At 45.4% G+C, this 144,179-nt stretch overlaps 2 protein-coding genes across 4 annotated transcripts in view; one reads left to right on the top strand and one right to left on the bottom strand.

The window, feature by feature from the left end:
- The window catches only part of LOC130374717 (uncharacterized), an 8,387-nt gene extending 6,130 nt beyond the window's left edge, over window positions 1–2,257 (top strand). For 2 of the 3 annotated variants that reach the window (XR_008893667.1, XM_056581645.1), the window contains one exon: window positions 1–2,257. This exon is cut by the window's left edge and continues 899 nt beyond it. The gene's annotated coding sequence lies outside the window, so the exon portion shown is untranslated. The other variant, XM_056581646.1, reaches the window with a different exon arrangement.
- Window positions 2,258–24,307: 22,050 nt separating this feature from the next.
- man1a1 (mannosidase, alpha, class 1A, member 1) lies at window positions 24,308–134,651 on the bottom strand. Its single transcript, XM_056581136.1, has 12 exons — window positions 133,868–134,651; window positions 106,007–106,103; window positions 85,511–85,626; window positions 81,801–81,881; window positions 54,807–54,901; window positions 39,251–39,374; window positions 38,580–38,673; window positions 37,910–38,025; window positions 35,298–35,517; window positions 32,338–32,510; window positions 30,776–30,891; window positions 24,308–28,557 (listed from the first exon to the last, which is right to left on the bottom strand). Exons 1-12 carry the CDS (start codon window positions 134,372–134,374, stop codon window positions 28,422–28,424), a joined length of 1,875 nt encoding a protein of 624 aa, XP_056437111.1. The 5' UTR covers window positions 134,375–134,651; the 3' UTR covers window positions 24,308–28,421.
- Between the last annotated feature and the right edge of the window lie 9,528 nt (window positions 134,652–144,179).

Genomic DNA, 144,179 nt, shown 5'->3' with positions numbered 1-144,179 from the left:
GACTAGTTGGTCCGGGAACCCTTCTCGTGCGGAATATATATAATATATGTATGTATGTATGCTATGTACAGTGTTGTGCCTGGACGGACGCGTTCATTGAACGATAGTTCATGAACTCGTTCATATTTTCGGCGAACGTGAACTGAACGTACTGTATCACTGCCTGATGAACGTTACTGTGAACTTGTTCATTCTGGTGTCTGTGAACGGCACGCGCACTCGGTTTAACTTCGTTCAATTGGGGGGTTATTTGTTTGTCAACACGGCGGATGCGCGCGCAGAATGAGAACATTTGTTTGACCGGTTGCCATGGTTATCTCCGTGTGGTTAATTTGCAGTTGCGGTGTTGTCAGCTTACTGTTACATTAAACTGCAATCAGAAAATGCGGTTATATGCTATAGACCAGGGGTGCCCAACCAGTCGATCGCGATTTACCAGTCGATCGTGGGCGGAGTTTCAGTCGATCGCGAGAAGTGTATGAAAAAAAAAATAATAATTATATACAAAATAAAAAACACTAATCAAATCATTGTTCATGAGAGGCCAATGTGTATTTTCATAATAATAAAATGAAAAATAAAAATAGGTATGCAGGCAACCTTTTTTATTCATGCTAGAGTCTGATTGCTGGCCATGGTTTGCCACGGTTGCTAGGTTGTAACCAGGGACTCTACAGCGGGAAGACGTAGCTGTCAGTTGTAGAGATAATGTCGGAAGCCAAAAAAGCTAAAACTTATCACTTTCATCGCGAGTGGGAAGATGATTACTTTTTTACTTTTTCAAATTCAAAGTCGGTTTGTCTGATCTGTAATGCTGCTGGGGCCATTCCGAAGAAGGGGAATTTGGAGCGACACTTTCTTACGGTTCACAAGAAGTATGCTAGTGACTTCCCGGCGAGATCAGCTCTACGGACTGAGAAGGTTTCTGAGCTGAAGAGACAACTAGCCGCAAAGCAGGCAGTGTTTACGAGTAGCGTCTTACCGTGTCAGTAGAGTTCTGGCAAAGCGAAAAAAAAGTTTTAAAGATGGGGAAGTTTTCAAGGAAGCTTTTTTGGAAGCCGCTGACACGCTTTTTGCTGACTTCAAAAACAAGAAAGAGATTGTGTCCTCTATTGAAGATATGCAGCTGTCCAGGAACACCGTTACAAGGCAGTGCGAGGCCATGTCAGGGGATATAGAACAGCAGCTACAAAATGACATTGACGCCTGCCTTTGTTTTTCCTTGCAATTTGATGAGTCGACTGATGCTGTGGATGTGGCGCAGTTGTGTGTTTTCATTCGGATGGTTTTTCTTTCCCGGATTTTTTGAGCTACCACTGCATCATTCATCAACAACAGCTGTGCGGCAAGATTTTAAATATGAAGGACGTCATGGATGTTGCGATGAAGATCGCTTGCTCTGTTTGGGCCAGGAGTTTACAGAGGCGTTTATTCCGTGCCCAGCTGGAGGAGGCAGGTGCAGACCACACAGATCTGCTGCTGCACACTGACGTCAGGTGGCTGAGCCGTGGCAGATTCCTCGAAAGATTTTTGGAACTTTTGCCCGAAATTAAAGAGTTCCTGAAACACTCAACAACCCATGCTGTTGCTTATTCCCAGCTGGAAGACGGTCAGTGGCTCACTGATTTGGCCTTTCTCACCGATGTCACCAATAAGATCAATGACTTGAATCTCGAGCTGCAGGGGAAAGGAAAGCACATCGCCAACATGATCAGTTCAGTGAACGCATTTAAAACAAAGTTACGCCTGCTGTTAAGCAGGTTGTAGCGGTGTGACCTGAGGAGTTTTCCACACATGGAGGCAGAGCTCCGCCGCCAGGGCAAGGAAAGTGTGGAGCTGTCAGATGCTTATGCGCAACAAATTCAAAGCATTCTATCGGAGTTTGAGCGCCGGTTTGCGGACTTTGCTTCCATTGAGCCCGTTGCCCAGTTCCTATGCTTTCCATTTGCAAATGTTGATGTTGATTGCATTGCCCCCCAAATAGCCACGCTCTTCAGCCTGGACGGCAGTGCTGTGGAGAACGAAATTCTTACTCTCACAAATGACATTGAGCTAAAAGCAAGAGCAACACCTGGCATAAGTGGCGAATTTTGGAACCTGTTGCTGGAAGAGAAGATCATCAAGTCGAAGTACAGAATGACATTGACTGATGACCACCTTGCGGCCTGCCTAAGGCTGGCGCTCAGCTCCTACCGCCCGGATTATGAGAAGCTTGCTGACTCCTCCCAGTGCCAGAAGTCTCACTAAGGTAGAGACGTTTTCTTTTTATTAATATTATTATATTATTCTTATCTTGAATTAGGCATAGTCCTATTCATATATTGTACTTTGAAGAGTATGTTACATCTTCACATCCACATAGTTTGTACTTAATATTTTCCTATTTTTATCTGTTTTCCAGTTGAATTTGAATCCATCTGCCGGTTTCTCTGCCAGTGCCAATGCCCCGTTAAGCATTCTGAAATACTGGACTTCCCTTCTCCTCCTGCCTGCTATGAAGTTATCTCTACTTTTGTGTGTGTGTGTGTGTGTGTGTGTGTGTGTGTGTGTGTGTGTGTGTGTGTGTGTGTGTGTGTGTGTGTGTGTGTGTGTGTGTGTGTGTGTGTGTGTGTGTGTGTGTGTGTGTATTAATTGTGGTGTTTTATAGGGATGGGAATCGAGAACCGGTTCTTGTTCAGAACCGGTTCCGAGTCAACCGATTCCTTGGAATCGTTAGCAAGCCTGCTTAACGATTCCGCTTATCGGTTCCGGTCGCGGTAAATGCGTCGTGACGTCACACACACGCTGCTTTGATTTGGTTCAGAACGCAGCAAACATGTCGCCGCCGAGGAAGAAGGAAGTTTTTGTCGTGATGACAGCCAATCAGCGTTCAACAGCGTGATAACTGAGTGACATGTGTAACGTAACAGCCAATCCGCGTTCAGCCGTCAAACTCATTCCGGGTGAACCGCGGAATGGCGGAGAAAGTGATTGTTGCAGTTTGCGACTCCCGGAGCTCTATATATAATAGTATATAATATATTATATACTATATTATAATTGTATACATAATATCACGGCCAACAGCTCTGTCGCCTCCGGATGGCCGTAGCGTGGGGAGCTCTCATAGGGATTGGGCTTCTCGGGGTTTGTTTACCGGCATTGCTATGGTTTCCGGTCTTATGTGTTCCAACGGTTTATTAGGTAGGCCCATCTAATAAATCTCTGTCTAATCAATGCTTCATTTTGTTTATGTCAGTTTAATTTTGTTACAAGTTGAATGCAAATGAGCACTGTTAGAATTCCAAAAGGCACAAGCTCTTACTTGGCTGTTTTCAGTCTGTGTTTTTAGTTGTATGGCACATAATGATGGCATTTGGGCTTAAAAAGCGAAACATATGTTTTTTCTTCTAGACCAATTGATTTGAAAATGTACAATTTCCTAATACTAGAAGCACTTCTGATCAGATATTAAAGAGATGTAATGCAAACAAACACATTTATACTTATTTTCTCACCCAATGAGAATCGATAAGAGAATCGATAAGGAATCGGATCGATAAGCAGAATCGGAATCGTGAAATTCTTATCAATTCCCATCCCGAGTGTTTTATTTAGATTTGGATTTTTTTTGACTGCACAGCCTTTACTGGAGTTCTTGGCTGCTCTTTTCTGTAGTTTTGGTGTGTCTGATGAGAGAGAGAGAGAGAGAGAGAGAGAGAGAGAGAGAGAGAGAGAGAGAGAGAGAGAGAGAGAGAGAGAGAGAGAGAGAGAGAGAGAGAGAGAGAGAGAGAGAGAGAGAGAGAGAGAGAGAGAGAGAGAGAGAGAGAGAGAGAGAGAGAGAGAGAGAGAGAGAGAGAGAGAGAGAGAGATGGTGTGAAGTTCTTGTGAGCTTGTTAAGTTCTGTTTTGACAACCTATTTTTTGACACATTGATCATTTCCTCGTTTATTGGACTTAACTTACTGTTTATTCTCCTGTGCAAATAAAAAAACAACTATATTTGACCTGCACTCGGGGTTCCTTGTTACTTGTTATTGCCCGGCCCTTGTGTTTGACTTGGTAGATCTTGGCATGTCATGAACTTCAAAAGTAGATCTTGGTTAAAAAAAGGTTGGGCACCCCTGCTATAGACCCTATAGTGTCTGTGGTGTAAAGGCTGGGACGAATTAAGAAATATAAATACACTTTATGTTGAAAGTATAGACCGTCCCGATTCCCATTGAAACGAATGGCAAGTGATTATTCTTCAAAACGAGATCTGTTAAATTGTGAAAAATGAATCAAACTGTAATCAGACAACACGGTTATATGCTATAGACCCTAGAGTATCTGTGGTATAAAGTAGGGATGGGCATAATTAATCGATGCTCGATAATCGATCGTTAAGAAATGCGTCGATCAATTTATATTGTTATCGATCAAAAGGACGTTGTGTTGCATACTGTGAGTCTTGAAGCATTTAATTGAATATCACTATGTGGGAGAAATACCACCCTGCCGACTGGTGGAAAGTGAATGGAAGAAGGTTCCTGTCAAAGTTAGCGCGACAATACCTCTGCATCCCCGCAACTTCGGTCCCGTCAGAGCGGGTTGTTTTCTGCTGCTGGACTGACAGTTACAAGGCTGCGTTCGCGTCTGACCCGCGAGCATGTTAACATGCTTATATTCCTAAATAAAAATATGTAGGCTGGAGTTATGCTAGGGACAGTAGGGACAGTCACCACCGTATGTGAGTCGCTCTTTTTTTTCTTAATGTGTTGTCTGTCGCCCCGCTTTTCTTTCGGCTTGGTGCCTCTTGGAGTCGTTACATTTTGCCAAAACTGTGATATTTTAGCAACAAGTTCAGCCTTATATATAATATGTTCAATAAGGTATTGCTTTTAGATAGACTAGTTCATGCAATTGTTTGTAAATGGGTGGCTCATCTTTTTGTTGCAAGCCTTTTCCGCGCGCCGGCTGCAGCCTATAGGCATTATGTGTCGGCCTTTTTCCCCCCGTTTTTTCAAAACAGTTATACCGTTTTATGCCCACTTTTAGCCTACTGCCTTTGTTTGATTATTGTTGTCCGATAAGTTGGCTACTTATTGTAATTGGAATAGGCTACAGATTTAGTCTTGTTGAATCGTTTCCAAACCTTTAAGAGCGCCTGTAGGCGCATTGTTCGGACTTTACGAGCGCCGCATAGGCCTATAACCTATAATGCCTGTATTTATTATTTTAAAACTGTTAAACAGTTGTAGGTCTTCAAGTTAACTGTATTGTATTAATGTTGGCCCATACATTATTGTTGGAATAAAGATTTCATTGATAAAAACATGCTGCATTTTCTACCAACGGGAATTTCAATATAGACTAGAAAAAAGTTAATGATTAATCGATAATTGATCGATAACTCTAGCGATGCTCGATCAAGGAAATTTCTTCAAATGCCCATCCCTAGTATAAAGGCTGAGACGAATTTCGAATTATAAATATGTACAATCCATAACGTTAGCTCTCTGGCTCATAGCTCAGCGGACTAGAATACCTCCTAGAATCATTGGTTGTTGGCCGGAAACGGGGGCTGTTTACGTTTGGTTGTAGTCTTTTCGCTCGGTTCTCCGACTCAACAGTAGGGCTAGAACTGAGCGAAAAGACTACAACCAAATTTGAACTACAACCAAACTAGTTCCCTTTCCGCTTCCGGCCAACGAGCAATGAGTCTTCCAACAGAAATCAATGGGATTTACAAAATGCACTAAATGTACAATAAAACACGATAGAAACTGTATTTTGCTACGATGCTTGATTCAACCACTCTATTTCATCCTAGACAAATCACGAAGTGGGCTCGATGTTCAAAATACCGGAAAGAAATAATAGCTCATAGCAACATATTGAAAAAAAGAACTATGAACTAGTTCATTTTTTGGAACTGAATTTAGTTCCAATCTTTGAATTATGAACGTTGAACTGAACTAGTTCATTTTAAAATTTTAGTTCACGTAGAAAGTGAACTATCCCAACACTGGCTATGTAATATATATATAGATGTATGTTTTTAATAGCACGGTGCGCAAACCACACAGAAACACCACTGCTGTTTCTGTGTGGAAATGACAGTACAGAAGTTAGTTGGCTAATTTTGGCTTGCATGAAACTTCATTAAAATGACTGTACTGTTCTTATAACCAGTAATAAGACCAAAGTTAGTAGTGCCAAACATAGCAAAGTTGGCCCTTTATTTATTTCTGTCTCGTTATTTCTCTCTTTGATAGATAGAGCAACAATGTGGATTCGGAAGTGAAGCTCCCATTCGTTTTCTGCATAGAGTTTTAGATTTTTAGCCATAATGTCGTAACCATCCAAAGTATACTTACCACGAGCCAAGAGATTGTGAATTGTCTTTTACTGCTGCCACTGAACTCTACGATCGTTTACCACAGAGCCGATTGTTAGAGATGAGGACCAGAGCGTCCACAGGGTGAAAACCAGTACAAAACAGGCTTATGAGGGCGGCTTGTGGCTTGTGGGTCAGGACCAGTATGAAGACTACAGGGTCCTGGGTTCTGGACCAGTATGAAGACTACGGGGTCCTGGGTTCTTGACCAGTATGAAGACTACAGGGTTGTGGGTTCAGGACCAGTATGAAGACTATAGGTTTGGGTTCTGGACCAGTATGAAGACTACAGGGTTGTGGGTTCAGGACCAGTATGAAGACTATAGGTTTGGGTTCTGGACCAGTATGAAGACTACAGGGTTGTGGGTAGTTTAGCAGGCTGGCTATTTAGGTAGCTGTAGGGTTAGGGTTCTGTCCTCTCAGACGCCTCCCTTTGCATCCAATGTGCAGATCGTTAACAAAAAGTAAATCCAGTAGGCGTTGCTTATGCTGAAGCGTATTTTACAGAATTTAGTATTATACGCTTCAGCATAAGCAACGCCTACTGGATTTACTTTTTGTTAACTATCGGTATATTGGATGCAAAGGGACACGTCTGAGAGGACAGAATAGTGAAAAGACAGATCTACATCAAAGATAAACGTGAGGAATAACGTGTGGAGCTGCATTCAGCTTGTGTGGATTCTGCTTATTACAACTGCAGTAACTAACAAAAACAAACAAAATGGCGGCCGGAAACGATGTGGGAACTTGTTTTCATGCATTACCTAAAATGGCCACTAGGCCATTAATTTACAATGACTGGTGTCAGAACAAGCCGACATCAAGACCTGGAGTCAATATTGGGGGCGACCAAATATCAACTAGTAATTCACGTTATTCTGCAAATAAAAAAGTACACAGATGGATTAGAACCGGTAGAGTTTGGTTTATCAGCCAGGCACATTAGCAAACAACGCCACAACATAGCTTTCCAACACAATGGAACTGACAAATTATTTGTATAGGCATTGAAGTCAGAACTCTGAATAAATAGCTTATTAGTTTCTTCGCGGAATTACGAGTGAGTGACATGTTCCGTGGTGTTTGTTTGACCCAAAACGATTTGCTAGCAAAACTATATAAACGACTTCGTATCGTGGTCAGTTGGAAGCAAACGTGAGTAACGTCTCCCTGACAGCAACTATGAAGATGGGACAACAATTCTAAGTGGTTACTCTTCACGTAAAAATCCATCATACATTGGCTAATTCACAATATACCCACTGCAATCAAATAGACTGCACCACTCTCCCCCCCAATATATATCGTTATTATGGCCTTGTTATGATTAAATTTGCTAATGAATATTTCGGACGGAGGTGGGGATATTTGGGGGGATGTGTCCCCCCCAATGTATATTGGAATTACGGCCTTGGCTGACATGATTCAAGAATGAAGATGGTTCATTGTCATAAACACAGCAATTACAAACGCAGTTGCTGGCAATGCAATTCTTGAGTCTCAAGAGTGCTGACACCTAAATAAAGAAGAATAAATAATTAAACTACAATACTGGACATATAGTACCATAAGACGATGGTACTGGCATACAAGGCAGTCGATGGAACTGCCCCTGCCTACCTCCAAGCATTGCTAAAGCCACACACCCCAGCTCGATCCCTCCGCTCAACTACCTCAGCTGGACGTCTGGAACCGCCATCGCTAAGAGCTAGCAAAGGCCGTTCACTAAAGTCACAACTTTTCTCGGTTTTGGGACCTCAGTGGTGGAACGAGCTTCCTGCCGCTCTCAGGACCGCAGAGTCGCTCACTATCTTCCGAAAAAGACTCAAGACTCACCTGTTCAGAGTCCACCTCGACTCTGCATAGCCTCCTTCCCACTTCTGACCACCATTGTACACTGTATTGTATTGTATTGTATTGTATTGTATTGTATTGTAGTACTTAACTGTGTAGCAACTGCAGTAGCTGCTATCATGGCTGTAACACGGGGAATTGATTGACCTAGCGATTGTGGTACTTGCACTTGGTTCTATGAACATCCTTTCTGTACCGACAGCGATATATTGATGCACTTCTTATGACAAATGTACTTATTGTAAGTCGCTTTGGATAAAAGCGTCTGCTAAATGCCCTAAATGTAAATTTAAATGTACATATAAACTACAATACTGGACATAATAAATAGAATGAAATTACAATTAAAATAAAATAAATATATAGTTATAGATGTATTGTATAAATAGATGCAGCATAAACAGAGTGTGTGAAATGTAATTGTTAACAGCGGTTTTATACGGATGTTGATTGTTATAAAGTGTCAACTTGAGTCAACTTGAGAGACTGTCCCTGAGTCTGGGGGGTTCGAGACCAGATGCTGCGGTAGCATCTACCAGACGGGAGCAGCTGAAACAGTTTATTACCGGGGTGATGAGGGTCTTTAATAATCTGGTTAGTCATCTTCCTGGAGCGCTGAGTGTAGAGGTCCTCCATGGATTGGAGCTCCGTCCTGGTGATGGGCTGGGCAGCTTTCACCACCCTCTGTAAGGGCTTACGGCTGAGGGCGGAGCAACTGCCGTACCAGGCGTAGATGCAGCCGGTCAGGATACTCTCTGTGGTGCACCTGTAGTAGTTGAGTATCCTGGTGTCCTTGTTGAACCTCCTCAGCCTGCGGAGGATGAAGAGCTGCTGTCTTGTCATCTTTGTGATGGCGTCGGTGTGGTGAGTCCAGGTCAGGTCCTCGCTGATGTGGACCCCGAGGAACGTGAAGCTGCTGACCCACTCTACTGTCGTCCCGTTGATGGTGATGGGGGGCGTTCCCGGCTCCCTGTCGCTTCCTGTAGTCCACAATCAGGTCCTTGGTTTTTCTGAGGTTGAGATGGAGGTTGTTGTTCTGGCACCAAGATGTCAGGGTACTGACCTCTTCTCTGTACGCCGTCTCGTCTTCATCGGTGATCAGGCCGATGACGGTTGTGTCGTCACTCAGCAAACTTGACGATGGTGTTGGAGCTGTGTGGCCACGCAGTCATGGATGAATAGGGAGTAGAGGAGAGGGCTGAGCACGCAGCCCTGGGGTGCGCAGGTGATCAGGGTTCAAGGGGAGGATGTGGCGTTTCCTATCCGCACTGCCTGGGGTCTGCCCTTCAGGAATCTCAGGATCCAGGTCCTGGAGCTCCACAGCGAGCTTGGAGGGCACAATGGTGTTGAATGTTGAACTGTAGTCAATGAACAGCATTCTCACATATGTGTTCCTCTGGTCCAGGTGAGAGAGGGCAGTGTGGAGGGTGAGGGTGAGGGCGATGGCGTCGTCTGTGGACCTGTATGCAAACTGTAGGGGGTCCAGTGAGTTGAGTTGTACTAATCATGTCATGCTGCAGTGAATATTAAAAAGTGTAATGACAGTTAGAGAGTTGTTGTTAGAGCTGTAGACGAAATGAGCTGTACATTGCTCAAATGTTATTTCAACTTGTAGGCCTATAGCTGAAAAGTAATTTAGTATAGTAATTGGGGTAGTATTAAGGCTAGGAATACATAATCTTGAATGAATATGTAAATTTAACGCGTAACAGAATTTACATACATTAAAAACCAAGTTTTCCAAATTTACCTCAGAGTCAAACGTTTTATAATCAGGACTAACCTGACGGATGATTGGCTTGGCTCCCGGCTTGAAATTCTTTCGTGAATGGTTCTGTATATAATTTCCTTAGTGTTAATTTGCCCAGGGGACCCTGACCAAGAAAGTGCACAAAAACATTTTTCTTCTTGTCTTTATTTGATAATCATGATCAGTTGGATAATCTGTATCTAATACAGTCCATGTGCCTTCGGCTGGTTACGCATACTCTTCTAAACGTTATACCCATTGGATACATTTTTAAACGTGATTCCGTCTTGTTGAATTGCATTTTAGTGGGTGACCTGTTAGGTTACCTTGTAATTCACCAATTTTGTAGAAATATTGAAAGACAATGGCTCTAGTGTGTGTCTCCGGTCTGGAGCCACACCACTAGCTACAACGCTAGCCACACCACTGGACTCAAGGCAGAAGTTTCCTCTTTCGTCACCATTGTCACATTGCTAATTCAGAACTTAAATAGTTGTTAAATATCAAAACTCTTTCTAACTAAGGAGAAAACTATGCTTGAACTGCATAAGGTGCTAATGATACAGATTATTTGAATACAAATTCACGAAAACAGCAGCTATACTGCTCTGCTGTATGACATCCTCGGCGTCCATTTTGGTCAAACCGGCAACCGGCGTCGGCAACTAAACGGCAAACTAACCTATAATTTGTGTTAGTTATCTAGAATGTATTTAGTAAAATCCCTCACAGACTCCATAATGCCTCCATAATTTATTCCCTAAATAAATGCCATCCTTCAATAACACAACTGCCTTTCAACTTGTAGTCCAACTAATAATGCTCTGTGTAATAAACATCTACACAGGAACAAAAATAAGTAGATGGCTCCTCCATTTTTTTAAGCAGAACAGCAGAAATTGAGTCATTGTGAAATTAAGGCTGGGAGTTGGACTTGGAACTCCTTCAAACTGATTTAACTGGACATCCAGTCCATGGACTTTCTCTTTATTCATATGACAAATATAACTAGAACTGTAAGCAGTTATGCAGGGGTCCAAGCGATGTGCATTTCGCCGGCACAACGCGACAAGAAATGTGCATTTCGCCGGCACAACGCGAAGCATGTGTTCAAAACGCTACCCTGAACCTGTGGATACAAAGGATTTGACTGTGGTAGGAGTAGCCAGAAGTCAGTGTAGCGTTTTCGCGGCGAAATTTTGTCAAAGATATACAATTTCCTCGTTTATTGCGCCCCCTAATGGCAAAATTTTCCGAATTTTTTATCGAACGACATTAAGGTTAGCACCAACATGTGTGTAAAATTTGGACTCGTTCCGATGTCTAATTTTGGATTTCTTTGGATTTTTGATTTTCCACGTCTAATTTAGCTCATAAACCAATATTCAAAACGCTACCGTTTCGTCGTCGAAGGTCGAATCAAAAAACTGTCCGATAATTTCGTTTTGGACTGTGGGAGGTTCGGTGTGGGAGTTATAGCCCCAAACGCGTATTCCTTGGTATAGCGCCACCTAGTGGCCGGCATGTCTGGATTTTGTCGTCTGCGTAGTGTTCACGGACCTGGATCTAGTCATGCAATTGGCGTGTGTGCACCATTTATGGTTTGGGCTGTAGTACCACTTCTAGGGGGGAAGTATAATAATCCTTACAATTGCAATCCCTGAAGGTATTGCGGTGTGAATGCTGACGCTGAAATGCTCCGCTACACTGCTGAAGCTGAACGTTGAAGAATCATTACACTGAATCTAGGTAATCTTCTGAACATTTTGAATGTAAAATGAAGTCTGTAGAATGAAGTATGAATGAGTTGAATGGTTTTGATGTCATATTGCTAACGTCTGCTGACGCTTAAATTCTGCACTACACTGCTGAAGCTGAAGATTGAATCATTACACCGAATCTAGGAAATCTGCTGAACATTTTGAAGGTAGAATGAAGTCTGTAGGATGAAGTATGAATGAGTTGAAGGGTTTTGAAGTGTCACAGCTAACATCAGCGTTTACGTCAGCCCTAACGTCAATGCTAACGTCAACGCAAACTTCAGCGCTAACGCTAACCTCAGCGCTAACTCAAACGTCATCACTAACGCTAACATCAACGCTTACGTCAGCGCTAATGCTAACGTCAAAGCTAACTTCAGCGCTAATGCTAACGTCAACTCAAACATCAGCGCTAATGCTAACATCAATGCTAACTTCAGCGCTAATGCTAACGTCAGCGCTAACATCAACGCTAATGTCAGCGCTAATGCTAATGTCAATGCTAACTTCAGCACTAACGCCAGCACTGACATTAACATCAGCGCTAACGTCAGCTCTAACACTAATGTCAAAGCAAACGTCAGCACTAACGCTAACGTCAGAACTAACGCTAACGTCAGCGCTAACGTCCATTATTGTAGTCCACAATGGTAGTCCATTGTTGTAGTTCACTATTGTAGTCCATACTTGTAGTCCATGAGGGAGGAAGAGAGAGGCCGTTTCTCAATTCGCGTACTTGTGCGTGCTTGTGTGCTCTTGGACTCGTGAAACGTCATCAGTCGTTGCCCGAGCACTGTTCCAATTCGAAGCACGCATCAAGCGAGTACTGTCGTAAAACCCGGAAGTGTTCTTGATGCGTGCTCGATCACGCCGTTTCACCAAGCATGCATCGGAGGTGGCTCGTGTGTGCCAAAAGGAGCCGGCACCACGCCGCTTATGAGATAACAAAAAGTTCATGTGTATTTCTCTCATAACTTTTTGTCCTTATTAAAGAGAGGCCTGATTCTCAGATATGCATGTTGGATGGCTAGGTTGTAGGTCTGGGAAGAAATTCAGGCCAAAATCTTGCAAGCGAGCCGCTGGGTGCAGGTGCAACGAGATGGAGCACTTGCTGAGTCATTTCCTGTAGGGCTGGAGCCACAAGTTGAAGCGTATGCATCCTTTGAGACCCCCTTTGATAAAAGGGGGTCTCAAATGTTGACCCTCAGTCACCTATTGCATCACTTCCTTTAGGGCTTCGGCCTCCTAATTGATCATTATAGTATAATTGAATGCCCTCTTTCATATATATGATACCTCCACCACTGGGACGTGGCAACAATTCTCCAAATCCATATGGGGAGGGGGGGGGGATGCTTGTGGACAGTAGGGGTGTATACTCGACATAAATAGGAAGCAAACTCAGGAGAAGTAATGACATCTCACAAACATTTATTTAATCAATTGTTTCAAATAACCCTGCCTCGTTTAATCAATGAGCTTGGTGTTTTGCTTTCCAAAATAGGTTATAGTAGAAGTCTAAACTGCAGAAAATAAAAACATCCAAGCTGCCTTTTAAGGATACCTTGGAATATCTGCCTTATCTCTAACCATCGGACCCTAGTTTACGACAAAAACAACACAATGGACGGCAGCTCCTTTGCCGCGTGGTTTTTAGAGCCATGTAAGGATTAGAGGGGGCGGTCGATAGCAACCACCATAGCAACCATAACGGTCAAGTGACTGGATGCAGCCCCGTTGAAAGAAATTGAATACCACCCTACACACTCAGGGTATTAATGATATTTAAATTATTATGACCATGAAGTCTTTATTTGCATGGGTTTACATTTCGTTCTGTGTAGCATGGAAAAATCAGAGAAACACTCCCATTCAAAATGCATTGGTTTACATTTCGTTCTTTGGAGCACGGTTATTTTTATATATTTATTTATTTTCAGTTTTTGAGGAGGTGCTTCAAAGATGCAAATGTTTCAGCAATAATCCAAAATCCAATGGCAAAACCCGTTGGCTTTTTGTCGAGGGAATCCAGGGCGACGCTCACTTCCGGGTTGGCCAACATACGTCATCCCTCCACCACTCTACTGTAAAAACACATGTTCAAGTTGAATGAGAATAATAATAATAATTCTGCCATAGTATTTATTTAAGGGGGGGGGGATACAAGTCTTTTGGCCATTCGTAGTGTTGATCAGCAGAGAAATAATTTGTCCGCAAAGACGGTGACGTCGCTTAGCAACGGAAGACGCTGGGATAGACAAGTCACCGGACTACTACCCATGAACGGAGCGTTCCACGGCATTGAGAAGACCCGTGTAATAAAGGCCTATAATATTTCTGTTTATGGCATAGATTTCTCCTTAGATTAGGCCAATAAACCAATGGTAAAATAAAAATAAAAACGCTCGATCAAAGGCCCGGCCCGAGTATAGTGGTGGGAAATATCGGGCAGAGAATCTAAACACTGACTGGAACTACTTAGCAGGTGTCTGTAGGGCTATATCAGGAGTTAATGCACGCACTGCAGCCAATCAGAATCAGAGTATTCCCCCAGACCGTGGTCTAAACAATATTATTCAAGAGTTATAAACAACCCCTACGCATCAATATTAACCCTGTGGAAATTGCCATAAGTGAGAGATACAATTTCGCACGTTGAGCACACAGTTGTGTGACTCGTTTATTTAGTAAGAGAGAAACAGGAAATCAAAACGTGCTGAAGGTAAACAAATCCAGCATGGGCTCTGACGTCATGAGACGCTCGTAATCCTTAAAAGGGACAGCGATCCCTGAACCACCAAGATAGTAAACGACATGCCTAACACAATTGAAAGAACAACACATAACAAAATACTGTAGGTGAATTATGTTACACTCACTACAACCCATTAAATACGGTATGATTTCTAGATGTCATGGCAACGTCCGCTCGCGACACTGGACTTGCGATCGAGGCATCGACGCGGACGTTCATTCACATAGCCAAAAACAAGAGAGATGGCTAGATAAAATAAACATCAAGACATACAATTCTAAAAAGAACAGATGAAGCAGCTACCCTTTTTTCCTTCGCGGTTTGCCTACAGAGCAGCGCACCTGCATTTAATATATCCGTGTATTGTCACAATTTCTCAGTATCAAAGGTGAAAGTAGAAACGGGTGGCCAAAAGCTGTCGTATTGTTAGTTATCACAGACAATTTTAAGTAGAAACGGGTGGCCAAAAGCTGTCATTTGTTAGTTATCACAGACAATTTTCAACAATGAATGATCTGTACGGAGCTCCATAAGGAAATGCGCAGACTTTGGCTCAGCCTGGCTCCGCCTCTTTCGCTACGTAGCTAAGATGGCTGCCGTTGAGTACAGGGAGTGTCCTTCGATCCACACTTCACGATTAGCCCGTTTTGAGTTCGGCATCCGGGTCCTTGAAGTATACTTATTTTCGCCGGATCTGAATTGGAACGTACTGCGTACTCAAATTTTGGCTAGTAAGTACGGACAGTACGGGTATTGGAACACGGCACTGTACTTACGTGACACAAACCAGCACCGCAAACGTTCTCTCCCGCTTGAGATGACGTCTTTCTTTATAGGTTCATAGGTCTGATTCGCCGATTTCCCATGCTGATATCCCCGGAGATTCTCGGGCATCTTCGACAATTTGGCTATAGATTATCTCATTACACGCTAAATAATATGATTATAGCCTAATTATATATATAGCCTATACATATATATAGGCAATATATATAATTAGACAATATATATATATATATATACATATAGAATTTGTGGTTTTGGCATAAACTTAACTAGGTTGCACTGTACTTTCTGCGCACACCCTTTCTGAAGCCTCTCTCTCGCTCTCTCTCTCTCTCTCTCTCTCTCTCTCTCTGTCCCTCCCTCTCTCTCTTTCTCTCTCTCTCGTACCGTTTTGTGGAGCACGTTCATTGTCTGACAACACTCCCATTCAGAAAGCATTGGTTTACATTTCGTTCTGTGTAGCACGCAAAAAGTCGGACTATCGTACTCTGGAACACGCTTCAATAGATTAACGTTCGTGCGCATGAGCACGCAATTGCGTGATACCGGGTTGGACTACACCACCCTCTACCACGGTGACTTTAACAAGACTCCAGAGCAAGCCCCCAAGAACAGTATATACTTCCGCAATCCACCAGTGCTCAGCGGCCAAGCCTGGTATTGCAGCTGTTTAAGCAGGCTGTGGACGGGTCCCTTGATTCAAGGGGCCCAGAAGTAGATATATCCGTTCACTCCAATACAAGTGGGGAACAGGAATGTGTCTCCGCAAAATATGTCTGGATCAATCAAAGGCCCACAATTATCTTTACGTCATGTACTATTTTTTGTTGTTGTAGTTTTCTCTTTTCAAAACGCCACCTCAATCGTTTTATTAGCCGTTTTATGTTATTCTTTTTTGCTTGAGAAGGAGAGGTGGGCAGCTGAAAGGAGTCGTAGTGAAAAATGTTGTTTCGGCATGGCATTCGAGAGGGCCTAGCGCACGGCTCCGTTAACTTTTTGTGTCCGAGGTTTTTCCTTTTACTGAACATGAATGACGTTGAGTTTTTAGGCACTGTGTTAACTTTTTATCACTAAAATTATTTTAGTGATAATGGCATTTTTAGACTGGTTCAGCTGCTGCTCAATGACTCACGTTCCTCTGCTTGCGATCATTGCGATTCACCATTTATTGATCCATTTATTCAAAAGATCCAAAGACAAAGAACGGGTGCGTTACGGTATAATTTCTATAATATTGTTAATAGCCAAATAGACATTTCAGTTACGTTAGTATTTTTCATTTGCTTGTTTAGCTATGTATGACAGTTAACAATGTTGGGTAGGCTACTCCAACCTCGTTGCTGATCGATATGTAACCAATTGTATATAAATGATTGATTGCATTTTTTTGTAAATAGTTTGAGGGATCTGGGCCCCGTTTCCCGAAAGCATCTTTAGCCTAAGTGGATCGCAGAGTGGGTCGTAAGAGCATCGTACAGTTTTCACACCGTTTCCCGAAAGCATCTTTGGTAACGAACGTCTTAAAAACGCTCACGAGTCACGAGTAGCTAACGAGTGCTCCAGGGTACTCGTAGGACGCTAAGAGCCTCGTTAGCCTACTATAGCCTCAGTGGCGTAGCCAGCGGACATTCCTAGTATTGGATGCGTTTTATTATAACACATTGGTAATGGTGTATCACATGCGTCTGAGCCTAATGTGGGCCATTATGTTCTTAGTTTGAGAGAGACAGTCCAGGAAATGTTTGAGCAGGCAGGGCACTTAAAATGTGTGAGAGAAAGTGGGGGGGATTTGTGCAGACTGACATAGGCTACTCATAAAACGTAGCATAAAATAATGTAAAAAAAATAAAAAAATAATAAAAAGAAATATATGTTTTTATAAAAAACAAGCAAAGGAGCAGGCAAAAGGCTGGGATATGGTGGGGATTGGTCACGTTGACGGGAATGTTTAGTGACATGTGGGAGGGTGGAGGGGGTTAAAAAAAAGTCTCAATCACTCTTCGACGTGCATGAAAACCAGCCGCGTAGTTATGAGGGAGGCCGTCCTCGCACCGATCTTCCTCGTCGTCATCGTCCTCAATGTCCTCCGGTTCAACCAAAGCTACCCCAGCCTTAGCTGCAATGTTGTGCAACATAGCTGTCACACATATCACAGCGCATGACTTGGCCGGCGAAAACTGGAGCCCTCCGCTGGACTGGAGCCCTCTAAAGCGCAACTTCCACCTCCCGATCGTGCGCTCAGGATTAGGACTGCTATATATGTCGGCCTAGGCTTAATCAATTGTGTTTTAATATCTTTAGCATTCATATTATTGCAATCTATTCTTTTCGTAGGCTACTCTGCGGTTGGCCTTGATGGGGAGAAATGTTAACCCTTTTTAACCCCATTTTCCTCCGACATTCCTGCATCTCCCCCTGCGTCATAGCCCGTTTCAGCACCATGTCAGTGGACAGGTACAATCCTAAGATCGTCTTGAGTGCAGCGAATGCGCGTTCACGTTAAGAGGAGTTTCGGTAAACGCTCCAAAGAAATTATCGATGGTTCGAAAGCTCCCTCTTTCGAACCATCTTACGAGCGAAGATCCATCGATATCGGGAAACGGGGCCCTGTTTCTTAAGCAATAACATTGAACTGTATTTATTCTAGGCCTACATACATTTACTATGTTGTTGGTGTTACATGTTATATGGAGTAATCTTTTCATATTCATGAGGTTCCATTTCATGTAGGCTACGCCATCTAAGCTTCGCCTTATAGGCTTGTCCCGTGCGCGTGCTTGCGTGCACTGAAAAATTTCAACTATGCACCAATCAACGTGGGCACCGCCCACATTTCCCACGGCACCGTGTATATAAGGCGGCGCAAACCGCCGCCCATCCTCCCTTTTCTTTCAGCTTTTTGTACTGATCAACGAAAACGAAGGTATGACTTCCAACAATAAGATGACTCGTGGCAGCGGCGTGGGCGAGGCCACGGACCAAGGCCACTGGAGAGCGCTCCTGTAAGAGCTGGCGGGCCCTTTTCAGGGTCTCAGTGCGCCTCCTGTCCCGCTTCCCTGGCGCCGGGTGACGGGCACCTGACGTGTTTCAGGTGCCTCGGCACTGAACACGCCGCGGCTGCCTTGGTTGCTCCCCCCGCCTGCCGCGCGCTGCCTGAAGAGGGGCTCCTCTCCAGGCACCTTTTTTTTCTCCCCGTCGGTGGATCTCGCTGAGGCCATCGACATCTTCAGGGCCGGCGTTCCGGAAGCCCAGGACGCCGACGAGCACTTCGACGTTGACAAGTCGCCTCCTTGGAAAACGTCTTTCCTGTTTCTGCGTCCGAGTTCTCCTGCTCAGTGGCTTCCACCGAAGCCACTGTCGTCCCGAGGAAGAGACCGCGCCGGATGGCCGATCTCTTCGGCGAGATCATGGGTGAGGCGGCGGCCATCAAGGGCATCCCTATGCCAGCCCCGACTCTCGCCCCTATATCGGATGACATGCAGGGCGAGTGTTTTCGCACCTTGTCTTCCTCCCGGCGGACTACCCAGTGCCCCCTGTTCCCCCCGGTTCAGCACCTTTTCACCGCTGCGGGTGAGGACCCCTCTACTCTGAAGGCCCCGGTGAGGGCCTTCACTGACTTCACCAACGTGGAAGGGTGGGCTGATACTTAGGCGAGGGGGATCCCTCGCCTGAAGCCTTCCCTAGCAGCGCTTCTCTGTCCGGGCGTCGGATAGCGTCCTAACGAGATGCCGCTGCCCCCCGACCGCCTCCAGAAGCAAATTACCGGCCTGACGGACAGGGTGTTCGTCTGCACCTCGCAGTCTGCGGCGGCGGTCAACAACATCGCCCTGCTCTCCTCTGCCCTGGTCTCCTTGCCGGCTGGGCGGGAGGCTTACGGCCCGGAGGAGGCCGCGAGATGGCTGACGGTTTCCCGTTTCTCCAGCGCCATCCTTCAGCTGGGCCAGCCGGCAGCCGTTTCGGCCGGCCGGCATATAGAGTGGGCCACCATGATCCAGAGGGCCATATGACTCTCTCACACTGCGGTTCCGGAACGAGAGCGGGCCAGCCTCGTCCAGGGCCCATTAGCTACGGATTGACTGTTTTGGCCCCGGTTCTCGGAGGTGCTCCCTCACCAGCAGTCCGCCTGTGAGAATCGTTCCCGTTTCGGGGCGATTCTCACGGGCTCCTCCCACCAGAAGGCCGGGAGGAAGCGGGGTCCAGGCCGGTTCCAGCGCTCCAGGGGGCCGCCTCTGCCTCTAACCCCGATGCCGCAGCAAGACTCGCAGCAGCAGCAACAGCAGCAGCAGCAACAGCAGCCGCCGCGGCAGCCGGGGAGAACAGCACCGCGGGGACAGAAGTTCCGCAAACTTGCTCCCACTTTTTCTTATACAAACAATAAAGAAAAGAAAGACCGTTCGACTGAACAGCAGTACATACTCCCTAAAGAGCGATATTCCTTTAGATTACTTTCCCCCCTCAGCCAGATGGCTGCATGGTGGCGGCCGGACGGCGTATTTACATACCTCTGGTTCACCTGCTCCTAAGAAGCGGCGTCCCTTTGAGCTTCGTGGGCGGGCTGGAGACCCATTACACAAGCCCGTGGATACGGACGCTTGTACTATTTTCCTAGTTTCCCACATTATCCCCTCTACCTCCCTTCTACAGTCTATGGAAGGTGAGAAGACGGGTCTGCGTACTGTGGTTACAGCTAGCGGACAATGCACGGTCATGAGTGCTACGGCTAGACGGCTCGTTGCCTGTTCAGCGGACACGAGCGTGGCGTCTAGACAGCTTGCTGTTTGTACAGCGACTAGCTCTGTAACGTCTACCACGCTCGCTGAGCCTCCTCCCTTTCATGGGATGCCCCCCTTGGTCCACACACTGTGTGGAGGCGGTAGGGGCAGAGGAATACGGGTTATTCCTGGACAGCGTTCTTCAGCTGTCAGCTCGTCCTCTCTCGGACCAATATGCGTGTTGGCTAGAGCGGTGCGTTTTACCATCGTGGTTGGACAACACGTTGAGATGGGGTCATCCCATACAGTTCAAGCGCCGTCCCCCAACCTTTATGGGGTTGGTGGAGACCAGGCTACGGGATCCAGCGGCAAGCACGGCTCTGGCAGCAGAGGTGGTCCGTCTCTTGGAGAAGGGGGCCATCACTGTCGTTCCCCCCCACGAGTCACACCTAGGGTTTTACTCCCGCTACTTCCTGGTTTCCAAGAAGTCAGTGGAGATGAGAGCTATTCTGGATCTTCGCGTGTTCAACAGATTCGTTGCCGCGAGGAAATTCAGAATGCTCACTATCAGAGCGCTGCTCCGATGTGTGAGAGAGGGGGACTGGTTCACATCCCTGGATCTCAAGGATGCTTACTTCCACGTCCCTGTTCGGCAGGCGCACAGGAAGTTTCTCAGTTTTGCCTTTATAGGGGTGGCGTACGAGTACCAGTGCCTGCCATTCGGCTACTCCCTGGCCCTGCGCACCTTCTCGAAGTGTGTGGAGACGGCGTTGGGACCGCTCAGGCGTCAGGGAAAGAGGGTTCTCTTCTACCTCGACGACCTACTTATTCTGAACAACTCAGAGGAAGCTGCGAGAAGGGACACCATGACGGTGATAAACCATCTCTCTTTCCTGGGTTTTGCCATCAACTGGGAGGAGAGCTTCCTGCTCCCCGGCCGGCAGATAGTCTTAGGGCTTTGCCTAGACTCAGCCGCCATGACAGCGATGCTCTCGCCTCCTCGGCGAGACCCCATCCTGTTGGCGCTCTCCTGCTTTCGCGTTCTCAGAAATGTGACTGCGCTGTCCACCATGCGCCTGTCCACCATGCGCCTGCTGATGGCAGCCGCCCACCCCGTGGTTCCCCTGGGTCTGCTCTTTATGCGCAGACTCCAGCGGTGGTTTGCTCGCCAACGGTTGGACCCCGTGTGACACAAGCTCAGGGTGCTCCTCCTACCCTGTTCAGTGTCACCAGACCTGGAATTTTGGGGAAACCCCCCGCCCTTTTCAGGGGTGTTCCCCTGGGCAGAGTGACGTCCTACGTAGTGGTCTTCACAGACGCCTCGTTGACGGGTTGGGGAGGAACGTGCCTCTCTCACTCGGTGGGAGGCGAGTGGCGCATGCCCCCTACAGTCCACATAAATGTGCTGGAACTCGTCGCTATGAGGAAAGTGCTGTTGCATTTCTTTCACCTGGTGCATGGCCGCCACGTTCTGATCAGGACAGACAGTGTGTCGGGGGCGGCGTACATAAACAAACAGGGGGAGTGCGCCCCTCTGCTCTCCACCAAAGGGCGGTCGAGCTCTGGCTTTGGGTTCATCAGTATCTCCTCAGTCCGAGAGCCCTGCATATCGCGGGCGCCCAGAATTTCGGGGCGGACCTCATGTCTCGCGGTGGTCTCCGAGTGGCGGTTGCATCCCGACATTGTCAGATTGATCTGGCAGAGGTTCGGGACGGCTCAGGTGGACCTGTTTGCGTGAAGGGAGAACACACACTGCAGGTGGTGGTTCTCTCTCAACCCTCGGGATCTTCCCCCGTTGGGGGTGGATGCGTTGGCGCACACACCTTGGCCGCGGGTTCTCTTGTATGCGTTTCCTCCGCTCCAGCTGATCCTTCCTCTTCTGGAACGGGTCAGACAGGAGAGATTGTCCCCGATTATAGTGGCTCCGGAGAACCACCCTGCTCTGTGGTTTTCAGAACGGCGCTCTCACGGACGGCGCCGTGGCCGGTACCGTTCAGACCGGATACGCTTTCACAGGCCCATGGGACGGTGCACCACCCGCCCGATGTAACGGGACGGCTGTTGGTCTGGCTCCTGAGAGGTTGATCCTACATCAACACTATCCAGGGTGCTTGTGCGCCTTCTACTTCTTCCCTCTAGGCGGCGAAGTGGTGCGTTTTCTCTGATTGGTGTGACAGGAACCACACTGTCCCATCCCATTGCGAGGTGGGAAGGGTGCTTGTGTTTCTACAGCACTTATTGGAGAAGGGTTTGGCTTTTTCCACTATCAAGGTCTATTCGGCAGCTGTTTCGGCTGGCCATGCGGGCTGTGATGGTGGACCGATCTTCAGCCATCCACTGGTCAAGAGGTTCTTGTGTGGGGCTAGACGGGTTAGGGATGTTTCGCGCGTGCTTACACCACGCTGGGATCTCCCCACCGTGTTGCCCGCGTTGTCAAGGGACCCTTTCGAGCCTCTGCCTCAGGCCCCTTTGGATGCCCTGTCTTTTAAAATGGCGCTCTTATTGGTTTTGGTTTCTGCCACGCGGGCCTGTGAGCTGACCGCTCTGTCTGTCAGCCCGAGCTGCTTGTTGCTTAACGAGGACAGCTCCTTTGCGCTGCTCAGACCTAATCCTGTGTTCCTCCCTAAGAACATTAATAGTTCTTTCCGGTCGAGAGATATTGTGCTTAAGGCTTTTCACCCCCCACCTCATTCTAGTGAGGCGGAGGCGGAGTTGTATCTCCTGTGCCCGGTGCGGGCGCTGGCTATGTACGTGAAACGCTCGGCCGCGTTCCGCTCCACACAACAGTTGTTTGTGTGTTATAGCGACGCTAGCAGGGGCCGCGCTCTCTCTAAGCAGCGGTTTTCTCACTGGATATGTGAGGGTGTTTGCTTAGCCTACACTCGGCAGGGCTTAGCGCCACCATTGGGCGTTAAATCTCACTCAACACGGGGCGTGGCCGCTTCAACGTGCTCTACACAGAGGCGTTCCGATGGAAGACATTTGCGCGGCTGCGTCTTGGTCTTCACCCGGCCCCTTTGTCCGTTTCTACATGTTAGACATGTCCAGGGGCTCACTCGGCACCTCTGTGTTGGAGTCTGGTGCCCCTTCTACGGCTTAAGAATGAAGGCATCGTTGAAATTCCTCTCACCGGATGGCGAGTTGGTCTTGACTGCCAGTATTTCTCTCCCGCCGTTTTTCAAATGGAAAGCGGAGTAGAGGGGTTCCTATTGGCTCGCCGATTGATGGGTTGGTTTTGTCTGCCAGTATGGCACTCCCGCCGTTTTTTAAATAAGAAACGGACGAGAGAAGCTCCTTAATGGAGAGTCGAACTCCGTAGCTCCGCCCCCGGTGGTAGCGGACCTAATGGAATCCGCATTGCTCTGGTTCTTCCCGTCACTTTCCATGGATTCCATAAAGGACGGATTGGGGCCGGAGTCTTTACAGACTATTAAGCTGTTGTGTTTTGCACATCCTCAGCTTTTTTGAGTCTTATGTGCCCTGGTGACTTAAGTTTTCTTGACTGGGGTCCAGAAGGAGTACATTGATTGGGCTCAGCTCGCAGCTTCACCTTAGCCCATAGGGCGAAGCCTAGACGCGTAGCCTACATGAAATAGAACGATAGTTATGATATTATAACTCTAGTTCTATTATTGTAGGCGTAGCCGTCTAGTTTCCGACCTGCTGTACACTCCAAATGCTAAAAGAATAGCATGGAGGATGGGCGGCGGTTTGCGCCGCCTTATATACACGGTACCGTGGGAATGTGGACGGTGCCCACGTTGATTGGTGAATCGTTTAAATTTTTCAATGTGCGCGAGCATGCACCCGGGACAAGGCCATAAGGCAAAGCCTAGACGGCTACGCCTACAATCATAGAACTAGAGTTATATCATAATTATCGTTACTTCCATGGTCGGTAAACAATGCGACTGCGCTAGCTCAGACCTCTCGCTTATGCTACAATGCTAAAAGTGCTAGAAAACAAGAATATTTATGCATCCGGTACGTCATGAACTAGGGCGTGGCTAGGCTCCCATGATGCGGAAGCAAATCTCTCCTAGATGTTGCCCTGCGACATTGAGCAGTTTTCATAGGAATGAATGGCCGCCATTTTGGAATCCGGTGTCCATTCTATAATAGGTCCATGCTCCAGAGTGGTGTGTTGGCCACTGATTGCTCAACGAGCAGCAGCTTAGGCAAACGGTTAGAGTGAGACCAACTGAAAACGAATCTGGAATAAAACTAAAACTGTGATTCTGAAAAAAGTATAAATGATATCGAAATTCTGTTGAAATTTTATTGAAGATACAAATGTGTAAATCTGTTTAATGTTTGAACGATGGTAAACGGTTGAAAATTGACCAAGTTATGAAGTCCTTAGTTGTTGAAGAGGATAAAGGACGAATCAGCGTTTTTTCAATTTTCTAATGGGAATGAATGGGGGAATTTTGGTTGTATAACCTTGAATATCTCAGGAATAGTGAATAATGTGAATAAAGAAAATAATAGCGTTTCAATGTTTGAATGATGTTTCTACATTGAAGTTTGTTAGGAGTCGCGAACGGAAAAAGTGGCGGAATAACAATAAAATTAAATACGTAACATTTCTAAGATGTGAAACCAATAAGCTAATTAGAAAGCTATCCATTGAACCTATACCAGACCACTTAGTTAATGTACGTATTGTGCACTGTTAAAGTTAACTTACAGAGCTTAGGGTTGAATCCAAATATCTACTACTATCCCACACGTTTGTAATTTAGCATCATCCTAGAGGTAATTAAATGTTACACAGGCCATCATTTGAGAATTACATTAGCATCAAAAATCCTCAACAAACAAGTTCCTCAACTAAGGCAAAATTTTAGTGTCATAAACATGTCCATCATTTACAATTTTCAATAAATAATTAAAATCAAGGTTAATATATATTAAGTTAATATAAACTAAACGGCCACATTCCCTCGTCTGCAATTCTTCACAGCAATCCATTTCACACTTACAATCTGACCTGTATGGCGGCACAGAAATTATACATACATTAGCAGATAATGATTTAAGGCGCAGAACACTCACAAATTATTAAAAGATTGTTTTATTCACAATTGAATTGTAACAAATATAGTTAATTTAAAAAGTTTGCTGCTCTTAATATCACTTTTAATTTCGAAGCTCATTCAATTTTTATATAAATGTAGAATGTTTTTTGTCTTCATGGAATATTTACATTTTTCCAATAATAATAAACACAAAAATAAAGAACAAAATCAAAACAATTCCAAACAAAATGAAAATACTGCATACAATGCTAAGTAAAATATGTGCAGCGGAATGATCATCGGCGATATGTCCTGCAATTACATTTCTGAGGTTTGGTCGCCACACTTAAAGCTTTTTATAAAGGTTCGATTCACAACTAGAAAGGCATTGGAATGCGACACATCAATAATCAATATTGAAAGTATCACCACAATCAACCTACTTTGAAGAATAAACAAAATCAAATATGACAAAGATGTTCGAAAGATGATAAGCGTCAAGTTTGTAAAAGGTTACACGTTCAAGCATCTTAATGCCAATATATAACAATCAGAGGCCTTCAAATGCAACTCTTGTCCCATTTATTCCCTTCAACATGGTCAAAATACGAAAGGCCATCATCTGAATTTGCATTTTTCAATAACATAACACAAGTGTAAGAAGTGATTTTAGCCAGCAAAGCTAATCAACCTATGCTAACCATTTACATACAGCAAATCACAGTGTCTAGTAATGACTCCAACCCATCTTTCATAGGCAACATTATCCACCACAAATTGTGCTAACAAAAAAAAAGTTGCGGAATGACAAACAAATTGATAAGTCATATTCATTTGTCCTCAGGTCAGCCATAATTCCTACTTCAAAATGTTGCACCTTTTTATTTCCAGAAAAGAAAATTAAAGCTAATCTGGTGGCCAAGAAGCCATGATGTGTTTGTTACGGTGTGTTCACAAAGTCTCTGGGCCACAGCTTCAGCACAACCCTGGGGGTCCAGCTCTGTAGACTCAGGCTGGAGGAGCACTACGCTACAGGCAGAGGAGGACCACACATTGTCAGGTGAAGCAGGGAAGACTCCCCCGTCTCTACCAGTTACATCCCTAAAGCTGGTCCTATGCATCAATAAATATCCACACAATACCCAAATGAGTTACTGAAAGTATTATTAAAAGTAACTGATACTTCTTTCACCAGACTGAGTTTAACATTGTTGCCCAACTGTAACACAAATTTAGGACAAACAAAACGAAAACGTACATGAGGTGTCATTATAAAAGCTTGACGCAGGTAGTTTGGACAGGTAGATTGAAGCTTAATCTACCTGTCCAAAGAATAGAGAGGATCACATCTCTGAATGTATTGCACATTGCAAATGTCCTCCATTAGTATTGAGCCGGTACACTGCTTCCATTTTGTGCTTTCCAAGACAGAAAATATCCCACTAAAGCAAATAACACAAGATAACAAAAGACACAAACTTACAGAATACCAAGGGCAGTGGCCTGGGATATAGCCGTCAATTCAAATTGGATGACACATCCATTTAATCCTTTGTCTCCCCAATCCCGCCATAAATCTATGGATTGCATTCCATGTGTACTTTATCACACCATTATAACAACCATCAGCCAATCAGCGTGTCCTACTGGTTAGTCCTACTGGTTGCTCCTACTGCTTAGTCCTACTGGTCCCTCAAATGCAAGCAGTCTGAAGTCCAAACCAGTGCTTTCCAACAGATAGGCCTGGTGGTGCCTGATGTCATTTTAATGTTGAAGAACATCACATTAATCCCATAAACACACCCGGAGGACTTTGTTCCAGTGTCCAGATCCTACTTGAACAATTATAGAATAAATTAACAAGCTACATTTATTCTTTTAAACATCGGCATATGAATACAACTTAAACCATAAACCTCAACTAAGAAAAGAAACACAACCAAAGATATTGCAGATGGTGCCACAGTGATATGAGAACGGCTTCTGAATGCGGTTGCTACTAGATTATGTGAAGGGATCTGGAAACCACTGGCAGAGGAGGGGGAGAAGAAAGGAAGGTTGTGGTACTGTAAAATCTAATCCTCTATGGAGAGGGTTCAACCTGTGGATATGAAGTAACTCTCTCATTAAGCTGACTTGTCCCATATCCTTCTTTATATACTTCATTGATTTAAAATCAGAATAATTTCTATCAGATTTTCGGTGAAGTCATATTATATGATCTAATAAATAATATGTGCTGACTTAAAGCAAGCTGTCATTTGCTGTCATTATTTGTTAGAAACCACATGGATGATACAAGGCCATTTCTGGTGTGTGATTTTGGATAATTCAACCACTAATGTTATCACTGAATTACCACATTAATGAGATGTCTTAGCCCATGAACATATGGACATGTTTTAGACTTTTTGTAATTCATCAGTGATCAAAAACAATTGAACTTGACCTAATGTGATATGAGGACAGTGCAACAAAGAATGCTATGGAATGGTCAGGTTCAATCTTTTGAAATGAACTTCCTTTGTTCTTTATTCAGTTGGATAGTTTTGAAATAAGAGGGAAAGCTTTTCAGTAAGATTCCATCACCACTAGATGGCAGTGTTCTACAGGAGGCTTAAGGTGGCGCCACTCATGTCCCGTTTACATTAAGGTCTGCTTTTACAGAGGCAGGTCCACATGTGGGTTGAGGAGGTAATGGAATCAAAAGATGTGATATTGAACTGGACCTTTGAAATCATGAGCAGTTTCTTAAACCTACGACCTTCCATTCATCAGCTACCAGACCACCTTAAAGAAAACCAACATGAAGGAAAACAAATCCAGATCAGTTCTATTTAACCTCTTTAGCTCGTCTCCATGTTGTTGTGTGTTCCCAGGCAGCGAAGGCACTAATTTGATGACTAAATAAGACAAAATGTTGGATCAGGAAAACCTTGCTCTCCAACACAGGCGTCAACGTTTTAAATAAAGTACATTAAATACTGAACATCCAGAGTATAAGAGAAGTGACTCAAAAACCAATGGGTGGGTATAAACAATAAGTCATACTGTGTGTGTGTGAGGTGCTCCTCACGGAGGAGCTAATATATCCTGCACTGGGCCAGGGGCCACAAGATGGGGAACTATTAGGGAGTGTGCCACAGATGTGGTGGTGGGGGCACTGTTGAGCTGTGGGAATATATGTGGTGAATGAGGGACTATGGGAGAAAGAGGCAACAGGCTGGACTGGGATTCAAAGCTGCACAAAACCAAGCCTATTGTCAGTTGCCATTCATAGGGCAGAAAACATGTCAAACATTATATTAATTGGAAAATATTGGTACCGTAAACCTAAATTGTCAGGGTTTTCCCCAGACAACTGTTGATCCTGGATATGTTGAGCAGGCTCAGAGTTTGAACTTGAACCAAGCACCTAGACTAGGCTGCCGTCTTGTCTTTGTGGGGCTGGTCTGTGCTGTCCCTCCTGATGACGGGCAGCGGGTGGGCCTCGGTGTTAAAGACCCAGTGGTCGGAGGGGAGGTGGTCGTCCTCAGAGAACAACAGGTACAGGTACCTGGGAGAGAGAGGGGGTCAGGAGGATGGAGGTACACTTATACATACATCAGTCCTCTCACTCCATATACACAGGGAACCCAGGTCCTCTCACTCCATGTACACAGGGAACCCAGGTCCTCTCACTCCATGTACACAGGGAACCCAGGTCCTCTCACTCCATGTACACAGGGAACCCAGGTCTTCTCACTCCATATACACAGGGAACCCAGGTCCTCTCACTCCATATACACAGGGAACCCAGGTCCTCTCACTCCATATACACAGGGAATCAATTATGGCAAGTGACACTTGGGCACGGGCACTTGCCTTTTGTTTCTAAAAGGACACCATTGTGAAACTGGGTTTATAGAGCATACGTTGACCGAGTGTCCAAACATGAACAAACTAATAAAGTGAATTATATTATCAGTTCAATTTTATGCACTGTTTGGCTCTTTCCGTTCATTAAACCATCTGGTTTGCCAATGTTTGACATTAATGTGTCTGCTATTTAGGATCTGAGCGATCCTTTTCAAGGCCGACTGTGGGCTTATTTAAGTCATTGGTTTGGAGAACCGAACATAGCCCTATAACTGTCCTACTATGACTGCTGTTCACCGTCTGAACATCTCTTTGATTGAAAGAGAAATGTGGGTCGAGTCTGATGAATGAAATGAGCCAGTTCTCTGATCCAAGCCTTTAAACACAGCTAATACTCATGAAAGATGTTTGATGCTTTTGAACACTCTTATCAATGGGCGTGATAAACAAATACATTTTGTTAAACATAAGCAATAAGTCAAGGTACATAGGTATACAAGGATTAATAAATATTCTATTTGACCAAGAATGAATCCTGATGGGCTGATTAAGATCGCTGAAGCCGTTCTCTGAGCGTCAGTCTGCTGTTGGCGTGACGTTGGGAGAAGCAGGTCTATGATTGTTTGGAGAACTCCGACATTTCAGTCACCTGCTGAACCGGACTTTTCCCAAAATTATTCTTAACTGCTAACAGCTCTATTAAGATTCAACTACACAAATTATTTCTAAATGCTCCAATTGAAGGGATGGAGTGGGTCGCGTGATTGTGCTCTCAGCCCTGAGGGTCTGGAGAGGGGCCTAAAGGGACAGCTGGCTCTCTGCAGAGACACCACAGACAGAGGAGGCTGAAGGGGAGGACATGTGTGCGAGATGGAGAGAGCGCCGGCCGGACAGACTAGCCAGACAGAAACGCACACACACATCTTGCACTTAGTAGGCTATTGGCTTAAAGATCCCATATCATGGTCTTGAGGGTCTGCTAGTCTGCTGTTATTTGGTCAGCACGCCCAGTCTGTTGTGATTGGTCAGCACGCCCAGTCTGTTGTGATTGGTCAGCACGCCCACTCTGTTGTGATTGGTTAAACACTTTGCGGGTGTGTCGGCAAATTCACACCCTGGAGAAGTTGTTAACATTGCAGATAGCTCGGAGGCAGGACTTCTGCACTTCAGCATCTCCCACAGTCAGACGTCACACTGTTACAGAAGTAAAGTTGGAGCGCAAACAAACTGTTTCACACACTTAATGAGGGGCGTTTTCAGTGGGCGCGAATACTCCTGGCAGATTTTTCTATGTTAGCAGACATGTATACTTATGTCATATAACAGAAAAGTCTAAACACAGTTAGACACAGACTCCCGATCAGCCACCAACAAGACTGTATTCACGCCGATAAGAAGAGAGAACCAGACCCAGAGCTTTTGGTGACAAATATCAACAGCAAACTAATAACTAGGACGGATGGAGCCGTGCTTTGAGGCCAGCGAGCCCTGGAGTGAAGGGGACCTAAGAATAGCTGGTCGCTGCGTCCTTTAAACATCACTAAGGTCAAAACACTTCAGACGGCTTCCATATTAACCTCACCTCCACATTTAGGTTATTGGATGACTTTGTGAGGTATACATGCATTATTAGTCATATATGACTGATGATGCATTTGATCATATATCAGATGCAACTGCTTATATCTTAATTTGTGATTTTATGTTTAGAAAATCGAGGAAATGTTTTTGTGCGTCTTGTGCAGTTTTTTGTAAGGGTTATTGTATGTTGAGTTATAATCTGAATTTACTCAATGTGAGGAAAAGCTGCCCATTATTTTCCAACTGAAGCCAGTTCCACTGATTGCTGTTTTCTCGTCATCCTACTTGAAGTGAACTGCTGCAGTGTGCGTGTGTGGGTGTGCGTGCGTGTTTACTTGAGGGTCTCAGCCTGGTAGAAGCTCTGCTGGACGTCGTCATGGTTGGGGGAGGTGGCGTAGACGTCTCTGATGCCGCTGTAGCCCGCCTCCACCCTGCAGTGCTGCTCAAGGGCCTGGAACACAACACAGGGGGAGGGGAGGAGCTTATACCCCGCACACACTCAAGCACACAGGGGGAGGGGCGGAGCTTATACCCCCGCACACACTCAAGCACACAGGACTGAAGCTGCTTTGGGGCTCTTGAAAAGCGCTTTATAAATGCAATGAAGAATTATTATTATTATTATAGATAAGGTATAACTTTATTCATACCAGACGGGGAACTCTGGTGTCACTGCACAAAATGAAGCTACATAAATGCCAGCTGAAACACTTCGATATTGCATGCAACTATTTGCTTGTTTTGTTGTCGTCATGTTTATGATAAAGTTCTGAAAGCATTGTGACATGGAGTAGGGTTGAAGAGAGACGGGCGACTTTATTGGTCACCCAGACATATGGGTTATTGGTGTGCGGTGTGTTGCCATCCCTGACTGAAGCACTACGGCGAGGGTAGGGGTCAACCTTTAGACGACTGAGAGGCCAGCGGAGGCTGGATACTTGCCGAGCCAGCGGCTGATCTGCCAGTGATACATTGGGCGTTAGTGACCCAGGGGGGCACATATGAGGCCGACTATCGGTGCTAACCATGGTGGTAACTAATGTGACTAACAAACAACCAGAGGCTGGTAACTAGATGACGGGCTCCTCAAGTGAGCACTCGTAAGCAGATGACCAGTCGAGCCAGTAGCCGGTCCAGTGGGTTGCAAGGTTAGAATGCATGAGTTACCACCTAGGTCGGAAAAACAGTCTGCCGCTGTATCTCTGGCAGATCAGCAGCCGGCCTCGGCAAGGATGCGGCTTCTTCTGAGAGGACTTCTCAGCAGCCCTGCGCTGTAGTGCCTCCTTCAGTCAGGGAGGTCAACACGCTGCAGACCAGTGACTCATCTGTCCAGGTGACCAATGAAGTTGCCCCTATCCCTTTAGTTATATTTTAACCTTTTTATCATGGGGAACATTTGCGCCTATGACGTTTTCGTTTGGCATCAACTTGACCCGTGTGTTCTTGAACACTCAATGGAAGTGTTTCCATGCTGGATTTGGGTCCCACACCCCTCGCTTCAGGGAAGAACTCAATGAAAAAAACAAACCTTTCCCAGAGTTGTAAATGAATGATTCCTTACCTTAGGAACATTGAGATACTTAATATGTATTGATTGAGACGAAACCTGTGAGGTGTTCTGCCACAGCGATTAGAAGACATGCTTCCCTATTAAACCCCATTGTAATGACTGTAGCAAACTAAAGCACCTCACATAACCGGTTAAATAGGACCCAGAGTGCATTGTACATCACCAATACACATATCTTTACAATGTCCAAGTGTTATAAGAGAGACAGCTAGCAAGAAAAACAGAACAAATAGAGGGAAAGAAAGGAAAGGAGGTGGAAATAGTTTTATTCCATCCATCCATCAATATTAATTCAGTACTAAAGCGACTGAACCAGAGTGCCCCTACCTGGACGGCCTCCCAGCCCCAGTCGCGGTACTTGGGGTCGTGGGTGAACCTCCACATGTACATGAAGGTCTCGATGACCTCCGGCCTCAGGATGAAGTACTTCTCGTTCTGTCGCGTGGCGATGGCCTCCACGCCCCCGTCAAAGCGGAAGGCCTCTGGTCCCAGCTTCAGAGCTGCAGGGGAAACAGGAACATCCCATTACCACCAAACAACTAGAGACAGCCAGAGGAGCAGAGGAGCTGAGGGCGTCCAAACCGGGATACCACGCCTCAGCATGTTGGTTGATTGGACTAATTGTGGAAGAATAAATAATTTATTACAGGCATTGACCGATTCATAATTAAAGAGTCGACGTGTTTTGCATGGAAGTCTTGAAGACCTAAATGCATGAAATAGTCTGAATATTCATGAGGGCCGACTTCAACCTAACGTTCACGGGGGCATCACGTCAGCGTCTGGAGGAGCGTTGCCTGAACGTGTCATGACATTCAAGTCAGTAAATCGTCCTGAACATGTCCAGACAAATCTCTCCAAGTGCTTTTGTTTTAAACCCGTTAATAGAACAGCGCGGTCTCCTCTCCGTAGTCGTTCTCCTGCATCTCTTTGGGCCTTTATAATTCAAAGCCTCCCGTCAATGAGGTCACTCTAGAAGCTCATTGGTTTACTTTTCACACGCTGAATAACAAATAATAAGTAGTGCTGTCAAGTGATTAAAATATTTAATCGCGATTAATCGCAGTAATGTCATAGTTAACTTGCGATTAATCACATTTTTTTTCCGATTCTAAATATCCCTTGATTTCGTGCTGCTAGCCTTTTAGTGAGATCAGAGAGTGTTGAGAAGAACATTAAGAAGGGAGACCCGCAGTGAATTCAACCCGGTCCACTTGACAACGGGTAGGTGCATGACAGTGCTAGGCCTACCGTTAAACTTCAATAGCCCCGCCTTTTATTTGTTTCAATCACTGAACTTTCGAATAAAACTCTTGCTCAGCAAAGATGGGAGTCCGGCAGCGCAGTCCGGCAGCCTGAGCTGTGCACCTGCAACCTCTCACTCACTCAACATACGCACTCCGTATCGTTGCTTGCCCCAACAAGTTTGTGCGGCGTGCTTGTTGTTTTGTTTCCGGTGTAGCTAGATCCGGTATGGTGTTGTTGTTTTTCTAACGTGACTAGTTGTTGCTCGACAGCAGGTGAGAAAACTACGTTTGCCAAGCCAAAAAAGCGTTAATCGTGCGCTAAAAAAATTAACGCTGTTAAAATTGGTTTGCATTAACACCGTTAATAACACCATAAACTGACAGCACTCATCAGTAAAAAAAATTTTTTTTGAACTAAATTATAATTAAATTATGATAAATCAACATCTAATTCTGTCAAAATAATTCTTAGAGATAAAACGAAAAGGTGACCCCATGCTCAGAAAGTGAAGTGACCCCACGCTCAGAGAGAGAGAGACCCCACGCTCAGAGAGAGAGAGACCCCACGCTCAGAGAGAGAGGGACCCCACGCTCAGAGAGAGAGGGACCCCACGCTCAGAGAGAGAGAGACCCCACGCTCAGAGAGAGAGAGACCCCACGCTCAGAGAGAGAGAGACCCCACGCTCAGAGAGAGAGAGACCCCACGCTCAGAGAGAGAGAGACCCCACGCTCAGAGAGAGAGAGAGACCCCACGCTCAGAGAGAGACCCCACGCTCAGAGAGAGAGAGACCCCACGCTCAGAGAGAGAGAGACCCCACGCTCAGAGAGAGAGAGACCCCACGCTCAGAGAGAGAGACCCCACGCTCAGAGAGAGAGACTCCACTCTCAGAGAGACCCCAAGCTCAGAGAGAGACCCCACGCTCAGAGAGAGACCCCACGCTCAGAGAGAGACCCCACGCTCAGAGAGAGAGAGACCCCACGCTCAGAGAGAGAGACCCCACGCTCAGAGAGAGAGAGACCCCACGCTCAGAGAGAGAGAGACCCCACGCTCGGAGAGAGAGAGACCCCACGCTCAGAGAGAGAGAGACCCCACGCTCAGAGAGAGAGAGACTCCACTCTCAGAGAGAGACCCCACGCTCAGAGAGAGACCCCACGCTCAGAGAGAGAGACCCCACGCTCAGAGAGAGACCCCACGCTCAGAGAGAGAGAGACCCCACGCTCAGAGAGAGAGAGACCCCACGCTCAGAGAGAGAGAGACCCCACGCTCAGAGAGAGAGAGACCCCACGCTCAGAGAGAGAGAGACCCCACGCTCAGAGAGAGACCCCACGCTCAGAGAGAGAGAGACCCCACGCTCAGAGAGAGAGAGACCCCACTCTCAGAGAGAGAGAGACTCCACTCTCAGAGAGAGACCCCACGCTCAGAGAGACCCCACGCTCAGAGAGAGAGAGACTCCACTCTCAGAGAGAGACCCCACGCTCAGAGAGAGACCCCACGCTCAGAGAGAGAGACCCCACGCTCAGAGAGAGACCCCACGCTCAGAGAGAGAGAGACCCCACGCTCAGAGAGAGAGAGACCCCACGCTCAGAGAGAGAGAGACCCCACGCTCAGAGAGAGAGAGACCCCACGCTCAGAGAGAGAGAGACCCCACGCTCAGAGAGAGAGAGACCCCACGCTCAGAGAGAGACCCCACGCTCAGAGAGAGAGAGACCCCACGCTCAGAGAGAGAGAGACCCCACTCTCAGAGAGAGAGAGACTCCACTCTCAGAGAGAGACCCCACGCTCAGAGAGACCCCACGCTCAGAGAGACCCCACGCTCAGAGAGAGACCCCACGCTCAGAGAGAGACCCCACGCTCAGAGAGAGTGCTGTGAGGACCTCGGTGTGCATGTTGTTTCTCCACACGCACCCTAAGGTGCACGCTGCCGGTCAGAGTGGTGGCCCACGACCCCCCTACGTGTGTGCGTGTTGCGGTCAGAGTGGTGTTCCGCGACGTGTGTGTGTGTATGATCTATAAGGAGAGGACTGTGCTCCTGGTCATACTTGTGCGGGCGTACGACTCGTGGCAGGTGCGAGCGATCTCGGCCGCCAGCTCCATCTGGTGGCCGGTCTGGTCGCCGGGGGCGCCGTCCGCACCCAGGGCGATCATGCCCCCCGCGAAGCACGTCAGGTGGCCCATCTTGTGCTCCAGAAGACCCCCCTTCCACTCAGCGATGTATGTCAGCCCCCCGCTGGACTTCCTGATCAGGTTGGTCTCGATGGCCTGAGGGACGCAGAGGAAAACCAACGATGGATACTTAGATACACCCCTCCTGTGTTTATGCGGCCTGAGCCAGAATGGACTGGTATCCGTTTGTGAGGTGGGGGGTCGAATCTCAGTTTTTGAATGCTTGGTTTCATTTAATACAAACAAATGTATACAAAAGATTATACTTTTTTTAACGTATATGCATAGTTGTGGACTGCGGATAGCAGGCTATGTTACATGTCATCTGGATATCCCAGTGATGAAATATATGTGTCAGTGAGCTAGACGTTGAGAACTCTTCACGTCAACGCTTCTGTTTAGGAACCGGTAAGCATCATAAGAATTGCCAAGTATAGGAGGACAGGATTATCATCAGTTAGTTTTGGACGTTCAAACATGGTTGAATATTCTGCTAGCACTTTGACAGCTGCCGTCCAGTGTGAGGATACACATTACCCACTGCGGCATTACCCTTCTAATGGTTTAAGAAGGGATGTAATAATGAACGTATTCAGCGGCTATTTCAATGTTCACATGAGTCCATAAGACACCAAACAGCTGTACCTACCATAATTAATGTGCTGGTTATGTAGTCACCATAAATAGAACAGATAGCGACGATCCGACCCTCACAATAGCGGCTGGGTGATTTATCACCGGTAAATAGCACTAGTCCTGCCGTGAAATTTATTTAAATGCTTAATGTTGAAACCACCTAAGATCATTGAAAGAAGGCCTCATACTGTCCAGAGCGTGGGTCTTTAGGCTGAAGCTCTGATGTGACCAAGGCCAACTCAGACTGACCGGTGGACCGCAAAGCCACTGACGCGATGTTGTTGTTCTGCTACTTTATTAAAATTACACCTTTGTTTCACCAATTTAACCGAAAAAAGGATCATTAGATCAAACCCTGATTGTGCAGCCGTGGTTTCCGCCCGCTGCGTTTACAGTGAAAGATGTGCACTATTAATCGACTGATTTATTTTCTCTCCACCGAATATACAGATATTACTAATTATGAATTCAGGGAAGCCCTAGTTTGTGTGTGTGGCGGGGAGGGGGGGCGGGGACATATGTAACACAAGGTACCTAAACCTACCTCAAGTGTTCTAATAGGGAAAAGACAAGTTCCCTGATTGCTGGTTCTATCCTATAATTGGCTGAAACGGGACATTTTTGTACTCCAATCAAATGTTGGTGTCAGGAAAAAAAACTAGCATTTTATTGTAGATATGGGATATATCCCATAACCAAAAATACAAGATCATTCTACCGTTAACTCGGTTGGTTTATGAGGATGTTTACTCATGCAATATTGCAACTACTGCACCACTATGTTCAGGGTTTACTGCTTCAGTAAGCCAAAGGTTCACAAAGACAACCATTAAAACCATTAATGCCATAATGTCAAATACAGCTGCAGACCAATGTATATGGATTGCTTATAGCAGTTCCTTTTAAAAAACAGAAACTTAGCAAGCTACTTGAATGACATAACCTGAATCTGAAATTCAATAAGATGCTTTGGATAAAGTGGATTCGAATTAGAGAACAAGTTCCAAATCTTAGTCAAATGTTTCACATTTTGTTGAGGGGAAATCTTCATAATTCATACTTATGGTAATAAGAATGTCACATTTCATGACAAGAAAACCAATAAAGACAATTTAGAGTGAGTGCTAGAGGTGCTACACAGAGATAAAGACACAGGTGCCTTAGTGCTTTTTACTGCTGTGTCGCCAACGGTCCTCATTATGATACCAGCCCATAGCCGGGCGGCCACTTCCTTCACCTCTTATCATCCACATTAACTCCCTTCCAAGAACACTGATTACCACGGTGTGGGCTGGAGCGGCAGCTGCATCTGCTTTTCGATTTGCTAATGTGTGTGGGTGAGTGTGTGTGTGTGTGGGGAACAGATTCTCCTTGATTAGTTTCCTATGGTTGCTGATGTTCTCTGCATGTTTCCCTCCCCAGGTTCTCGGCCCACCTGGCACCCACCTTGTTCAAAGGAGGATGCTGCTCTTCACCAGTACCCCATCCCTTCACTGTGATTGGTCGTTTTGTGAGGATGTGTCGTTTCATGTAAGCTTCATGTAAACTTAGTTTACCATTCAGAAAGGCAGCAATATCTTCCAGAGGCTTATCTATACATCCTCATTATGCATCTGCCTAAGCAAGGAGTAGATTAACTACAACAGTACTGAGGTTGAGATTGGTTCAATTGGTGAATCAAAGGTGTATTTTTAATAAAGTAGGAAACAACCAATTCATGTCATTGGCTTTGGGATGCACTCCTCAATCCGAGTTGGACTTGGTTACAGCAGAGCTTCAATGCGGCCTAAAGACTCAAAGTATGAGAGCTTCTTTCTCTCTACGAGAGACCATCCTCACACCATCCACCTACCTGCAGGGCATCGTAGTACATCTTCTTGGCTTCCTCGTCAGTCTTGTCAGACATAATCCAGGCTTTCAGCAGATACTCATAGAAACTGTCACCCAGACCGCCAACAGAAACGTGATCTGCAAGAGAAAACATTCAGATGTAAAGTTTGTAAACCACAACACGCACACACAGACACAGTGTGTGACGGAGTGCGTTTGACAGGAGTGTGACGTATTCGGTGACAGCATCCTAGTGTCCCTTCTGGCTGGCTGTGCTTGTACACAGATAACAATGGCTTCCCGCACAAGGCCTATCTACAGTATAAGGATGCCATTAACCAGGCGCAGCCTCTTGTTGGGAGTGACCTGAGGCACCAGACCCTGCATACTCCAATAGGACATCAGACTGTAGGACTCTCCCATAAGGAGCAGGATGCAGAAGGCCTATATAAGGTCACCATGATTCTTTAGGCACCGTTACATATTGTACAGACTGAATCCATAGAATCTTTGCAAGCAGGAAAGTGAAGGAAAGTGGGTCTGGATTTGGTGGTCTCTGTCGGTATATAAATGCACACGGCCAAGCACATCTCATGGTCTCGGAGTGAACATGACAAAGAAGTAGATGGGATTGAGGGAGCCTGGGGGACAGGGCGAAGGGGGTGAACAAATGAGGTGCTAGGTGGACTCACGTTGCCCCCACTGCCCGCTGTTGGGGTTCAGGTAGTTGGGATACAAGCCGTGAGGTTTGTCCAATCGTTCCAGCACTTTCCGGATGTTCATCACCTGAATAGAGAAATCACAATCAATACAATACAACAACCATGGATCAATACAATGAATTCAGACTTCATGGCCAGTGAAAGGGACAGGGAGGGCGTTGCTCATGCACAACCCTGACATGACTTCACACACAGCCTCCTCTACAGCAGGGGTCCCAACCGTTTTTGTTCCAAGGACTGGCATATTCATCAGAAAAAAATTCATTGTTTTTCAAGATGTGTCATATTCACAACAATTAAAGCAACAGGAATGAAATGCTTGAATCTAAGGCTCCCTTCATCAATGGAATAATATAAAATAATACAATTTGTGAGAGAAACACAAGAAAAGATGCCTGAGACCTAAATAAACCCAAAAGTAGTGCAAAGACAGTGGTTTAGTTGCATATTATGAACTAGGTGGCAGCGAGGGCTAGTTGTACAAATTGAATGATATACCAACATTTAAACTTTCAGAACAATTCACAAAATGTTTCCCTTTTCTGGACTCTATGTGTTTTTTCTGGAAATGTTTGAAGGCCCGGTTCTAACGGGTTGGGAATCAATGCTCCCCAGGACCGGACCTCGTCCCCCAGCAGTACCTTCTGAGCGAACTCGGGGTTCCCAGAGAGCTTGCTCAGGTGCATGAACTCCAGATGCAGCGTCCCGTACTCGGCCAGGATGCTGCTGCCGCCCGACGCCCAGGGCCAGTTCCTCCCGATCCCGCTGGCGGAGGGTCAGAGGAACACAGGTCAGCTTTGGGTTCTTGTTTCTAACACAGACTGAGCTTAAATTAACTCTATACAGGTAAAGGAGAAAACTCAAACTCGCAGAAAAATACACAATAAAGGTTTGAATGAGATGTTATAGGATTCTAAATTGTGTTGATTAAAGACAGAAGCGTTGGCCTGGTTATACCAGACTCTCGTACTTCACTTCATTTCATTTCATTTGTACAGAGAGTCTGGACCTAATCAATTGACATACGTTAACTCACTTGAAGGCGGGTGTCTGTTGAAGTCTAAAATGATTGGATCTGCCCAGTGCCACTCTGGATCTGCCATAACCAATCGCTAACGTTTGGTTGTGACGTATGTCATGCGCCGGGAATCACGCGCAGGTTGTACACAAACCAAACACCTTGCGCGTCTGCACGAAAATGTCCGTCAACGACAGCTGCAGGTTTTGTTCGTCGAATTTAATTTATCAGGGAAAAATTGCACATTGTAAATCAACTACCGACCTACAACAACAACTCAAACTGGCGTACGACTTCATCGTCATTGTTCTCAGACACGCCCTCTGTTCGCTGATTGGTGGCCGCTGTGGCGGCACAAGAAAACCAAATTACATACAGCAGGTCCAGACCTAGTACTGAAGGGAAATTCAAATTGAGCGGAAGTACTTAGGCGGGCGGAGCCAGGCTACAGAAGCGTTGCAGTAAGCCGAGACATTAGTGGAAGGCCCTTATGAGTTGATAGGAGAGGCGCATGGGGACGGACCAGCAGGACCAATCCAAAGTTCTCGGGTGTGTGTGTGTATGCATTCCTTCTCGTGTGTGTGTACATTTACATTTTACATTTAGGGCATTTAGCAGACGCTTTTATCCAAAGCGACTTACAATAAGTACATTTGTCATAAGAAGTGCATCAATATATCGGTACAGAAAGGATGTTCATAGAACCAAGTGCAAGTACAACAATCGCTAGGCTAACCAATTCCCCGTGTTACAGCAATGATAGCAGCTACTGCAGTTGCTACACAGTTAAGTACCATAATACAATACAATACAACACAATACAATACAGTGTACACTGGTGGCCAGAAGGGGGAGGGTGGCTATTAGGCCTGCAGCGGATTCGAATTGTATCCGAATCCGTTCGGTTCGTTTACCACAGTTCGGAGCATTCTGGAGATCCGCGGATTTCGGTTTCATGAAGGCATTGCCTTATGTAGCGTATTTTGCCTACTGTAGCCTACGTCCGATACAAAAGGGTGTTTAGGACCCAGCGGAATGCATTCTCTCCAGTGCTGCCCGAGCCAATGAGGTAGCTGTAATAGGTTGTTTTCTGAAGTTCAAGCGCACGATTCCTAAATTTAAAGAAAGTAATTGATACAATTATATTCTAAATATACGGGAGATAAATACAAACGGGTGATAGCGGGATAACGGCCTTCGAGGTCGTCCGGTTCGATGGAAATAATGGACAGGTAGAGGCAACTCTGGCTTCATGCTGCGCTCGTCGCCAGAGTTCTAAGCCTCGTCGGCCGTTATCCCTTACATGTGTCAGTGCACCATGTTTTCAAATGCATTTAGGGGAACATTTATTGCACAAAAAAGCCTTGCAAGTTGTCTGATTGCAGTCAATTAACACATTGCAAATAGCCTGTGGGTCTCATTCATTTTTGTGTTTCTCCCCCAAACCCTCCGTCAAAAAAAAGTCCGCCTTTTTACTACCACGGACATGATCCTAATCCGAACCGTATCCGAAACCGAGGCCCAAAACGGTTATCTGAACCGAACCGTGGACACACTGATCCGTTTCACCCCTAGTGGCTATGCAGTGTCGAGGTGGACTCTGAACAGGTGAGTCTTGAGTCTTTTTCGGAAGATAGTGAGCGACTCTGCGGTCCTGAGAGTGGCAGGGAGCTCGTTCCACCACTGAGGTCCCAAAACTGAGAAAAGTAGTGACTTTGCTGAACGGCCTTTGCTAGCTGTTAGCGATGGCGGTACCAGACGTCCAGCTGAGGTAGTTGAGCGGAGGGATCGAGCTGGGGTGTGTGGCTTTAGCAATGCTTGGAGGTAGGCATGGGCAGTTCCATCGACTGCCTTGTATGCCAGTATGCCAGTGTGTATGCATTCGTTCCTGTGTAAGTAAGTAAGTAAGTAAGTAAGTAAGCAAGTGTGTGTGTGTGTGCGTTCGTTCTCTTGTGCGTTTGTGTATGCGTTCGTTCTCGTATGTGTGTATGCGTTCGTTTTCGCGTGTGTGTATGCGTTTGTTCTCTTGTGTGTGTGTGTATTAGTTAGTTCTCGTGTGTGTGTGTATGCGTTCTTTCTCGTGTGTGTGTGTGTGTATGCATTCATTCTCGTGTGTGTGTGTGTATGCATTCGTTCTCGTGTGTGTGTGTGTATGTGTTCGTTCTCGTGTGCATGTGTGTATGAATTCATTCTCGTGTGTGTGTGTATGCGTGCGTTCTCTTGTGTGTGTATGTGTTCGTTCTCGTGTTTGTGTATGCATTCGTTCTCGTGTGCGTGTGTGTATGAATTCATTCTCGTGTGTGTGTGTGTATGCATCTCGTGTGCGTGTGTTAGATGAGCAGAGGCAGATGACTTCCAGGGCGAGGAATGATGGACATGTTGGCGATGGCGCTTCGGAGTACCATTCATGAATACAGAAACCCCCCCCACCCACACACACAGGGTTCATGCAAACCCTTCATCTATCAAGGTTACTGATGATGTGTGTGTGTGGGGGGGGGGGCAGCAATTGAGAAAAATTAGAAGCCGAGACTTGGGGAAGTGCTTACATGAGAAAGGAAAACACACACGCACACACACACACTTCTTCTGGGTACCCATACTAATGATCTAGAAGCTTCAAGCCTCACACAGTGCCAGCCACAATTAGTTTCCCATTACAGCGTGGATTAAGCCCCCTGCCGCCCAGACACGGGACCACCAGGCCTCCGTCCGCCCGGGCCCTGGCCTCAGACCCCGGGTGACGCAGTGGAACTGGGGTTGATGATTGTTAAGAAATGAATTTCATGAAACAACTTTATTCGGCCTGTTATAGACTGCAATTAGGTTGCGTGTTTGTGTGTGTATTTCTCTGTGTGTGTGTCATGGCGGTGTCTCTCACACCAGCAGTGGAGTCTCATTCAGAAGGATGTCCCAACCACTGCGTGTGCTGTGTAACGATAGTTATGTTATTATAACTCTAGTTCTATGATTGTAGGCGTAGCCGTCTAGGCTTCGCCTTATGGGCTTGTCCCGTGCGCGCGTTTGCGCGCACGGGCACCTATCAGCGTGGGCACCGCCCACATTTCCCACGGTATCGTGTATATAGCACGGTGCATAACGTCGCTCATCCTCCACGCTTTTCTTTCAGCATTTGGAGGGTACAGCAGGTGGGAAACTAGACGGCTACGCCTACAATCATAGAACTAGAGTTATAATAACATAACTATCGTTCTATTTCATGTAGGCTACGCGTCTAGGCTTCGCCTTATGGGCTAAGGTGAAGCTGCGAGCGGAGCCCGATCAATGTACTCCTGCTGGACCCCAGTCAAAACTACCTAAGTCACCAGAACACATTAAGACTCAAAAAAGCCAAGGAAGTGTAAAACACAACAGCTTAATAAAAAACGAATTCCTCCTAGATCAAGCAAGGCAATGATCAAGGGAGAAAAAAGTGAGTCTGTAAAGACTCGGGCTCTAATCCGTGCTTCATGGAACCCATGAAAAGGAAAAGAAAAACCAGAGCAACACGGTTTCCATTAGGTCCGCTACTACCGGGGGCGGAGCCACAGAATCCGGCTCTCCAATAAGGGGACTCTCGGCCGTTTTTAGAAGAAAAGAAAAAAACGAGTGCCACACTGGCAAACAAAGCCACCTGACAATTGGCGAGCCAATAGAAAAACCTCCCTAGCCTGCTTTTCATTTGAAAAAAGGTGGGAGAGTGAGACTGGTAATCAAGTCCAACTCGGCAGCCGGCGAGAGGAAATCCAACCACGCCGCTTTAAAGAACATGTCTATATTCTTAAGCCGTAAAAGGGGTCCCGGGCTCTAGCACAGAGTTACCGAGTGAGCCCCTGGACATGTCTAACATGTAAAAACGGACAAAGGGGCCGGGGGAAGACCAAGACGCAGCCGCGCAGATGTCTTCCACCGAAACGCCCTTGAGTAGAGCCGTTGAAGCGGCCACGCTCCGTGTGGAGTGAGCTTTAACGCCCAACGGTGGAGCCAAGCCCTGCCGAGAGTAGGCTAAGCAAACACCCCCACATACCCAGCGAGAAAACCGCTGCTTAGAGAGAGCGCGGCCCCTGCTAGCGTCGCTATAACACACAAACAACTGTTGTGTGGAGCGGAACGCGGCGGTGCGATTCACGTACATAGCCAACGCCCGAACCGGGCACAGGAGATGCAACTCCGCCTCCGCCTCATCAGAATGAGGCGGGGGGTGAAAAGCCTTAAGCACAATATCCCTCGACCGAAAATAACTATTAATGTTCTTCGGGAGGAACGCAGGATTTGGTCTGAGCAACGCGAAGGAGCTGTCCTCGTTTAGCAACAAGCAACTCGGGCTGACAGACAGAGCGGTTAGCTCACCGGCCCGCTTGAAAGAATTCAAGGCCAACAAGAGTGCCGTCTTAAATGACAAGGCATCCAAGGGGGCCTGAGAAAGAGGCTCAAAAGGATCCCTGGACAATCCGCGCAACACGGTGGGGAGATCCCAGCGTGGTGTAAGCACGCGTGAAACAGGCCTAACCCGTCTAGCCCCACGCAAGAATCTCTTGACCAGTGGATGGCTGAAGATCGGTCCACCATCACAGCCTGCATGGCCAGCCGAAACGGCAGCCGCATAGACCTTGATAGTGGAGAAGGCCAAACCTTTTTCCAATAAGTTTTGCAGAAACGAAAGCACGCTTCCCACCTCGCATTGAGATGGGACAGCGTGGTTCTTCTCACACCAATTAGAGAAGGCGCACCACTTCGCCGCATAGAGGGAAGAAGTAGAAGGCGCACGAGCGCTCTGAATAGTGTTGATAACCGTCTCAGGCAAACCTTTGCCCTGCAGGATCAACCTCTCAGGAGCCAAACCAACAGCCGTCCCGAGACATCGGGCGGGAGGTGCACCGTCCCGTGGGCCTGTGAAAGCACATCCGGCCTGACGGTACTGGCCACGGTGCTGACCGTGAGAGCGCGGCCAGCTCTGGAAACCACAGAGCTGAACGGTTCTCCGGGGCCACTAATATCAGGGACAGACCCTCCTGTCTGACCCGTTCCAGAAGAGGAAGGATCAGCTGGAGCGGGGGAAACGCATACAAGAGAGCCCGCGGCCAAGGTGTGTGTGCCAACGCATCTACCCCCAACGGGGGAAGATCCCGAGGGCTGAGGGAGAACCACCACCTGCAGTGCGTGTTCTCCCTGGACGCGAAGAGGTCCACCTGCGCTGTCCCGAACCTCTGCCAGATCAGTCTGACAATGTCGGGATGTAACCGCCACTAGTCTCGGCGGGGACCGCCTCGAGACATGAGGTCCGCCCCAAAGTTCTGGACGCCCGCGATATGCAGGGCTCTCAGACTGAGGAGATACTGATGAGCCCAAAGCCAGAGCTCGACCGCCTTTCGGTGGAGAGCAGGGGAGCGGACTCCCCCCTGTCTATTGATGTACGCCGCCGCCGACACGCTGTCTGTCCTGATCAGAACGTGACGGCCGCGCACCAGGTGTAAGAAATGCAACAGCACTTTCCTCACAGCGTCGAGCTCCAACACATTTATGTGTGCTGTAGGGGGCGTGCGCCACACGTCTCCGACCGAGTGAGAGAGGCGCGTTCCTCCCCAAACCGTCAACGAGGCGTCCGTGAAGACCACTACGTAGGACGCCACCCTGCCCAGGGGAACACCCTTGAGAAGGGCGGGGGGTCCTTTCCAATATTCCAGGTCTGGCGACACCGAACGGGGGACGAGGAGCACCCTGAGCTTGTGTCGCCTGGGGTCCAACCGTTGGCAAGCAAACCACCGCTGGAGTCTGCGCATAAAAAGCAGACCCAGGGGGACCACGGGGTGGGCAGCTGCCATCAGCCCCAACAGGCGCATGGTGGACAGTGTGGTCACGTTTCTGCGAACGTGAAAACGGGAGAGCGCCGACAGGATGGCGTCTCGCCGAGGAGGCGAAAGCATCGCAGTCATGGTGGCTGAGTCTAGGCAAAGCCCCAAGTAGACTGTCTGCCGGCTGGGGAGCGGGGAGCTCTTCTCCCAGTTGATGGCAAAACCCAGGAAGGAGAGATGGTTTATCACCAACATGGTGTCCCTTCTCGCGGTCTCTTCTGAGTTGCTCAGAATAAGCAGATCGTCTAGGTAGAAGAGAATCCTCTTTCCCTGACGCCTGAGCGGTTCCAACGCCGTCTCCACACATTTCGAGAAGGTGCGCGGAGCCAGGGAATAGCCGAACGGCAGACACTGGTACTCGTACGCCATCCCCATAAAGGCAAAGCGGAGAAACTTCCTGTGCGCCTGCCGAACAGGGACGTGGAAGTAAGCATCCTTGAGATCCAGGGATGTGAACCAATCACCCTCTCTCACACACCGGAACAATGCTCCGACCGTGAGCATTCTGAACTTCCTCGTGGCAACGAATCTGTTGAACACGCGAAGATCCAGAATAGGTCTCATTTCCCCTGACTTCTTGGAAACCAGGAAGTAGCGGGAATAAAAACCTAGGTGAGACTCGTGGGGGGGAACGACAGTGATGGCCCCCTTTACCAAGAGACGTGCCACCTCTGCTGCCAGAGCCGTGCTCGCAGCCGGGTAGGGGTGGGGGACGACGCTTGAACTGTATGGGATGGCCCAATCTCAACGTGGTGTCCAACCACGATGGCAGAACGCACCGCTCTTGCCAACACGCATAGCGGTTGGAGAGAGGGCGTACCAGAACCAGCCGCTGTAAAAACAACGAGCTGTCTAGACGTTGCGCTTGTGACCGCTGAACAGCGCGCGGACCCGTCTCCTCACCTATAATGTGGGGAACCAGGGGACCGGTACAAGCGGCCGCATCCACGGGCTCGTGCAACGAGTCTCTGATCCGTCCACGAGGCTCCAAGGATCGCCGCTTCTTAGAAGCAGGTGAACCAGAGGCCATGTGAACACGCCGTCCGACCGCCACTCTACAGCCACCGGGCTGAGGGGGAGAAAGAGGCAACATGGAGGAACGCGCCACAAGCGTAGGACGCAGGTGGCCTAAGGAATATCGCTCTTTGGGTACCATGTACTGCCGTTCAGGCGAACGGTCTTTAATTTTTTCTTTATTAGGGAAGGAAAAAGTCGGAGCCAGCTTCCGGAACTTCCCGGTCCGTGGCGCTGCTCCACCCGTCCGTGGTGGCGGCGGCCGCTGCTGCTGCTGCTGCTGCTGCTGCTGCTGCTGCAGCACCGGGGCTGGAGTCGGAGGCGGTCCCCTGGAACGCTGGGCCCGGCCTGGACCCCGCTTCCTCCCGGCCTGGACCCCGCTTCCTCCCGGCCTGCTGGTGGGAGGAGCCCGTGAGAATCGCCCCGAACCGGGAACGATTCTCACGGACAGACTGCTGGTGCGCGAGAACCTCGGAGAACCGGGGACCAAATAGACCATCCGGCGCTAGTGGACCCTGGACCAGGCTGGCCCACTCCCGTTCCGGCACCGCAGTGTGGGAGAGCCATATGATTCGCTGAATCATTGTTGCCCACGCCATATGCCGGCCGGCCGAAACGGCTATCAGCTGGCATAGCTGGAGGATGGCGCTGGAAAAGCGGGAAACCGCCAGCCATCTTGCGGCTTCCTCCGGGCCGTAGGCCTCCCGGTCAGCCGACAAGGAGACCATGGCGGAGGAGAGCATGGCGATGTTGTTGACCGCCGCCGCAGATTGAGAGGCACAAACGAACACCCTGTCCGTTAGGCCGACAATCTGTTTCTGGAGGCGGTCGGGGGGCAGCGGCTTTTCGTTAGGGCGCCATCCGGCGCCCGGACAGAGAAGCGCTGCCAGGGGAGGCTCCAGGCGAGGGATCTCCCTCGCCTGAGTATCGGCCCACCCTTCCACGTTGGTGAAATCCGTGTAGGACTTCACCGGGGCCTTCAGTGTAGAAGGGTCCCCACCGGCAGCACTAAAAAAGTGCTGCACAGGCGGGAACAAGGGGCACTGGGTAACCCGTCGGGAAGACGATGGGGTGCGAAAGCACTCGCCCTGCATATCGTCAGATATGGGGGCGAGAGGCGGGGCCGGCATAGGAATTCCTTTGATGGCCGCCACCTCACCCATGATCTCCCCGAAGAGATCGGCCACCCGGCGCGGTCTCTCTCGTTCCACGGCAGTGGCGGTTGAAACCCGGGAGTGGGAAACACCGGACGCCGAGTCGTCGAAGACGTCGTCTATTGAGACAGCGTCGTCGTCGGTGTTGATGACGCCATCGTGGTAGTCCGGGCTGGCCCTGAACAGGTCAATGGCGTCAGCCAGGTCCACCGCAGGAGAGAAGTAGAGGTGTCTGGAGAGGATCCCTTCTTCAGACAGCTCCCGGCATGAGACACAGGAGACGGAGGGCGCCGTGGTCGGCGTCGAGGCACCGAAAACACGCCACGTGCCCGTCACCCGGTGCCAGGGAGGCGGGACAGGAGGCGCAAAGGAGTCCTGAGAAAGACCTAGCCCCAGGAGCGCTCTCAGGTGGCCCTGAAAAGGGCCGTTTGTCCGAGGCCTCTCCCGGGCCGCTGCCACCGGCTTGGGAGATCCGTTGTTCCGTTGAAGACATCTTCTTTTAGTTCTCTAATCTGCTGACAAGCACAAATGCTGAAAGGGAGGATGAGCGACGGTATGCACCGTGCTATATACACGATACCGTGGGAAATGTGGGCGGTGCCCACGCTGATAGGTGCATAGTTTGAATTTTCAAACTATGGGGGGACAAGCCCATAAGGCGAAGCCTAGACGGCGTAGCCTACATGAAATAGAACCTGTGCTCTCTCTCCACAGGCTGACCCGAGGCTGCTGTGTGACACCGAGGACGCAACTTCCGGGTAGCCCACTTGGTTTGGTTAGCAGGACGCTTAGCGTCGACCTGCTATCTCGGTTTGTATCCATTTTTCTGGTATTTATATCTGCGACTTGTTCTGTATACTCTGTATTGTATTCGCTGTTTCATCGTTGGAGCTCCGTCTGCATCAACCACAGTAAGCATGGACTCCGGTTGCTCTTGTTCCGCCTTTCTCATGGATAAAATAGTTCTGTTAGAGAGACGTATATGTCAGTTAGAGGATGAAAGGGTAGCGAGCATAAAGAAGAAAGATACTCCAGAAAGTATAGAGAAAAGACCCGCCAGGCGGACTCGAAGAGCTAGCGCCATCGATAGCAGTGACTCCGTCAAGGCAACCCTGTCGGCAGCACCACTTGCGAAGGCGGACAGCAGCCTGCCTCGCAAGTCTTTGTCGGTGGTAAAAACGCTAGTCATAGGCGACTCTGTTACACGTAAAGTTGGACTACATAATGCAAGTTATTTACCTACCCGGGGCCCGGGCTCCCGACATTGAATCTAATCTTAGGGTGCATACGGAGTTTAGATGCACCAAACACGACACTAGTTTCGACAACATTGTAGTTTATGTCGGCACCAACGATTCTAGGACGAGACAAACCGAGGTCACAAAAAGCCACATAGCTAGGCTTTGTGACTTTGCCAGAAAGATGTGTCGGCATCGATTAATTTTCACTCCCCGATAAGGGTAATGATGCGTTATAGCAGATTATTGTATCGAAATCGCTGGCTGGCACGATATAGTTCAGACTCAGAGCAGGGCTTTGGTTTCATAGATAACTGGCCCTCCTTGTGGGGTTGCCTGGTGTGCTCATGAGAGACGGTCTTCACCCTACTGGGTTAGGCGCCTCAATTATGTCAAAAAACATAGATAAATGTCTTAGCCAGGCGTGACTCATCCACTCACAGCACGCTGGGTTGCAGGTGTTTAGCAAATCTGCTAGCAACATGAGTCTAGAACAGCAGGTGGGTAAGCTGAACCAGTTCATCAGGATGATGTATCTGCAGTATTGCATCAACCCTTTCAGAGTGTGAACCGGACTCCCTCTGAAAATAACGCTGTACCTATATGTACCGCGGTCTCGAGGTGTAAAGCCTGCAGGCGAAGGCCGCGAACAGTATGCCAAAATCGCCCTGACCACTCCAAGATGCACCACGGGGCCGTCATGGAGGGAGATCAATCCATCAGAGAGTGAGAGAGGAAGAGGCATCTCCAAGGATGACCATGGCAAATCGTGGCATCCCAGCCCAGAGCTGGAGGAATCATTTCAACTCTGCGCTGCAGGCCTTGTCGGGCGCCCTACTCGGCCGCCTTCTCTGTCACGCCGGCAGCGGCCTACTTTCTTTCTGCACTTCCTTGTCACTCCATTGTCTATCGGCGTTTATGCCCCCCCCTGATATCCATCTCCCTGTTCCTCTTCCTGGGGGAACGACATTGAGGCGCGATTGATTCACAGTTAGCAATTTAATTACAGCCCTCAAATCCCGGCTGCCGACTATGGAAAGCCAAGAAGGCCACAATCCGGACCTAGAATGGCGGGGTAAAAGTGCAAAACCGCACGGAATCCGTACGGTTTGGCAAGAATTCCGTACGGATTCCGTACGGTTTCCGTACGGATTCCGTACGGTTTTGAATGACTAATAGCCGCGGCTATTAGTCATTCACTCCGGCTATTAGTCATTCACTCCGGCTATTAGTTATTCACTCCGGCTATTAGGTATGCAGAACGAGCCCCTCCCTCTTCTTTGCTTGACCACTACGTTTGAAGGCTGTCCATCGAGGCACTGCAGCAGCGAAACATCGAGCTGCAGTGCCTCGATGTTTCGCTGTAACATAAAGCTGTGTTGTCTTTACTAGTTTCACTACAATGTAATGACCACCATTAGCTAGTGGAAAATACATTTGTGTCTAGTACAGTGATATATTTGTATATGTTAGGCTATATCTTGAGATGGCAGTGTGCGAAATACCCGACAATATTCAGGGATGTCCTCATCCCCAGATTGTTCTCGATATGCAGTAGCCAGCTAGGCCATAACATTACACATAACATGAACATGAACTGAATAAATGCCAGGTATATAGCATATCGGAGACGGGCACACAATCAGTGCATTTGCAAATGAGAGCCTGCAGTATGACCGATCTTGTGACATGTGGTCGGAGAGAGTCGTGTGTCTGTGTGTGTGTGTGTGTAGAGCAAGTTGTTGAAGGAAGTGTTTCTACTTGACGTTACAATATTTCATGGATGCAAGCAAGCCAAGACAATCAATCTATATCTATAGCCTACATGACAACACACACACACACACACACGCGCACACACTTTAAACACACTGGTAAAGCAATAGGAGCCTGCATTGGCTAAAGTTGTTGCGATGCGCGTTATTTTATAACAGGGAGGGGCAAAGTTGTGCATTAGGATTAGGGCTGTCAACGAATATTCAAAGTTCGAATATTCGTTCGAAATGTATCCAAAAACGCGAATTCGAACGTGAAAATTAATATTCGAATGTGAAAAAACACTCCCGCGGTACAAGCGCCTCTATCTGCTTTGTGAATGAGCCTCTGTCTGTTCGCGATGTCCCTCATAATATTCGAATGTGAAAAAACATTCCCGCGGTACAAGTGTAACAGACTAGTATTGTGAAGAGCGAATGTATTTTATCCCCTCGGGGTTTCCGTACTTGGATATAGGTATTCCAGCTCTCACGCTGTGACTGGGTGACTTCTGATAGGTACTAAGTAAACTAGACTATTTTCCCTTCCACGCTTGTGTCATTCTTGTCACATAAATATCTAAGTGCCAACGCTCGGTTACACAAGCGCCTATCTGCTTTGTGAGTGAGCCTCTGTCTGTTCGCGATGTCCCTCATAATATTCGAATGTGAAAAAACACTCCCGCGGTACAAGCGCCTAACTGCTTTGTGAATGAGCCTCCGTCTGTTCGCGATGTCCCTCGTTTTAAAGTAAGGAAATGCCCAGCAGGAAGCCGCCGCCCTATATATTAGATATATATATATCCCACTAATTTGAACCATGGTTTTGTCGCATTATTGACATATTGACGGCAACTGCGTAAAATAGGCAACCAGATATTCGAATAGTTCGAATTCGTGATTTTTTTCCAAACGAACATTCGAATGTCATTTTTGAGCAATTTTGACAGCCCTAATTAGGATACATTGATCCTGAAAGCCTATGTCCTAGAATAATTAATTTGTATTCCGTTTTAGGCCATCTCACTAAAGGTCACTTAAATGTAGCCTATTTAAGCTCACCAAGTCCAGTATTCAGAATGAAAAGCATTTATTCACAAATACGTTCTATTTTTTTGACAAGCGGAGCCGACAGTCATGTGCGAGGATGCAAATTAGCCATGTGCGCAAAACAGAAGATAGACGCAATGAACTGATTGTTGTGAATTGTTTTGGATATGTAGGCTGTTTAGTTGTGGTTGATTGGGCTCTTAGTGAAACAGTCTTGCCTTGGAGTTGGAGAAGTTGGAGTGATTGTGTGAATGTGCGAGAGAGAGCGCACCTGCCGTGGTGATGTTGGGCTTGTAATGGGCTTATATGTGATCAATGATGTATCGGTCTGATCGTATTAGCTGTAGATGGATGGTTAAATAATGTCACAAGATCGGTCATACTGCAGGCTCTCATTTGCAAATGCACTGATTGTGTGCCCGTCTCCGATATGCTATATACCTGGCATTTATTCAGTTCATGTTCATGTTATGTGTAATGTTATGGCCTCGCTGGCTACTGCATATCGAGAACAATCTGGGGATGAGGACATCCCCGAATATTGTCGGGTATTTCGCACACTGCCATCTCAATATATAGCCTAACATATACAAATATATCACTGTACTAGACACAAATGTATTTTCCGCTAGCTAATGGTGGTCATTACATTGTAGTGAAACTAGTAAAGACAACACAGCTTTATGTTACAGCGAAACATCGAGGCACTGCAGCTCTGATTGGTTAGACAGCCTTCAAACTTAGTGGTCAAGCAAAGAAGAGGGAGGGGCCCGTTCTGCATACCTAATAGCCGGAGTGAATAACTAATAGCCGGAGTGAATGACTAATAGCCGGAGTGAATGACTAATAGCCGCGGCTATTAGTCATTCAAAACCGTACGGAAACCGTACGGAATCCGTACGGAATCCGTACGGAATCCGTACGGAAACCGGGCGGAAACCGTACGGATTCCGTACGGAATTCTTGCCAAACCGTACGGATTCCGTACGGATTCCGTGCGGTTTTGTACTTTTACCGCGCCAATCTAGGTCCGGATTGTGGCCTTCTTGGCTTTCCATAGCCGACCGGCGCATGTATCCCTGGGTTTGGACCCGCCAAGCATTTGGAAATCTCCATTCGGCTTTCCTATATTCACCTACTGCCGACTAGGAGGCAACATTTAGTAATTGAAAAACAAACGTCATCCAGTTCCATAGCTCCCTTCCTGCTGAATCCTTCCTGCTGCACATATACCATGTCGGACATAGATTTATCAAGACAGTCTTATATATCTCATATTCTAAAGAAACCACTATATTATACAAATCTTTTAGTCACGCATCAAATAATCATATGATTCTATTTATATATTTCAAAGTCAATATTGTTGCTGTAATCCTGTAATATATATTACTGGATTAGGAACACTAAGAATATTAATATAAAATATTATGCATCATGTATAATCCAATTTACTAAAACTGTACTTTTTATCATAAACCCTGCATGCTTGCTAAAATACCATTTCAAGGTCATGATTACTTCACAGCGTTCGACAGCCTGGAGGCAAAGATAAGGAGCCGTCTATGAAACAAAGCTATGGGCTGTAGGGTTGGCTGCCTACTGTCCGGCATGTACTGCTCATCAGTGACTGGACACCGGACACTTCTCTGGAGACTCTCTTGGCCATAGGACTAGAGACAATGCATACCAATCAATCCACAATATAACATTATGTATTTGGTTGACAAACCCTTTCAAATAGGAGAAGTAGATTACCCATATGCCACCATGCCAATCCAGCCGTCAAGATGTAGCCCTTTTCTGTTTTTACAACGTCTCCAGCTCTGTGTAGAGCCCACCGTATTGTGCTCTGTGTAGAGCCCCACAGTATTGTGCTCCGTGTAGAGCCCCACAGTATTGTGCTCTGTGTAGAGCCCACAGTATTGTGCTCTGTGTAGAGCCCACAGTATTGTGCTCTGTGTCGAGTCCCACAGTATTGTGCGTTGCATAGGCTACTGCGTTAGTATGTCAGAAAAGTCTCAGGTTCTCATTCCGTTGTACTTGCTTTTCATTTGCACAATCCCAAAGTGCTGCACAGGGCTGCAACACAACGTGCAGGTAGAATTAAAACCATCATACAGGATTTAAAAAGAACCTGATGTTTGTTTAACATCGTCACAACTGTTCCAACGTTGGGCTACACAGAAACCTCAACACACGCCTCAGTTCTCCTTCACTTGGGGACCGTTTACATACACTGTGTCCCGATCAAACACTGACCTATATTGACCTTTTATCCTAGTTATACCTCACCTTTGGTCATCTTCAAATAAATACCTTGCATATTATTCCAAAAAGCTATTTTAATGTGGCCAATCTAAACTAAAGGGCTTTCTTCATGGACCTTCTTTGTGGATCTAGTTCTGGAGAGCAGCTTGTTCAAACAGCCTCTGGCTCTGTTCTAATCTCCTTGGCATCAAGTCGAGTCAATCTTTAAACTAGTGTGTGTGTGTGTGTGTGTGTGTGTGTGTGTGTGTGTGGTGTGTGTGTGTGTGTCGGTTTGTGTGTGTGTTTGTTCGTGTGAGGCCAACCAGTGACGGTGTCACTGCAGGACAGTAGAGCTGAATATGGCCTGTAACCTGGTCAGTAGAGATCAGAAACATTAGCCAATCATCAAAGCCTATTGTCATGGAAGAACTAGCCACTGGCGCGTGACTTAATGTTGACTAAAACCAAGACACACGACTGGCCTACAACACTCCCAACACACTGAGCAGCTTAGATAAGCATGTGTGGAAGTGTTTGGGACTCTATAGAGACTTGATGAGACGTGTTGCTATACGATTTGGACAGAGCTGAAAAGACCAAACATGTGTAAGGCTTCCAGAACGCCAGCAGTCCATTTCTGTAGAACAGGACAGAACATGCTGCAGATCACGTGTGTTTTATCTGGGAATGGAACCTGGTGGCCAATAAAGAAGTTTATATTAACACAATATTGGCAATGCCTTTAGTTAGCAGCCCCACCTCCTTTGTATGGACTATAATAGCTGATGCACATGATGACCCATAGATGGCAGCAGACTCACACGGGTCTCATGAGCACGTGCAGACTGAAGAGGAGCAGGGACCTACCTCTTCAGGTTGAGCAGGGCCCAGGGGATCCCGGTCGATGTTTTGAACGCTGGTAAGAGCCTTTCACCAAGCTCCACCGCCTTCCTCCGAAAGACCTGGGAGGACAACAGAGACCATGAGGCCAACATGCTGGGGAAGAAAGAGGAATGCATACACAATCAAATGACTTCAAATTCAGATTGTTTTCCTTTGAATAGCTACCCTTAATGTATTATCTCCCTGCAGAGTGAGTCAGGAAAAACATTGCACATCCCTGTAAACTTAGTCAGCAATCAAAGCCAAAGACTTATCTTCAAAGTTGGATGCACTTAAACCTGCCAACTCACAAATACCGGTAGTCACTTAGCCAGAGAGTGCTATATCAAAGGACTAATGGACCTAGTTGGACCGTTAACCATGGTTCGATGTTTCAGGCCTGCAGTACAGAGCCCGCAGGCTCTGTACTAATGTGAACTCCCCTGGGTTAGATGGCTCTACGGAGGAAACACGCCATTCAGCCGCTCCTGTCTCACTCAATCACTATCCACCCCTGAATAAAATCCACCCGTTCAATTGAACCACTCTATGTTTTCAACTAAGGTCCAACGACATTCAACACCTAAACCTCCCAGAACTATGCACGCTGTTTTGGATTTACTCTACAAACAGCCCACAGAGCAGCGGTACGAGTAGAGGTGAGGAATAGAGGTCAAACCAGGCAGCCATGCCCTTGGTAAGCGCACACCCACTGGTTTAGCCACTAGGCAACCCCAGAGCCTGGAAGCCTCTTGTAACATCGGGCCCCACATCGCGGTGTGCATTCGTCTGTGTACGTTTGTGGCCGTTCTGCCTGTTTATCACAGCATCCTGCAGCCAGCTGATAGGAAGCCCATCTGATAAGAGCTCCTCTGGAGGCCTTCGACCTCCAGCGGTGTCAACAGTTAGCTACACAGATAGCCAGCCTCCATCCATCTCCCTCCCATGTCCAGAAGGGATCTTAAAAAACGAGCTGACATCATGAACGGTGGTCTCATGAATCTCTTGCTGACCATTACCCCTCCAGAATCTACAGCCCAGGGTTATCTGGTAGTTGTTGGTTTAACCTCTGTGCTGGTCTCTTTACTCTGATATCTCATGTCATGATTTGAACACTTACATTGGTCGCCTCAGGCACAATGAACTCTATCAATTATGCTGCCATCTCGATATGTTATATATTGTAAAAATATCTTTACATAATAAAGTAATAACATTTTTACATAATATAGTAATATCTCTTCATATAATATAAATATAAACCTTTTCAACCTGCTTCATAAGCGCTTTCTGGTTTATGCATCACAAATATGAGAAAGGAATATACTGTGGTCATAGACACAGCGGGTATTCAAGTTGACAGGACTACAACAAAGAATAAACTCGGAAAAAGGTCTGATAAAAGCCAAAAGGGAATTTAACAAAATCACTTGTGAAAAACCAAATGCAGCCTGCCTCCGAGTGATGACAGGAGACGCCTTCTCCTCCCATAACCCCCAGGAGGTCCTCAGTCAGATGGATGTGTGTGTGGCTGTGTGTGCTTACTTATTTTGTTTAGTGGGACCTCAGGGGGATGGATGTCAAAATGATAAGGATGGTGAGGATAGTGTTTGTCTTACAGCAGAGAGACCAAGAGTAAGAGACACAGAGAGTGAGAGCAAGAGAGACAGAGAGAGAGAGAAATAGAGACAGAGAGAGAGAGAAATAGAGACAGAGAGAGAGAGAGAAATAGAGAGAGAGACAGAGAGAGAGAGAAATAGAGAGAGAGACAGAGAGAGAGAGGCAGAGACAGAAAGAGAGACAGAGCAAGAGACCGAGAGACAGAGCAAGAGACCGAGAGACAGAGCAAGAGACCGAGAGGCAGAGACAGAGCAAGAGACCGAGAGACAGAGCAAGAGACCGAGAGACAGAGCAAGAGACTGAGAGGCAGAGACAGAGAGAGAGACAGAGCAAGAGACCGAGAGACAGAGCAAGAGACCGAGAGACAGAGCAAGAGACTGAGAGGCAGAGACAGAGAGAGAGACAGAGCAAGAGACCGAGAGACAGAACAAGAGACCGAGAGACCGAGCAAGAGACCGAGAGACCGAGAGACAGAGCAAGAGAGTAAGACAGACAGACAGAGTTGTGTTGATCCTGCAATGTACTGACATACCCTCATTGTGGTGCATTGCATTGTGGGATGGGCTCAGGCACCTGTAGAGTGCTAATTATCAAGAAGGACCGAAGGATGGACTCAAATACAGTTTCACTTAACATGGAAGGTTGATGTAACTTAGCAGCACATTATGCCCTTATTTTTGCCAAGAAAATAGAAAATAGAAAGAGAGAGAATAGTGTATGAATAGTGTAAACAGAGTGCACCAACTATTTTTCAGACTAAAAACCTGTATTGACCAAACAGACAGCAGCACCACCAGATAACGCTCAGTGAGTCCGTGTTCACATTGAACATCAAGGAGCCATCGATGTGCAAAGACAGCAGGACCTCCTAAAGCCTCTCTCGCTTTGAGCTGTCCAGTGGAATCTTTCAGGCAGGATGGGACCCAAACAAAGGGAAATGCTGAGTTCAACAGTTGAGGAAAGGAAACGCGACTTTGTGTCCTTAGAGTTAGTGGCGTTCAGCGTGTGTTGGTTATGGAACTCATCAACTTCCTCCAATTTTCATTTTATGGACGTTTTCTAACAGTTTGGGCTACGGCTGCACCGGAAACCTGCGAGTCCTCTTCCTAATCCGTCCCCTCAGAAGTCTGCACCAGAGGTTCCCACCGCTATCACTGACGGGCTGTTACAGGAGCAGCCAAAAACAATACCACTCACTCTATACCTAAAAAAACATTTCAATCTCAATATTGGAAAAGGTTTTTGCGGAAAATCATAATTCACATGTGACATGTCTAATGACGTAGAAAATATGAATATGGTATCAAAATGAAGCATGTTGATCATAATGTTAGGTTTTCAGAGGAGTAATGGGAGCACAAGGCTATAATGACTCAGCAGGCAGGCTCAGCCTCAGGTCTCCCCTCTACAACGCACTTTCCGCTGTACAATAAGGGCCAGTCGATTCACAGCGTGTGGCGCTACGTGTGGCCCTGCGTGAGTGAGACAGAGTGGGGACAACAGCGCTAGGAGGAAATACAACTGACAGACAGAGCAAGGGGAGTGGCATTGGTACACCTCGTGAACCCTTATAGCTCTCACTTTGGTGTGTGTTCAGTGTGTGGTTGTGTGCGTGGGTCTCGGGACAGCTCTCTTAACTAGGATGAATGGAGCAGCGGCTTGGCAACGAGGGGCCGTTGTATCCCAGGACCCCCCCCCCCCAGCCCTGTGTCTCCTCTACCCTACAGGACTAAACTAACCACGCATACAACGTGTGTGTGCAATATTTAGTTCTGTTCAGTGTAACATGCTTTTTCTGTTGACTACCTTTTCATTCTCGAACTCTCAGAACAGATTAATCCTATGGAGACCAAGGTCAAAGAATCTGACAACAGCAAGGCCCTGCTGAAGGCTGTCAGCTTGTGTGTGTGTGTGTGTGTGTGTGTGTGTGTGTGTGTGGTGTGTTGTGTGTGTGTGGTTGTGTGTGTGTGTGTGTGTGTGTGTGTGTGTGTGTGTGTGTGTGTGGGTGTGTGTGTGTGTGTGTGTGTGTAACCAGGTTGAACCTAGTCATGCGTTATGCAGCTGGCCGGTGGTGACATTATAAAGCGATACTGAAATGAGGATCTGAGAAAGCCCAGTCACAGCCTGCATGTTTGTAGGTGTGGAGTGTCTTTAACTGCATCATTTAAGATCCTTCAATGGATAGCCTCACTAAAGTGGGGTGTCTTTTCTGACAGCAATGTACTACTTGCCGTTTTGCTTGAGTCGGTTTATTGAAATTGTATATTATGGTTTGGTGTGAGATGATCGTTTGAATACAACTTCAAATACAACTGGCCTAATGCTATAAATGGCCTGTTTAATTGCCCACACACACACACACACACACACACACACACACACACACACACACACACACACACACACACACACACACACACACACACACACACACACACACACACACACACACACACACACACACCTCTTGGTGAAAACATTTGTAGGCTAGCAGTCGCTGACTCAGCTAAACATTTTGACATTCAACATTTCTGAAAGGGCTGGCATGGAAATGTGGCACCAACCAGAAGCATGAATTTACATAGAAAATTGCACCCTGGAGAATATTTGAAGAGGGAAGGCACATGAGATTGGTTGATGGATGGCAGTGGGAAGGAAAGCTGCACGATAAGCTGACTATCCAAAGCCAGCTACTGAGTGGCCGGGCTGGGATGTTTGAATATCTAATATAAACCTATAAAATGTTGTTATAATGTGACCTTTAAATTCAGATCTAAATGGCTCCATAGCTGGTGTTTGGTTCATCAGGAGGTTGGCCGGGAGAGGGACGGAGCCAGCCCCAGTGAACAGAGATGAGACTTCACCGAGGAGGGTCGGGCCCCCGTGCTAGTTTGAAACAATCTCTAGTTCACTTAGGAAGACGTTCATAGAAACATGTTGCTTATCGACCTCCCAAAGAGATGCTAAACCAGGGAGACACCAAGCCTGCTCTAGAGATTAATACACCCTTGTGTCCACCGGAGGGAAGGGAGCCCGGCCTGCTGGAGCGCCTTCGCCCCGGGAACAGTGAGCCCACCGGGAGACCCATTATGGGATTAGAAACAAATGATCCACAACACCCCCAGGTTGGAAAGATGGTAGCATTCAACCGCATTTCCTCGTGAGCCAGTGGCTGGGTACCTGTTTCACCGGTAAACGGGTACCTGTTTCACCGGTAAACGGGTACCTGTTTCACCGGTAAACGGGTACCGGTTTCACCGGTAAACGGGTACCTGTTTCACCGGTTAACGGGTACCTGTTTCACCAGTAAACGGGTACCGGTTTCACCGGTAAACGGGTACCTGTTTTACTGGTAAATGGGTAGCTGTTTTACTGGTAAACGGGTAGCTGTTAAACTGGTAATCTGGTACCTGTTTAACTGGTAAACTGGGTACCTGTTTTACTGGTAAACGGGTAAGGCCTGTGGGCTAAGAGCGATTCACCCATTCCAGTTAAACTTCTGGGCATGGTATTCCTATGTCTGCCCACAAGGAACACACAGGAACACTCCTGTACCGGAAAGCACACATGGCAGAAAAGTAGACTGCTAAAGTTATAAGCTAAAAGGTCTAACTAATTTAGTAAGTGCCATCTATGGATTTGTTTTATATAGAGTGAGCGCCGCAGCAGCAACAGGAGGAAAGGAGTGAGGGATTCAAACGTTTCCTCACTGCACAAAAAGGCCCAATCCTAACAGGGGAGGGAGAGGGGAGCTGGATGTAGCCTTTGAGTAAACATGTTAGCATTATGCCATTTCAAAGTGTAATCCACGTGGCGCTGGGCACAATGGCAGCTCAATGGGATTCAGGCCAGAATGTTGACCTAATACCTCATTTAAAACGTGGATGCATACTGTTTACCTTTTTAATTAGGCCCATTGATTGGTTACATTTTACGTCTGACTTTTTGTCTTGATCCTTGTGTCATGGGCCTAAGTGTTATTTGAAATAAGTATGTATGCTTGTTTGAGGGGAGGGGGGGCTGTTTGAGGGGAGCAAGGAGCGATGATGAATGGCCTGCAGCAGCTCTGACTGCTCCACTGGGATGATGTGTGAAGACCTCAAGTGCCCAAGGACACATCAACAGCCATCAAAGTAATCATGGTTTCATAAGGTAGATGAAACCATTCCCCCGACCACACTGGGACGGAAACGCGTGAACTATGATGATGCAAGTCCACCACTGGCCACCCTGCCCTTCACCGCTGTGCTCGTAACAAGGGTCAAACACAGGCCACACCCTTTTAGGAGCAGTACATCTGACTTTTGACTTAATGGAGTCGAAAGTGAGATGTACCAAAGTCAACGTACCAATACCAACTCTGCACATTGAAGTTTGCAATCACAGTTCTGATTCCCCCCCCCCACACACACAGTTTCTATATTTCAACATTGACTATAAAATAGGCGATGAGTGTTCTAAACTGGGGAACGTGTTGATCTCTGATCATGTCCACTCGTCAAGTGTTTCCATTCAGTAAAAAGATAATGCCAGCGCTAGTCATGATTTATAGTGTTGGATTATTGTTTTATCCATTCTGCAACCTGGATTTCAATCTTATCTGCCCTCTGGTATGCTGCACCCCTTATTCAAGTGGATTAACCCAGTTCAAATGGATAAAATACTAGGGATCTTAATCCCTTGTATTTGGTCAATTACCTTGATTTGGCAATGTATCATGTACTAAATTATTTTTATTTTGCATGCATGCAAAAAAATAATCATATAGTAAGAAATATGCATTGCATGTATACAAACAATATAACATGCAATATTTGTTCCTATAAAATCATGTATGCAATAAAAACTAATACAAACAAACATGGAAAACAAATGTATTTTCCTCTCTTATCCTGTAAAGCGTGATAAGGGAACCCATTTTCTCAGCAACTGAACAGGATTTCCTGGCCAAGCTGAGCTGTAGCAGTGACGTCTGTCTATGCAGACCGTCCGACACTATTGGCCTGCCAACACAAAACACTGTCATCCCATGAGAAGACATGACAGAAGAAGATGAGGAAGTCCTTTCCTGTTCCACCTCCCAGCTGGATTTGTGTATCCAGATGTGTGTCTGTAGCTCGTGGAGGTTTTTAGTATTTAATTCTGTAGCAACATGTACCGTGAAATAGGACTGCACCATTAATGATATTCAAATCACGATTATATATTATTACTATGTGATCTCATTCCTAAATGATGATGATTATTCTGCATTTTTGTTTTGATTCATCAGCTGCATCAAAACAAGCGCTTCTACTTTCTCCCTCAACAAAGGTCAACACCGTGGTACAGGAAGTGATGCAGAGCAGCAGACGAACATTAACCCCCAGAGCAAGTGAGACAGCGGCCAATTTCCATCAGACTGCAAGAGAAAGGTTTCCATCAGACTAACCCAGAAGGAAACCCTGCTGATGATGATAGTGAGAATGAGATTCAACTGTATTCATAACTACCATCATAGACCTATAATTATCACTATCTGTTGTATGTATTGATCATCCATAGTGGTAAACTACCATCATAGACCTATAATTATCACTATGTGTTGCATGTATTGATCATCCATAGTGGTAAACTACCATCATAGACCTATAATTATCACTATCTGTTGTATGTATTGATCATCCATAGTGGTAAACTACCATCATAGACCTAAAATTATCACTATCTGTTGTATATTGATCATCCATAGTGGTAAACTACAATCATAGAGCTTTAATTATCCCTATCTGATTATATGTATTGATCATCCATATTGGTACACTACCATCATAGACTTATCACTCTGTTGCACACGCTCAATCTCTAGTTGGAATTAAACCCAAAGCTTTAATGTGGAAACCCCGCTCGATACTGTAACAAATTTCTGAACGGTGGTAAACTACCATAAATAGTGGTAAACTACCATCATCAACTTCCTTTAATTATCACTATCTGTTATATGTATTGATCATTCTTCTTGATCGCAATCTTATTAAACAAGTGAATATAGGTTGCTTTTGATAATATGAACAGTTGTATGACAACTGTTTCGTTTCAGATACTAACTTTCTCTTAAAGGGGATAGCCTACTTAGTTATCATACAGGAAACTACCTTAAAAGGGAAACTTCACCCATTTCCATTAAGCTTTGTATCGTTAGAAACCCACTCATATTTTTGAATGGTCGTGCATCATTCCCTTTTTTTCTGGAGAGACTGGAGAGCTCCGTATCGATCTCCAACACTTCCTGTTTAAGATGACGCAATATGATGATTTTTGCGTAGAAGTAAATAGGAAGTGTAAGAGGGGAGGATTCTCGTAAGACTACAAGCACTAGTCTCACCCCCCTATAGGGGGTGGGACCCACTGACGCTACTGACCTATTAGAGCAGTGCCAGTGGGTGGGACTTCACCAGCAGAAACTAAGATCCACAGCGTCTGAAGCTAAGCTAACAGAGGCTGTTGATAAAACTGAAGTACAATTGCGGAAGGTACTGGATCTTCACTAGAATAAGAGATGTCCCGATCTCATTTTTTAGATCCTGATCCGATTCCGATATTTTCATGTTGCTCCCGATCCGATCCCGATATCTCCCGATACTGGATTTTCGATACTGATTTCCGATATCACTTTTTGTGTTGACAAACAACATTTAATTTCCTGTACATTAAGAAATAGACAGGCATCCAAGCTGCGCTCAATAGCTTTTATTCTCTCACTTTAACATAACATAACATAAGCATTACTTGTAAACATAACATAAAGTAAAGTTATGGTTACTTAACTTATTTGAGGCAACAAGTTTCCACCCTTTTTTCAAGTAAGCTTATTATTTTTTACAATGTGGGTGGGTAATAATAGTGTAATAGAGCTTCTTATTTCCTCCATATTAATCTACTGCACTGACTTCTTCAGTTCAGTGCAGGTTTTGTTTAATGAAAACCAACATCTGCACCATCTCGGCTGGCAACCGGTTCCTTATCTCATCAAGGACATTCGCACTGCACTAAACAGTCTCTCACTGTCCACCGATGTACAAGGTGCACAAAGAAACTTTGTGGCTGTATCAGCCAGTGCGGGTCGCTTAGTAGCATGTGCCCGCCAGTAGTGTAGAGGATTCTCTGACCTTGGGATGGTTTGTTCAGCCAGCATTGAGAAGAGCCGTGGAATAATCCATAATAATGTAAGGTTTAGAAGTTAAATATTTGAAAGTTGTAGAATAAATTATTATCATTTATACTGGAGTTAATTTTTCTAGAAATGTACTTACAATGTTTAATCAGTTAATAATTTACATATTTATGTCACACAATTATTACTTACATATCTACATGTTTACATATTTAACAGTCAGGATATTCTGTTGAATCTGCCTCTCTGATTCCCTCACGTTAACCTGTCTTAATTCTAGCTTCTGATTGGTTAGCTCAGTCACGTGATGGGTCCGAACAAGGATGAGTTTGAAAATAGTTTCGCGTCAACGCCGATAACGGCCCACCACTAATATATATATATATATATATATATATATATATATATATATATATATATATATATATATATATATATAGCAGTGGAGGCTTCTCCATTGAGGAGAGGGAGGAAGATCCTCCCTAACATTGTTGAGAATAAAAAATTTAGATTACCCCGACTATTGTAATGAATTAATGCCCTTAAATATGACTACTTTATTGCCTTTGAATATATAATGTTCGTTTCCCTGGGTAAAGGGACATTAGCACCCCCTATCGCCTATTGACAATTACTTCAGGGAGGAACGTCCTCCCTCCGCTGCCGTTGACTCCCATTCATTTTCCCGAAAGTACTGGCGGCCGGTGGATAACATGGGTTTCAATGGGAGAGAGGAGGAAAATCCTCCTCTGAGTGGGTGGGACCTTAAGGGGTCTGATTCGCGCAAAAATCTATCCGTCTGCGCTATGAACCAATAAGCAGGATCCCTGGATGTTGAGCAGTGTGGCCAGATTGGACCGATTTCCCACCCAATTGGGCTACTTTTAACCATGTTAGGCTGGAAAAATTATCATTGGGCGGGAAATCTGCCCAATCTGGCAACGCTGTCGATAACAAACCCGGTCTGCATTGCCGCGGTGCTCAGTCTGAGAGACGCAGAGCAAGTGAAATCTGCGATAGCGAGATCCTAAATGCACAATGGAAACATTGGAAACGGAGGACATTGTTAACGTCTTATTACAAAAACCATTCCATTCATTCAGAAAGAGGTAGACCACTTCCCAAAATCAAGGTCATCAGAAGTAATGGCAACGTCAGTGTTGTGAGTGCTACATGGTTTGCTAGGTACGCATGACTTACTGGTAGCATTACAAGCAATTGTAACTGAAAATAAACATAGCTAAATAACTTGAGTCAGTGAGGGCAAAAATAGGCCCAATAATAGGCCCAGATTTTTTTATTTACTTTTACAAATCAATAGTAGGCCTGATTTGACTAATATGCTTTGCATCCTTTCCTTCTCAAATTACAGTGATGCCACTGGTGGCTTTGTATACATTTTGTTCACATAACTCCCTCCCTGCTATTTTGTAGTTCACCAAAACACCCTGAAACAACTTGAGTCTCACATTCTTATGCCACCATACACCAACAGTGCAAGCAGGCCAATGGCAACCAAGCGCGCAGTCCTTCCTCCCTCACTTTAAAAACCACCAGCCGCCACTGATATATAGATATATATAGTGAGTGTAACATAATTCACCTACAGTATTTTGTTATGTGTTGTTCTTTCCACTGTGTTAGGCATGTCGTTTACTGTCTTGGTGGTTCAGGGATCGCTGTCCCTTTAAAGGCCCACTATGCAACTTTCTTAGGCAAAATTACATTAATAATGCTGGTTGAGAGTTATTCTGATGGTTCTGCAACCATTTCTGGGTCGTTTGGTGGGTGTGTCATTGCCTCATGTCACCTCTCCAAGGAAAAAGCGCATATGCAACTTGCTCTGTTCGGCCCGACACAATCCGGATGTGATGCAGCGGAAGTATCCAATCTTGGCGGAGAAAAGGAATATGTTTCTGCCGGCGACCCGCCGCCCAGTCTCGCGGGAGTCTCGGGTCTCACGATGTAACGAATTGCTTTACGGCACAGACCCCCAAACACGGAACCGGCTCGATATAAACACAAGTAACTAAGGGGTTGTTACATTCATCTTAGATCAGCCAACTAAAAAGAGACAGAGAAACCCAATGTCGGAGGAACAGAAGAAGAGAAAAGGGAGACTGACCGACAGAGAGGCCAGACACGAGTAAACGTTTGGCAAGCTTTTCAGGAATAGCGTGAACTGAAAGAAAAAGAAGACTGCAAATCAGACGCCGACTTGGCCGTGTTGCTTTTGAAATTGAAAGTACCCTTGGGTGAACTTCGTCTTCGTGGTATTCTTGATGTTGATAGTCTCTGTACAAATGTGTTTACTCAACCATTTTGTTGTGAGCCCTGTATGTTTCTAGCTTGCTTGGTTGCAACCATATAAACACCTTTGTTTCCATGGGTGTTTTGCTGTTCGTCTGTCTCGTCTCCCAGATACAGACTGAATCCCCGAATCCAGGTTCTTGTTTATTTAGATTATGTTGGCCAACACTCTTACTCTGATTGTTCTGTTCAACCTAAGATAAAACAATTATAATCTAGGATATTAATTCTCCCCGTCAACTATAAAAAAGGATGGATTTATGTTTATTGCAATAAAAATACACCATTTTAAAAATGTATAACCTTGCCTACACTTTATGAACATCTACTTCGGACAAAACAAATGCACATGGCTCGCGTAGAAGTGCATGGGGAAGGGTCGTCAACGAGTTGTTACGACAGTGTTGTAAAATATCTACTACGAAGCTGTAGGGGGCGCTGTGTAGAGAAATGTGCGTGCCAAACCAAGAAAACAGCGAAGAAATGCCCGAAGTTGCATAGTGGGCCTTTAAGGATTACGAGCGTCTCATGACGTCAGAGCCCGATGCGGGATTCGTTTACGTTTTGATTTCCTGGTTTCTCTAACGAGTCACACAACTGTGTGCTCAACGTGCGAAATTGTATCTCTCATTCAACGCAATTTCCACATATATATATATACTATATATAGAAAAAATATGGATAGATAAATATGTATCGGCCATGAAATTGAATGAGATCGGCCGATCCCGATTTACCTTAAAAACCCAGTATCGGGACATCCCTACTAGAAATGTTTTGTGAAATGATTTTTAGGCAGTATTGCGGTATCAGCTTGGTAGATGGAACAGCGAGGTGTCTGATAGGCGGAGATCTAGATCAGCGGGAGTGGCCAGCGAAGCTGTGCTTCGTGGTGCATGGTGGGAGTTGTTGTCTTCAATCCACAAGCGCTAAAAAGTCACTTTCTGCCTTTTCTCGGTCAAGACGGCACCAAATTAGAATTTTATTTTATTATTCGACTACATATAGGACCCAATTTCAATACATATTAATACCTCCACCGGTGAAATGCTCCTTTATAACTTTAGACTGTAAAACATAAATGCACACCCATTTATAATACCCCCCCCCCCCATCACTACACTATCTTACACTTGGATTAAAAAAAGATAAATCAAGCAGGCTCAAGCACCTGTATAGCGGCAATTATCAAGAGGAGGAGGAGAAGGATGGATCCATTTCAGCTTCACTAAGCATGCAAAGGTTGGATGAACAGTTCTGTCACATCTCAGCAGCACAACATCCACTTATTTCTGCCAGGAAAATTACCCACTTTTGGGAAAGTGACAGTTGTCATGGAAACACTCTAAAGCAGTTTGACTCTGAATCACATGCTAATTTGAACATGGTAGACATTAAAAGTGATTAAACCAAAACTTAATCAATCAGCTACTAAGATGGCAGGCAATCAAAGGAACAGGTTACAAGCAATATCATATAACCATCATGGCAACTCTTGGTCAATCTACGATTGCACATGCTTTCCGTGCAACTCTTCTTGAAGTTCCGTTTAAGATTTATTTTAGTTTCCATATCTTTTGTTTTACAAGTTGTTTTTGACAAGTCATCAGCTCAATTCAATATGGTCAATGTTGTTATTTACCCAGAAAACCCAAGTGGCCTGAAAAACTATTGGAATACCTATTGTTGTATGCAAAGAGTTATGCAATTTCTTTTCATGTAACACAGGTAATTCTACTTCCAAAGGTTGGGCAAATTTCAAACATAGCACCTTGTTTTTGTCCAACCCATTCCGAAATGTATATTTTGTAGGGATGCACTGAAAATTTTCGGCCGAAAATTCCTAGATTTTAATGAAGTTAGTACACAGTCATAGCCATAAATTCAATGGTACTAGGGTTGTATTACCGAGTATAAACGGTATAAACTTTGAAACTAGGTCAACCACCATCTTCTCCGTCAACTCTCCTCTCACACTCGGTGACAGCGACTGGCAGCGCGCCAACTCTTGGTGTAAAGTATCCTGGAGCAGATGAATATAAAAACATTTAAATTTGAGGCTGACCTAGGTTCAATATACGTTGAGGTAGTTAAGTCAATGTTCACTTATGCAACAGGTTTGTGGAGTCTAGGCAAAGGATATTGCATCAGTGGTGAGTTGTGCCCATATATAAGTATAATTATATACGCCGTATGCAAGTATAATTGACCGCTGTCATGGAAAACAAAGGACTTTTTTCCTATAACGTCTTTGGTGTCACTCCTCAAGTAGTCTGGTAACCTTTCAACCCCAGCGTCTTCGGTTGTTAACCGACGTCAACGTCTTTGGCAGACTATTTCTCTGCTGATCAACACTACGAATGCTGGTAACGAATAAATTGTAAAAAGACACACCATGTGAAGTTATTTTTTTAGTTTTGGCAAGTAGCCGTGTAATAAGCGGGATAATGTATAGAACGTCGCCGGTTTCCCGATAACGACCGGCGTTCTATACATTATCCCTTACATATATATTTAGCAGAGTAGGCCTAGTAATAAATGTGCACAAAGTTACATATGTGTTAAAATAAATGTTGGGTTGAAATCGGGCTCGGGCTCATAATTACAGTTGATGTGTCGGGTCGGGCCGGGCCGGGCTCGGACAGAACGTGCACGGGCAGAGTCAGGCTTGATTTTCTGGGCCTGATCTAAGCTCTAACGTGCGCATGCGCATCCAATATTTAACCTTCAGTCGACGCGACGGCAAGGGCTGTGATTGGTCCCCTAACAAAATCATTTCCGGAATGACTTTTCTTTACTTCGAAGGCTCGAGGAGTCTCAGTCAGTCAGATTGCGGAATATTGACACCTGCACGCACGCAGCGATCGACAAATGTAAATGGTTCATCCACAATGCAAAGAAAACAGGTATTTTTCTGTTAAAAGATATAAAATCATACATTTAAGAAAAAACTGGAATTGGAAAACGCATGACTGCGCATGCATGCAAAGTAAGCTATATCCCAGCCTTCCAAAACAAAATCTCGTTTGAGGGTAAATTATAACATTGTTTCAATTATTTGGGAAAGAACAGCTGATACAGCGGTAAGAAGTTGTACTTGCATTTGCAAACACCTTAAAGCAATCAAATATTTTCTTGACACAGACATCGTGTACAAGCCCATAACTCTTAGGATTGATGAGTATTTGATTGTGAGAAAACATAATTTTACCGCAAGTGAGTGTTTAAAAGAATGCATGAATGCGGGTGATGCTTTGCGCGCATCGTACAATACAGTCCATGGCAATGTTTATTAACGGGGGGACACATGTATATTATGAACATAAGTCGATAATGATAATGTATACAATACTGGTAAGAAAAAATGTGTATGCGTTAAGTTCTGTTTGCCGAAAATTACGACTCAGTGTTTCTGAAGTTGAAAAATGCTATTCCATGCGTGAATTAGGCCTATTATTTGACCATAAACTGAGCCATTTGAAGTCTGAAATTCATGTGGTCATGCATCTGTCTCAGTGGAGACTGCAAACGCGCTGTCAAAATATCATCTCGTCAAGTTCAAATGCGCTGACTCTTAAAGGGGTTGGGCGATGTTGCGCGTTACGCCCAAAACACACCTACGGGTTTCACACCAACCTATTTTAGATTTGCATTGGGCGCAAGAGTCATTATCCTCCCACAAAGCTACTTGCGTTTCGCGCTTCTCACTTGCGTTTCAAACCGTTAAAATATGGCCCTATGTCCGTGTTAGTAACCAAGCCACAGCATTGTAAACTCTATGTCTGTGTTAGAAACCAAGCCACAGCACTTTTTTATTATTGCTTTGGTGAAGGGCCATGGTGGGGCTGGTGAAGGGCCATGGTGGGGCTGGTGAAGGGCCATGGTGGGGCTGGTGAAGGGCCATGGTGGGGGAGCCGACGAAGGGCCATGGGGGGGCAGGTGAAGGGCCATGGGGGGGCAGGTGAAGGGCCATGGTGGGGGAGCCGACGAAGGGCCATGGGGGGGCAGGTGCAGGGCCATGGTGGGGGAGCCGACGAAGGGCCATGGGGGGGCAGGTGAAGGGCCATGGGGGGGCAGGTGAAGTGCCATGGGGGGGCAGGTGAAGGGCCATGGGGGGGCTGGTGAAGGGCCATGGGGGGGCTGGTGAAGGGCCATGGTGGGGGAGCCGACGAAGGGTCATGGTGGGGGCGGTGAAGGGCCATGGGGGGGCAGGTGAAGGGCCATGGTGGGGACGGTGAAGAGCCATGGTGGGGGACGGTGAAGAGCCATGGGGGGCAGGTGAAGAGCCATGGGGGGCAGGTGAAGAGCCATGGGGGGGCAGGTGAAGGGCCATGGGGGGGCAGGTGAAGGGCCATGGTGGGGACGGTGAAGAGCCATGGGGGGGGACGGTGAAGAGCCATGGGGGGCAGGTGAAGAGCCATGGGGGGCAGGTGAAGAGCCATGGGGGGGCTGGTGCAGGGCCATGGGGGGGCTGGTGCAGGGCCATGGGGGGGCAGGTGAAGGGCCATGGGGGGGCTGGTGAAGGGCCATGGGGGGGCTGGTGAAGGGCCATGGAGGGGGAGCCGATGAAGGGTCATGGTGGGGGCGGTGAAGGGCCAGGGTGGGGCGCTGGTGAAGGGCCATGGGGGGGAAGGTGAAGGGCCATGGTGGGGACGGTGAAGAGCCATGGGGGGGAGGGTGAAGAGCCATGAGGGGCAGGTGAAGAGCCATGGGGGGCAGGTGAAGAGCCATGGGGGGGCTGGTGCATGGCCATGGGGGGGCAGGTGAGGGCCATGGGGGGGCTGGTGAAGGGCCATGGGGGGGCTGGTGAAGGGCCATGGGGGGGCTGGTGAAGGGCCATGGGGGGGGGACGGTGAAGGGCCATGTTGGGCAGATGAAGGACCATGGGGGGGACTGTGAAGGGCCATGGGGGGGAAGGTGAAGGGCCATGGGGGGGGACGGTGAAGGGCCATGTTGGGCAGATGAAGGACCATGGGGGAGACGGTGAAGGGCCAGGGTGGGGCGCTGGTGAAGGGCCATGGGGGAGCTGGTGAAGGGCCATCGGGGGGCTGGTGAAGGGCCATGGGGGGGGACGGTGAAGGGCCATGGGGGGGGACGGTGAAGGGCCATGGGGGGGGACGGTGAAGGGCCATTGGGGAGACGGTGAAGGGCCATGGGGGGGGACGGTGAAGGGCCATGGGGGGGGACGGTGAAGGGCCATGGGGGGGACTGTGAAGGGCCATGGGGGAGACGGTGAAAGGCCATTGGGGGGGGCGGTGAAGGGCCATGGGGGGGGACGGTGAAGGGCCATGGGGGGGGCGGTGAAGGGCCATGGGGGGGGAAGGTGAAGTGCCATGGTGGGGAAGGTGAAGGGCCATGGTGGGGAAGGTGAAGGGCCATGGGGGGGAAGGTGAAGGGCCATGGGGGGGGGAAGTTGAAGGGCCATGGGGGGGAAGGTGAATGGCCATGGTGGGGAAGGTGAAGGGCCATGGGGGGGAAGGTGAAGGGCCATGGGGGGGGACGGTGAAGGGCCATGGGGGGGGCGGTGAAGGGCCATGGGGGGGGAAGGTGAAGTGCCATGGTGGGGAAGGTGAAGGGCCATGGGGGGGAAGGTGAAGGGCCATGGGGGGGAAGGTGAATGGCCATGGTGGGGAAGGTGAAGGGCCATGGGGGAGAAGGTCTTCTGAGCTCTCTGCAAAATCCCAATCAAAGACTGTCGTGGCGGCTCTGTTTTTACAAGCCTATAATACAAGGTTCAGAGGCCCCATCTCTTTTATCCTCGGTGGTTGTGTTTTTTTTTATCAGTTTCAAGTGTTTTCTTTCAAGGTCTGTCTTTTGTTTTCATTCTTAAATTGCTCATTAAAGTCTAATGATCCATAGCTGATAGTAGCCTGGCTAACACCAGACCTCATCTCAATCTACATTGAGAAGAGGTCTGGGAACCACACATAAATTTTCTCGTATTTGAGGCGTGGTTTACGAGTGCCCGGAGCCTTTTATTGGCCGCTATGAATGTCTATTATGTGAGTCTGTACGTAGCTCATAGCCAATCGTATCAATTATATCAGATGACGTATGAAGATCGACAGAAATTCGATGAGGAAGAAGACGATGGGTGTGTCGCATAGACGTCATCATCGTCTTGCCGTCCCTCCCCGTTCTGTGATTGGTTCCCTATCTCAGGCGAAAATCCAGGCTGCCTAGCAGCGTGAAATGAAATTGCGCGCAAGGCAGCCTGGGTATACCTGGGCTAAGCTGATGGTGGGCTGTACAAGAGAAGATGCTGGAGTAGAGAGGTACAAAGATATATTCATATCCTTTTTTTTAAAGAATTGTTTACCTGAAAAAGAGTAAGAGGTAAGTAACTAAGAGGGTAGCAAAGGTTGGTCATTATCCCGGCGTAATATTTCCTTCAGGAGGGGGTGTGACGGCCTCTCTTGTCTACCTGACCTCATGGGTCGGCCAATGGGCAGAGAGACGGGATCGTCAGGTGATCTGCTGCAGGGCTAAAGTCTGCTGGTTTGTCATTCCATCTCTCACCCACTCTGTTAGTGCTACTCTTTGATAAACATGATACGCGACACACCTACACACACACGCACACAGACCACACACTCCCACACACACACACTCCCACACAAACACACACACAGACAGTTAGTGCTAGTGTTTTTGTTGTATGAAAACAATTTAGAAGGAAAATAAATATTCCTTGAAAACATTGTCCAACCCAGGCTAGCGACCACCAACTTCCTTGGCTAGAAGGTTTTCCCCATGAGCTCCAGAAAATGAACAAATCCACTAGTTCCAATTCTTTGTGTACACACCACTGCACATGCTCACAGACTTGGACACAGACAGAATTCTACGTACATTTATACCACCCTGAACTAAAATCTATTTGATTCAGAAGTGAATGCTTAGGCTGCGTTCCAATCAGTTCAACATCACCCCCTCCTACACTTAAGGCCTTTTTATGGTCCCACGTTCCCGCAACGCAATGACCACGCAGACGCTTCGACGCAATCGTGAACGTTTATGGTTCTGTGTCAGGTTTATCAAGCGGACCAATCACAGCCCTTGCTGCTGCGTCTCCTCGATGGAAGGTTACGATTTTTGGGACGCACGTCCGGCCCTTACGTTGGACAAAAGGAGGGTCCGCAAGGACGTAAGTGGTCAGTATCCCCCTTGTGTTGCGTGAACGTGGAACCATATGAGCCCTTTAACCTCTCTACTATTGAAATGTTTCTCTGCACTCAGAATTGAATACAGCTGGCATCTTCGCTCTGAATTCTAAGCATTAAGTGTCTGATTCCGTTCAGTATCTTAACTTGAAACTTGTGGATTGGCACTGTTAACTGTTAACCTAGGGCGAAAGCAAAACCGATAAATCCCTCAAGAAAGTTTCAGATTTCAGACAGACAGATTCTCCAGTATAAATATTCCTACCCTTAATAAATATAAGTCATACAATTTATGGTCTGTAAAGAAGGCAGAAAATGTGGTGTAAAGGTTCGGGGTACAGAGTGAAACCACTATTGTATTTTCACCAAGGAGTTTCCTGTGGTGACACCATAGGCCATACTGTGTTTGGTGGTCTGGCGGGGCTGTTAAAAGCCTGTCAGCGGGGTTGCTTACAGGCGATACCAGCTGCCCTTTTGCTGATCAATATTTCATCAAAGGCCTAAAAAGCCCCTTGAGGCCTTGCCAAGCTTGGGACCGATCTAGGGAACAGACCGGGTGAAGGAGCGATGGAGGGAGGCAAAGTTAGTGGGTGATAATGTTGGGAGGCACCTGCTACCTTCCCTCACTCTGACCTTCTTCCCACCTATCCTAGAAGAAATGATTAATCTTGACAACCTCAGTTTATAATCTCCAACCATCCTTTTCCTAGCGTTTTTCTCTTTTACTGCTTTTTTCTGTGAGTGGGTCCAACAACAATAAATGTGACAACTACATTAGCAAAGATCTGGAGATAAACTACATTCTGAGAGAAGGCCTATTTTTGGCATAATCCCTTTCTCTCCCCCTCCCTTTCACCTTGTCTCACAACTAAAGTGTGATTAGAATTTTTTTGCGGGTGAGGTCCATAGATGGTAGATGTTAACTTCACCCCAGTCATCAATATTAAATGTGAAGAAAAACCAAAAAGTGTTTTTGATGGAAAGAAAGTCAAGCCATGTCAAACCTTGGCATCATAGATTTGATGCATACTAAAAAATGCATCAAATCTATGAGAAGTTTTCAACTGGGAGAGAAGTTGCGAAGTTGAGATTCAAAGATGCATGACTAAAGTGTATTTGTTATCAAGCACCCACGCTTTGGCACCGTCCACACGAAAAAGATTTTTTGGTGAAACCGCATAAGTCGTGCGTTTCGGCTGACCGTCCAGACGGAGCCGGCGAATCCGGTGCCCGAAGCGCATATTTCTGAAACAACCCTCGGAGAAGGTTTCAAATCGAGAGTTACGTATGTAACTACGGTTCTATGAATTCTGGATGGCCGCCAGAGGCAGTGCTTAACACTGGATGTTATCCATCGTGCATGCGCAGGTCGAGTATTTAATATCAACAAAGTCACACGTGACCGGGGATGACGTTGGGCCGCCCGTCTATATAAGGCCACGTCACTCTCCAAGATGTCCCTTCAGAATCTTCTCGCAAGATTCCGAGTGACGGAGAACTCTGGCGGTCATCCAGAATTCATAGAACCGTAGTTACATACGTAACTCTCGTTCTATTTCATTCTTACTGACCGCCAGAGGCAGTGCTTAACACTGGATGACTATTACCAACGTAGTCACGAGGAATCCTGTACCCACCTATTAGGAAGGGCCTGAGGGTTCCTGAATAACGGCTGCAGCCACTACGTGGTGAGCAGCTACATTGACCCTATAAAATCGGGCAAAGGTGCACGCTGAAGCCCAGGAGGCCGCGGCACAAATCTCACCTAGAGGCACTCCTCGTAGTGCTGCCCAGGAGGTGGAGACACTCCTGGTGGAATGGCCTCTGATCTTAAGAGGCAAAGGCAGTCCTCTTGACTTGTATGCCTCCTCAATTACCTCCACCACCCACTTCGAAAGCTTCTGTCTGGACAGCGCTTGCCCCTTCCTTGGGCCCCCGTAGCAGACAAACAGGCCATCAGACTGACGAAAACCGGCAGTTTCCTGTATGTAACATCTCAAGGCTCTCACCGGGCAGAGTAGTTCTGCTGAACTAGCTTCCTCATCCGGTGGGTATGAGGGGCCATAAGCTGCTAGCTCTATGACCTGATTATAGTGGGCCGAAGACAGCCTCTTTGGAAAAAAAGATGGGTTAGGCCACAGTGCCACCCCTGTGCCATCTGAGTTCCAGCGTATACACTCCTCACTCACTGACAACGCATGAAGCTCGCTCACACGCTTGGCTGACACGATCGCCAGAAGAAAGGCCACCTTCGCCGACAGCCATTTCAGTGGCGCCTGGTCCAGGGGCTCAAACGGGGGGAGACGGAGGGCTCCAAGTACCAGAGGTAGGTCCCATGAGGGAACCTTGACAGCCCGTGGGGGGTTCCTCCGCTGGGCTATTTTAAGAAATCGGTCACCAAAGAATGAGACCCCACCGTCCGGCTATCAACCTTAATGTGCCTGGATGAAATGGCAGCCACATAGACTCTTAAAGTTGAAGCAGATAGCTTCCTTTCCAGTAAGGACTGCAAAAAACGCAGTATCATTGGCACTGAGGAACACTCCGGTACCTCTTTCTGTACCTCACACCACTTTGCAAATATCTTCCACCTGTTAAAGTGCCCTGGTGGAGGGAGCTCTTGAGTCCATAATGGTTTGAACTACCTCCTGGTCGCATTCCATTATAAGTGGATCAGGCCCCTCAAGGGCCAAACCCATAGCTGCAGGCACTCTGGTCTGGGGTGCCAGATGTGGCCCCCCAGCTGCGAGAGCAGGTCCCGCCTCTTCGGCAGGCACCATGGATCTCCGTCTAGCAGCCTGTACATTACTGGAAACCAAGGTCTCCCTGGCCAGTTTGGGGCAACCAGCAGGAGTCTGTGGTTCCCCTTCTGAACTCTGTGTAGAGTTAACCCTATCAGTGGAAATGGCGGGAAGGCATAAAGGAGTTGACGTGGCCATGGATGTGCCAAGGCATCCTGTCCCATCGGACTCGTCTCTGACAGAGAGAACCAGAGAGGGCAATGTGTTGTGGACTAAATTGCCTCTACTACCTCTGGGTGGAGTCGCCACTCCCCCGACGGAGGTTTCTGGCGTGAAAGAAAGTCTGCCACCGTATTCTGTGGCCCTGGAAGGTACATAGCCCTGAGGCTGGAAAAGTAAGGGAGAGCCCATACAAGAAGTTGCTGTGCAACCTGTAATGACTGAGCCGACCTTGTGCCCCCTTGGTGGTTCACATTGTAGACAGCTGACTTGTTGTCGCATGGTACCAGAACATGTCTGCCCCTCAAATATGGCAGGAATTGGTGGAGCGCTAAATAAATAGCACGGAGCTCGAGCACATTTATGTGCTGTGTCCTGTGCGGCGCACTCCAGAGCCCTCTCACTGCCCTGTGCTGCCACACTGCCCCCCAGCCAGAGAGCGAAGCATCGGTCACCACCACTTCGCGGCGTGAGGGCATCGAACCTAGTGTGACACCTTTGGCAAGATATGCCCTGCGTCTCCAAGGTTGTAATGCCAGGAGGCATTGACTGGACACCCTGACCTTCCTGGATCCGTGCAACCTTGGATCTAAGTGGAGGTCATTGGTCCAAACTTGGAACGGCCGCAAGTGAAGGAGGCCCAGTGGCACTATTGACGTTACTGACGTCAACATTCCCAACAGCCTGAGAAAAAGGCTGTACCTTACCCTCCTGTCCTCCCGAAAATGCAGGAGGATCTGGAGTATGGCCTCTACCCGCCGTGGAGACGGGAAGGCAAGCATTTGGACGGAGTCCAGGGTTATGCCAAGGAACAATACTGGGTTGGGTATTAGACAACTTTTGCCGTAGTTGACTGTAAGACCCAACATGGCCTAGGAGGGCTGTGGTGTCCTGCTCTGCCTGTTGCCGGGTTGGAGCGCAAATAAGCCAATCGTCCAGATAAGGGAGGATTTGTATTCCGGTGGCTTGCATTGGTGCGAGCGCTGCCCGCATGCACCTTGTGAAGATCCGCGGGGCTAGGGATTACCCGAATGGGAGGACCCTGTACTGGTAGGCCCGCCCTTCGAATGCAAAGCGCAGGTATGGCCTGTGATGTGGTGCTATCGGAACGTGAAAGTATGCATCCTTTAGATCTATTGATGTGAACCAGCTTTGCCGTGCGACGGCCTGGAGCACTTCCGCTGTCTTTAGCATGTGAAAGGGCAATACTTTCAGAAAACTGCTCAGCCCTCGTAAGTCCAGTATAGGGTGAAACCCACCCTCTTTTTTTGGAACTAAAAAATACACTGAGTAAAACCCACCTTGCTGTGTCTGAGGATCTACGATCTCGATGGCCTTCTTCTCCAGGAGGGTGGATACCTCCTGGCTGAGGGTCTGTCGCCTTGTGGGATCGCTGACTGTAGTCAGTCTGATCCCCCTGAAAACTGGGGGCCGGCGTCGGAATTGGAGATTGTACCCTTGGGAAAGCGTGGTCACCACCCAAGGGTCTGTAGTGCAACTTCCCCAGCAGATTAGGTGCTGCTGGGTGAAGCGCCCGACGCCCGGCCATGAGCCGTTAGTACCTGCCCCCACGCCCTCTTGGGGGCCTGGAGGGGGGAAACCCCGACCCCCGACCCCTCTGTGCCTGTGGTGCTGGCCTTGTGGGAGCCCGACGGGGTTGATAGGGTCGCTCAGGAGCTGGTGAGGTCCTGGAATAACCACTTGGACGTGCTAGCGGCAGAGGACGATTGGTGCCATAACCTTGTGGAGGCTGCTGCCTCGGTTGGGATGCAGCTCCCCGAAGGCTAGCAAACTGCTGCCGTGTCTGGTTAGCCTGGATGCCACGATCCAAGGCCTGTTGTGCTGCTGGGCCAAACAGCTCTCCCGGAACTACGGGAAGAGTGCGAAGGGTCCTCCGGCATGGCTCTGATAATGGGGACTGGGCCAGCCATACCTGGCGGCGAGCCAGCGTAAGCGACGCCATCAGCCTACCAAGCTCTCTGCTTATGAAGGCAAATGCCTGCAAAGACGTGTCACTTAGACTCTGCACTGAAGCATCTGCACTGGATGATTGCAAGGACTGAGACAGGGCCAATATCAAATGGGACAAGGAGTTCCCGAAACGGCCCATACGTGCCGCTGTGTCATAGCACTTTGTTAACAGGTCATCAGTGATGCGACACTGTGGCCTGGGACAGCGAGCATTCGGCCTCAACACCTCCTCTGGTGCCACAATGAGGGAGGCAATGGTCGGCTCTACGGCTGGCATTCGGTCAAGTACATGCTTGCTGGCATTCTGCATTGAAGCCAAGGCCCTGCTGTCACTGGTGTGATGAGATAGAGATCTGGGGTCTGGCCAGCATCTGTGGAGCTCCTCAATATATGGCTGGGAGGGAGGCACAGAAAAAGTATCTTGTGGCGGGACACGCCTAAAGAATGCACTAGCTGGAGCGATATCTGCTGGAGCCGCATCCAACCCTAAGCGTGCCAGTGCCATTCGGACCACTGGCTTAACCGTGGCCGGGGAAGCTTCTGAGCCTGCCCTAGACCCACTCCCTACATGTTGGGAGCCGCCTTCAGAAGCCTGGGTAGAAGCCTCTACCTCGCCCTGTCCCGGCCTGTCTTCATAGAACTGGCTACAGGAAGCCCTCGTAGACAGAGCATCTCCGTCCCATTCTGGTGTAGTTGGAGCCTCAGCCTGAGAGATTGACGCCAACCTGACTGGCTGAAGGTTATAGAGCAAACTCTTAATCTCAGCGAACTCTGACACTAGCTTGTCCACTTTGGCAGCATAACCGTCAGCCTTCCTAGCCTTCTTCCTGGGCGGGGCAGCCCTGGGTGGGGAGCGTACTCGTACCACTGGTTCTCTTCCAGGCGGGGGAAGCTCACCTTCAGCCTGAGGTCCTTCCACCTCGGCTAGTCTTGCCACTTTCAGCCTATGTGGCATGAAACTGCAATTCATACACTGATTGTCGGACAGCCCCTCTCTCAGGTGGACCACACCGAGGCATGCGGGGCATTCATCATGTCCATCTAGGGCTAGCAGTGGAGCCATGCAAGTGCGGCAACCATGTGAGCCTAACATGTTGGGGGAAATAAGCTATCAAAAAATAGTATTTTCCCAGAGTAAAGTAGTTACTAATAGGCGAAAGCACCCAACAGTAATAATTTAACAAAAGTGCAGCAAACTGCTCAACGTAAGAAACTCAAACTAAAACAGAGTTCTGTTTTGTTTTTTTCAAAATTAATTAATTTTTCTTATTTACCCATTAGCCTCAACCGTAATGGGGAGCTTCTGCTCTTAAATTCCAAATAAGGGAGTACACGCTCTAACGAGTGAAAACACTCTGGGAGCCTTTAATTAACTTAAACGAAAGTTGCCACAAAAGGCAGCAGACGCCGGTAATGGCAATCTCCGATGCAGCGAGGCAAACAAAACAAAACGTAAGCTTAAGCGGGTGCCGAAAACAGGATCCCCTTATCTTACTTAACTTTAAAGCTAACACAGAGAGAATACTTACCTTAGCAGCCTTCACTACAGCTGATGAAGACGCTGTGTTAGTCTAGCGTGAGCCGAGCTCACCGGCGAAAACACCGGTATGCGGCGTTCAAAACAAAGCCGAGCGTGACTAATCGCAGCCCTTGGAGGACGAATTTGTGGCTCCAACCATGCGGTTGCAGGGCTACCAGCAAAGAGTCACCAGCTTATATTGCTTTTATTCAAGCTTATCTCTTACTCTAAACCTGTATTCGCTACTGCGAGAAGATACAAGGGACATCTTGGAGAGTGACGTGGCCTTATATAGACGGGCGGCCCGACGTCATCCCCGGTCACGTGTGACTTTGTTGATATTAAATACTCGACCTGCGCATGCGCGATGGATAACATCCAGTGTTAAGCACTGCCTCTGGCGGTCAGTAAGAATGAAATAGAACTATCCGGACCTATGCGGTTCCGTGTTAGGATTGGTGTGGAAGCCCGAAACGCAAACGATGACGTCATTAGCCCCCCACCAGCTGAGGGACGTCAGAGTTGCGTTGAATTTTTTATTTATTATTTTATTTGTATTCTTTTTGCAGCTTTAAATAAAGCCCCTTGATAAATTGAATTGCTAACTGTACATTAAAAAGTCTTTCTGCTCGATTTAAAAGGTGGAATCTCCTCCTGACTCAATGTTTGCATACAGCGCGCAGGCTGTATGAGCGGAGGCTTGATGCGCTCCACTTTTTTCTGTGGAGAACCAGCGCCTTGAATATTTACTACAGCGTTTCTACAGCTCGATGCGGATCGCAATGACTCCGTCTTTACGGAGATATTCCTGAACCGCATAAAACGAAACCGGATCGTTTTCGCCCGTGTGGACGGGGACTTTGACTCCAACCTATTTATTGACGCCACACCCCGTTCACACTTCCTTGGAAGCAGGAATATTAGTGATAAAGGCCCAGCATGAATCTAAATCAGGGATCACCCATGAAGAGCCTGCATTTAGTAATAAACAAGACCATCTCCAAAAGCAAAAACATTATAAGGGTATTCAATCAGACAGAGCTGGATTTTGGCAAACATAATCTAGTGTCTGAATTTGACCAGAACACCTCTTCCTTTATTACCAATTGTGGTAATAAAGGAGACTTGGAGAAGGCTCTGTGGTGATGTTCCCCTCTCTCCTTAGGGCACGCTCAATATTTACTTTTCTCTTCCTATTTAATGTACTATTTAATGCTGCTGATTTTATTTTTTTTAACGAGAGGAGAGGAGAGCTTCAGCTTATCTCTTTAAAATATGAATGTTATATTATTTTGCGCTACTGACGCTTCATATCCAGGTAAATTCACACACCTGTGAGTAAAGCATAGCTATAAACGGAGCGGAACTTCCGTAAAGTTTGAAAAATAAATTGGCAGATTCGGAGTTGGCGGTTAATAGATCAGTGAAACATCGTTGCGACACAATTGACACCTCTAGCTAAATATAGTAACCTAGAGAAACAGCTACAACATTGTTTTCATCCAAACGAGACGTCTTTAGCGAACAGTGAAATGCATTGGCTTCTATGAGCTGTCGGCGTTCAGCCGCGAGTTTAGGGACCGTCTGCAAAGTGCAAAACTGAAAACTACCACAATGGTACAATTTCAATAGCGTCACCTCTTTATGGTCCTACTACTACCTTTATTTTGACAAATATATCTCTTCTTATTTTTGAGGATTTTTTATTCAGCAACAATTTCAGTACTGTTGCCATTATTGACTCTAGAGCCCCAAAACTTGGTCAATAGAGGCATGGCCTCTTTATGGTCCTACTGCAACCTTTGTGATGGGGAGAGGGGAGGGAGTGGAAAGATGCATTGGTTGGAGACACAGACCTTTTCGATTGGTGTATTTGTGTTATGTGATGTTTGTTAAATAAATGTACATAATTGTTTTAAAGATTATACTTGTATTATGTTCAATCTCTCCATATTTCCCCTGCTCATTACTGTGCACAAAAGTACTGTATGTACACCCTTCTGGTGCTTAAACACATAGAAACCTCCCTGAAGGGTGCGCTTTGCGAGCACACAAAAAAAAGAAGAAAGAAACATTTCACCTCCGCTGCTGCAACTCCATCCTAGGGAAAACACTGAAAGAGCAAGGGGGATCGGTTCTTTGGGAAGACATTCACATGGCAAACAATTGGACGGAGCCAGCTACACTCATGCAAAGGAAGGTAGCACATTATTCTGCAGCACAGAGTATTGTGTGATTCGGGAACCAGGGAGAAGGGAACCAAATAAGACAAGAAACACTTACGTCCTTCCCAGACAGATAGTAGGCAGACAGGAGGCCGCCCACAAACCGGATGTTCACCTCAAACACAGAGACCTCCGTGTTCTGAAAGAGAGGAAGTCATCAGCGTTTAGATTATACTTAAAATCATTCAGAAATTCAGACTTTGTTGACAAAAACCCTACAATCCCTTTTACCCAGATCCTCCCATCTCTTGAAAAAACATTCTTGAGGCACGATGATAGTGGTTGACACATGGTATTTCTGATTGGCTTCAGTAAGATTTATGTATTGATCAGAGGGGGAAGGAGATGACACTGGTGGTCTGCGGAAAACAATTGCACACATCTGGGTGGTGTCGAAGGCCATGGTCCCTCAAAGTGAGTGTGTTTGTGTGGCAGTTCACATCACCAAACACATACGTGTAAGTCCTGATATTCCCCTGCTATTTTCCTGATTGGCCGTACAACATATCCTGACATTTGTACCCTGAAAATCTTGTGGAAAAAAATAGTAACCCTGGGATAGTATTTTTTAAGTCCCACATGTAAGGGTAAACCATTAAATATCACATATAAGGGTAAACTATTAAGCTTCACATGTTAGGGTAATCCATTAAGGTTCACATGTAAGGGTAAACCATTAAGTCCCAGATGAAAGAGTAAAGGATTTAGCAAAGAATCAGAAGCTATTCTCTGCGTGTGTCGGCAGTTAACGTTTGAACCTTCAGACCTAAATAAGGTCTTTCAGCCCTCAGGCCGGTCACTCACTGGATGCTTTTTGTTTTTTGCGTCCTTCTCTGTAAACTCAGACTGTTGCAGCAGATATAAATCCCAGGAGATCAGCAGATTCTGAGTTTCCCAAACCAACCAGTCTGGCAACAACAACCACTCCATGGTCAGAGGAATGGTTGATGACCATGTCTTGCCCTGGTTATCTTTGCGGATAAGGGCTAGGTTTTCTCTAGGGACATGGTACAACCAAACCAGGGTTATGTTTACTTCTCTAGGGACATGGTACAACCAAAGCAGGGCTGTGTCTCATCAATCAGCAGATGAGGTGGACATAATTTATCTTAAACATTGACATTTTTTAAGGAGGGTTTTGTTAATTTTAGTTTGCGTATAGTTTAATAATACTTTCTTACTATAATAACTTGGTTCTATTTTTATTTTAAATGGACTATTATTAACATTAACATAATATATGTAGCTATATTTTATGTTCTAATTACTATAAGGCTTTTAAATAGAGTAACTCAACATTGCAATATGAAAATGTACACCAATCAAAATATATTTTTTATTTTTTTAAGAGCATACATACTGGCAAATTGTCAATTAATATGCTTTAGCTTACTGAATGGCTTACTGAATGCATGGACTACCACAGCTCTCCTGCACCAGCTACAGAATGCCTTTGTTGTGGTATGCTACCGTAGCTGCTAGTGTGATTTAAACCTGGATCTTTTCCCCCGTTAGTACGGTTAGTTTGGGAGGGGAAAATTGATAATTTTAAGCCTTCTGCGGACTAAATCAATAGAAAGTTGTCTGCTCTGACACACAGCCCAGGTTGCTCCCGGCACGCTTCCCAATGAACTTTAGTTTGGTGTGAACCTGATCCGACCCAACTACAACCAGGGGGTGAAAGCACTGTTCTGAAAAGTAATGTTGGGGGACTATAGCTGCTTGTATTCACTCAGAACAACTAAACATTTTTGTCAAAGCGAATTGCAAAAATGCAAGACCATACAAAGTTGTTGCTCCTTTATTATTGTCCACAACAAGGACAGTTTGGAGTTTCCCTCGGATGCTTTGTCCAATAGACAACAGTTTGAACATGTGTTTTACCATGTTTGGTAGGCCTAACAACGTCAAGTGTTGATGCTACCCCAACCCAACCACAATTCAACAAAGTACTTGAAATGCAACGGGAGGGGCAGAGTGCATAGAAATGCTTCCACGTAACGTTGCTTTACAATTCATCTGAACATTGTATGTCTGCCCACTAGCTTTGCGTTTAGCTTTCAATCAATAAAAAACATGGATCCAGACGGTTCTTATAAATCACCCAATTTTAGCACATAAAAGGGATATTTGCCAAATAGCAAGTTGTGTCCATCCCTGAAAATTGAAATGGTCTCACACGGCGGCATTAGGAGCACTATTCACAGCGCATTTGACTCAGTAAGAGCTGACGGATGTACTATTTCTAAAAGCGACAGCACTAAAATGAAATGATAGCTCTTACACCTTAAGTACAGCCCTTTAAACTCCTTCAAGTGGAACAGAAACATACACTAAACGGCTTGGTTCCACCTGTAGGGCTTGTACATCGTGAGGTCACACCGCAATGGCTACCTCCATTTTAGAAGTATGTGAGCATAGGAATGTTATTGGTAGCAATGGGGTTTTAGTCATTGTTTAATTCTCAATTATTATGTGGTGACATTGTTTTGTTTGAAACTTTCACATGAGGGACATGGAAAAACAAAGTTTTAAAATTGACCTAGATTACGGTATGATTACATTAAGTGAGGAGATAGATAGATAGATAGATGGATAGATGGATAGATGGATAGATGGATAGATGGATAGATGGATGGATGGATGGATGGATGGATGGATGGATGGATAGATAGATAGATAGATAGATACCTCTTACACATACCTCGTACACACCACCAGAATGTTATTGAAGCCAACTTAGAAACCGAGGCAAATTAGAAAGATATTGAATTAGATTTGCTTCTTGATTACAGTTTAGGAAGATGATACAGATGGATGTCTGTCGGGTTGTAATGGAGTTCATTATTGTAATGAAGCCAGTCTAAAATTAGCAAACCATTGAAGTTATCAGGATAAGTCACAACAAAGTTTGTTTTTGCAAAGTTTTGAAATGTTTGGAAATGTCCCTCAACCTAAGCCCCGTCCACACGGGCGAAAAACAATCTTTTCCATTCCGTTTTCCTTGGCTGCGTTTCAGGAATATCTCCGTAAAGAAAACGAATCGAGCTGCAGAAACGCTGTGTTACATAATTGAGGCAACTCTGGCGCTGGTTTTCAACCAAAAAAAAAAGAAAATGAGGCGGTGCATATCAAGCCTGCGCGCTGTATACAAACAAACTAAAAATACTTTTTAATGTGCAGTTAGTAATTAAACCTAAAAGGGGCTATATTAAAGCTACAGAAATAATACAAATCAAACAAAACAATTTTTTGTCTCCAACGTCGCCCAGCTGGTGGTGGGGGCGATGATGTCATCGTTTGCGTATCAGGCGACCACACAAATCCTAACACGAAAACGCAGTGGGCCATTTTTATTTGATCCACCCTTGGACCTGTTTTCAATAAGATTTTCGGCCACCGAAATCGCAAGATCCACCTCGACGGTCAGGCGAAACGCACAAGACTTCTACGTCTTCACAAAAAAATAATTTCCGTGTGAACGGGGAATTCATCTTACCTGGGGCACCACAGTAACACGCTGCTTCCTTCTTTGACATTGATATATTCCTTCAAATATAATCAATGTCTCTGTACGGTATGGTCGCATAGACTAAACCCTCAGTGCAAACCACTCTGGGAACATCACCACCTGGGTTTAAAGCTATGACGTTGTTATAATGTAAGGGTACATTTCTCTTTTTCTTCAACCTTTCAGTGTTTTCTGCATTGGTTTCAATGCCACTTTCATATCACATCAGTGTGGGAAATAAAGTATTTTCTCCTTACCAGGCTGAAGTCCAGGTTCTTCTCTACCCAGGCAGTAGCCTCATCAAAGTCCTCATACATCTCCATGATGTACAGGGTATCCAAGGCATCCACTATGTTGGCTCCCTTCAGACCGCCTGGAACACACAGAGGGAGACATTAACAACCACTTTATAGTACCATTCAACCGAGTACCATCTTGGAAGTTGAAGATACCGTCCTGCTGGCCTGAGCAACACTGAGCAGGACCAGGACGCCACATCTGGAGCTCTGAGAGAGGAGCCTCCCCTTCAGAGCAGTACCACAAGCCTTCAGTATCAAAACCAAAGGACTGAACTGTGAGGCTCTATGAGGAACTATTACTGTAACTAAAGGCGGTTTATAATTAGAAATTAGGCCCCCACGTGATTAACAAATACCTGTTTTCTAATGTATAAAGACTGACGGCTAATGCCATGATGCTTTGATTTCTTTGGATTGAGGCATTTTCTCAAGAGGTAAATAGGTAAATAAAGACTTTCTTTATTATTCTCTACGAACTTTGGGACCTATCACGTTCCTCAAATTTTCCCCTAGAGACTCCATTCCAATTGTAAAATGTTTAGATTAGCTTGGCGCTTCTTTGCAGATTAATTTAATATTTTATACTTTAAGATATTCTACTCATTCAATCCTATTTTTACAATGGAGGATGACACTGACATTCTCTGACATTTCACCTGCTTCATACTTCGTAACTTGGTCTATTTTATATCGTTAAGCTTCGTTCAAACGTTTAACAAATCAACACACTTGTATCTTCAACAATCATGAAATAATAATAAAACAGAATTCAATATAATTTATACTTTTTTCAGAATCACAGTTTCATTTCATACCAGCTTCGTATTTCTCATTGAGTTACATTGATGACGAGGGGATTCAGGCAGTGTTGCCAGATTGGACGGTGAGGCTAATGCGGACGTCACGGAGCCTAAACAACATAAATATTTAACCTTTAACCATGTTTAGCTTAAATGGTTACATCTTTTCATGTTAGTGGCGCTAAAATGATAAATCGATTGAAAATATAATGTATATCGGGAGTTCGTCTGTGGGGACCCCCTCTGCTATACACTACTACTATCACCACCACCACTGCTAAAACACTACTAGAGCTACCAACACCTAATATACTACTGCTGCTACCACCACCGCTAATATACTACTGCTGCTACCCCCGCCGCTAATATACTACTGCTGCTACCACCCTCGCTAATATACTACTGCTGCTACCACCACCGCTAATATACTACTGCTGCTACCACCACCGCTAATATACTACTGCTACCACCACCGCTAATATATTACTGCTACCACCACCGCTAATATACTACTGCTGCTACCACCACCATCACTGCTAATATACTACTGCTGCTACCACCACCACTAATATACTACTGCTGCTACCACCACCACTAATATACTACTGCTGCTACCACCACCGCTGATATACTACTGCTGCTACCACCACCACTGCTAATATACTACTGCTGCTACCACCACCACCACCACCGCTAATATATTACTGCTGCTACCACCATCGCTAAGATTCTACTGCTCCTACCACCACCACCACTACTGCTAATATACTACTGTTGCTACAATATGGGTATCAATATGGGTATCGTAGAAAGCTGAAGTTAATAACGTACAATATTAAGATTATCGTTCCACTGATTATCAAAGACCATATTTGTTATATTACCAATTATCAATATCACTAATTTCATAAAATATCTTCTTGTTCAATATTATTTCATGGGTATTTTTTGTATGCAAGTTCATCTGTCACTGCTCCCCAATAGGTCCAGTGAACTGGCCCAAGTACTGCCTACAACCTACGTCCAGCTCAAGTACTGCCTAGAGCCTGGGGTCCAACCCAAGTACTGCCACAGTTTAGGTCCAGCCCAAGTACTGCCTACAGTTTAGGTCCAGCCCAAGTACTGCCTACAGTTTAGGTCCAGCCCAATTACTGCCACAGTTTAGGTCCAGCCCAAGTACTGCCTACAGTTTAGGTCCAGCCCAAGTACTGCCTACCTATAGCATAGGCCCAGCCCAAGTACTGCCTGCCTACAGCATAGGACCAGCCCAAGTACTGCCTACAGCTTAGGTCCAGGCCAAGTACTGTCTACAGCTTAGGTCCAGCCCAAATACTGCTACAGCTTAGGCCAGTGAACTGGCCTAAGTACTGCCTCAAGCCTTGGTCCAGCTCAAGTACTGCCTACAGCATTATTTTAGTGAGTTGGCTCAAGTACCGTAACTAAAATATGGACTGCATAGTTTAAGAGCTGCCCTTGCTAAAAACGAATGGCGCTTTTCCAGCGGCGAGTGCGCTTCGGACCAAGCACGCTTCAGCCCAGTGAGGGTATAGCGGTATAGCCCAGCTCAGTTACGGCTCATGTTTCCACCGCCGACAGTACCCTGATGGTAGGGGGCGGTTTAAGCCGTAAGGCGATAGCCGTGGCAGCTACGTAAGCATCGTGATCTCATAGCAGCCTGACAGTGTAGCCTGCTAATAAATCCAAGGAAAAAGAAGAACGCAACACAATGAACAAAGAGCAACAATGTAGGATGTCCAAGAAGGACGGCAAACTTTTGCACGACATTTTCTTCAATAAACAAAGCTCTCGCCATTGTCCATAAATACCTTGCGGGTAATGTGTTTGGTTGTTATTATCCCCCTGTCGCACGGAAGTGACGATTCTGTCATCCGAACAACGGACGGCGTGTGTAGCTCGAACTTGCCGGCACCCTTTCAGGCGTCTCACTACCCCAACAGAGGAGTACTGCGAGACGAGTACGGGTCAATACGGCTAAGTCCAGATCACGACCACTTTTGGTGGTGGAAACGTGTCCCGTGCCGCACCTTTGCAGACTGAACTGATCCTCCCCACCCTCTGGTGGAAATGCGCCAAAAGGCTTGCAAAAACAAACCTTTACACAGGCAGCAGCCATGTAGTGGCAGCAGAGACAAATTAACAATGGAAAGTACATCAAAATCAATCCTTTCAGTAAAATTCTGGGATGTTGATATCTAAGGATTTCTGTGCGATTGGCAGGATAGCATCAAAAGAATACATTTTTCATTTGACTGTAGTAAGTAAATTTTTCCCTAGGTCAGGGGTAATTTATTCATCCAGTTTTTGTCAGTGGGGTTACAATTAGGGAATATCGATTGCGTCACAAATTCTTTGAAAAAGGTATTTGAAAAGAATACAGGGAATAATCACTCCAAATTGCCACAGACCGATTTTTGTCATGCAGCTTTGTATATAGGCTGGCTCAAATACTGTCCAGTGCATATGTCCAATAAGCCAGGGCCGGCGATTGCTATAGGCGAACTAGGCTATCGCCTAGGATTATGGTCCGTAGTTCATGCAATGCAATGACGCTTTGACGTAGTTGTGAACCTCTTATGGTTCAGAGGGCGGAAAAATGGAACGGGGCCGCAAAACTCAATCTCGCCTAGGGCAACCAAAGGGCCAGAACCAGCCCTGCAGTGAGCTACTATACTTCTAGTAGAGATGCATCTAGTTGCATGTTTAGGCTATATAACAACCTGGAATATATGATATGCATATTTGTGAAGTCACTATATGGCAGCCTTTTTTTGTAACAACATCGTTGTGTCATGTGGACCATGACGTAGTGACTGGTTAGTTGCTGTTAGTACCACACAACCGAAATACTTACAGCCCTACCCCATCCAGAAAGTTTCTGTTGTGTTCGTCAGATTACACCATACTTTTTTTGGATTGTTTGTTTGCCTGGTGTTTCTGTAGTATTTATTTTGTGTATGTGTAGTGTTTATTTTGTGTTTCTTTAGTGTGTGTGTAGCGTTGTGGGATTGAGTGGGGTTGTTGCCCCTGATGCTGGCTAGGGGTATATAAGGGTCCCTGCCCGCTCAGCCGTGCTGGGCCACATAGGTTTTCTCCTTTTTGTTTATTTTGTATGTTGTTGTCGTCTTGTTTTGGTTTGTTTTGGTGACATTATGAACACACAACACCCCATATTACTTCATCTTCTATTCTTACACCATGACACAATTTACTTTTATACCTCATGTTGAGTTACGAATAACGATAAATACTTTTATTTAATTTAGTATTTAATCAAAGATATGTCACTTATGGGATAACTCTTTTGGTTTTGTTACAACCCGTAGCAAGATTGTATGGGGGTCGACTGATATAAGGGAGGAAGAGAAAACTAAGACTCTAGCAAATAGTTATCAGAAAACTTTTTAGCAAATAGTTATTTTGTGTTATGTGACGTGGGGAGAGAAAGGGGGCTGTGTGTTTCCCAAAAAGGTTTGAGTAAAGCAACGATAGGGCAAGAAAATGTAACCGCAACAGATCTGGCTTGATCTGTAGTTCCAACCATTCTCTCCCCAATCTCCTGGTATCTCGTTGCAGGCCTTCTTTCATGAGATGTCCGGGGAAGGGGTTATATTAAAGCTACTTGACGTGCCATGGAGTGCCGCGTTAAGTAGATAAAAGAAACAGCCCAGGGGTCTCAGCCTATATACTGTCTGACTTCAGTTCACCACCACACCGTCTGTGTCGCCAATTCTCCTTTTCCTCCAAACCATGCATACGCATGGGTCAGAGTTTGCTTAGGGCTGGGCACATTCTCCCGTCAAGTTAGTATTTATAGATCACAACCTTGGCGTGGAATGTCACATACGACAATTTCAGCCCCGTTTTGTGCGTACGCAACGGTTATAAATGAGACCCCAGCTCTGTGTTTCATATAATGAGGGGGTTTAGTGCTGCTCTGTGTTTCATATAATGGCGGCACCGTGCAAGGGTCCCTTCACATCAAGTAGTACGACCTAGAGCATATCAACATCCAGGCGACACGCAGAGGACCTCCTGCACTACACTTTAAAGCCACTGATATAGAAACATTGATCACACTGGCTTATCATCATCAGTGGTGGTCAAAGCGGTGGCCTGCTCACCAAATTCTGCTTTCATGTTTCAACTCATTTCCATTCTGATTGTATTACAACCAAAAGCCCTATAACCGTATCACATTTTTATTTATTTTTTAACTTTTACAGGCAACTTCGGCCAAACTTCTGCCGTCAGGTCAATGGTCCACAATATCAAGGGGGCTACACCCTATCAAGGGGGGTCCACCCTATCAAGGGGGGTCCACCCTATCAAGGGGGATCCACACTATCAAGGGGGATCCACACTATCAAGGTGGGTCCACCCTATCAAGGGGGGTCCACACAATCAAGGGGGGTCCACGCAATCAAGGGGGGTCCGCATTATCAAGGGGGGTCCACATTATAGAGGGGGGTCCACACAATCAAGTGGGGTCAACACTATACAGTGTTTCCCCCACGTTCACACAGCAGCGGCACACCGCCGCTGCTGAATTTTCTTCGCCGCTGCAATAAAAATCCTTCTCCTAATTTTTTATTTTTTTTTACGTAGCTCCTTTTAGAAAATGTACAGCGCGTAACGTCAATTGCGCAGCACGCGGCACATCGTCACGTAACCAACATCAAAGAAGAAAAATACACAGCGAGTGTGGCAGTTGTTGGCAGTAGGCTACCCTACACGGTTGCAAAGTTACATTGAATCTAGCAGTAGCGAGTGAAGCGGAAGATCTAAGAAAGAAGGAAAGAGAGAGACAGACAGAGAGAGAGAGAGACAGACAGAGAGAGAGAGAGAGAAAGTAAGTTGCTAAAATGTGTCGCTACATGACCACCAGTGTTAAAAACCCTCTGAGCCCAATCATTTTATTGTATCTATAAACCGCAACCTCCGTGCCGTTTTTCCTCTAGTATTGTGTGTGTGTGTGTAGGCCTATGTGTGTGTGCGTGTTGTCGCTCTTTTTGGGATCACTCATAGCCTTTACAGGAGCTTATATCCAGTCAGGAATTTATAGCCTAGGTATTTTAGGGAACTTTGAAAAATGAATCCATACTGTTAGATCCAATGTTGTTCTTTATTGCCATATAAAAGCCGTTTTCATCGCGTATTTTAGTTAGGGATTTATGCTAATCGCCTGTAAGCATGTGGTCATTAGCATAAAGGCAGGGAAAAAACCTAAGGACATTTTTGAACAAAGTGTCTTATGTAAAAAAACAGTTATGCTTTGGGCATAGCAACCATGTTTAGTGTTTAAGCATTAGGCAAAAATCTGTAAATAAATTGTGCAAATTATATTTGCGTTGTGGCATTTTTTGTTTAAATATTACTATACAAAAATATAAAAATCTGTAAATGAAGACACAAGAGGCAAAGTTACAACACCAATAATCCCATCTACAGTAATACACAGGACTGTTTGAATAGGATTTAAGTGCATATTCTCCTCTCAAAGTGCACCAGATTCATGCATTCCAATGTAAAGGGTACAAAAAAATTTCGGCCGGGGAGGCAAGCCCCCGGACCCCCCTAGAGGGTTTCGGGGACCACACCACCACTGCTGAAAAAAATCCTGCGGGAAACACTGCTATAAAGGGGGGTCCAGACTATCAAGCAGACTTCACACATGAAGCCCTACGAACAGATTCTCTGAGCCTCTCTGGAAACCCAAAATATCGTGGGACATTTCCAGACGTGTACGGGAATGAGGTATGCGAGATTCACTATTATTATAGCCGTTTGATTCATTGATTAATGGATTCATAATGTGTTTTGGCAGGTTTAGCCAAAGGACCCTGGTAAATAGTTAAGCAGCCGTTTAAGTCATTTCAAATGACAGGAAGAAAATCCTTGTTTTATGTGTGATTGTCCACATCTAAATCTAGATATCAGATCTGTCATTCTTTAAAGGTCCAATGACATGAAAACGTCTCTTTAGGAGATTTTCTTACATTTATATGAGTTAGGGCTTTGACTTTTGCCCAAAAATCATATTCGAAGTTTGTTTGTTTATTAATATTAATATTTGAACATGTTTGAATATTCATGAATAATATTTTGACCATTAAATGCCTTCAGTAAGACCTGGATTGGGCTTTGCATGGTTTGTTTACCGCGTTGCTATGGTTACCGGTCTTGCATGTTCCAACGGTTTATTAGGTTTCTAATAAATCGCTGTCTAATAAATACCTCATTCACTGCCTTTTCCGTGGACATTACAATAATATGAATAAACTGCGTCGGGTTCTCCGACGTCTCTCCCTCTTGGCCTGCCCATAACAGGTTCGAATATTAAGGGCTGCCTAATATTCGTTCGAATTTTGATTTATTTTTTGATATTCTAATTATATTCGAATAACAAAGTTCGGAGTCAAAGCCCTAATATGAGTTCCCCTAGCCTGCCTATGGTCCCCCAGTGGCTAGAAATTGTGAAAGATGTAAAATGAGCACTTGGTATCCTGCTCCGCCTTTGAAAAAATTAAAGCTCAGACACGCCGTTTTGTAATTTGGCCACATATGTCGTCATAAGGAGCCAGGTTACCTCCCCTATCTCTGCTTTGCCCGCCCAGAGAATTTGGCCCACAAATGAGACAATGATCTAAGACCGTGCGAGCGGCACATGTGTGTGTGTGTTTGTGTGTGAATACACACACTGTAACAAGTGTTGTACATTTCTTTGTTATTTGGATAACCATTCTGCTGTTAGTGTTAAGGGGCATAACACGCAACATAAGTTAAGGTTTAGGTAAAGCTCACATTTGGTGTAAAGATTAGACTGCGTCGGGTTCTCTGGTACTTCCACAATGAGACTTGTAGTGGGGGTTATCTCAGCCAACGACAATCGCGGACAACAATCCCTTTCCCCTCCATGTCGCGGTTCAATCTGGGCTTCAGCGAGTCAAAGCCAAAGTTCCATTCCCCAATTCCTTCTCAACCATCGCCGAGATAACCCCCACTACGAGTCTCGTTGTGGAAATAGGCCTACCGGGAGTCCAAAAACGGTAAGCATCCCTTTCTCCTCCTCAATGTCGCCGCACAGTCTGTATTTCAGATTGCGCGGAAGTGGAAGAACCGGAGATGTCGGAAAACCCGACGCAGTCGTTTGAGATTCATAAGATCATCCGGAGGCGCACACAGCTTTTGGCCGTGATAATATATATTATATTATATTACATTATATATATCTATACATTATATATTTTAATTATAGAGTTCCAGGACTCCTGCCGGAGCTCCCGTTGTGTTCTAGAATATTTACAGAAGACAGCCAAAAGCTGTGTGCGCCTCCGGATGATATTATGAATCCGAGCCATTGCGATACATCAACTGTAAACGGAGCGCATGGTACTGTGGCCGCAAGCTGCTCAGGGCCACTACCCCACCCTCCACCTTGACCCGCCTCTAAAAAATTGCTTTTGTTTTTGGAAAGTTCATTGTGGGACTGGCTCGTAGTGGCTGTAATTCTGCACCCAGGCTAAATTTCTTGAACATCTTCAAATACTGTATTAGGGGCCCACTAAAACCTATATAAAAGCATCCAAAAAGTAGCATGCCATGGGACCTTTAAAGGGCTCATGTCATGCCACCAGGTGTGGGTGTGATTAGCTGGTACAAGCCTTTTGGAACAGGGAAGGAATGATTTTCATAGTGACATCACAAGTGGGCGTGTCCACCTAGATGTACGCTGGATAGATCAGTCTATCAGCCTACCCAGCGGACTATAGCAAACGTTGCTCGTCTATCCTTCATATATCTAGGTGGACACTCCAGAGCAACTTTGTGAAAATGAAATGCGCCACACACCACGGCGTAACACTACAGGTGACCGAGAAGCCCTCACTCGGATTCAGATACCAAAAATAAGCCGCTGCTCAGACGGAGCTTCATCATCCACACACAGTAAAGGCTTGTTTTGCGATGCAGAATTGAGAACTTGAAGTCGGAGTTCCACCCGGACCGTTTAGCCAAAGTATACTAATCCGACTCTGTAATCCGACTCCGTGACTACGGAGACCCCTCAGCAGCTCTCCGCCGGGATGTCGTTAACGCAATGCAATTCGCTGCCCGATCTATCTTATGTGTTGACTACAAACCTTGTAAGCACTGTTGTAAATAAACTTCCAAAGCTTTTCAAATCTTATTTGGTGTTTTATTGGTCCTTAAGTTGCAAAGTAAACAATGTACAAAGTACTTAAGGTGCAAAGTCAAACCGGAGAAGTGATTCCGTAAATTATTTTGTTAGAGGACCAATCACAGCCCTTGCCGTCTCCGTTGCGTCGGCCAATATGGCGTCGACTGATAGTTAAAAAATATTGGATGCGCAGGTAAGCTATGGAGAGGGTCTACGACAGGCTCACCGGCTTCGGAGAGGGCTCTCCGTGTCCACTACAGCACTTTAACATGCACACGGCGCATTTGAAAAGGCACCATCCAGGTGTTACTATAACCGTTTCTGTGAAAAAATAACGAACTGTGCAAACCCAGCTCATGACACTATTTCAACAACCCCTGTCTGGGAATTCAGAAATGCAAATGCCATAACCAAGTTTTTTGGTGTTTTCATTGCTGCTGATCTACGGCAATTCTCCCTTGTTGACAAACAAGCAGTTATCTGAAAATTTTCCCCTTAACTATGAACCGTACCGTACAGGGACTTAAAAACCGAGGTACGTACTGAACCTTGACTTTTGTGTACCCCTAACACACAGCGTTGCATTTTAATATTGGTGTCTAAAGTACTCAGGTAAAAACACAAGTGAAGTACATATGATTTAAGATTCTGCTGAGAAGAGAAACATTATAACTTTAACTGACCCTATGTGCACTGTAGCATGAAACTAACCATTTTACAACGTTCACAATCAGAAAACGTCATATCGCACACCCCTAAAGCAGGGCTCCAGACTAACTTTTTCCTTGGGTGCACTGGTGCGCCTACATTTTTTATTTGGGTGCACCAGCACGTATTTATGGTGCACCCAAGTTTTGAGTTGTTGAGGGGGGGGGGCGTTGGACCGTGCCTTGCTTCTGCGCTGAGTTGTTGACGGGGGGGGGGGCAACCGGGCAGCTGCAACGGCTGCACCGGTTGCACCGTCGATATTTACGCCATTGATTAATAATATCTTGACCATTAAATAAATGCCGAATCTGTATCCCTCATAAAGAATATCGTCAGACAATGCCAAGGGATCGGTTCTGTCCCGAAAAACCCTCCGTCTCCGGAGAGACGCCTGTACGATAAGTGCGCCGAGGTCCATGGGAACACCCACAAATGGTGACGCCATTATCGGAGGAGGGGCTAGGAAGCTGCGCACGCCGATATAAGTAGCCGATCTCCGGGTAGACTCGCTGAAAAGCTGCTCCCGACCAGGTTTGGTTGCGAGCGTAAGTCACCATGGTGAGACAGCGACACTTGGAGAAATCGACTATCATGGTACAGCTAACCCAGGCTGTCAGCTCAACATACCTCGCTAACCCTCTAATCGAGCTTCGTAGTACAGGCCCCTGGATTGGGCTTCGCGGATTTGTTTACCGGCGTTGCTATTGTTACCGGTCTTGGGTGTTCCAACGGTTTATTAGCTATCTAATAAATCGCTGTCTAATCAATAATTCATTCACTGCCTCTTCCGTGGTTATTACAATATTATGAATAGACTGCTCTGTAAATAAATAAAATTAAACCAGATACATTTTCAGTCGCACCGGTGCGCCCAAATAAAATATTTGGTCGCACTACCCCGAATTCTAGGCGCATGTGTGCCCAAATTAGGCGCACTCTGGAGCCCTGCCCTAAAGGCAAAGTTTATTTCTTATTGAGGTTACCTTTTACTTGCAAACCTCTAATGTGAATGAGCATATGGGCTTTCCATTGTGACAGCATTAGGAACTTCATGTTTCATCACATAAACGCCATCACTCTGTTTACTAATAAAAAAATCTACCACTAAACTGCACATGAGAATACGTTTTCACAGTTTTCAGTGGGCGGGACTTCAGCCCCTGGCTCTGACTTAGAAATTTCTAGTTTAGCATGCATAAAACATGTATACATACATCATATAACATTCTAAAGCAAAGGGAAAAGTGAAAAAGCATTATATCACCCCTTTAATAGGGTATTTTTTCTCCTTAGTCTGTAACACCAACTGGTTCCCATGTTTCCCTAAGTTAGTAAAACAGTAAGAAGCTACCTATTCAATCCTCAGAAAAGATTTTTGTTCTGCGTGTCAAAGAAATTTAGATGCTCAGATATAGTCCAGCGCTTTCACAATTAACACAATTTTACTTGATAGGTAATATCAATTATGTAATTACATGATTTGGTTGATTCTGTGGGATCTGTTTGGAATAATCTAAAGTTGCAGATATTTAATATAAAATGTAAAAATAAATTCCACATGCAATCAAATTAGGCCCAATCTCAATACTTCCCCTTACCCCTTATCTTCCCCCTTACCCTTGAAGTTGCGCGTTCATGTGAGAGCTAGTGGTGTCTCAATACCCAATTTGATCAAGATTAAGGGATAAGATTGAGTGCTATGTACCCCTTATTTTTAAGATGATTTGAGAGCTCACTTGGGCCTAATCTCGATTCTTCCCCTTGCCCCTTTTGCTTTGTCTTTGTCTTTGTCTTGGTTAAGACAAAGACAAAGACAAAGACAAAGACAAAGCAAAAGGGGCAAGGGGAAGAATCGAGATTCGGCCTTGATCCTTTCAATGGAGAGAACACAAGGCTACTGGCCCGTCAAACTTTAGTCTTTGACTGATTTCTAACGAGACAAACTTGCTTGCTGGAGCCCTCCTCTTCCTTCCACACCTTTTGGGCAGTAATCCACAGTTAGGCTTTAGGGGATCTTCTAGAATCAATAAATGGCACTCTCCTTTACTGCCACCTCTTATCCATAAACACAGAAGCTAGCTCTTCTTACCTCGGGAAACGTGAGTGATTCATGTACATATTCACGTAACTAAATAGTGCTGAACTTGGGTCACACAAATTAATTTCATGCATTTTATAAACCTGTTGGTCAGAAAGTAGCTTTTAGATGTCTAATGAAAACATTTAAATTGTATTTAATTATCTTTAACTTTAGAATAGGGTTGGCCGATAAGCTATTTTTTGTAAACTTGTATGAATATAATTAATCGAGAGCGCAACATCCAACATCTGTTTCAAATGTGACATAAGCTGCTACTTTTCTGCCACTCGTTGGAAGCATCTTGAAATATTTTTTTTTCCCATTCTCGTTTCATACATAATAAATCCATTAACAAATCCAGTATAAGGCTTCTAGGCATGTTTGAGTAATAGACTAGCAATGAATTATGAGCTTCATAAGCTTGCTATTCAGAACTTAAAAGTGAAAGTAGGGTAGGCCTATAAGCCAAAACTATTGATTAAAGGTCTGTGTGTAAGTTGTAGTAGCACCTAGCAGTGTTGATGCAGATTGCAACAACCAACTGAATACCCCCCCTCACCCCTCTACCGGTTTGTATTGTGTAAGGTGACTTGTACTGGTCTGTATTGTGTGAAGTGTCTTGTACTGGCCTGTATTGTTTAAGGTGTCCTGTACTTCATTGTACAAGGTGTCCTGTATGGGCTTGTATTATGTGAGGTGCCCTGTACTGGCCTGCATTGTGTAAGGTGTCCTGTCCTGTAACGTATTGTGTAAGGGGTCCTGTACTGGCCTGTATTGTGTAAGTTATCCCGTACTGTGTGAGGTGTCCTATGCTGGCCTGTATTGTGTAAGGTGTCCTGTACCCTGTACAGTGTCATGGGGGACTCGAGTCACATGACTTGACTCGAGTCAGACTCGAGTCGCAAATTTGAGGACTAGAGACTTGCTTGACTAACACTGATAAAAGACTCGACTTGACTTAACTTTGACTTTGAGTATGTGCACGTGCACGAAGGGGTCACTCGCGGGGAGCGGGAGTGCAGTACGACCGTTTGATTGACGTACTTACTAGGGATGGGCAAAATGATTCTTTTCCGGGAACTAGTTCTTTCAGTTCAGTTCACTATAACGATTCGTTTATTTGATTCGTTCGTTTTGATTCGTTCGTTACGTCAGATTACATCTTAAAAAAAATTAAAAATAAAAAAACCTTTTTTTATATATATATATTTTTTTTAATTGGTCGTGTGTCCGGATAGGACCGTCAAGACCGCAGTCCGCCGTTTAGAGATGCCTGCTATATAGTATGTCGAACGTCCCACCAATATTTATACCACATGCTTACTCTCTTTATTTCATTCATGGTTTTACATTTATAATTTTATTTTACATTTAATTCTTCATTGTTCAGGCATTACAGAACTTGCATGGTCATAAATAAAAAATACGAACTGCAGTTTAATTTCTTTGTTTGTTCTTAAATTGACGTAGAATGGAGCAAAGACTCCTGGGATTGGGAAATGTGTTTATCCAATAAACAGATGGAGGTCAAGTCTATTTTCGAAAAAATGTAGGGGGATATATGAGTCGAATGGTATGACCCAAGATACGTCAGAGAGAGAAAGCGCGCATATTCGACGGTACCGCCTTGTCATTGGTTTACCCAGGTGCCATTCCAACACCATTGCTACCTCTCATTGGCTGAATCTTTGAGGAAGTTGTAGACTCAATCAATATAAGTCGCGGGGAGACGGAGCTCTGTTCGTTTGTATATTTTATTTACGTGACCATATGTTTGGTTGATGTTAAAAAAAAAGAATCAAAGAACCAGTTCTTCTTGTTTTGGGGAACCAGTTCTTGTCGTTCACGTTCGGGATTCGTTCGTTGTAACGAATCAGTTGCGACCGACACATCCCTAGTACTTACTGTCCAATGCCACTCGCTGGTTCTAAAAATCATTGGCTGGAGTTTTTCGAGCCCTGCCCGTTCCACAGATGATTGACTTGTTTCATTTTCATGTCAGTAGGCTACTTCTAACTCAGTGGCTGTAAGTGGGTTATGATAAGGATTTCACGTAATTTTCAAGTAAAATTTCACCGTCAGAGCCAGAGCGTCAAACTGGGCTGTTCTCAGCATACCGCAAAAGAATTAAGAGGGTTCAAGTTCCAGTCCCCAAATTCAGTTGAACCACTACCTGGACAGAGCTGCCTTCAGTATTGGGCCATGAACAGGCGCACCCTCCCCTCTTTGTTCAAGGTGGAGGTAAGAGTTATGGCAGTCCCTGCATCAAGTGCACCTGTTGAACGTGTGTTCAGCCATGGTGGGGGGATAATGTGACCCCATCATTCACAACTCAAATTATTTTTTTTGCAAGTGCAATGCATTGTAAGTCGATGTATGTTGCGTGGCAGCAAGATTGCTACCAGCTTTTAGGCTTGTGTATTACCATTTCCCCTTCCTACAGTATGTGTATGTGATATTACTTTTGAAATATTCTTTTTTTTTCATGTCTGATGCCATGTGTTGCAAATCATATTCTACAACATGTAGCAAGATTGAGTGATTGACTTGAACTGTTCTCGTATACAGCCACCTAGTGGTTCTATTTGATTCTGTTCATCGGTTGGAGGTAATGATCATAAAAACATTTTCAAACTATTCACATAATGGTTTTGGATTGGAATGTTTTGAATAGTTTGAGTTATTGTTAATGTTAAGACATTGTTATTGTTAATGTTGAATTAAAACTCAACTTATGAACCACTCTCTTTACCGATTTTTAAATGTGGAAACTGGGTAAGATCAGATTTTTGTATGACTTACTTGTAACTTGCTTGACCTGAGCAATGATTTGACTTTCGACTTGCTTGATTCTCACCACAGTGACTTGGGACTTATTGAGACTTGAAGGTTATGACTTGAGACTTGCTTGTGACTTGCACATGAGTGACTTACCCCCACCCTGCCCTGTACTGTGTGAAGTTTCCTGTACTGGCCTATATTGTGTAAGGTGTCCTGCACCCTGTACTGTGTGAGGTGTCCTGTACTGGCCTATATTGTGTAAGGTGTCCTGCACCCTGTACTGTGTGAGGTGTCCTGTACTGGCCTATATTGTGTAAGGTGTCCTGTACCCTGTACTGTGTGAGGTATCCCTATGCTGGCCTGTATTGTGTAAGGTGTCCTGTACCCTCTACTGTGTGAGGCGTCCTGTACTGGCCTGTATTATGTAAGGTGTCCTGTACCCTGTACTGTGTGAGGTGTCCTATGCTGGCCTGTATTGTGTAAGGTGTCCTGTACTCTGTACTGTGTCCTACGCTGGCCTGTATTGAGTGAGGTGTCCTGTACCCTGTACTGTGTGAGGCGTCCTGTACTGGCCTGTATTGTGTAAGGTGTCCTGTACCCTGTACTGTGTCCTACGCTGGCCTGTATTGAGTGAGGTGTCCTGTACCCTGTACTGTGTGAGGTGTCCTGTACTGGCCTGTATTGTGTAAGGTGTCCTGTACCCTGTACTGTGTGAGGTGTCCTATGCTGGCCTGTAGTGTGTAAGGTGTCCTGTACTCTGTACTGTGTCCTATGCTGGCCTGTATTGTGTAAGGTGTCCTGTACCCTGTACTGTGTGAGGCGTCCTATGCTGGCCTGTATTGCGTAAGGTGCCAGTAGGTACTTCCAAAATGATGTCACCGTCTACGACAGCATCGAGTAGCCAGGTCTGTCAAGTAATGAGGTTCCTTGGTGATTGTTGAATTGTAATATATAGTCTGTACTATCGGTCTTAGCTTACAAGTAGTGGTTGTGTAACTTTAAAGAGATGGTTGGTTGCCTTACTTTTCACGTCAAAAAATAATAAGAAAACATCGAGCTGATTGGAACTGTACACATAAGCCGTGATTTCTGTTTTGGGAAAAAAAACAAATTGAACAAGGTGGGATTTTTGACGGCTTTAGCATGCAAATATTTATATAGATATAATTTTTGTTAATTAATCACAAACGGGTACAAGTGGATGACACTAGTACAAATGAATCCTCAAAGAATAAAAGGCGTCTTGGACACTTCTATCTAACGCCACGGTGTGTGGGTGGTGGCCATGAGGTCAACACGCCTCTGTCATTCCCACAACTCTTAGCCACAACACGTTCTTTAGAGATGCATTCTCTCCAGCGCCGATTGTCTGTCCTGTAGAAACATGGAGGACCCTCCCCATGTAGATATAAAGGGCTCATACTCAGGGAACCAAAACACAATGCATATTTTCATGGGACTATGCACAAATTAAAACAGATTTATGAATATTCTATTCCATGTCTGTTCCGCAAGATGTCACTAAACTCTACCTTGAATTATAAATCAGTATAGTAACTCGCTATGAGTTGTCTCCAGCTGGGTAAATTTTCAAAGCAGTTTCACTGGGAGATGGAGTAACGTAGCCGGCTTGAGAACAGCAGTAGCATTGCTTAATTTCCTCTGTATTATGCATGTTTGCCGAAAAAATTTGAGATGAAGGGGAAGCAAAACTTTAGACCTCTTTTTACTGAATGTGTATCTTTCTAGGCAAACAGTATATATAATATGCTTTACTTTGAAAAGAAAATGATAGAATAGTGACCACTGCCAAATACACAAAAGGGTTTTCAAATGAAGAATAAGGTCATTGGAAGCAACACAAAGCTAATTACATAAAAAAATACTTTTTCATTTTCTTTTGAGAAGCCAAGCAATGCTGAATAACCGATAATTTAGCACCCCTATCAACCTGTGGAATGGTTTACTGATACAAACAATTGAAGACAGCCGATTTGAATATTAAAGACAGCCGACTAAATGTCCTATCGAAGCTTGACAGTTGAGGATTCAAGGTCACCCCTCCTATCTATGCCTCTATCTATCCCTCTACCATCTAACCAGTTGTAATTGCTACCAACATTAACCCTGCAAGCACACATAGGGCCTGTGCTGGACAGAGGACGTCTGACATTTGACATCTTCAACCTGTCCCTCCCGATGTCCCCACGTACTTCAAAACCTCATCCATGCCAGTGTGCCAGTGCCCAAACCGTCAACTGCAGCGAGCCTTGAGGAGCTCTGCCTGGTCCAGCTCACCCCCATCTCCTCAAAGTGGCTCAGAGAGACTGGTCCAGGCTCACCTCTGAACCTGCCTAGCCACCCACTAGAGCCCAGAACAGGAGCACAGAGGAGGCCATCTCTATAGCACTACAGCACTCGCCAAGGTGGAAATCAGTAACACCTGCGTGAGAAGGCAGGTCATCGGCTTCACCATCAAACCCTCCTAACTTGACCTGTGCATCAATACCTACCTCGGCAACTGGATGCTTCCGGGGCTCTTGTCATACATGACAAACATTGTATAATAAATGTGTAATAACGTTGATTTTGAACCACGATTTCCTCTTATATTTCATGAATAGGAAACTCCATGGAGTGATTTGCAACTATGGTCACAATCACCCACACATTCTCTTTAGCGACAACTGTATTATTCATGGTACTTTGTGTATTCACAATAACAAATAGCTTGCACACATCACATCCTTTCATCTATATCGTTCGCATCTAATGCTTGGCAATAATTGTATATTATCTTTGAGTGGTACTGTAAAATACCCAGATTATCATAATCTAGGTATGCAATGCAAAGCAGAAATGAACAATAAGTAACAACCACATAAGCTTACATTGTTTATTAAAAAACAAACTAAGACCAACTAGACTAAAAATATGGCTCCCTGTTCTGACAGAGGATCCCCGGGGTCCTCTCCTCACGCGGCCTCAACAGCAGTTACAAATTTATCCAAAGAGACTTAAAACCATTCATACACACATTCACAAACCGACGGTGGAGTCAATGCAGGGTGACAGCCGACTCGTAAGGAGCAGTCAGGGTGAGGCGCCTTGCCCAGGGACACCTCGACACACAGCCAGGAGGATGGGGATCGAATTAGCAACCTTCCAGTTATAAGTCAACCCGCTCTACCTCCTGAGCTACTACAGCAGCCTCCACACTTCCCTTTGCCACTCTACACCACCTCAGCATGTAGCCAACAGTGACCTCTCCTCAGCGGGTATGAGAGGACTCTGTGTACTAGGGATGGGCATGATCCCCAATTTTGTTGCACTTTGTGTAATGACAATAAAGAGATTCTGATTAATTGACGATCGACTAATTGATCGTTAAGAATTTCGTCGATTACGTAAACTTTTCATTGATTAAACTAATGCAGTGTGCAATTAAACATATTACCACACAGGGGCAATATTTAAATTTGCGGCTCCTCCCCCGCAATAAACATCCCGCTTTGAACGGTGAACTCTTTACGCCTAGCAGCTATAAAAAGCTATAAAAACTATAAAAACTACAAAATGCAGTCTATGTGGAAATTGCGCCGACTTTGGCTCAGCCTGGCTCCGCCCTATTCCGCTACGTAGCTAAGAGGGCTGCAGTTGAGTACGAAAAGTGTACATCGCCACACACTTCGAGATTTGACCGTTTTCAGTACACTTATTTTCGCCAGATCTGAATCAGAACGCCCTACGTACTCAAACTTAGACCAGTAAGTACGGATAGTATGAATATTGGAACACGGCGATGTTATCATGAAGCGGACGAGGCCACGGCGAAGTCTGGTGTGGGACCATGATTTAAAAAATGACTTCTTGGGGAGCACTATAGGCCTACCACTCAAGGCGAGGTTAGCATCGAAGCGGAAATAAAGAACTTTCTGAGCCCTTGGATTGTGGAAAGTTGTTCCCCCGCCTTGCCAAGTTAGCACGGACGTATATGTGCATCACGGCAACGTCGGTCCCCTCAGAGCGGGTGTTTTCGGCGGCTGGACTGATGGTCACCAGGCTGCGGTCGCGTCTGACCCCAGAGCATGTCAACATGCTCATCTTTCTGAACAAAAATCCGTAGACTGGTTGGTTTAGTTATAACATGATTGTTTTTTTGATATTATTATTATTATTATTATTTTGGGAAGAAACTAGGGTTGTGTTTATTTTTAGTTATGTTTATGAGCACCGGCTTCGAGCTGCATGCTCCGTTGCTTAGAGCAGAGTAGCGCATAACTATTGAACGGATCTGGTTTAACTGAGTTAATAATCTAATAATAAAGATCCCAATGAAGAAAACACGCAGCATTTGTATTTTCATTTAATTTTGAATATTTAGGGGTCCAAGCCAACAGGTTGGATCCCTATTGTTTTTGTTTTGTGTTTTTGTTATTTTTATACTTCCTACCAAGAAAGTGGTACCACAGCCCAAACCGTAAATGGTGCAGACACGCCAATTGCATGACTAGATCCAGGTCCGTGAGGACTACGCAGACGACAAAATCCAGACACGCTGGTCACTAGGTGGCGCTATACCAAGGAAAACGCGTAAATCCCAAAAAATCCAATTAGACATCGGATCGAGTCCACATTTTGGAAATACGTTGGTGCTAACCTTAATGTCGTTCGATAAAAAAAATTCTGAAAATTTCGCCATTAGGGGGCGCAATAAACGAGGAAATTGTATATCTTCTACAAAATTTCGCCATTAGGGGCCGCCATAAACGAGGGAATTGTTCATCTCCTAACTGGCCAAAGGAATGTTCTGAAAACGCGTTTGGGGATACATCTCCCACACCGAACCTACCACAGTCAAAACCTTTATATCCACAGGTTCACGGTAGCGTTTTCAACACATGCTTTGCGTTGTGCCGGCGAATTGCACATTTCTTGTTATATATATTTTTTAATTTTAATGTAAAATATTAACGATTAATCGACTAATTGATCGTTAATCCTCCCGACGATCGACTAAGACAACTTAATCGAATGCCCATCCCTAGTGTGTACACAAGGCCCCAACATTCTCCCCTCAATATTCCATAGCTAGCCCTCGTTTCACAACTTTCCTTTTGAGTGAGTCAAGCCTTGGACAAACGATGAGCATGGGAGCACCAGTCATCGGTGCCCCATCAAGAGGAGGGGTTTTCCTGTCTCCATGCTCCTTCTGAGGCACAGCCCCTACTCAGCCTCTTAGATTGTCATTTTAGAATGATTTCTAGGTTTGTTTTTTTGGTTCACAGAACGTCCCGTTAACCAGCAGGGAGAAGAGTGTCAAGTAACCTCCATTTGCAGGCTAGTCCAGCGCATACAGCACTGGAGGAACATAACAATATCCAAGCAAATTAGCCCGCACAGGCTATTGTCGACTCCATCAAGATCTAGGTTTTCATTCCCGTCATTGCGATCTCAAAGATTACTCTTCCAAGCTCCTGTAGCATCTGGACCTATTAAAGTACTCGGGTTCTGCAGGCCTGCCACATCGCATTTGGAGAAGAAAAATCTAAATCAATAGACACCCCCATCTGAACTTGGACAAGAAATCAACAAATCAGAGAAGTAGAGCGATGAGAGGCACGCAGAGGGTCTGCTGGGGTTGGAATGACACCAATGTATTAGCACAATGCATTATCGAGCTGCCATCAAAATGCTGAACGGATCTGGAGTCAGCCCCACAAACACACACCGCTGTTAATCTAAAAGGTCAAGGCTGGTTGGTGACAGAATCTAGAGGATCAATCACCTTCAAGTAGGTGTGTGTGTGTGTGTGTGTGTGTGTGTGTGTGTGTGTGTGTGTGTGTGTGTGTGTGTGTGTGTGTGTGTGTGTGTGTGTGTGTGTGTACCAAATAGATTGCTGGAGTGGCCTTGCTTGGAGATGGGCCGCAGCTCGTTGGCGCCCCAGGCGTAGCGCTTGTAGCCGCCCCACGAGTGCTGCATCATCTGCAAGGAAGACAGAGGGACACCAGCGGGTTAGAGCACCACCATTTGTCGTATTAAAAAATTGACTGATTAAACAATGGATTGAAAGAAGATAAGTGTTTGCACAGGAATCCAACAGAGGACAGGACCACCTTGCATGGAACCCATACAAAGTCAGAAAGCATGAAAACACTACTGTTTATGGAAAGAGAAACACCACTTGAGGGTAGATATGCTGCACCCCTTCAGCATTTAATTTCATGAGAGGGGACAGGACAAATCTGTGAGGGAAAGAGGATTCACACAAAATAAGTAGTGTAGGTGTATTAATTAGGGCTCGTTGGTCAGTCAGTGTACTAAATGGAAAAATGCCACACACACACCAACACGTTAGTGGAGCTTAGAATTCCATCATGATCATCCCACATTTGACATTTTGATAAAATGTGCCTAGCTGTTCAGAGAGTACCTCTCATTCCCAGTAGCCATGAGAATGGGAAGCTAGGGAACAGAGTATAGCTCCATCCATCAGCATGTCGTGGTTCTTGGCTTCCCAGATGTATCACTCAGGTCCTGTGATCAACCACATGTGTATGTAGGGGCACTTCAATTATTATTTGTTTGGATATTGACCAATGGCAAAGAGAATGTGAGCCATATGGTTAGAGACGATAATAGAGGAGCATAATAGAGACAAGAGAATCAAAACGCATCAGTAGAGAAATCGTATTCCCAGTGAGACCATCAGCAGAGCATCACTATGGAGAGAAGTTGACCAAAGTGTGTTCAGACAGTGCTACGGTGTCTTCCCAACCAAGAGAGGGTGGGCGATATCCATGGGAACTGATAGTGGGAGAGAGAGGGTAAGAGGAAGGGGGGCGTAGAGAGAGAGTTTATCCCTTTTTTCCCCCACCAAGATTAGCACGTATTTGCAGGTTTTGAAATTGGGGAAAAACCTGCTATTAATAGGAGATTATTATTTTCTGGTGCGTCACATGCAATGTCACAAACATGCCAGAGCAGAGTGAGTTAGCAGCAGTTCTAGAAACAGCAACGAGGCCAGTGAAAAGCGGAACGCTGGCTACTGATTTTTGGTATCCGTTATTTATTCAGTCTCTTTACAACTCAAACCACCAATGAACTAGAAAGAACGATCGTCATTGCATGTTGACCCACTGTAATTACCAGCCAACGTGTGGAGCTTCAACATGAACCACGCGGGAAGCGGGCGAGAATGAGTCCAACAGGGTGGGATGTCTCCATCACGGCCAAGAGGAGCTGGAGCCATACGCACCTAGAAGCATTTGTCCTGGGAATTGATACCGATTGTAACCTTTCCCACTAAAGACTAAAGCCAGGTGTGTGTGTGTACATATGTATGTATGTATGTATGTATGTAATGTTATTATATATACTGTATATACATATATACACATGACATAGCTAAATATACATGTTGCATGGAAAACTACAATAAAAGTATTCAAAAGCAATCAACAATTGATTGCCGGTCTGGACACTTACTTTGTTTACTGACCGATTAAGATTGCCACCAAAATTAATTTTATATTAATATAATATCAATATTTTAATTGCAGAAAACATTAAAGACTTAATGAACCTGTAAATCAACTTGAATTTACATTTCCATAGGCTGAATTAATGTTTAAGAGCTTTAAAAGTAAAAAATTCTCCCTAGGATTTTGTTTCCATTGCAGGACTCCATTGCGGCCATAGTTGTAAGAAGTTGCAGCACGCAACATCTTATTAACCTTATTAAGCTCTTAATAACATTAGGGCCATTAATGCTTTTAGGAGGGTTTTCATTTGGAACGTTTGCAGCTATTTCAATATTAAACACTGACAACAAGATACCAAAATGCTCCACTTACTAATAACTGGTCGCTCGTGAAACATGACTAGAGCAGGTAGGGATTATTTTCTATGTCATGAAAACGCAATCTCTTCAAAGAAATCGATCAAAATTAAAAGGATAATCAGTTGTTGACATGACATGATTCTGCCAGCTTTATTACTGTGAATATTCTAACATTTGTTCAGAATATTCATAACTTATTTGTGTATTATTATGTATTCGGGCCGTCCCTAGTTTATTTCAAAAGTTAAACTATTCGTTTAATAAGTAGAATAAAGGTCCAGAAACAGTTGTATAAATATATCAATAGATGTTTGTAATCAAAAGGTTATTAGGCTTGCTTAACTTCATAACAACACCAGCACCACCACCACCATTTCGCTTTTAAATGTACTATTTATGTCTGTTTTTGCCATGATAATGAATGTATGATTAATTGCTCAGCACTAGTTTCTAAAGCCGGAACGGACAAACCGATCTAGAGATGGCATGGTCACTTGATACTTGGCTTTGTAGATCAGGGATTCCCAACCCATGACTTAACGGAAAACTGTTCCTTTGACATTTTGGGTCAAAGGAACACAACCTTATACACACACTCTACTTTTTTTTCATGCCATCATTTTCCACTACACATATCTTAGTGCACAGCAAACTGAAGAAAATCCAGTCAGAGTCAGTGAAATTGCAGATAAAACTCTGCTACACAATGTCTATGTAGATTTCTGTGTCCCTATATCGGTGCTTTATTTGTTTTAGGATGGACTCTGTGCCCTCAAAATCCTAAATCCCCAGTATTGACTCCACTGTTCCCTGCCCCACAGCGCTCCCGATGACAGGGCCTTGAAGCTGCGTTTCCGGGGCCTGCACTGCCAGGCTGCGCAGGCAGACCTGTGGATGAGTCCGTTCCATACCACAGGAAGAGGGCTGGGGCTGCGTGGGATAAGTGAGTCACCTCTGTGGGGTTCTAACAATAGCTATATTAGGGCCATTATTTAACAAGAACAAGCAAAATAAATGCAGCACATCATAAGTTCTGGTTTTATTAGTTAATCAACAAAAAACGTACAGATTGAAAATAATGAAAAGCTGGACAAAGAGGGAAGACTGTAGCTATTTCGGTTGAAATGATAAGCAGCTTGTCCAGATCTGTCTACAAATAGTGTTGATACTCTACATGTCTCCACATTGTATACCTACCTCGGCATACAATCATATGTGGAAGGAACTGATGACGATGAGCTTCGGTCTTTCCTCAAGTTAGAATGGAATAGCAGTTATTTAACAGATTTTCAAAAAGGACATCAAGCTGAGCATGTAAACTTTGAAAAGAATATCGGAATACTTGAAATGAACAGTTTCATACGATAACGTGAGATTTCGTAACAATCTGCTGACCGTGAGTGATGGTCTGATAGTTGATGGACACGGTAAACAAAATCAGACGTAAATCTACATAGATGGGGAAAAGCCTACCGGTAATTATTGTTCCAGCATCATTGCGCATTTCAAATCTTGAAACATTCTTTAATTGTCAGAAGTGAAGACATCTCACAAAAATGTCCTAAATAATAATGAACTGAAACGCTCAAGTTTTTTCTTGGGCAGTGAACTGATTATTCACCTGAACACTGGGGTAACCTCTCCATACCTTCCTGAACTTACAATCAGATTAGGCCTGGCTCTCAGATGACTAAGATCCTGTAAGGAGGCCTTTCAGGCCCATTTTGGACATCTCTTTGCTTGGAAAAGTTAAGTAATTGGATATATTGCTTTAAATAGCACAGCCATTCAAAACGGAATGAGAGCAAGGTTTTTGTATGTTAAAAACATTGATACTATTTATTATTTATATGTATAATTGTTGTTGTTGAAGCATTTCAAGGCTGTAAGACTCAGTAGCCAATCAGGACTATTTTGGAAGTTTGTGAAAGAGAATAAACATAAAAAACTGATGTTATTTATTTCATTGATAAAAAACAATGCATTCCAAGACTGTACGTTGTCCGATTTTTTGTAAGACTCTGCTATTGTTGTTTGACGGACAGAATTGCGTAATTTAGTGTTGATAAATGCTGAACACTACACCAGGCCTGGCTAAACCGCAGCTCTTTGCCTCTTTTTTTCTTTTTCATATTTTCATCTCACGCAAATGCACGTTTGACGCGGATTTCCGCGCGATCGTGGCTGTACAATCACTTTGTATGTAAACAAAGTGAACGGACACACCGGTGCTGACTTAACATAAAACTGCCCGCTCAGCTTGGAGGGCGGGAAACCTCCCCCTTATTGTGCCAAGTTCGCTTTGGACAAAATGCACAGCACAACGCAGTGCTCAGAGTGAGAGTGAGCGTGGCAGTGCTGGGAGTTCGGTTGGGGTGGGAACGGGGGTCAGATCCGATAAACTCTAGAGGAAATTTTATCCTGAACTCTTGAACATTTCAAACGTGCAAAAACATAATTATATATTCATGTGGCATTCAGTCCAATGCTTAAGATACATCTGTGGCATTCAGTAGGCTAATGCAGTGGTTAAGTGTCGTCAAGTGTGGTTTTTCCTTCAGATGACTAAGTGTTTATTTCTGTTCAATAGATTTGATCAATCCCCCGTAGGAGAAAAAAATAAAATATAATAATGGTATTAAATGTCCAAACACGGCTATTGAATCGCAGTTGCACTCTGATCTTCAAGCATGCAAGTATTTGAGTGTCGCATTGGACGAGTCTTGTGACAGACAAGACAAGCCTCAGTTGGCAATATTTGCACGATCTGTGTCAAACGATTGTGTGATCAAAGAAGAACCCCCCACACTCGGGGGGACCCACTGCTCCCCCCAGTCCGAGAAGATGAATGTGGCATAGATTTGAATGAAACAATGATGGCTGCATTTGTGAAAGCAAATTGCAGTAAATCAGTCCAAGCAGAGGTCTCAGCAGAAGTGTGTTTGCATGCGTGTAGGTGTGTAATCTGACACTTTGCAGTTAAGACGGTAAAAAAATAATTGTCTCTTAGTCTCTGGCTGGTTGGCCAACCCTGCACTATAGATTAAGTCAGGGGTAAATGCTGATTGGAGATTTCAAAATGTATAATGTGTTTTCTTCATTGCAATGAAGTTAAAGTGAAAAATAATCTACATGATGTTAAACACTCTTTACTCTACTTTTCTGCTATGCTTTTCTTTAACGCAGAAAGGGCATTTTGGTCTCTCTTGGCCTCTTTCAACATTGAAATGGCTGCAATATATTTTTGTTATTAAACCCTTCAATTATGAAACAAAGGACAAAATAATGGTCTGGACGGGCAAGAGAAACTGGCTTCTTTTAGTTTTTTTGTGCTACAGAAAATCCCCCAGCATGCCATCTGTTCCTATGCCATATGTTACCATGCCCTGGTGCGGGCGTGAACGGACAGCAGATCATGCTGAGCTGCAGAGACAACTGGCAGAAGGATCTCCCCATGACACAGGTATGTTGGCACTAATTACACACACACACACACACACACACACACACACACACACACACACACACACACACACACACACACACACACACACACACACACACACACACACACACACACACACACACACACACACACACACACACACACCTTTGGATGGCTCCTACTCTTCGAGCTGATCAGTTGAGTCAATGAAATATGTCTAAATCCACACTTCCATTCCACATGGCAGATGATTTGTTGATCTAGTTGCTCCAGGGTTGTTTACCAGATATTTTTTATGCCTTTCTGAATTAAAGCCTACTCTCTCTCTCTCTCTCTCTCTCTCACACACACTGAACCTATACCCTTGCTCTCTTGCTCGCCCATTTTATCCTTTGGTTAGGTAGCAGTGTGAACCGCTGGAACAACTCTTGGGCTTTGAGATGTTTCTCAAAGCCCAGACAAGCGCTGCTGCTGAAACACACAGTTGAACACATGCATGCACATGTTGCACAGTCCTCCCATTAGGGAGAACACATTAAACATTCACTGTTAGTTTGTGCAGAAAGCAACCATCTAAAAACAATCGAAATCCGCCAATGTATCTATCACCGACATTTCTGTATGTTACATCTAGGCCATTTGATAGAAAATGTACAGGAAAAAAGGATTTCTCTGTACATTTACACAATTGGGCTTTCAAAATGAATTAGCCGCCAGGCTGCAGTATTTAGAACAAGATCTTCACACCTGAATGAAGACACACTTTCTGTGCATTGAAAACATTGATAAAAATGTTTTAATAAATGGTAAAATAGTAACTTGGCCACCCTTGTTTTTCATACCAAGTATTATCCTATAATTTCTGTTAACAAAAATGTATGCCATCACTAATGTATGCCACACGGAGCCATACCTGGGCCTAGATTCAGATGGAGTATGATGTTCTCCATAGCCTGATTGGTGCTTAGCCGTGTTGATTGATTGAGCCAAGACCAACCAGGACATTGCAACATGAGATCAAAACCAGCCGTCAGCCGACCAGGGAATGTGGTAGACATAAAAAGATGATTCTACATGTACCGTCACTGCGTGTTTGGCAAAAAACTCCCCTCTAGCTGTAGTGGAATTAAACATTATGGCAGTAATATTACAATTGACAACAGAAATATTGTGAAAACTGTAGATACCTCAGTAATAACATCACCTTCATTATCTGCTATCCAACATAGCAACTCCCCAAACATCTATCAAGTCAGACCAAGTACTACATGAATCACTCACCAGTGCACGAAAACACATCCATAACAAGTACTACATGAATCACTCACCAGTGCACGCAAACACATCCAAAACAAGTACTACATGAATCAGTCACCAGTGCACAAAAACACATCCAAAACAAGTACTACATGAATCACTCACCAGTGCACGAAAACACATCCAGAACAAGTACTACATGAATCAGTCACCAGTGCACAAAAACACATCCAAAACAAGTACTACATGAATCACTCACCAGTGCACGAAACACATCCAGAACAAGAAAACAAGAGCTAAAGTGAGTAAGGAAGGGGGTTCATTTCAGGAAAGCAGAAGGTCTTGGAGACAAACACTAAATGTCCTATCATCTTGCCCCTTATACCTCTGCTGTGGTAATAGTAATACTGGGAGAAGTTAAATGGGTATTGGAAAGCGCTGTTTGCAAGATATAAACTGACAGAGTAACTGTCAGTTGTTGTTGCCAATTGACGGTTGCCATTGTTATAATTGTTATTACAAAATGGGATACACAACTGACTTTACATTATATTCACCTTGCTACAAGGTTGCGTATCGGCACTGATATCCGATTAACATGCTCTTGATTTGATTAGATTCCAATTCAATCCATTATTTTAGGGATATGTCAGCTACAATACAAAAGTGCTTTGATATGAGAGGGTATTTCACACTAATACTGTGAACTATACATCCTCTAACTAAGTGTATCAGTAAAAAGGTTCATTGTAACATTAATCTGGCCAAAAGACAAATTAAATGATTCAATTGCATTTACAATAGAGCTGTTCTCCAAAAGTCAACTAGTCAAATGGTCACTAGGTGAGCCCTAAGTCGACTATTAATTAACCAGATACAATAGGTCTGTATAACCAGAATTATAATAACTGAATAAAACAAGATTAATCATGGGAAGGAGAAAATAATTATAAAAAGGAAGACTGCAGCTTCAGGAGGGGACGTTTTCATATCAGATCTGGCCAGCTTGTCTGCAACACAATGACTCCAATCAATATGACAATAATTAGTAAAAAAAAGTGTGTAGTAAAAACGATAGAGTGTTCTATCGTTTATTGATCTTGATTGGAAATTAATTAACCGTAATACAGCTATCTCAGCTGGATAAAAATGGGACAATCTGTGCTGACAGCAGTGTTAATTAAGAACTGAAACCCGAAACAGGCCCTGGACCCCTGGACCCCTGGACCCACAGTGGCCTGGACCCCTGGACCCCTGGACCCACAGGGCCGTCGACCCCTGGACCCCTAGACCCACAGGGCCGTCGACCCCTGGACCCCTGGACCCACAGGGCCCTTGACCCCTGGACCCACAGGCCCCTCGACCCCCTCAGCATGAATATTGGGTGAAAAGCTGGGGGAAAGTTATCCTCGGGAACACCTCAAATTTTCTGTCTCTAGTACTATTATTTGAAAATTGTCTGTTATGATGTGCAGAGTTCATGCACACTAGTGACACTAGATGCAGAAAACATATTTCCTGGAAGTGTATCTCCCATTGTTTTCATGTAGAACTATCGCTTTTCAAACGTTTGGTTTTACAGTACATAGGTTAGAGAGTTGAACATCGATACATACATTGGTCAATTAGTGACATAACATTAGTTTTACCACGCAAGTGTTAGCAGTATGTTACTTTAGAATTGGATTGCAATACTTAATACCTACATTTGTTAAATTAAGTAGGATAGCAGTCCTACAGTAAAAAACAGAACAGTAGGATAAAAGTGTGGTTCATCAAGATGCTGGCAAGGTGCTTCAGGACTGCAGAAACAACCAGGCCATCCATGTCTCGAGGTTAAGAGCATGCAGCTCTTTATACTTTCATTGTTTTTCTCAGATGGTTTGCATCGAGTTCTTTAACTTCCGTCAGCTTTATAGACATTGTCTACTTTTACTCATCTGCTCTCTTTCCACTCCATATTCTTTCTCTTGCCATCTCTTGCCCTTCCCTCCCCTCTCCTGATAGTCTTCAGCCTCTCTCCCACCCATATCAGTCACAAGAGGAGACTGTGGAACATGAAGGTTGAATTATTATGAATATTTAGATTGAAGTTAATATTTTAGCAGTTGTGGAATTATCCAGAAAACTTATAGCCTTTTTGAAAATAATCGGCATCGGCCAAAAAGACGCAGATTACAACCGATTTTTTTTATTTTTTTATTTTTTTTTATTAAATGTTATTGCGCTTAGTATCCTGCAGATTGCGCTCCTACTCGCCTTGCTAACTAACAACTTTAGCTGGAGTAAAAAAGAGGAGATTGAATTTTACCGTACAACATGAAAGCACGCTCGCTCAGGCAGCTGCGCGCTCACCTCACCAATGTACACAAGACGCGTTGTTTGAGCATGTTGTGCCTGTTTTTCTTTAGGTCTTGTTATACTGTAGACTCTAACGGTGAGACCATACTGCTCAGCACGCACGTGTTAGTCACTGCTCACGAGCGCAGCATATTGGGAGTTAGTTATTTATTTTACATTTTACATTACACTCATTTTTTACTGTAAATGTATTCTAAAACACTCAAAGGTTCTGCATTCAATTCACATATTCGTCAAAAGTGTTTAAAGTATATTTAAGGTATCAAAAACTATGTTTTATATGCTTTTTTTTTTTTTTTTTTTTTTTTTTTTTTATAAATCGGCCGATTAAATCGTAATCGTAATTTTTCTCTGAAAATAATCGGCATCGGCACTCAAAATTCAATATCGGTCGGGCCCTAATCACAACTACTGTCCAAGCACGGGACAACACTGAAGCATTTTCAGAAATATATCTTGGTTCTAGTCATATTCAGGATGACAGCAGGCAAAACTATCTAGACCAGGGATGGGCATTATTCTTCATTGAGGGCCACATAAGAAATTCAGAATGCCTTTGAGGGCTGACGAATTCGGTCATGTCTTAACCATTAGATAGGGTTATAAAAACTATATTGCTGCAACTCTAATTAAGCATTTGTAATTAAAAGTCACACCAAATTAATGTGAATAAAAAACAGAATTACATATTGTACAGTTTGGTTTACAAGTAACTATATATTTTTTTGAACCCATCTGCATCCATACCAAGTGCACTGACCTTAAAAAGTATTGTAGTGCATCCACCTTTGATAATGTGGCCATTACAACCCACACATGAAAGAAAATAGGTAGGAGCCAAGTCTCTGATGGGCCTGAACAAGTGCACTGAAGTCAGATGTAATTCCTGATGTGACTGCGCAGCACAGCTGGCAGTTGTTCATCACCGAGAGTGGATCTGTGTCTGGACTTTTTATACTTCATCAATAAGAAGCTTGAATGAAACTTGCTCCTAAACCACCACATGCTCCTCATCACCATTATGCACCAGCAGTTTTCACAATAAAAAGCCCTTCTCCTTTACCGATATTTAACTGCTTACAAGGAGTTTTTTACAAAGAAAAATAAATAAAAAATAGGGTTAGAATTATTTCTGAGCACCAGACTGTGTTCCAAAAAGGGAACGGAGTAAAAGAAAAAAAAACGATTTATATTTCTTTAAGATCTTTCTATGGAAATGGAGAATAATCGCAATAATGATGACGTGTTTGGCTTGGCTATTTCCCCCCTCCTTAACTCTGCCCTTCTGTTCCGTTTGTCTGCTTTCTGAGAGTTTATCTGAAAGTTTTAAATGTAAGCAGAATGAATTAATAGAATCCTTAAGTGCTGAGTCATTGTGTTTCACCGTCGCCTTCAGGATAAGATTGTCTTAAGTAAAATACGTCACAAAAATGTGTTATCCCTACCTGGTTTTAAACTACGCTCTGTCGAAGTTTAGTTTTTGTAATTGTGACACGTCACTCATATCTGTGTAGACATGCATTCCTGTACAAATGATCGATTAAACCGTTCGGGAGTCTTCTAGTCAACTCTCACTCTGCTAATTAAGAGTTACGATCAATATGTCTGCCCTTTCCCCCCTCTTTCCGCTGGAGTGCAGAAATATTAGCTGGCTGGGTGAGGATCAAAGAGGTATAGCCTAATGGACATTTGTTGAAGAAACATGTACCCTATATGGCATCCATGCCCCCTACTGAGAATGGTCAGTAAGAGGGAATGTTGTCATTGTTTTGACATAGTGGAGATTCCTGGCCGTGTTTGACGGCACAAAGCGGGAAAGAACAAGGATTGGGCAGCATTGGCAGAGGAGTACACTCTTGATGAAAGTGTTTTTTTTGGAGAGCCATGCACAGTGGTTCATAGGGTCCAGATGTATGCCAGTTCCTAATGCACTTGTGTCAGAGACTGGAGGGAAACAGTGGCCAGACAGGTGATGGCTCAATCATCGGCAATACTTGTCAGACAACTGGAGAAAAGCTATCAGGTAAGGCTTCAATAGACAGTTCTCTATCACAATTATGTGGTTCACAAAGAAATCATTCAATATAAGTCAAATATCTTATTATTACATTCTGTCACATTTCTTGTCATTCCTAATGACTAACATTAGGAATGCAGGTAAGGGTTAGGGTAAGTAACATTCTTAAATCTACCTAGAACGCACAACAGTGGCCATCATGAGATCGGCAAAAGCCAATCTGATGAGTGTGAGTGTCACAATTAAAAAACTTGCATACAAACCTTTGCTCGTTTGGCAAGCATTGCGTTGTAAGAGGCCAGAGATTACTTTTCCTTTTAACATAAGCACTCTATACAAACATTTCCAGCTTGATTACGTTTTCAGTAGGGACAATGGTCTCTGGTCCTTGGTTGGGACATCCCTATCCCCATCTCCATTTTCTAGTGCTCCCCAAACATCCCTACGAAGAGATAAAATGTAAACATCCTATGTGGAGTATATTCCCCATCTAGGCCAAACAGGGACTCGTGGCCTCAGAGCTCTCCATGTCTTTCTCTTTGCCTCACCCTTCTTTAGGTGAGGCCGGTCACCTGCTCCAGACCCATACACCCTTGCTACAATACCTAGAACAGGGGTGCCCAACCTTTTTTGACCCAAGATCTACTTTTCAAGTAGCCAACCTCCCGAGATCTACCAGGGGGGGGGGGGGGGGGGGGGGGGGGGGGGGGGGGTTGTATCGTGAACCTACGGACTTCAGTGGGGGTTTCTCTCCGTCTGCGCACGGCACCTTCTCAACAATAATCAATAATCTTCCTCCCACTCAGGGTGAAATGGTAGGTCTTAGCTCGTTTCCCCTCAGCCATGCCAACGTTTAGGAGTGCGTAACTACTGTTGACGGCTTTCAACTGCTGTTGACAGCGCATGCGCTGCCACGCATGCGCTACCGCGCGTATATGTCCCGCGCAAATTTTATTTTATTAAAAAAAAATAAATAAAAAATTCTTCACCCCTCGCGGTCGACTTGGGATCTGTCGGCGGTCTACTGGTAGACCGCGATCGACTGGTTGGGCACCCCTGACCTAGAATAATCGCTGGGATTACTTGGCTGTTTCGATTCCTAGGTCTGTTCGCACTGGTGAACAGCCAGTAAGAATAAAAGAGTTCAAATGGCACCAGCACTCACAATCTTCCTGCCTGCTGGATCCATCCTGTCTGAGCTAATGCAACGTGCACATGGGCAGAGCTGGCGGCGTGAAAACGCCAACTCATCCGAGTGAGCAGGGGGAGAGATTGAAAAATAAATGGTTGTGTACGTTTGATTGACATGTTATGATCCTGGGTATTGATTACATTTTGAGGGACAGAATTTGCCAGACGTAGTTTACAAAAGACTATTCAAAATTCAACTTAACATTCATATTATTTCCTGATGATATGCATGTATAAACCTGTGCGCCTTGGAGCAGTGGGCTGGTTGGATATGTCAAACTTCTGATAATATAATGAATAATATATAAATAGTATTACTATTATCTACAAAATATTTTTGAACAAAAAAGGTACCTTGCTTTCAGTCTCACTCCAAACAGCTCAGGATGGGGATAAATATACCTATTCCTGCGAGTACTCTGTACTTCCACAATACTTTTCCTTTTTTGCCAGAATGTTTTTTATAAAACAGCCATCTTCGCCCGCCCTAGGAGTTGTTAACTTCCTCTATGTTTACAGTTTAACACTGGGACTGCCACTACCAATCTTTATGGAAATGATTAATCATTCAATTTCATTATTAAATACCCATCCAATCTGTTTTCATCCCATTTTTTATTGACTTGGTTGGATTTAAGCAAAATAATTCTGGAATTTATTTGTGCCTGAAATTTTTTGGTGAATATTGGTGGAAGAATTCCCCCCCAAAACCCTATCTCCCCTTTCCATTTGCAATAAAGTTTCCCGGCGTACTGTCTATCAATGTATTGTTCGAAAACATGTGCCTACTTAAAATGTACAATTGGTCAAAAGTGTGTCAAGTAAAGGTTTCATTTCCTCTTCATGGGTATTCAGAGGTCTTGGCAGCCCTATTTCGTACCTAAATGTTAGAAGGAAGAAAACTAAACGGATTCACAAAAAGCAGATAAAAAAAACTGATGTGCAACACAGGTTGCAATTCAAGAGTTTGTCAGTGACAACATCTATTTACCAGCAGGGCATACAATATCACAACAATCTAACGATTTCAAAATGCACAGAATGCTTGAGGGCTTTATTCATCACAACAGGCAGGTCACCACCCTCTCGACTTAAAGGCCCTGTGTGTTTGTGCCCTTACAGTTGAAGGTGTTTATCATCGTCTGTTTTCAGTTCAGCCAGAGTTTCTTCCCAAGTCAATGTGTAATAAGTTTCAGACCGAGGGGCAATATAGACCATCAGCTTAGTGCAGCGCCATCTTACTGACAAGGCCTCTCAAGAAAGAACCATCTGCACAACATAGCTACTTTCATTTGCTGTGACATAACTTCTCCATAGCTAGCACGCAATACAAGTGCTTCCTGCTATCTGTATGGGATTTATTTTTACAGTAACTTACTGGCACAAATGTAGAGGTAGCACAAAACATTTAGCAAATTGCACACCAAAAATTACTACATATGCGTTTTATTTGTTAGGAATGCACAATAGTGTTTATCATCTAATCTAGTCACTAAATTTTTATCTTTACCGTTGATGGTTTAAAACGGATTGGGTTCAAATTCCACTCAATAAGCTTGACCCATGCATAACGCATTAAAGGACAATTCCTAGGGATGCACCGAATTTTCGGCCACCGAAGATTTTCGGCCGAAAATGGCCCAAAAGCGCATTTTCGGTTTTCGGCCGAAATACTTTTATCACCGAAAAAACACAGCCGAAACAGAGATTTGTGATGACGCAAACAAAAAGCGCGGCCAGAACACTCTTGTTCTGGACAAAAATTGCAATGCCTTGATTTTAATGAGGTTAGTACACAGTCATAGCCATAAATGCAATGGTAGTAGGGTTGCCGCGGTGTGGACATTTTCACACAGAGTAATACACTCGTGTCAACACCGGTGTTACCGAGTATAAACGGTATAAACTTTGAAACTAGGTCAACCGACATCTTCTCCGTCAACTCTCCTCTCACACTCGGTGACAGCTTCTGGCAGCGCGGCAATTCTCGGTGACAGGGTCTTATAACGTTCTATATATAATAGTATAATATCATTTTAGATATAATATCACGGCCAAAAGCTCTGTGCGCCTCCGGATGGCCGTAGCGCGGGGAGCTCTCGTAGGGATTGGGCTTCGCGGGGTTTGTTTACAGCGTTGCTATGGTTACCGGTATTGTGCGTTCCAACGCTTTATTAGGTAGCCTATCTATTAGGTTTGTATATTTATTTTTTTTGATGAAAAAACACATAAAAAATAAAACAATGCAAAGACTGTTTTCGGTTTCAGCCAAGAATGTTCATTTCGGTACATCCCCAACAATTCCGGTATTTTGAACATTGATCCCCCTTTCTGGTTTGTCTAGGATGAAATAGAGTTCTTAACACCGACATTTTGAATATTGGTCCTGTCTCGAGAATATTGGCTAATTTCGAATCGCCCCTGCCTGATTCACAATGGCTGGCTATGTTTATCACAAACACCCGTTAACGTTCATTTTCAGAAATGGGAAACTCAAGAGGGGATAGTGGTTATCTTTATACCACGTACTACTAAATGTAAATTCTCTCTTTTCAAAACGCCCCCTCAAGCGTTTTATTTCATTTATGTATTTTTTGCAGGAGAAGGAGGAGTGGGCAGCTGAAAGGAGTCTTAGCCCGGCATTATAATTGATAAATACGAATTGTTGTCCAGTTGGCAGTAGGAGTGTAATTTAAAGATCACATATAGAGAATCATCGGGGGGAGTTATTAACTTATACTTACATGGTCGGTAGGAATGCGCGATATAAACGATATACGATATAAACGATAAAAAATGGCCTACGATAGAGATTTTAGTTATATTGCTCTATCGCGATAATGCATGTTTGACGCGATCTATCCATGGCCCGCGAAATATAAAGAGCGGGTCATGGATAGAGCTACGAGCTGCAACCGTCTGCAACGCATCATCCGCGACCCGCGAAATTTAAAGAGCCACGAGCTGCAACCGGCTGCAACGCATCGTCCGAGACCCGCAAAATTTAAAGAGCCACGAGCTGCAACCGGCTGCAACGCATCGTCCGAGACCCGCAAAATTTAAAGAGCCACGAGCTGCAACCGGCTGCAACGCATCATCAGCGACTAGAGATGCACCGATTGCAAAATTCTTGGCCGATACCGATTTCCGGTTTTTAAGGAGGTCTGACCTGCCAAAACCGGTTTTTCCGATACCGATTTTCTAAGAAATAATTATAATCATATAATATGTTGATAGGTTTTCAATGTAGTGAGTCCCCGGGACCCACAGGTGGCGAGTTTGGTGGGTCCCTGAGAAATTCAATGGGTCCCGACTCCCCAGTTTAAAAAATGTGTTTCTTTTTTATTATTATTCTATTTCTTAAAATGAAATTAATAGTGTTAAACTCAATACATGAAATTGTCATCTGAAAAGCGCAGCCATTTGTATGTGGTGAGCCACTGCTTCAGAAAAGTTCGCTTTTTTTGGGAGGAACATGTAGAAGGTTGAGGCACTTCTTCTGCAGTGGGCTCATCAGGCTCAGTAGAGGGGGAGGCAGAAGTAGGTACAGGCAATGTTGAGGTACTCTCTCTAGGCTGATCAGAGTCAGGGAGGAGTGCAGAGGTAGTAGGGACAGAAAATGCAGCTGCAATAGTTTGCTGACCTGCAATAGGTTTAATCTTTTTCTTTGGTGGTATTTTTGCGTTCTCTCTTCTCTGCCTGTTTCTCGAGAAAAACGGGATCTCGTTGGAAGCGCGATGTATGGTCAGGCGCCGTTTGGGCATAACAATATGGCGGCTGCCGTTCAATGTAGTTTTCATCACCACCACCGGATTATGTTTCATTTATTTCATTACAGCACGTCCCCTAAACGTTACAACATAATCGACACGAATGAGCACAGCATCGAGCAGTGGAAACGTGGGTTTATTTACTATGAAGTTCGTATTTTTAATTGTTGAAATGTAATCAGCGGTGACGAGCTAGTTGTTTTGGTAGCGGCTAAATTAGCATGTCGCGATACTTTGTACAGGGGATCACGTCAGCGCCGAGTAGATGCGCAGAGGGTTGAAACAGCGCTTGTCCGGTCTGCTCACAAGAAGTTTTCTTTGGCCAGTTACTGTGATTAAACAAGAGTTGTTTAATGTTCACAATGTATCGTTTTTCATGGGGAAAATTAGATGCGTCCCCGGGACGCATGGATAGTGAGTTTAGTGCGTCCTTTCAGATTTTAATGCGTCAGTGACGCAGGACGCGTACCTAGCAATATGATCCCCCACGGCTTATTTTTTGTCTTGCAAGCATTACAAACAGCGTGTTTTGGGTCGTCCTGGCACACAGTGAAATAAGTCCAAATCAGCGACATGTTTTCTTCCGGCGCTCTGGGCGCCTTGAGCTGCTACGCACCGCGCATGCGGGTGAGTTTGATCGGCCGAAAACCGGATATTACGACAGTGACCGGCAGGTCACCGATTGTGGCCGATTGGATACAAAACCGGCTTTTTTAATCGGCGGCCGGTTGATCGGTGCATCTCTATCAGCGACCCACGAAATTTAAAGAGCCACGAGCTGCAACCGGCTGCAACGCATCATCCGCGACCCGCGAAATTGAAAGAGCCATGAGCTGCAACCGGCTTCAACGCATCATTGTCATCTAAGCAAATATGGCTGAAAGCGAAACTTAGGAGGTGGTGATTGCGCTAATTTCATGTTCATTTTAAAATTGTATGCGTTCACTTTGCACTTTTATGTTTTAATATCAAGTATCTGTGCACACTTGGAAGATTTCTCTTTATTTAAAATAGCCATGCCTAATACTGGACGTATTTCCCTAATTTACAGTATCCGTTTCTTTATTAACAAGACACCACCAGTTTTAATTTAATTAGAGAAGTATACGTCATTACACAGAAGATTTTTTTCTTTGTTAAAGTCTCTGCAGCTACAAAATTATGTTGTATGATTACAGTTTTGCAAAATAAATGTTCTCAAAACGACATACTATGTTTCTTTCTTTTGTTTTATACATTTAGCAGTTTGGCTTTCCTTAATCTATGTAACCTGTTCTGAAATGGTTCTATTATGATTTATATATCGTGATATATATCGTTATCGCAATAGGTTGCAATGTATATCGCAATATGGATTTTAGGCCATATCGCTCATCCCAAATGGTCGGTAAACAATGCGACTGTGCTCGCTCAGACCTCTCGCTGATGATGCTACAATGCTAGTTAACGAGAATATTTCTCCATCCAGAACGACATGCACGAGGGAGTGGCTAGGCGCCCATGATGCAGAAGCAAATCTCTCCTTGATGTTCCTCTGCGCCATTGAGCAGTGTTGAATGAATGGGCGGCCATGTTTTAGTCCGCTGTCCTTTTTTTTAATAGGTCCATGGCTAGAACCGAGCGAAAAGACAACAACCACCCCCCCTTTCTGTTTCCGGCCCGGTTTCCGTTTCATTTACAAAATGCCAAATAAAAACACGACAGAAACTGTATTTCGCTGCGAAACTTAAAGGTCCCATGACATGCTATTTTATGTATTCTTTAATATAGGTATTAGTGGGCAACTAACACAGTATTCAAAGACGTTCCCTAAATTCAGCCGTGGTGCAGAGTTACAGCCACTCCGAGCCAGTCGCACATTGAGCTTCCCCCAAATGCGCTGTTTCGGTGGGCGTGTCAAGGAGGAGGGTGGGGGTGTGGCCCTGAGCAGCTTGCAGCCACGGTACCATGCGCTCTGTTTACAGTGGATATATCGCAATGGCGAGGCGCACACAGCCTTTAGCCGTGTTCTGTAAATATTCTATAACACACGGGAGTCCTGGAGCTCTATATCTAAATATTATCATATAGCCTACACAGATATCTATATCATATAATATATATTATCACGGCCAAAAGCTGTGTGAGCCGATATTATGAATCTCAAACGACCGCGTTGGGTTCTCCGACGTTCCTGGTTCTTCAACGTCCACATCAATGTGAATACACACACTGTAACGCAAGTGTTTCTTGTCGGTTCTTTGACGTGTCTTGTCACAACGAGACTGTCGTGGGGGTTATCTGAGCCATGGTTGAGAAGGGATTGGGGGAAAGGAACTTTGGTTTGACTCGCTGAAGTACATGAACTGCGACATGCCGCCGGTTGCCGCGAGGCACCATCGCCCGGCAGCCGGCAGCGTGCGGTTCAGTCGACTTCAGGTTGATGTGAAAGTGGAAGAACCAGAGACGTCGCAGAACCCGACAAAGTCGTTTGTGATTCATAATATCGTCTGGAGGCGCACACAATATGTTATATGATATAGATATCTATGTATTATATGATATTATTTAGATATAGAGCTCCAGGACTGTAACGCAAGTGTTGTACACTTCCTTGTTATTTGGATAACCGTTCTGCTGTTGGTGTGATGGCGCATAACACGTCAGACTCTCGTCTCTGGTATTTCTACAACGAGACTCGTATTGGGGGTTATCTCAGCCAAGGTTGAGAATGAATTGGGGGGAAGGAACTTTGGCTTTGACTCCCTCAAGAACATGAACCACGACATGGAGGAGAAAGGGATTGTTGGCGGCGAATGTCTCCCGCTTGAGCCCCGCTGAGGGACCACCGCCGGAGGCGGAGGTGCATAAGCGCTGCCCGGCAAAGATCCCTTTCTCCTCCTTGTCGTGGTTCATGTTCTTGAGGGAGTCAAAGCCAAAGTTCCTTCCCCCCAATTCATTCTCAACCTTGGCTGAGATAACCCCCAATACGAGTCTCGTTGTAGAAATACCAGATACGAGAGTCCGACGTGTTATGCGCCATCACACCAACAGCAGAACGGTTATCCAAATAACAAGGAAGTGTACAACACTTGCGTTACAGTCCTGGAGCTCTATATCTAAATAATATCATATAATACATAGATATCTATATCATATAACATATTGTGTGCGCCTCCAGACGATATTATGAATCACAAACGACTTTGTCGGGTTCTGCGACGTCTCTGGTTCTTCCACTTTCACATCAACCTGAAGTCGACTGAACCGCACGCTGCCGGCTGCCGGGCGATGGTGCCTCGCGGCAACCGGCGGCATGTCGCAGTTCATGTACTTCAGCGAGTCAAACCAAAGTTCCTTTCCCCCAATCCCTTCTCAACCATGGCTCAGATAACCCCCACGACAGTCTCGTTGTGACAAGACACGTCAAAGAACCGACAAGAAACACTTGCGTTACAGTGTGTGTATTCACACACACACATGTGGCGCTCGCACGGTCGAGTCTCATTGGCGGGCCAACGTCTCTGGGCGTGCCAGGCAGAGTAAGGGGAGGAGCTGAGATTCCTGATGACGTCATGAGCACAGACATTCCAAATCAGCGCGCTTGAGCCTCCGTTTTTTCAAAGGCGAGCAGAACAGCTAGTGCTAGTTTTACACCAAACGCAAGTTTTAGCCACTGGGGGACCATAGGCAGGCTAGGGGAACTCATATTTATGTTAGAAAACCTCCCAAAGTGAGATTTTCATGTCATGGGACCTTTAATGAGGAATATCCACGAACACCACTAACCACTCGATGAGTTTCACATTTCTAAAAAACAAAGGTAATGGGGTGTTTGTGAATGCCCATAGCCAGCCAGTGTGAAGCAGGCAGGGGCAATTCGAAATAAGCCAAATACTGGAGACAGGACCAATATTCAAATTTCGGTGTTAACCACTCCATTTCATCCAAGACAAACCAGAAAGGGGGATCATTGTTCAACATACCAGATTTTGTATTCTGCAGACTCAATAAATACATTAACCAGAGAATATATCAGGTGAAATGAGCATGGCATTATCTGTCTATTATTAAGGAGAGGTTGATGTGGACGGTTGCAGCACCTCCTTCACAGAAGTGTGAAACCTAAAGCTCTGGTACTGAAATCAGCACGGTTAAAATACAAAAAAGGGGGGCCCTGAGTATTGACCATAGATAGTATATAAAGTGGATGTAGCATCCGGGCAGACCTCAGTTATTCCAACTGCATCCAATTCTCTTGGCTTATGAGCGTCGCAATCTTGTCATAGTTTGACTCTGCCTCATTGCCTCTGACCAAAAAAGGGCATTGATGTGACGTCGGGGGGAGGGAGATACGCCCATCTAGGTGATGTACACCGTATTAGCTTGTAGCTCATTAGTATTTAAACCATCGATTGGTACAGTTGACCGCAGAGCAAGGCATCTTAGCACCGGAATGAACAATAGGAATGAACGCAGTCGAGTTCAAGATGACGGTGATAGCATGCTAATCCTGAAAACTAGCCCTCGAGGCGAGGTGAGAGTCAGCAGCTAGCTGTCACACAAGAGGCCGCCCCAACCTCCAGGCAACCTCCAATAAAGTAAAAACTAGCCGGCAAAAAAAAAAAATCAACCTCCTCAGTCTCGTCGTGGAGATATTAACTAAACATACTGACTAGAATGGTCTTTTGGACCAGGCTGTAAATAGGTTTAATAAGACCGTGAAAACAGTCTTTGAGAATTGCTTACTTTTGGTACCACCTCGTAGTGGCCACCCAGTGCTACTGCAATGTTTGTCACTTCCGCATTGGATACTGGTAGAACTCGAACTCACCGAAAAAACACGGCCGAAACAGAAATTTGTGATGACGCAAACAAAAAGCGCGGCCAGCACACGCTTGTCTGGATAAGCGCCAATATGTCTGCGGCGTGGACTTTTTCAATATTTCTGACCCACGTATAGCGATTTGCAAAAATTGCAATGCCTTGATTTTAATGAAGTTAGTACACAGTCATAGTAGGGTTGCCGCGGTATACGGTATTACCGGTGTTACCGGTGTTGAGGCCAACACCGGCAACACCGAGTTTTTTTTTTTGTTTTTTTTTAGTAATAAAAAAGAAATTCAATACAAATGAATAATATAATTATAATTAAGACAATTAAAATCTGTAGAATAGGCCACAGTTCTGCTCTGTGCGGGAGAATTGTCGCGCCGAGAATTGACGTGCTTCCTTCCTTCCGGTAAACAAACCCTGCGGAGCCCAATCCCTACGTGAGCTCCCCGCGCTACGGCCATCCGGACGCACACAGAGCTTTTGGCCGTGATATTATGATACATAAAATTATATTATCCTATTATATAGAACGTTATAAGACGCAGAGAATTGGTGCGCTGCCAGCCGCTGTCACCGAGTGTGAGAGGAGAGTTGACGGAGAAGATGGCGGTTGACCTAAGTTAATACCGTTTATACCGGTAATACCGGTGTTGACACGAGCGTATTACTCGGTGTGAAAATGTCCACACCGCGGCAACCCTAACTGTACGTCCACACCAATTGAGCGACCAAATCGCCGGAAGTCATTCACTTTCTATGGGCAAGAGCGACCAAAGCGACCAAAGCGACCAACGCTACCAGTGGCCAAAGTTGAGCGACCAGAGCGTCAAAAAGAAGTTGAAAACTTTTTTAACTTTATGCAAATGACTATGACGCGCTTCAGCGGCCAAACACTGACAGCCAATCGGAATGTAGACGCTCTTCGCTTGCGTGGATCCCAGGGAACAACGGCAGGCACATTGGTTCCTACTAGGGCTGGACGATATGGACCAAAAGTCATATCTCGATATCTTCAAGCAGAATATCGATATAAGATAAATATCGATATTTGTCGAGGGGGGGGGGGGGGGGGGGGGGGTTGCTCCGTGCGCAGATTTGATATGACTTTTTCTACCGTTCGGAATTGAATACAGTTTGATGGTTGAATAAACTGTGGACTAGACACTGCATCCGCCTCGTATTAGAGAACATTATAATATATAACATCACGGCCAAAAGCTTTGTGCGCCTCCGAAATATTATGAACCGTAACGACTGCGTGGGGGGGGCGGACATGACATGCTATTTTATGTATTCTTTAATATAGGTATTAGTGGGCAACTAACAAAGTATTCAAAGACGTTCCCGAAATTCTGCCGTGCAGCCACGGTAGAACACACGGGAGGCATGTCGCAGTTCATGTACTTCAGCGAGTCAAAGCCAAAGTTCCTTTCCCCCAATTCCTTCTCAACCATGGCTCAGATAACCCCCAATACAGTCTCGTTGTGGAAATACAAGAGACGTCAAAGAACCGACAAGAAACACGTTACAGTGTGTGTGTTCACACACACATGTGGCGCTCGCACGGTCGCGTATCATTGGCGGGCCAACGTCTCTGGGCGGGCCAGGCAGAGTAAGGGGAGGAGCTTAGATGCTTTGTGACAGACCAAGACATTCCAAATCAGCGCGCCTGAGCCTCCGTTTTTTCAAAGGCGAGCAGAACAGCTAGTGCTCGTTTTATACCAAACGCAAGTTTTAGCCACTGGGGAACCATAGGCAGGCTAGGGGAACTCATATTTATGTTAGAAAACCTCATAAAGTGAGATTTTCATGTCATGGGACCTTTCATGTTTTATGTTTGGGTCTCGCGGAGTGAGAAACCTTGAAGTTACTGTGGAGTTACCGTTATTACTATACCTACCTACCGTTTCGATTTACAATTAATATTCCTACCGTTCAGAAATGAATACAGTTTGATGGTTGAATAAACCGTGGACTAGACACTGCCTCCACCTCGTATTTGAGAACATTATAATATATAATATCACGGCCAAAAGCTGTGTGCACCTCCGGAATATTATGGATAGAATTGCAACCCTTTGATTGCGACAGTTTTTAAGCACACTCCACAAATTACTTGATTTTGTAATTCGTCAGACAACTTATATCCAAACCATTTCCATACTATGGAGCCGTTGGTCTTTCGCTTGCAAACAAGCTCCTCGGAGCTGCATGCGCAGGCGCACTCCTTAATTTCATGCACAATATAATGCACTTAAAATACCCAATGAATAGTGAACGATTTCGAACACGGCTCATGTTTCAAAAAGTGACGTGAGTCAGTGGAGGGGGGGGGGGGGGGGGGGCAGGCAGAGACTGCGTGTGTGAGCCGGAGGCAGAGCGGGAGAGACATAAGCAGAGTTACGAAATAGCAGGCGGCAGGCGCTGTTCGAAACTGGTGTTATTTGGAACAAATGTGCTGTAATTTCAACGCAAATTCAATTAGATCGATATTGACGATATGGTCTCGTTTCATATCGCGTTTGAAAAAATATCGATATATTTTAAATATCGATATATCGCCCAGCCCTAGTTCCTACCTACCTTTATTCACCCACTGAACAAAATGTCGGCTGAAGTATTAATCGCGGCTGTAACTGGGCACCCGGTGTTGTATGAACCAACCCTTTTTCCGTTCAGAGATCGAAACGCCATAGTGGTTTGGATACCAAGTGATGACAAGCGGGAGTATTTATAGGCCTACATCTAGAACGTTCGTATTTAAGCGGGAGTCATTTTCGTTTGCTCTCCATGCCACCAATCTAACCAACCAATCGCGTGTAGCATGCTTTAAACAAAACCAAAAAAGTTTTTGAAATCGTCACATAAACAAACTAATCGACAAGACGAGGGATAAATGACAAGGGATATATCTCTTGTCTTTTATCCCTCTATTCCCCACTATTCACGGAGCCTGAGGTGACTAATTGTTAATTAAATAGTCTAGATAGATAGATAGCCTAGTCAAGTCTTTATTAATACCAAACGACACAAATTGTCGGGAATCCATTTAGGTGGTTCGGCCCACACAGGACAGTAGCCTACAAGACCACACAGAACAAGTCTGACTGGACATACACACAATACATCACATTACAACTAGACACGCGTTGAGAGATAGACAGACAGATAGGCCTAGATAGATAGATATGTTCCATTATTTGCCTTGCTGAGCCAACCAGTCCTGTGCACGTATGCAAATTAGCCATGTGCGCCAATGTCTATTTGTTTTGAGTGCAACAAATGAGTGCAGATCATGATTTGCAGATGCAGATCAGTGAAACATATTTTAACTAGCCTACTACAGCACGCAGGGCTTTTTGTTCTCGGTTGTAATTAGCCTACATTTTAGGATTTTTTTTATATTGGGGGGAATCACTGTCCTACTTGTTGTCGAAGCACTTTATCCAACAATCAAAACCGTCTCGGCAATATGGCCAAGGTGTATAGGAGAGTTCACTCTTTGATATGGCTGTCTGTAGGGCCTACTAAAAGCATACGGCTCATTTAAATGCGTCTGCATAATTGAATTGTACGTCATGAGCGACTTGAGCGACCAAAGCGAACAGAAAAATTTGCAGCGAAACTTTGTGAGCGACCAAAGTGTCTTTGACGCTTTGGTCGCTCCTGGTGTGTGTGGACGTACAGTAAGTCATAGCCATAAATGCAATGGCACTAGGGTTGCCGCGGTGTGGACATGTTCACACTAGGATGCAAATTATCGAGTAATTCATTAATCGATAGTTGTTTCATCTTATCGATCGATGATCGATTAATTGATAAGCGGCAATTCTTCTGAGAAGCTGAATTTCCTTCTGAATGTGACACATTTAGGTGGTAATTCAGCAAAGTCGTTCAGTTGTTGTACTTTAGAATACTTCCACATATTGTGCATTTGGCGTCTTTGTCGTCATTAACCAACTTAAAGTGGCTCCATACTGCACTCCGTCCTGCCGTGTTCCAATACCCGTACTGTCCGTACTTACTAGCCAAAATTTGAGTACGCAGTACTCCAATTCAGATCCGGCGAAAAGAAGTATACTTCAAGGACCCGGATGCCGTACTCAAAACGGGCTAATCGTGAAGTGTGGATCGAAGGACACTCCCCGTACTCAACGGCAGCCTTCTTAGCTACGTAGCAGAAGAGGCGGAGCCAGGCTGAGCCAAAGTCGGCGCATTTTCCACATAGCCTGCATTTTGTAGTTTTTATAGCTTTTTATAGCTGCTAGGCGTAAAGAGTTCACCGTTCAAAGCGGGATGTTTATTGCGGGGGAGGAGCCACGGCGGCAGTCGTGATCGTAATTCCCGGTTAGTGCACCACGGAGTACTCGATTTGGAACAGCACTCGCATCTGAAAAATGTACGTAGTAGCCAGTGCGGATAGTATACTTCCTTTAAGTATATTCATGGAAGCACGGGTATTGGAACACGGCCCTGCTTTGCTTGTGTTCCCGCTTGTGTTCCCGCGTGTGCGTCAAGTACGTCTGGCGTCAAGTGCGCCCTCACGTGGACGGTTAGGGAATTACGGGTTAAAATGCGATTAATTGCAAGTAATTTATTTTAATCGAGTAATCTCTTATCGACAATTAATCGATAATCGATTAATTGTTTGCATCCCTAGTTCACACCGAGTAATACACCGGTATTACCGAGTATAAACGGTATAAACTTTGAAACTAGGTCAACCGCCATCTTCTCGGTCAACTCTCCTCTCACACTCGGTGACAGCGTCTGGCAGTGCGCCAATTCTCGGTGACAGCGTCTTTCTTATAACGTTCTATATATAATAGTAATATAGTTGTACATATAATATCACGGCCAAAAGCTCTGTGCGCCTCCGGATGGCCGTAGCGCGGGGAGCTCTCGTAGGGATTGGGCTTTGCGGCGGGGGTTTGTTTATCGGCGTTGCTATGGTTACCAGTCTTGTGTGTGTTCCTTCCAACGCTTTATTAGGTAGCTTATCTATTAGGTTTGTGTGTGAATATATATATATATATATATATATATATATATATATATATATATACCTCAACACCGGTAACACCGGTAATACCGTATACCGCGGCAACCCTAAATGGTACTAATAATTGGCATAATAATTTCTTTCGGTGTTTCGGTATTCGGCCTTGGTTTCCTCATTTTCGGTTTTTGGTTTCGGCCAAGAACTTTCATTTCTGTGCATCCCTAGTATTGACTCAGAAATCGAAATCAGTCAGGCATCTCATGCATCTTATTTGCATACATGATGATGAAACCAACGTCAACTTTCAAGAAATATAAACCTTTGCAAGGTTGGTTGGAGAGAAAAGGCCTTTGATGCAGCAACCTCACTTTCTGTGTTTCATTTCACCGTTCGGATCTCCAGCTGCCACATCAGTTTCAGGGGGCAGGAGTACTTTCCTGGACAGACATCTCCTCCACCCAATCAGTGTAGCAATACAGGTGCACAATCAAAGTGCACTGTTCAGTGGATACACATGAAGAAGAATGGCAAAAACGTCCTTCCTCCGAGAAAGTGCTAAAACTTGTTCAGATTCAATTTGTACATATTGAGTCTATTTCTGCATAACTAAACTTGTGAATGCGTTTCCTCTACTAATATTAACGTTGCCGCTCGCTGCTTTGGGAGACGCCATAACTGCTTTGCCAGAGGCAGACCGCATTTACATCATCAACTAAAACACAGTCCCTGATTGGCCCGATTACAGCATCAACTACGACGCAGTCCCTGATTGGCCAGATTACTTGGTAATTCCAGGATATGGATGTTGGGAGCAAGAGGCCCGGACTGATCTGTGTAGCTGAACAGAATGTGAGGTTAAGTGATCAGGATGGTGCACAGGCTACCAACTACATCTGTAGAGATAATTCATTATAATGAATTACTTTCTCATTTTGCGTTGTTTCAAACACGCCCAATTCAACCAGATAAGTCTTTTGAGTCAGGAACATTTCGGCCATGAAAAAGTGTTGTTGACAAATGGACCTCCCCCGGTTTCAAAACAGCACTTCCCAAATCTTGACCTGTGTAAAGCCACATCCATTTAGATGAATCAATGAATAACCAAAAAATGAAATCTGACGACCAGTGGGGCACTGAACTCTGTCTAAAATGTCAGATTCAACAGTATTATTTTTTACTTGATCAGGAGTAAGAATGTTCTCACTTTTCAGGATTGACCATTTAAATGACTATTAAATCCATAGGTGTGTGCACTGCACACACTGTTGGATAAACAGTCCTGGCTTTTAAGACTTCAGGCTTAGCCAAACAAGATAAAGTGCTCTGGGAAGGATGATCCAATGACAGAGCAAACTTTTGTGCTGCAGTCATGGGACGGTTGCAAAATGTTTACTATATCCATTAACGGATAACTATGCTCTTGGTAATCATTAACGGTAACCTATGTCATGTCACTAACCAAAGATAGCATTGGACTTTATTTGGTATCATTTATTTAGATAACGATTTCCATTGGTATTATTGTGTATTGTATCGATAATTAAAGGATAACCCAGTGGTTGGTATAAACATGTTTAAAAAAATGCTCCATACTCTACTCTACTCCATATAAAAGATAACCAACGACACAACAAGCCCTATGAGGCCCGAGGCATAACGGTTGAACCATCTGTACCAGGGGGCCGAATGAGCCTGGCTCCCAGGGACACTGGGAACCGGGCTTGGCAACGACTGTCCAAATGGCGATGCAATACGTGCCATGTTTGAACACAGACGATAAGGACAAGCTGCCCGATGACGCTTATTTGTGACCTACGATACATATTGGTATCCTACGAATTGGTGCTCTGTTCCTATGGAAGGAGGGCAGTACAGACGGTGACCGGCATGGCATGGAGATGGAGACGGAACCTATACTGGTCTGATTGGTTTGTAACCTATACTGGTCTGGCTGCTACCTATACTGGTCTGGCTGGTTTCCAGGGAGAGGTTACTTCTACAGAGTCTACATGTGGTCTCCCAGTACAGAATGTGGTTGATGATCCTACCTCCTTGACTTTAGCCCGTCTCTCCCTGGTCCGGGGGTCCGGGGGCTCCTGCCCCGTGGCCCCGGGGGGCCGCTGGTACTCCACGGGGGGCAGTCTGTCCACGTCCCCCCCATCCGGCCCCAGGCTGTCCCTCAGGACCTTCTCCTTCTCCTTCAGGATCTCCTGCTTGATCTCTTCGGGTCGTTTCTGCAGCGTGTCCTTGGCTTCTGTCAGGGCATCTTCGTGATCTTTGCGGATCTTGGCCAGGATCTTCTCGTCGTTGGCGGAGCCGGAGCCGCTGACGGTCCCTGTCCGAGTGTTGGTCTCCACCGCGGACGAGTGGAAGAACACCCCGCTGAGCAGCTTGGAGGAGTCGGGCAGGAAGAAGATGGCCCCGAAGCACAGCGTGATGAAGGCGCTGAACACCAGCAGTAGGATGAACCTCTCCGTCAGCCTGAAGGAGGAGGTCGGCCCGGCGGACTTCCTGCTCGGCGCGGCGGTGAACGGCAGCAGGGTGGCGGCGGGCATCGTCCCGTCTCTCCGGCGCCCAACCACCTACTAAACCGGTTTAAAGCTTCAGTCCGCTTCCGTCGCACCCGGGGTCGGCTCTCTGCGTCGTTCACCCGGTTATTAGTCCATATCCAGGACGGCGGTGAGCGTTAATGCGGACACAAGAACGATATGATCTCCCGTAAGAAAAGTTTCAAAGTGAACGAGTTCCCTCCGCGCCGTGCTGCCGCCTCCGTGCGACGACGCGTCTGCCTGCCCTCCGCCGCCAGCGGAAAGAGGCGCGGGCTGGCGCAGCTGACGCGTCCTTCAGCCAACCAGGAGCGGTGTTTCCAGAGGGCGGGAGCCAACCAGGAGCGGTGTTTCCATGGGGCGGGTCCTCTCCGGCAGAGCCAATCAGGAGCGGTGTTTCCAGGGGGTGGGTCCTTAGCCTACTCCGTCCGCACCGCTACAACGTTTCAAACTCGGACCAGACCTCAGCCTGTCTTTCTCGAACTGCGCCCTTGGTACAGACTGAGCTCCTGTTGCCGGGATCCCTCCGTATTCAGCGGACCAGTAGGAATAATAGTAAACCAATCACTTATTGTATAGGACTATTGGTTTCATTTTGCATTCCACAACAAGTAGGCGACGGCTCCATGCAGACGGTTAACCGCCTGATCCGTCACGTGACTGGTAGGAGTTTTGTCGCCGGGGGTGTAGAAGACGTGGCCTAATGACAGCACTGCTGACCAACACAACCATACACCTAGACGGCAGGTCTCTCTCTCACCCCCTCCCTCTTTCTTTCCCTCCCTCTCGCTCCCTCTCTCTCTCGTCTCTCCCCCTCTCTTTCTTTCTCTCCCTCTCTCTCTTCCGCTCCCTCTCTCTCCTCCCCCCTCCTTTCTTTCCCTCCCTTCCTCCCTCTCGCTCTCTCCCCCTCTTTCTCCCCCTCCCTCCGTCTCTCTATCCGCCCTCCCTCTCTCTCTCTCCCCCTCCCTCTCTTTTTCTCCCTCCCTCTATCCCCTCTCTCTCCATCCCCCTTCTTCTCCCTCTCTCCCCTCTCTCTCTCTCTCTCCCTCACACACATGCCCACACAATCAACTGGGTTTGCGAAGGGCCGTCGGTTAGACCCTAACTATAGAGAGACAGAGAGAGAGAGAGAGCACGTTTTTTTGGTTAACAACCAACTACAACATAAACAAGTAGAACGATTGATAAATGTCTAATATTGTTTCCCCATTCGTGTCATGCCAATATTTACCAATGCATGCCAATCAGGCATGGTTAAAAAGTACCTCAAGTCATGAAGAGCTCCGGCTGGCTCTGTGTTGAACAGCTCCATTTCTCTTGGGATGGACCACTGGGGCCTGGAGCCCGATACACCCACACAGCCCTGTCCCCGTTCAGCGCACAATCATCAGGGAACAACCTGGAAAAATGGACTGGCATCCTTTATAAAATGAAACATGAACTCTCGATTATCAGTTTGGTGCGTGTTCCAACTGGTACTGTAAATATTACATTTGTGTCCTCACTGTGTTAGGCTAAATGCTGTGTGTGTGTGTGTGTGTGTGTGTGTGTGTGTGTGTGTGTGTGTGTGTGTGTGTGTGCGTGTGCGTGTGCATGTGTTTGTGTGCACTTATGTTCATTTCTTCCCTCTCTCCCCTTTGACCATATTTCTTTGCTCAAGCCATAGTCCAAATATAACCCATCCAATCTGATCCCAGCACTATGGTATTATCCCCCGGCCAAATGGACTAATTTGTGCACTGAAGAGAGAGAGATCGAGGAGGACAGTACAAAAGGAGAGTACAAGAGAATGTGGGAGGATGGATGGAGTTGATGGGGAAGAGAAGAGGGGGAGAGGGGGTGATAGTGAATACAAAGTGAGATCAGAAGGAGAGTGGGAGAAACAAGAGGAGAAAGGGGGTCACTAATTGGTTAGGGAGTAGTGTAGCTCCCCTGCATTTCATTTCCCTCCTGTGCTGGCACAAATCTAACGTTATTTAGACATTCCTTTAAGAAGCACATTCGAAATGTGCTAATGTTCCTGCAGCTGGTGTGTTCAGCGTGCATTATAGGAACGCAAAGTGTTTGAGGGTTTGAAACAGACCAATATTCTGATTAAAATATTCATCATAACTTCGCAATCAACATCTTTATGTTCCCAAAAATGATTACCGATTGTAAACCAATTTTAGAGACATTGAGTAAAAAAAGGATCAACAACATGAATGTTCGTAAGGAAGCACATAATGAATGTATTATTTTAATCTTCTACAATAACCTATTAGGAAGCATAACCATGCAACACACAATGATCGCAGGGTATCTCTTTTTTCCCCTGTCATCACATTCAAATGCATGTAAATGTATGTAAAGTTTTACTTGTATATTCTCAATTGATCATCGAGTTATGTCTTGCCACATACCATACTAACACTAACTTTAAGCCTAATCATCTCTGCTCTTTGGCACTCCCTTTATGGAGTGCTATTAATAAAGAAATCCAAATATAAACATTCTGGTTGAATAAAGGTGCTGTAGGTAAGATTTGTATTTTGTTTTGTTGGAAATGCCATAACCATCTGTTAGCTTTGAGCCAGTGAAAGGCTCTGAGAATATCGGTTCTTGTTGAAAGCAACTGCCTCTGGATGAGAACATTTAGATATCAGGCCGCTCCCGGCTCATTTCTGACCAGGGCATCTCTTCATTGATTGGTTCTGTGAATCGGTCTTGCCTGTCAATCACATGCCTGTAACTCGCATGTGCAGATACACTTCAGGAGGGAACAGACTGGAAGGTCGTTATTTTTGGGGGGTTGTTTAACAAATCCGTGGGTGGCTGTTTCAACCACACATCCATGTACTGGGTTAGTGTTTCACCAACACATCAATGTACTGGCTGGCTGTTTCACCAACACATCAATGTACTGGCTGGCTGTTTCAACAACACATCAATGTACTGGGTTAGTGTTTCACCAACACATCAATGTACTGGCTGGCTGTTTCACCAACACATCAATGTACTGGCTGGCTGTTTCACCAACACATCAATGTACTGGGTGGCTGTTTCACCAACACATCCATGTACTGGGTTAGTGTTTCACCAACACATCAATGTACTGGCTGGCTGTTTCACCAACACATCAATGTACTGGGTGGCTGTTTCACCAACACATCCATGTACTGGGTTAGTGTTTCACCAACACATCAATGTACTGGGTGTATGTTTCAACTACACATCCATGTGTACTGGGTGGCTGTTTCACCAACACATCCATGTACTGGGTTAGTGTTTCACGAACATATCAATGTACTGGGTGTATGTTTCAACTACACATCCATGTGTACTGGGTGGCTGTTACAAAAACATCCATGTACTGGGTGGCTGTTTCAACCACACATCTATGTACTGTGTGGCTGTTTCACCAACACATCCATGTACTGGGTTGATGTTTCACCAACACATTTGTATAATATCTTTCAAAGTGCGAATCTAGAACACTATAAAGTAGTCATATGCTGGAAATGGAACATTCCAGTCAAATGAAATGAAATATCTTGTGGATGACATTTTTATTTTGGAGGACACGTCCTGAGAACCAACTCCAGTGTGAAGTCAACTATCTTCTTTCTAAATCATCACAGGAATCGTTTCAGTCTCATCTTATTCTCTGCATTGCATTGCTGTTTAAGGTTGAATAACTGTTCCTCGATGCCAACCTATGTGAAGATGTTAATGCATGTGGGCATGTGTATGCATGTGTGTGTTTAACATGATGCTAGCTTCAGCACCTGCAGCCTCCCTGCTGTGGGCTGCGAGTGCTGCTTCAGGTAATTCATCATCAAGACGTACACAGTGCCATCACATCAAATTATTAGGTGCCGGCTTGGTTCCTTGTCCCAACCCTGCGCCCTTGACACCGTTGTCCCTAAAGGCTCAGGACTGGTACTGCTCTCCCGATATACTTGGGCTCTTTTATCATATCACACGGTTTCTCCTACCAGTGCTACACTGACGGCACACAACTATTCCTCGTTCCCCTCCTCTGACAGCAACCTGATTGCAACATACATTTCAGAATAGCACGGAAAGATGACCTTCATATGGACTTATTGGTCACTAAGGGAGGACATTGCGCTATCTCTATCACCAACCATGAGAAACCTCAGTGTGGTACTGGACAATGAGTTATACTACCCCCCGAACATCACCGCGGTGGCCCAACCCTGGGGGATGCAGCTCAGCTCCTCCCGCCTCGACAACTGCAACCTGCTCCTGGCTGGACTCCCTGCCTCCGTGATCAAACCTCTGCAGAACACTATAAAGTAGTCATATGCTGGAAATGGAACATTCCAGTCAAATGAAATGAAATATCTTGTGGATGACATTTTTATTTTGGAGGACACGTCCTGAGAACCAACTCCAGTGTGAAGTCAACTATCTTCTTTCTAAATCATCACAGGAATCGTTTCAGTCTCATCTTATTCTCTGCATTGCATTGCTGTTTAAGGTTGAATAACTGTTCCTCGATGCCAACCTATGTGAAGATGTTAATGCATGTGGGCATGTGTATGCATGTGTGTGTTTAACATGATGCTAGCTTCAGCACCTGCAGCCTCCCTGCTGTGGGCTGCGAGTGCTGCTTCAGGTAATTCATCATCAAGACGTACACAGTGCCATCACATCAAATTATTAGGTGATTAGCAGAGAGACAAACACACACACACACACACACACACACACACTGCTCATAATCCACCATCACTCTTCATTAGACCTCAGCAACCGTGAGGAATGCAGCTCACAAGAGAACACACAAAGAAGTCTACATGTGTATGTGTATATTTGTGTGTGTGTGTACGTGTCTCTGTTTGTGTGTATATTTCTGTGTGTGTTTGTTTGTCGGTGTCTGTGTATCCGTCCTTGTTCTGTTATAGTTATGATGTTACCTCATAAGATATGTCTTTATATATACTGTATGTGTTGGTATCTTATTTCATTGTGACTGTCATGGAATTAAATAACGGTAGGCCTATATATCTTATCAGTTGTATATTTCTACATATCCCAATGAAAAACAAGAAGTTAGAAAATGTGTCCCCAAAATATTAGAGCCATAGGATAAAAGCCGGTTTCCATGGTGTGAGTGATTCCCTAGTGATCTGTGGAGGCCTCGTGGACGTTCTCTTTAGAGGAACGGGGTGAGAGGAACAGATGGGCCCACTTTCATCTCCAAGTTGTGATGCAGTGACAGTGTTGCAGAGCATCCACATTCTCCTGGTGACTCCAGGTGAGGGGTCAGCTAACACACATCCACTGATATCTGAACACACAAACACACTTGACTGTATCCCCTCATATGTTTGAACACATATATGGCGTGTATACCCATACATAAAATGTGGTACTTTGTAAAATGGGGGTAAAAGGGTTTCAATAATAGCTGCTTGTAATAGCTATTTTAAATACATTTATCATAGCTTGATTTGACAAATGAAGGCAAGAAAACTAGTTTTTTGTTGTTTATCACGTTGCTTATAGAATATTTATTGTAAAGGATGGAAACCTGCAGACTATCAGATAATCTTTTTAACATTATGGAAAAACATGATAATCTGGTTACTCAGAAATATTTCAAGAATATGGCTGTGATCTAATGCTTTTTTGGGTAGGAAGGTTACTTACTGAGTGAAAGGACCTGAAAGTATCTGAGCGGCAGCCATGATAAGAGATGTACAAAATATCTTAATATTTAGGAAAGGTGCTTCGATGCTTCCTTTATTATCTCCTTTCGAATACGTTACACTGGATCATCCCTTAGGAAAGGAGATAATGTCGTCCAGCAATTCCTCGTGGCTAGGAAAATTTAGAACAGAAAACCATTTGTCCGTTCTTTAAAACAAACGATAAACATACCTACAATTATTTTCATACAAAATGTAGATTTAGATTGAGGGCATTTAGCAGACGCTTTTATCCAATGCACCTTACAATAGTTACATTTGTCAGAAGAAATGCAATCATTCTAACGTCAAGTAAGAGTGGACAGAGGGCGGGTAAGGGGGTGAAGTCAGCACTTAACTTATGTGGCAGGGAGCCTAAATCATTTCTTATTTAAAATCAAACCTTTGTAATTAGGCTATATATTTTACCATGTTGTCCACGTTTTTATAGACTGCTCGAACACATTCAGAATGCATGTGGCGAAGTTTTTTAGATGTGTATTTAGTAGTCCATATTCGGAACATTGTAGTTTCACAATGTCTATAACACACTCTACTCACCACACATGAAAAATCCTGAAAATACAGCTGTTGTGCAGCAGTCTCCCCTATATATATTATGTTATACAATAATAGACTACTTGCACAATGATTTGTCACAACAGTACCGGCTTTACCTGTGCACAGAAGAAAATGTTTACCCTTGGTACGTATTAGATTTCTATTTGCTTCCTATTAAACGGAAAAAGTGTTTTTAATGCAAACATTAAGAAAAGGCAGATATAATGATGTACTGTATAGATATCCTAATTCTAACGTTGAATAAAGGAAGTCCAAACAGGAAGGACTCTACTGAGTGAAACCAAAGAGGTATTACCTGGTCCTTCCACTGGAACACTTGACCAGATTTGCATTTGAACTTTCTTATCAAACACTACATTGTGGTGGTCTACCGTCCACCAGGTCCGCTCCGCGACTACCATGAGATGGATGCCCTTCTCAGCTGAAGATGGCACACCGTTGTCCTGGACGATCTTAACGTCCTGTCAGAGAAGTCGCACTCACCTCCATTTTTCCGCCACCTTCGACGTGACACTTGACATGATATTCACAAGGTCATGCGGGACCTCGGCTCTCTCTGTTACCCCGCTCCCTGTGTCTGACCATCACTTTTTTTGCTTTCTCTCTCCCCTTGATGTCCTCCCCCTCCCTCTTCTCAAATTGTCAGCACCCTCCGTAAACTGAAATCTCTCTCACCCCCTACTTTGCCTATACTGTCCTGTCTTCACAACCATCTCTCAAACATTTCTCTCCACTGTCCACCAAGGAAGCCTCCAACACTCGGCTATCCTCCCTCTCCTCCCCTTTAAACTCCCTCTGTCCCTTCCACTCCAGACCAGCGCAATCCAGACCCTTCCTTGGCTGTCAAAATCTCTGCCGGCTTGGAGAACAGAGTTATGGGCAAGTGAGCGGAAATGGAAGAGATCAGACGGTCCAGACAATCTCTTGCACTACCTTCACCTTCTCAGACTTCACCTCCACTCTGTCAACAGCCAAATCTGCCTTCTACCAGACCAAAATCAACTCCTCCGCCTCCAACCCAAGAAAACTAACCTTCCTTCCTCCCTCACTGCTGATGACTTTGTATCCTACCTTACCCAGAAGTTGAAGGACATCAGCTCCTCGATTACCCCTGCCGCCATCCTCCCTCCCCCTTTCCCCATCTTTTTTGACCAATGTATCCCTCTTTGTGGCGTGGTTGTCACTTCTTACCACGCCACCATCTGCCCCCTTGACCGGATACCCTCTCCCCTTCTCCAGACCGTCTCCTTCCATTCCTCACCACCCTCATCAACTCCACCCTCACTTCAAGCCTTATTCCAGCATCCTTCAAGACGATCCTGGTTCACATCCTACCTGAAAAATTGCACCTATCAGGTCACATGGAGTGGTTCCTTGTCCCAACCCTGCGCCCTTGACACCGTTGTCCCTAAAGGCTCAGGACTGGTACTGCTCTCCCGATATACTTGGGCTCTTTTATCATATCACACGGTTTCTCCTACCAGTGCTACACTGACGGCACACAACTATTCCTCGTTCCCCTCCTCTGACAGCAACCTGATTGCAACATACATTTCAGAATAGCACGGAAAGATGACCTTCATATGGACTTATTGGTCACTAAGGGAGGACATTGCGCTATCTCTATCACCAACCATGAGAAACCTCAGTGTGGTACTGGACAATGAGTTATACTACCCCCCGAACATCACCGCGGTGGCCCAACCCTGGGGGATGCAGCTCAGCTCCTCCCGCCTCGACAACTGCAACCTGCTCCTGGCTGGACTCCCTGCCTCCGTGATCAAACCTCTGCAGCGTATCCAGCATCAACACTGCAGTGCGCCTCATGTACCAAAATTCTCCCATGTGACCCCCCCTTTCCGTGACCTCCATTGGCTCCTTGTAGTAGCTTGTATCAGATTCAAAATGATAGTACTGGCCTGGAAGGGGCAGTTCCGGTCAATTGAACTGCCCCTGCCTTCCTCTAAGTGTTGGTCAGACCGCCTCAACTATCTCAAGACTCACTTGTTCAGAGTTCACCTGGACTCTGCAGGGGCAAGGTGGCTCCCTCACCCATTCACCTCCCTAACTCTCCTCAAAACACCCCTCCTATGCACTTATTGTATGATGTACGTCGTGGAACTTTAAAATAGTACTTAGTAGTAGTTGTTTAGAATCGTATCCAAGCTATCTTTGTTGTATACAAAGAATGGGTTATCTTAGCAATTGTAAGTGCTTGGCACTTGGTTCCACGAACATCCTTACTGTACCGAGTGATATTTCTTCTGACAAATGTACTTATTGTAAGTTGCTTTAAGTAAAAGGGTCTGCTAAATGCCCTGAAAATACATATTGAGGAATGTATATAAATAGCTTGGAAAGAGCTACAGAGTTTGCAGTGAAGGCAGAGTGCAAGAGCAACAGTCAACCAAGTGATTTGAAGAAAACTGGCCTGTATGGAGAGTAGCTCTTTCAAATGCGAATTTATAATCTAGGAAATCCACAAGGTAGTACAGCAGCTACTACATCAACCCAACTGATGTACTCAATTTGAAATGTTCTGTCGATTACAATTTGCATTTTTCAATTACAAAAACCCATAGGCATAGATTACGGGGGGACGGGGGGGACTTGTCCCCAACACTATTTAAAATACGAATTTTGTCCCCTCCACTTTAAATAATGTGCAAACCAATTGCGACCGAAAAAATCCCCACATACTCAAACGAAATCGTAGAGTCTAAATCATGCGATAGGCGATAGGGGGGGGGGTGTCACGCTCCACTGAAGAGACTGGCAGATTTGAACCCAAAAGCACGACTCAGAGACCAGCAAACACAATGATAATCCGTTCTTTTAAGCAAATCAACGGGGACGGGGCGAAGAACGTAGTCGGGGGCAGGCAGGATCGGGAAACCGGGGCAGCAGACAGGCGAACGAGGATCCAGAGGGACGAGACGGGGAGCGTAGTCGGGGACAGGCAGGATCGGGAAGCCGGGACAGGAGACAGGCGAACGAGGGTCCAGTAGGACGAGACGGGGAACGTAGTCGGGGACAGGCAGGGTCGGGAAGCCGGGACAGGAGACAGGCGAACGAGGATCCAGTAGGACGAGGCGGGGAACGTAGTCGGGAACAGGCAGGATCGGTAAACCGGGAACAGGAGACAGGCGAATAGCTGGAGAGACTTGCATGAACCAACAGCGAAGACAATCTGGCAACAGGTGAACAGTGTTCAGTCAACTTAAAGGCTCCACTAACCACCTGACGCAGCCCAGCTGCGAGGGTGAAGGGGGCGTGGCGGACAGACCGTGACAGAGGGGGGGGGGGGGGGGGGGGGAGGAGGGAGGAGAGTGAACGTGTGCTGTCTGTACACAGCGCTATAATGGAGAAGTTTCGAGACAGACAGCCAAAATTGACATTTTTATTCAGAAAATAGCCGGTCCTTTTGCTTCCTGTAAATAGCATGTTTGTGACACTGGTTAACAATATGGATACATCATCTAGCCTGCATGTGGAGGGCCACATAAGGTAAGAAATTGGTGTACGTAAACTTT

The sequence above is a fragment of the Gadus chalcogrammus genome, chromosome 21 (genome assembly GCF_026213295.1).
Source record: "Gadus chalcogrammus isolate NIFS_2021 chromosome 21, NIFS_Gcha_1.0, whole genome shotgun sequence".
In the NCBI taxonomy this organism is placed as follows: domain Eukaryota; kingdom Metazoa; phylum Chordata; class Actinopteri; order Gadiformes; family Gadidae; genus Gadus; species Gadus chalcogrammus.
This window is presented reverse-complemented; position numbering and strand designations above follow the sequence as displayed.

Coding starts and splice junctions, on each gene's coding strand:
- man1a1 (XM_056581136.1), bottom strand. CDS start 134,374: ATGCCCGCCGCCACCCTGCTGCCGTTCACCGCCGCGCCGAGCAGGAAG. Junction 106,104..133,867: donor GACGGGCTAAAGTCAAGGAG/GTAGGATCATCA, acceptor TCTTCCTTGCAG/ATGATGCAGCACTCGTGGGG. Junction 30,892..32,337: donor GGGGCTGGGAGGCCGTCCAG/GTAGGGGCACTC, acceptor GTTGTGTTCCAG/GCCCTTGAGCAGCACTGCAG.